Source organism: Pagrus pagrus (genome assembly GCF_965226575.1).
Source record: "Pagrus pagrus genome assembly, chromosome: 12".
Lineage (NCBI taxonomy): Eukaryota > Metazoa > Chordata > Actinopteri > Spariformes > Sparidae > Pagrus > Pagrus pagrus.
In genome coordinates, this window is record NC_140196.1 from 22,995,568 (window position 1) to 23,109,819 (window position 114,252).

General features: G+C 40.3%; 8 protein-coding genes across 15 annotated transcripts; 4 read left to right on the forward strand and 4 right to left on the reverse strand.

Annotated features, from left to right (window-relative positions):
• Positions 1–424: 424 nt before the first annotated feature.
• On the forward strand, positions 425–4,258 carry LOC311266083 (biotinidase-like; the record flags this gene model as incomplete). The annotated part of the gene is made up of 7 exons (XM_084368267.1): positions 425–565; positions 1,398–1,559; positions 2,471–2,620; positions 2,749–2,900; positions 3,008–3,185; positions 3,282–3,881; positions 3,960–4,258. The coding sequence occupies 7 exons, from the start codon at positions 425–427 to the stop codon at positions 4,230–4,232; spliced, it is 1,656 nt and encodes a 551-aa protein (XP_084224393.1). The 3' UTR covers positions 4,233–4,258.
• Positions 4,259–6,211: 1,953 nt separating this feature from the next.
• slc22a13a (solute carrier family 22 member 13a) lies at positions 6,212–19,053 on the reverse strand (the record flags this gene model as incomplete). The annotated part of the gene is made up of 20 exons (XM_084368268.1): positions 6,212–6,281; positions 6,421–6,627; positions 7,034–7,142; positions 7,952–8,166; positions 8,295–8,389; positions 8,806–8,926; positions 9,016–9,184; positions 10,427–10,581; positions 10,684–10,787; positions 10,887–11,271; positions 13,581–13,655; positions 15,224–15,430; positions 15,510–15,618; positions 15,703–15,917; positions 16,003–16,097; positions 17,625–17,745; positions 17,964–18,132; positions 18,255–18,409; positions 18,490–18,593; positions 18,679–19,053. The coding sequence occupies 20 exons, from the start codon at positions 19,051–19,053 to the stop codon at positions 6,212–6,214; spliced, it is 3,255 nt and encodes a 1,084-aa protein (XP_084224394.1).
• A 503-nt stretch (positions 19,054–19,556) lies between these two features.
• On the reverse strand, positions 19,557–35,167 carry oxsr1a (oxidative stress responsive kinase 1a). Of its 2 annotated transcripts, none has more exons than XM_084368461.1 (17): positions 33,725–35,167; positions 32,939–33,051; positions 31,293–31,401; positions 29,610–29,751; positions 28,731–28,786; positions 27,906–28,015; positions 27,680–27,781; positions 27,357–27,490; positions 27,187–27,235; positions 27,034–27,099; positions 26,768–26,890; positions 25,903–25,938; positions 25,586–25,735; positions 24,458–24,563; positions 24,289–24,357; positions 23,480–23,544; positions 19,557–23,376 (listed from the first exon to the last, which is right to left on the reverse strand). In XM_084368461.1, the coding sequence occupies exons 1-17, from the start codon at positions 33,792–33,794 to the stop codon at positions 23,302–23,304; spliced, it is 1,575 nt and encodes a 524-aa protein (XP_084224587.1). In that variant the 5' UTR covers positions 33,795–35,167; the 3' UTR covers positions 19,557–23,301. The 2 variants fall into 2 exon arrangements, with proteins under 2 accessions (XP_084224587.1, XP_084224588.1); XM_084368462.1 differs by lacking the exon at positions 33,725–35,167 and adding an exon at positions 31,970–32,013 and having other exon boundaries at positions 32,939–33,024.
• Positions 35,168–37,361: 2,194 nt separating this feature from the next.
• LOC311266207 (1-phosphatidylinositol 4,5-bisphosphate phosphodiesterase delta-1-like) lies at positions 37,362–49,822 on the forward strand. 5 transcript variants are annotated; one of them, XM_084368456.1, is made up of 15 exons: positions 37,362–37,518; positions 39,010–39,201; positions 39,938–40,166; positions 40,644–40,773; positions 41,069–41,297; positions 42,965–43,166; positions 43,973–44,117; positions 44,213–44,365; positions 44,491–44,649; positions 44,758–44,920; positions 45,963–46,079; positions 46,199–46,377; positions 46,509–46,641; positions 48,763–48,912; positions 49,119–49,822. In XM_084368456.1, the coding sequence occupies exons 1-15, from the start codon at positions 37,488–37,490 to the stop codon at positions 49,208–49,210; spliced, it is 2,304 nt and encodes a 767-aa protein (XP_084224582.1). In that variant the 5' UTR covers positions 37,362–37,487; the 3' UTR covers positions 49,211–49,822. The 5 variants fall into 5 exon arrangements, with proteins under 5 accessions (XP_084224582.1, XP_084224584.1, XP_084224583.1 ...); XM_084368458.1 differs by lacking the exon at positions 37,362–37,518 and adding an exon at positions 37,535–37,887; XM_084368457.1 differs by lacking the exon at positions 37,362–37,518 and adding an exon at positions 37,905–38,612.
• A 1,331-nt stretch (positions 49,823–51,153) lies between these two features.
• On the reverse strand, positions 51,154–68,919 carry LOC311265933 (CTD small phosphatase-like protein). Of its 2 annotated transcripts, XM_084368059.1 has the most exons (8): positions 68,272–68,919; positions 58,699–58,856; positions 58,523–58,555; positions 57,353–57,454; positions 56,538–56,594; positions 56,091–56,183; positions 55,361–55,546; positions 51,154–54,503 (listed from the first exon to the last, which is right to left on the reverse strand). In XM_084368059.1, exons 1-8 carry the CDS (start codon positions 68,345–68,347, stop codon positions 54,378–54,380), a joined length of 831 nt encoding a protein of 276 aa, XP_084224185.1. In that variant the 5' UTR covers positions 68,348–68,919; the 3' UTR covers positions 51,154–54,377. The 2 variants fall into 2 exon arrangements, with proteins under 2 accessions (XP_084224185.1, XP_084224186.1); XM_084368060.1 differs by lacking the exon at positions 58,523–58,555 and having other exon boundaries at positions 68,272–68,914.
• A 426-nt stretch (positions 68,920–69,345) lies between these two features.
• On the forward strand, positions 69,346–80,033 carry hhatla (hedgehog acyltransferase like, a). Of its 2 annotated transcripts, XM_084368056.1 has the most exons (14): positions 69,346–69,471; positions 69,861–70,166; positions 71,261–71,387; positions 73,096–73,163; positions 73,286–73,399; positions 73,928–73,948; positions 74,170–74,364; positions 75,715–75,924; positions 76,297–76,468; positions 76,623–76,767; positions 76,874–76,909; positions 77,015–77,216; positions 78,413–78,554; positions 78,882–80,033. In XM_084368056.1, exons 3-14 carry the CDS (start codon positions 71,282–71,284, stop codon positions 79,022–79,024), a joined length of 1,554 nt encoding a protein of 517 aa, XP_084224182.1. In that variant the 5' UTR covers positions 69,346–69,471; positions 69,861–70,166; positions 71,261–71,281; the 3' UTR covers positions 79,025–80,033. The 2 variants fall into 2 exon arrangements, with proteins under 2 accessions (XP_084224182.1, XP_084224183.1); XM_084368057.1 differs by lacking the exon at positions 73,928–73,948.
• A 2,050-nt stretch (positions 80,034–82,083) lies between these two features.
• klhl40a (kelch-like family member 40a) lies at positions 82,084–87,508 on the forward strand. Its single transcript, XM_084368055.1, has 6 exons — positions 82,084–83,430; positions 84,173–84,333; positions 84,794–84,901; positions 85,408–85,593; positions 85,853–86,002; positions 87,057–87,508. Exons 1-6 carry the CDS (start codon positions 82,306–82,308, stop codon positions 87,166–87,168), a joined length of 1,842 nt encoding a protein of 613 aa, XP_084224181.1. The 5' UTR covers positions 82,084–82,305; the 3' UTR covers positions 87,169–87,508.
• Positions 87,509–88,632: 1,124 nt separating this feature from the next.
• LOC311265932 (vasoactive intestinal polypeptide receptor-like) lies at positions 88,633–108,068 on the reverse strand. The gene is made up of 13 exons (XM_084368058.1): positions 107,897–108,068; positions 106,173–106,266; positions 105,175–105,273; positions 97,958–98,064; positions 97,732–97,829; positions 96,487–96,616; positions 94,239–94,392; positions 93,161–93,221; positions 91,610–91,676; positions 91,440–91,531; positions 91,148–91,277; positions 90,582–90,623; positions 88,633–90,427 (listed from the first exon to the last, which is right to left on the reverse strand). The coding sequence occupies exons 1-13, from the start codon at positions 107,954–107,956 to the stop codon at positions 90,236–90,238; spliced, it is 1,326 nt and encodes a 441-aa protein (XP_084224184.1). The 5' UTR covers positions 107,957–108,068; the 3' UTR covers positions 88,633–90,235.
• Positions 108,069–114,252: the final 6,184 nt, after the last annotated feature.

Sequence of the window (114,252 nt, forward strand, 5' to 3'; positions counted from 1 at the left end):
AAGCCTTTTGGGGGCCCTAGGCAGAATTTGATTTGGGGCCCCCCCTCGTCACCTATGCTTGACAATTATTGACACACTGTCACACTATAATGTTACATTATAAATTGTAGGACCCCCCTACCTTATTGAGGGGCTTCCTGTCAAAATCAGACTCAGAAAAATTAATCCACGCAGTAATCCAGTAATCTAGTAGACTAGATTACTGTAATGGTTTTTCACTGGACTCCCAAAATCAAGTATTCAGAGGTTACAACTAATTCAAAATGCAGCTGCACATATTCTCACTGGTACCAAGAAATATCAACACATCACACCTGTTCTTAAATCTTTGCACTGGTTACCTAATAGTACAAGAATCGATTTCAAAATACTACTCCTGGTTTACAAAGCACTACATGGCCTTACACCTCAGTACATCACAGACATGCTCATCACCTACACCCCAACAAGAACACTTCGATCAACAGGCAGTGGCAACTCACTCATTCCTCGCACCAGATCCAAAGAAGGGGAGGCGGCCTTTAGTGTATATGCCCCACGAAAATGGAACACCTTGCCTGACACAGTTAGACATGCCACATCAGTAGCCATCTTTAAAAACAGATTAAAAACATATCTTTTCTCAACAGCATTCTGTTGAACTGTGTGTGTATGTGTGTGTTTGCATGTGTCCATATGTGATTGTGTGAGTGGGTGCGCATGTGTGAGTCTAAGTGTGTATGTGCTGAAGATGACATATATGATTGTTTACTTGCACTTGAGTCTGCCTTGTGCATGAAATGTGCTTATAAATAAAGCTGAATTGAATTGAATTGAATTATTTGTACTAAAGTGGATGCAAATGGGGGAAGGGGGGTCTGGGGGTCCTCCCCCAGAAAATTCTGAATTTGGTAGATGTGATTTCATGTATTCTGGTGCATTTTTGGGATGGCCAGCTGGAGAAGGGCAATACCTAAATTGGTTAAGATTCATCGCCTTTTTCTTTTTGACTTATTGAGGTAGTGACTTCTACTGTTTAATGTATTTAATATGTAAAATAAAAAAATCAATTTTGTTTTCTCGATTGGAGCAGCCGCTTAGTTCGCTTATGCCTTGGGCCAGCCCTGATCAGTCCAGAGGTCATGCTTTCTCAGGCACATTTAAAATTTGAGACATGGAGCTGTACAAACTATGACCATATTGATCGAAACTATTGCGCACGGGGAGCTTCATATCAAAAAAACAGAAAACCCGCTGAGTCAGCTCTGTTTACTTATGCCCCAAGTTGGACTTCTGACTCTCAGGTACCATTGTGTTACTTGTCCGTCTGGGTCACACTACTCAGGTCTCATATGAACGAAAAAATGTTTCTGTTCATTGCCATTTTAAGTTTTTCGTTAACTTTGGCCAATGTTCAGACAGGGCCCGATAAAGACTCCTCGTACGTTGCTGCTGTGTACGAGCACAACTTAGTCCTGAACCCGGACCCTAGTGTCCCCCTGTCGCGCACCGAGGCTCTCCAACACATGCAGAAAAACTTGGACATCTATGAGGAGCAGGCTGCCCGGGCCGCTCAGCAGGTATGGTCAGAACAGTAAAAGACTTTACAAGTGTTTGATTTTTCTGTCAAAGAAACTGTTGCTTATTGCTCCCTTAATAAATAACAGCTCTGTTTATCTACTGTGGTATCCATTGAGGTGTCTGTGTCAGTACACATACTGAGCTATGACTTAATTGTAACATGGTACTTCTGTTTGTTGGGTTTAAGGAAGGTGTCTGATGTTGAGGAGATCTGTGAGTAGAGCCCATAGTTATTAGTCAGCTCTACGTGTGTGCAAAAGGTCAGCTGGAGGACAAGATACTAGTGTTGTGACGTTCACGAACGAACCGATTCTTTTGAACGGCTCGTTAACATGAACGATGGGAACCGAGTCGTAGCTGGGAACCGTTCTTTTTTTTTTTTTTTTTTTTTACATCACTGTGTGTTTCACGCAGATGCACACAAAAGCTCCTCCTTTGCTCCTCCCCTGAGTGGGACAGAGAACAGGAGGGAGAAAAAAGTTACATGGGGAGGAGCGCAGCCCAGCTGCACGGTGCTTATTAGATATGCAAATGTAGCATGACGCCACCTGAGTTGTGCAGGCTGCCTTTGCGTAAAAAAAAACAAACCCAAAAAACCCAGAAACACGTGACTGCCCCTGCCTCGGAGAGCAGAGCAGCTGCAGCAGTCTTAATTAGGAGGACAGTCAGTCTGTCGTGTGTCGTGATAATCAATCAAGTCTCAATCTCAAATCTTTCAATCAAGTGATCACAAGTGGTTTTATGCTCACACAATTAAGTGTGAGCATAAAACTACTTGTGATCACTTGATTGAGAGCATTGACTCTTTTGTCTTGATACTTTTTTTGTCACAGAGTTCTTGACTACAGTAGAGTAATAAACCTGTCTCCTGTCACATCTTTTTACTCTGCCCTCATCTTCCCTTGGTCAGGGTGCCCAGATCCTGGTGTTTCCAGAAGATGGTATTCATGGTTTCAACTTCACCCGTTCGTCCATCTCCGGCTACCTAGAAACCATTCCTGATCCCCAGCAGGAGAGCTGGAACCCCTGCACAGAGCCAGACAAACACACCAACACTGAGGTGTAAAATCATACTTGTAGATTTAATTTTGGCATTGGTGGGCATCCAGACATGACACCACTAGGCTGTCCAGAGTATTCAGTCAAGCAGCACCAGTCTGAATACAAATCAGATTTTGTGTTTCACAGGTTCTCCAGAGGTTGAGCTGTATGGCCCGCAATAACAACCTCTACCTGGTGGCCAACATGCCTGACCGGCAGCCCTGCCCCCTGAGGCCCGACCCTTCCTCCTCCTGTCCCGCTGATCGACGCTGGCAGTTCAACACCAACGTGGTTTTCAGGTGCAGTGTGGACCTTAGAATTATTTAGCCAAAGTCCTGCAAGTGCACCAATTAAGGCACCATCTCCTAGCATATGTGAACTGTTCATAGTATCTTCTTTCACACAGTTCAGATGGCCTGCTGGTGGCCCGCTACCATAAACAAAACCTCTTCTTTGAGGAGTCCTTTGACACACCACCACAACTTGAGATGATCACATTTGATACACCTTTTGCTGGAAGGTTTGGCCTATTGACCTGCTTTGACATCCTCTTTCATGAGCCCACAATTACCCTGGTGGAGAAGGTAGATTAACAGCCACTCAAAATTTGTACCGAGCTCTACATCCCTTTGTTTGGTCTTATCTTTCCTAACTTCAGCCTCTCTGTCGACCATTTTCAGGGTGTGCGTCAACTCATCTTCCCCACAGCTTGGATGAATCTGCTCCCCCTACTGGACTCAGTGCAGTTCCATCGGGCGTTCAGTTTGGGTGCCAATGTCACCCTGCTAGCAGCCAACCTTCGTCACGACCAAGAGAACATGAGAGGAAGTGGTATCTACACCCCTTTTTCTGCCACCTACCACCACGCCAATAAAGGAGACCCGGAGGAGGGCAGACTGCTGGTGGCCAGGGTGCCAGTCTTAGACCCACTGTGGCTGAATCAGAGTGTGGCCATGGAAGAGGGCGTAGTTAGGGATGACTCCACATCCTCTACAGCTACAGGCTCTGAAGCCTGTCAACAAGAGAGCTGTTTTAATTCTCCTCCTCCTGAAATTGCTTCTTCAGTCCCTCCCTCCTCCGACACCTTCATCTCATCCATGATGTTTGACCAATTTACATTTGTCCTCTTAACCAAGACAGAGGGGGAAGTGAAGGTGTGCAATGGCACATTTTGCTGCTATCTTCAGTACAAGCGTTCACCTCAGAGCGGCAGTAAAGAGCTCTACGCATTGGGAGCCTTTGCAGGAACACACACTGTGGACGGACGCTATGCCCTACAGGTATGAATGAGAAGAAGTTTGAATATTTAAAACTTCCTCATGAAACTCCTGACACATTTATCATTATCTGTGTTGCAGGTGTGCGCACTAATCCGCTGTGCAGGATCGGACGTCACTTCCTGTGGACAGGGAGTGGAAGAGGCTGAGACTAAAATTGACTTCCTGTTGGAGGGGAAGTTTGGGACCAAATATGTGTACCCATCAGTTTTGGCTAGTAAACATGTCCTGGAGCAGCCAGAGCATCTGGAAACAGCTGCAGATGGCAGAGTGAGCATGAAACACTCCAACATGACTGCTGGGCTGGTTACTGCCTCTCTGTATGGACGAATGTATCACCTGGACAGAGAATGAAGTAGTTTGGGAACTACATGTGTGTCAGGAGAAAAGTATGAGAGTACATTTTTAAAAAGTCAGTTACATACTTGACTTCTGTAATGTACACCTTGAAATAAAAAAACATCAACAACAAATGTCTTCATTCATTACTGAATTTATAAAGCTGGTCACACACTGCTGTGGGATGGCATCCCATTCATCAACCAGCATTTGTCGCAAGTCAGCCAATGTGGTTGTGTTGGTCACTCTGGCGCGAACAGCACGCCCTAGCTGATCCCACAAGTGTTCAATGGGGTTGAGGTCAGGACTGCTGGCAGGCCATTCCATCCTCTCCACTCACAAATTCTGGAGGTAGTCTCTGAGAAACCCCACTCTGTGTGTGACCAGGCTGGCGACCAGCATGAGGAGGAGGTGCCAGGCTGTTGTGGGTGTGGATGGTTCTTCCACACGCTACTGAGGCTCCTGTTTGTTAAATTAATAAATTGGAAATTGCTAACATGTCTTGTTTCTTCAGACTTCAATCATCCAAACCACCAAACAACACCAAACAAGAGTCATTAGCAGAATAAGCTGTTTGGTAGAGAAGATTTGGCAAATTTTTTATGGGCGCAAACCAAATACTCAGCTCTGCTGCTCATCCCACAAATGCATGTTCCTTACAAATGTGACACCATTTAAAAGGGAAATAAACAGGCTTTCCAACGGTATAAGATTAATTGCCAAGAAGCATTGTTACAACAAAGAAGTAACCTACCAAGCACAAATGTCCTTACTTTTTGTGCTATTTTAAAATAGTTCTGTTTCCTATCTTGTCTTTAAAACGGACTGAACTTTTACTGCTTGAATCAAGCTGGAACCAGTCTGCTCAGTTCACACCCTGGTCATAATTTCTCTTCACAGAGACACAGTCCTGCATTTCAGTCCTGCATTTTCTTTAAGTTTCACTTAAGAACATTTTGCATATTGGACCAATACAGAATCAATATTAAGTACTCATTTTGAAAAACAATACTCAAATTATAAATTATACTGTAGTATTTCGTCAGTACCTATAGAATACAGAACTGGTTTGTAGAGCCAACAAGTTGACAGCAATTAAATCCTGTGCTACCATAAGTTAATTATGATGTAACATATTTCTTTGTTCTTACTGTATGTAATAGAAATAAAGTCCAGTAAGGACAAAAGCTTTATGTCTTTTCTTATGGCAGCTATAACGATTATTTATTACAGTTGTGAGAGACTTTGGAAGGCAAGTTACACCAACACTCCAGTGATTTATTATGTATAGGCCCATGTCCTCTCCTTCATGATATGATTTGGAAAAAGAACGTATCGACATTTGTTTCTGTCTTTACTGAACATACAGACATTCAGCTGGTGGACATGGAATAGATAATTCATGGTTCCACTGTGAGAAGGCTTGTGTTGTCAATCATAAAATACATTAATACACTAATCTGAGTAAAGACTGTACCTGTCATTCAGAAAAGTCCACACTCACCACTGTTTTTACAGTTTTTATTGGGAATTTTGGCAATCACACTTCCGTGGAAAGCAGACTTACAAAACAGTTAATACGTAATAGTAATAATTTATTCAAAATGATAGTACAAGTTAAAAACCAGCAACGTGTTGCAAAAACTGAAAATATAACGTTTGTAAGGGTAGCACAAGATTTTAAATTAAAAGTGGTTGTCACCTTGTGTATGTGAATGTTGACAGTAACTTCCAGAGACATCAGATCACAACGTTTGGAGATACCTTGTGTGTAAAGCTGACACATGACTGGAGTGAAAAATGGAGTGTCCAACATGGAAAGCATGAAAGTACTAGTACATTTCATGGCAATTTTCCAATGATAATATGATATTTCTTTCTACAAGTAAAAATTTGCTGCTCACCAAAAGATAAAGATTTGTCCTGAAAACAGTGAATATCTACAGCAAATTTCATGCACAACAAAAAGAAAGTAAATCATAGAAGTGCTCAGACTACAGTCTGGTAGTTTTGCCTTCTGCAGGCTTGTTTGCTTGACTTTGCTTCATCAGGATGATCTTCTTTCTGTTGGAGGAAGAGAAAAAGGTTTTAAATTATAGTTCAGATGGATAGTTTCCCACTGTGGGGTGTCGTCTTATGTTACCTTTTCTATATGCAATGCAACGTGTTATCAAGAGACACCCTCGGTTTACACTTTGCTTACCTGTTGCCCTCGGCCTCGTCAGTTGAATCAGGAAGCTCTTTTCTCCTGGTCTCAGGCAGCAGGAAGCTGAGAGCTCCACTGATCATACAAAGGCTGCTGAAAACGATGGTGGGTATGGACTGGTGGTACATGGCCAACATGTTGAGCAACGGAGACAGCAAGCCACCAGCTCTGCTTGCAATGGAGCCCAAACCAGAGGCTGTTTGTCTATAAAAGAAACACACAGAGCTCAGACATGCACGGCTTGCTTAAGTTTTTCTGCAAGGCCCTTTTTTTCATAACTCAATGAAAAAGTGTCTCATTTAAACTTAATTGAATCTAATTAACTTTTTAGTTTAGATAAGTAAGAGTGCAAATAATACACTACATACACATCTGTCCCTCAATTAAAATAAGTAAAGAATAGGAACCAAGCCTCATATTTAGTGCTGGGCTAGACAGTTTATTCTGAAAGATAAGTGCTGTCAGAACCAATAAGAGGCAGGTACTATTTTACTATGTTTACCATGTAATACTTGACCCATTGTTGTACTTAAACCCACAACTAATTTGACTAATATTGTGGCTTTTATAATCTGAACACGATACAGTGAGATGGAGCGACTCAGCTTACCGAAAAGATGTTGGGAAGAGCTCCTGAACGTACACATTGCATACGGACCCTGCCCAGTTTATGAAAAAACGTCCTGAGGTTACTAGCACGGTCACAGCAACAGCGTTACCTTGAACAGAATAACACAGAGTCAGATACACAAAAAACTACAGTATAGTGGGACGTAGTGTCTACAGCCAGGCTGCCAGCTCTATGAGGATGTTCTTAAATGAGGTAAACCATCCGATATTTCTTGTTATATTTCACTGAGGACTTAACTGGTTCAATGACCTGCCAACCACCAGTGCGATCGTCACCGTATTCTTCCTCTTCTTCTGCCACTGCAAGCTTAGGTATTTTTATTCTACCTTAGGTACAGTTTAAGTAAATGCTATCATCAGCTTGGTGGCATGGTCACAATGACTGCTATAAGGGTAACTTCACCAATTGTACACATTAAAGTGTGGTTACAGGTCTTGGGGAGTGATACTGTATATGTGAAAAAAGTAGTATAAAGCCTTTTGTGGCTCCAGAGGAAGCTGCATGTAATCTGATAAATTGCGTCCAGTGATGTCACTTAGTGCCCAGTTGCATTATGGGTAATGTAGGCACCATGTTTTAAAAAGCAGTCCACTGGCCTAGCATTGCAGTCCTATAATACTGCTGAGTCATTATGGACAGTTTAGAAATGAATGATCAAAACTGATGCAGCAGAAGATATCGCCTTGTCAGAACCTGGCGCCTACATTACCCACAATCACTGGCTAATGATGTATCTTGACATCTAAGTACCATGAAAGTCTGTACCAAGCTTATCACAATCCAGAGACATTTCAGTGTGAACAAAAGCACTGCACTGACTAACTAACCAACATATCTTTGCCCAGTCGCCAGGGGAAGAAGAAACCCCATCTGAGCTAGAACATCTGAAGTTTTTACCTTGAGGAACAGCTAGGATTAATATGCACAAGAATCCTCCAATGAGAAGTGTTGCCATCAGTGATATTTTTCTCCCCAGTGCCTCTAACAGCCAGATGCAAAGTATATGAGCTGGCAGCTCAGTCAGACCGAACATGAGCTGCGTCAGGAAGATGTCCAAGCCAAAATTTCCCACATTAAATGAAAGGCAGTAGTAGGCAACATTCAGTGAGAACCTGCAGATTTCAAAAAGAAAACAAGCATTAGTCATTAAATAATACAATTTTAAATGTTTTATCACTTAAGAATCTACACACATTATTCATTGACTCAGTAGTGTTTCGTATTGTAAAATGTAACTTACCATGCCAATAGTATCGTAAAGAAATACTTCCTAAGCACAGACGATTGGATAAGAATTATTATGCCTCCCTTTTTCTCAGTTTCTTTCTTAACAATCTGTAATGCACAGGGAGTTGACACAATATCATGCTAACGTTTGCATGTTGCACGCTAGCAAATCATGTAATCCAACAGCCTTGCAAAAAGTATTCAGTTTTTGTTTACACTGTGTCAGAGAGGTGATGATAGATACACATATAGATACAGATAGTGTTAACTCTTCATGTACAGTAAGCCATTCTGGTAATTTGTCCTAAATAACTTACTGCAATCCATTACTGACTGTTGTGTTTCCAACCATCTCTCTGACACAGTCTACTGTATGTAGCTGAGGTTCTAGCAGGGCTGTTCATTGTATGTCAGACATTTTCTTAATAGTTTTTCACCATATAAATACTGTATGTACACCATGTGTTTGCTATTATTCCATTGAAGCATTGTTAACAATGAAGTGTTATGTGAAAGATAAGTACATTTTTCAGCAGAGACTCTGATATAGGGCGGTTGTTGATGGCTGCCACTTTGGTAATCAGCTGTTTAGCCTCTTCTATCCTTCCTCTGCCCAACAACCACCTGGCTGACTCTGGAATAAACCTGTCAGAGAAATGGACCGTGAAACTTTAGAATAAACAATAAATTACATTTAAAGCATGAGAATGTAATGAAAAAGAGGTAAAGCACACCATATGTAAATAGAGATCACTGCAAATGGAGCAGCTGTGATGAACTGAGCCAGTCTCCAGTCTCGGATGAAGTAGATTACACCAGCGAGGACACACTGTCCAACTGCACCAAATAGCTGAGTCACACATGCTCCCCATGATCGCTTAGACACCCCGATCCACTCAGTGGCTAGAAACAGGAGATCAATGACAGTTAACCTGAGTTCATCACCGTAATAGCCCTACTTCTGCTGAGAATTAAAATGTAGTAAAATGTAATCAGACAAATGAAAAAACTGAAACCATCTATAAATAATAATCCATAATGGTACAATGTGTGAGAACTGGCCACTGAACTGGGACTAGGGCTGTTAACACTGCTAGCACAGGAGCTTTGGACTAGCACAGGCTGGTGCTAGGCAGTTAGCATGCTAACTTCAGTATATACACTGAACAAAAATATAAACGCAACACTTTTGTTTTTGCTCCCATTTTTCATGAGTTGAACTCAAAGATCTAAAACTTTTTTTATATACACAAAAGATCTATTTCTGTCAAATATTGTTCACAAATCTGTCTAAATCTGTGTTAGTGAGCACTTCTCCTTCTCCATCCTACCTCACAGGTGTGGCATATCAAGATGCTGATTAGACAGCATGAATATTGCACAGGTGTGCCTTAGGCTGGCCACAATAAAAGGCCACTCTGAAATGTGCAGTTTTGCTTTATTGGGGGGGTCTCAGCGGGTCAGAAAACCAGTCAGTATCTGGTGTGACCACCATTTGCCTCACATCTCCTTCGCATAGAGTTGATCAGGTTTCAGCAAATCAATACATAGACATCATAACGTCAAAACTGCTATTTTTTTCTCATTCTACATTGTGCAAGTAGGGAACAGAAGTTACTTACTAAGTTATCTTTGACTGTGTTCATATCAGGATAACACTCATTTTGATGCTTTTATTTATTTAATGGTAAAATAATAAGTGATTAGACCTATTTATTGATTATTGATTGCCCATATGTGTATTGATTGGCCACATGTGGATAAGGATAAACAAGTCAAAATGTTATCCACCATCGTTCTTTTTAATGTGTTGTATGATGACCCCAATGAAGGCCACAAGAAGTTGGTCTGGCAGTAAAGTTGTTCTTTAGAACTGTGGCTGGAGTTTTGACCTTTTCAGTTATTTATCTCTGCAGTAGTCTGAGAAAGTACAGGGTGTCTTTCCTTTATGGTTTCCTTTTAAGTCCTCTGCAGACTCAATCATTATCAGACATCAGACATATTATGTAACAGTTTGACCTTGCATAAGAGCACTGGCAGAAAAGTTTTGGTGAGCCAGCATATTGTAAAAGTAAATGAAAATTCAACATTGTTGAAAAAAAAACAAAACCCTGTTCAAATGTAAGATGATTGCGTATACTGTACCTAATATGACGCCATTCAGTCGAAAACCTCCATAGCCAATTCCCACCATGAACTGCGATGCTAGATATAAATAGAAGTTGGGACACAGTCCAGTTGTTACAGAGAATATGAGCATCACAACGACGGGAATCTGAGCTGCTCGTTTACGACCAAACCTGGAACAGATAAAACCCCTCTGGTCAGCTGATGTGATTTTGTGTTGCTCTATTGTGTTTAGATTTGCACTGAATTTATTGAGTAGTTTCAAGTATACTTACGATTCAGCAAAAGGTCCAAATAAGAGACAACCAACAAGAATGCCAGCCATCAACACTGTTTGTGCCACTTCCAACAAATTGGTCTTATCACAAACTAGATCGAACTGTAGGAACATTAAACCAAATTGTTAAAAAAGGATAATTTTATTAAGATAATTTAATATTTGTATCATAAATGGCCATGAGACAGACCTATCACTTACATCAGTGACTATGGTGGCTTCATACAGCATGTTGTAGTACACCCATCCATTCTGGCACCCTGCTGTCTCATTGAGTCCGTTCTCCCTGATGGTACCAATGTCCCAGTCCACAGGAACGAACATCCGACACCTGCTGAAGGTCCCATCCTCCTCCCGGGGAAGAGTCAGGTTCAGCTGCTCATCTGTAGTCAGGTTAGGATCAGCCCTCAGGATCCAGTCTGTGTTACAGTGCCGCTCTGGATCTGACTGGATAAAAAATACACTGGCAAAATGAAAAGGCAGAATAACATTTGGGAAGCAAAGAGCAAAAAGGGTGACCTTCTGAAATAATCCAAACTCTCCGATACTCCGGAGGATCTCTCCAAACTCAGCCATATTTGGGGAGCTGGCTTTCAGTTAAGTGATGCTGCCAGAGGACGACCTTTAAACAATGTCCATTAATGTTTAAACCCTTGAGTGTATCTCTTAGGAGGAGTGACGCAGCATTTAAATGGATACCTCATTTCACAAAAAGAGCTACTTTTGGGATTCTTTAACTAGATATGTACCTTTCTCTGTGTTTCTATGACATCCTCATTACACCTTTGTACTTTGGTCTGAAGGCAAGAGTTAAACTGACTCCAGCATTCATTGATCAACAACTTTTTAAAAAATTTTTTTACAAACCCACCAGTATTCGTGTTTCAACTTCAACTTTAACTGAAAAATCAGTTATCTTTTAACACAGCCACTATAACAGACAGTGTATACAACTTTGCTTACAGGTAATGTTGAATTGTCATTAACTTTTACAATATGCTGACTCATCAAAACTTTTCTGCCAGTGCTCTTATGCAAGGTGAAACTGTTACATAATACGTCTGACATCTGATCATGATTGAGTCTGCAGAGGGCTGAAAAGGAAACCATAAAGTAAAAATTGTACTTGTTTTCTGACATATTTTAGTTTTTTTAAATTAAGTTCTTTCTGTTTCTAACTTGCCCATTAATTCTGACTTGTCTCTGACACCGTGTACTCTCAGACTAGCGCAGAGGTAAATAACTGAAAAGGTCAAAACTCCAGCCAAAGTTGTAAAGAACAACTTTACTGTGAGACCAACGTGCTTCAGCATGTGGGTTTCATTGGGGTCATCATACAACACATTAAAAAGAAGAGTGAAAATATGTACGGAGTATGAAACAAAATGTTTGAATTTTTTTCAACAATATATAAGACAATCATACACATACTGACACATACAATCACATTCAACATACATGTATAAACACACATATATACACTGTATAGTATATGTGTAAGATTAAACTGCAGGTGTTGCAGAAGTTTTAACCTCTTAGGACCTTTTTTCTTTTCCATGCACCTTGAAGTAAGTGAATAAAATTTCATTGATATTTATTTTCCCTTGTTGTATGGAGGTAACCCAAAACTAAAGGAAAGTAATCAAGATACATCACTTCAATATTTTTTTAACAGGTCATTAGTGACTGTATTGGAACACGTCTTTAAAGACACCTCCCCAACCCTGGTCTTGTGTTATGTCAAGCCTACATTAGACCAACCTGAAGTAAAGCCTACTGTAGTTATCAATGAATTATCAAGTCTGCCTGGAGAGGAGAAGTCATGGTGATCAAGAGCAATCTGTGGATAACATTTTGACTTGTTTATCCTTATCCACATGTGGCCAATCAATACAAATATGGGCAATCAATAATCAATAAATAGGTGACATCACTTATTATTTTACCATTGAATAAAGAAAAGCATCAAAATTTGTGTTTAACAATAGAACAGGACAAACAGAAAAAGACAATGGTAGAAACAGAAGTGGCAAGAGTGGATATATATTGACAGATAAGGTTGTGGCAGTGGTGGAGTCGGGGTGTTTGAGGGGCCGGGGCGAAAATAAGCATATGGTGTAAGTATATGATGTGATTCAGATGATGTGGTGATCCTGGTGAAGATTTTTTTTCTCAAAAGTTCTGTCCATTTCTACGGACTTCCCTTTTATTCATGTGAAATACAGATAACATACATCACAAAATTACATCGAGGCCTTTCAAAATATTCAGAGGTAATGCTGTTGAGCTGCTCACAAACATAAACCCTGTGACAAAGGGTCACAAGTAAAAGTAGTTTGGGAGCCGACGTTTCAGATGAGACATTATTTTAAATGTAGCTTTAGACACAGTTCTTCAACTGGAAAAACATGCAGTAGTATACAGATACAAATACAGTGTATTGCATTCTGGTATAGCCGTCTAAATGCCTGCTCAGCATGACACTCAACAGCATGTAAACGCATATACATTTGCGTCACTGCTGCACGGCCCTGGTTTTCAGACCGATAAGAAGTTGTTAAAGGGCAGCTGCAGGTCACAACTCATTCTTCACCCCTGCTGACAAGCCCAACAATACAACTCTGTGCGTAACATTTTTTAATCATTAAGCTGTGACCAGTAAGATATGGAATTTCACTGCACTTCTGCCTGATTTAGTCTTAAAATGTCCGTTGAGATTCTTCAGTCATTATAATGGACAAGGTATATCTTCTGGAAACAGTACGATAGAAACAAATGCATGTTTGGATGTATTTATTGAATTATCTGCTTTAACATTCAAAGTCAAAAAGATGAAAATATTCCACTTGACAATACATACACAACAAAAAGCTGTATAAAATACAGTATTCTGACTAGAGTTTAGTGCATTTGCTGCTGTTGTGTTCAGCCACGTTGGAGTCACTTCCTGCTTTCTTGGTGGTTAAATTCCTATAAAGAAAAGAAACACAACATTTAGATTACTTAATTCTGACCTTGACCTTTTATCTATCTGAGTAAAAAATGTTATCTTATCTCAATGATTGCTAGTGAGTTCATGTATGAGCAGTTTCAAGTTTTGGTACAACCCCAGAAAAGTTAAATAAAAAACAAAATGCTAATTACTACTTAAAGTAAGAATACCACAAGGACAGGTATTGAGTACTGTGACAAGTGTATCAGGAATATACAGTGGTTGAACTTGAATATAAATATTAAACTGGTTATTATGGTTGCTGATTATTTGCCAGACCCAGTGAATAAGTCATATTAATACGTTTTTATGTGGACAAATCTTTTTATTTTATTTTAAATATAATACATTTACAGAGCTTGTAGAAAGGTACAGAACAAAAGTATCTCTTTTCTTTAAAAACATGATTATGATGTGTTTGTCAGGTCCAAAATGATTGGTCTGTTAATGTCCGTGTAAAAATTCTGACAGTTGGTTCCAGCTTCTAACAAGTTTATCAGTCAATAGTATAACGCCGTTGGTATCACGTAGAATCCGCGTTTCACCAGCATCAAAAACAGATCAAGAGTCTTGGTAGTTGTTTGTAAAAAAAAATTTAAATGGCCATGAATAAAGACTAGGTTAATATGGCACGTCAACTACCACTGCCTCCATACTTTCCCTAGTACTGTTAGTATTTAGAGATTATATTCTTGCTGAACTGATCTAAAATTGCACCATTAGTAAATAAGATGTATTGACAATAAGGAGGGAGACTAGCGCTAGATGTCTCCTCACTGTAACACTGTCCACGATACTTATCTCTGCTCATGTATGCTTCTAGATGCTGATAATTACACTCCATCACTTTGATGAGCAGACTGATACTTTTATATCTGTCCATTAAATATGAAGCTTCCACAAACAGCCAATGAGCTAGGCTTAGAATAAAGACTGGAAACAGAGCGTTTAAGATAGCTTGGCTCTTACTGAAGGTTAGAAAATTCACCTACCTTCACCTCTAAAGCACACAAAAAACATGTATAGAATAGAAGAATAGAATAGATGTTTATTGTCATTGTTTCAAAAACAACGAAACATAGATAGCAGCTCTTAGTCTGACAAATAAATATCAAATATAAATAAGTATAAAAATAGATAAAAATAGTCAAATATATACAACAAGATATACAAGTACAAAAACTAAAGTGGACTATTTCTTGGCAGGGTGCAACTAAAATTGGCCCAAAATTGTATTTTTTACATTCCTGTCCTAGACATAACAAGTTAATCAGTGAAGTTTAGAGGAGCAAGTAGGAGGATTTTGTTTCCCGTATTTGCCAAAAGGTTTAACCATTTGACTCTCCTGAAGTTTCCTGCAGTTATTGTTGTGAGTGCTTGAGAGTCGGTAATCATCAGATTCACCATAAACACATTTTATAGGTCTACTGCCCAAACAAACTAATAAAATAAATAGTGCTGATGGCTGCCCTGGTTAGCCTGTATCTGAGCCCTGAGGAGAGCCAATATTGCCCTAATTCCTCAATAAATCAAGCAGCTTGCTTACCTGTTGCCTTCGGCTTCAGCAGTTGAATCTGGAAGCTCTTTTCTGCAGGTCTCAGGAAGGAGGAAGACAAGAGCTCCACTGACCACCACGAGGCTGCTGAAGACTATGATGGGTATGGACCAGTTGTATGTGGCCAACATGTTGAGTAATGGAGACAGCAAACTTGCTACTCTGAAGGCTATGGAGCCCAAGCCAACCGCTGTTTGCCTGAGGGTAGAGCAAATATATGCAGTGTTCATGTAGAATATATATAATTATACATTTTGAATACTTTTATTTTGTGTACCTGACAGAAGTGGGAAACAACTCCTGAATGTAGACGATACATACTGACGCAGACCAGTTCAAAAGGAACTTTCCAGTGGTTACCAGAGCTGTGATAGCAACAGCGCTGTCTGGAATTAAATGTGACAGTAAATTATATTAAAACACTGGAAGTATTCATCATCAGCACTGAACATTAAGGACAGAAATTTCACCTTGAGGGAAAGCCAGGGTTAGGAGGCAAACAAAACCACCCGTCAGGAGGGTTGATATCAGGGATTTTTTTCTCCCGATCAACTCCAGAAGCCAGATACAGAGGAGATGTGCTGGTATCTCTGACATCCCAAACAGGAGCTGAACCAGGAAGATGCTCAGACCAAACTTACCCACATTCAGAGAAAGACAGAAGTAGCCTAGATTTACCGAAAACCTTCAAACCACAAAAAACACAAATGTGATGCAAAGTGTGTATTAAATCATAATAAAAACTACAATCCAAATGGTGTTTAACTTACCAGGCAAAAGATAATATCAAGATATATTTCACCAGGACTTTGGAGGTAAATATTGATTTGATTCCTCCTCTGTGGACTTCTTGTTCCCCAGTTACCTGAAGGGTAAATGTATTATTGTAATACAATAAAATATGGCTGCAGTTGGTAGTTACTATTCTACAAAAAAGGCAGGAGTTACAATTAATCTGAAGGGTTAGGGTTAGAGAAAACTGGTGGTTGTTATTGGCCAGTTGCTCTTTAAATGGTTCCCAACCAGTTTTGTCTTACGCACTCCCCTTCAAGTACCACTTCATGGATACAACCCATCATGTTCCAAATATGTTCATTTGAATAGATTTTAAACTGGATGTTATTTAACACTACCAATTACATAAATCAATAATACTTTGATATATTGAACTATATTAAGGTCAGTTTGATCAAGTATTACTACTACCACAGCAGAAGGTGGACGTTTTAACCCTTTATCCCTGAGTTTTAGTGACATGACTTTTGCCATTTACGTGTCAATAACCATGTATCCCGTTACTTTTAGCCAACTATTTTTTAATTTTCTGCTTGCTCACTATATCATATTTATGGCCCCAAGAGGATAAATTGTAGTAAGTTTGATCCATATACAGTATATAATATATATAGACAGTAATGGTTTGATCCACTGGCCTGTATTTTAGCACCATCTACAGGTCAAAAACTGACAAAATCTAAAATAAATAAAGATATAAATAGATGTTTCAGTAAATAAATAAATAAATATTCTATTAAATGCACCAAAAATAATAGTGAAAATAAATGTAGGTATCAATCAATTAATTAAATGTGACACAACTTGATATTTCTGTTTTAATTTGCTTCTGTATTTATTCAAGTTTCTATTAATTCCCCTATTTATTAACTTTCCTGTTTAATTTTCAGTTATATTTATCAAATTTTTCACTCTTGTTCTGTTAGATACACCTACTATGATGTCAGTTCAACTGATAGGTGAAAGGCCCCATTACACGCTTTGAATGACAGCCCCCTCATTTGCATAATGAAAGAAAATAAATAAATAAATAAATAATGAAAATACTGGGATGCAAAGGGAAAATAACACAGAAATTAAAAACTTAAATTAAAAAGTTAGAAATTAATACAGTAATAAATAAAATGAAAATGAAAAAAACGGGGAAGTAAATTAATAATAGAATCAATACAAATGTAAATACATACAGAAGCAATTAAAACAGGAATATCAATTTATGTCACTTATTAAATTACCTAATTTATTTTTTATTTTTTTACTTTGGCAGATCAGTCCACACCACTTAGGACCAAATTCCTTCAAAACTAATGCAGCCTTACTTGTATTTTGTATTAAGTGTCTGTCAGAAAATGTTAGCATGCTAACTTGCTGAACTAAGATTAAGAACATAGTAAAGATTACGCCTGAGAAAAATCAACACGTTAGCATTTTCATTGTGAGCATGTTAGCATACTGCTGTTAGCACTCAGCCCAAAGCTGTGACTCAGTACGATCTCACAGAACCAATAGCATGGCCATGAACTGTTAAGTGTTGTTTTCCAACAGGATTATTAAAGTCTCATTTGATCTAATGTAATTAAAACCAAATCTGACTAACCTCCTCCAGTAGATTCTCTGGGATTTTCTTTTTATTGATTGCTGCCACTCTGTGTATGAACTTCTTTGCTTCTTCGGTTCTTCCCTGTCCAAGCAACCACCTCGCAGATTCAGGAATAAACCTGAAAAGATTGATAACAATCCAAATGTAACCAGGTAACTAGAAAGGTTATGCATTATCTCATTATGTGAGGTAACACTGGACCTATGAAGCCAAGATACAAGTGGACACAAGTGGATAAAACTGGATTTGGCCAGGTATGACCAGGCAGTGTGTTAATGTACAAATACAGCACTGTGAGGTCAGAAAAAAAAGAGAACCAGTATGAACAACACATACCATATGTACAAGAATACAAACGCCTGCCCTCCTGCCATGACATATTGTGCTATTCTCCAGTCACGAATAGCATAGACCAGACCAGCCATGGCACACTGTCCAACAGCTGCAGACATCTGGGCCAGACAGGAGGCAAAGGACCTTTGAGTGACCCCAATCCATTCGGTAGCTACAAACACAGTTTAAACACCAAAATCACTGCAAAGCTGGAATGAACAGGATAATTACACGCTTGTGCTTTTGACCATTTAAAAATCAAAGAAATATTGGTAATATAAACAGATTTCATACCTAATACAACAGAGTTGATCCTGTATCCTCCAACTCCAACTCCAACTATGAACTGTGACACTATGTAAATATAGAAATTTGGAGCCACACCAGCAACTATGACAAATATTAGTGCAAGGACGACAGGTAACTGGACGGTTCTCCTGCGGCCATACCTAGAGTTTGGAGAGTTGGTGACTGTCAACAAATAGTGTGAAGCACACGACCTAATATATCTTTTTCTGAAGTCACTTACGATTCAGCTATAGGTCCAAAGATGAATGAACCAACAAGAGCACCTAACAGGAAGACAGTCTGCACAACTTCAACCATGGTTGACCTGTCACAGACGAGATCAAACTGGAAAACAACAGTCAAGATCAGTAGAGCTGTCGGCACATGATACCAAGAAGAGAAGACAAATCACACATCATACTTGACTTACATCAGTGACTATGGTGGTTTCATACAGGGTCTTGCTGTACACCCATCCATTGTTACAACCTGTTGTCTCATTGAGTCCATACTCCCTGATGGCACTAATGTCCCAGTCCACAGGGACGAACATCCGACACCTGCTGAAGGTCCCATCCTCCTCCTGGGGCAGAGTCAGGTTCAGCTGCTCATCTGTGGTCAGGTTAGGATCAGCCCTCAGGATCCAGTCTGTGTTACAGTGTTGCCCTGGATCTGACTCTATAAATAGAAAACTACAGAAAAAGATGGGGAATAAGAAATTTGGGAAGGCCAATCCAAAAGTGAGAAGTTTCTGGAAGAGACCAAACTCTCCTATAGCTCTGAGAATCTCTCCGAAATCCACCATTTTCACACAGCAGCTGATGTGTGAAACAGACTCAGGAGGTTGGTCTTGTCATGTCTCAGATGATAGTCAAAATAAATGTTTAACCATCGGACTTAAGTCAGTAACTAAATGTTTGGTGACACACATTTCAGGGCAAAATGTAAACCCTTTTCAGTAATAGATGACCTGTTAAAGCAATAAATAATGAAAACTGGGCTTTAAAGGTAAGATTTATGTGGATCTGTTGCCAAAATCATAGTTATGTCTTCATTTGTTTATAATCATCTGAAAATGATATCTATGTTTTGTTGCCTTATAATGAGCCTTTTATATCTACAGAGGGAACGGACAGACTTCCACAAAGTCCGCCATGTTGCACTCATGTTTTTAGCAGCCAATGCGGGGGTGGGCAAATTGAGGGGTGTTCAGTTGGTTGCGATCTACAGCCACACCGCTAGATGCCACTAAATCCTACACACTGGACATTCAGGACACAACATTCCCATTAAACATAATCTCACTCATTGAATTCCATCATGTGACTTTATTCAGCTACTAAAAATCATCTGCATGTGTCGACATTTTCCAATAATCTATATATGTCAAGGAATCTCTTTTGTATGTTATCACAAATATTACACTTCAAATTATGCATTTGTTGATGTACATATTTCATAATCAATCATATTTTTAAAATATACGTAATGATCTGCAAATAAAAAAGGTTTAAAAAAGGAAATGTGTACTTGCCAATCAAAAGATTAAATCAATACTAATAATTGGGTGAGCCCATAAAGAGGCAGAATGAATGCTTTTCTGATGAGTAAACAATAAAAGGGAAAGAAATTTAGAAAATCTAAGTGACATTTGATGATCAATCATTTTATCACCAAAATCACACACACATACACACACACACAGGAAGAGAGAGGTGTAATCTGTGCCGTCCGTCTTATTAAAATGACATTTCATCCATTACCCTCGGGACAGGTGTGAGAAAAAATGCACGTCATGACATCAAAGCACAGAGTGTGTGATCACAAGCCCCATGTAATTCCCAAAACACACATGTTAACAGATCAATAAGGTGCCAATTGAACAAATAATTTGTGCATGATTAGTGATGCTCTGACAAAAGGCCAACAGTGGGAAAACACTACAAAACAAATTCAACTCTGTCTACTGAACATGATGAGTCTCAATCTGTTTGCCTCAATATTTACAAGTAAAATGTTCCTTTTATCTGACATGTACACTTAAAACAGTCAATGCATCTACATCATTACATACAAACCTCATGATGTTTGTGTGACAGTGCATGGAGTTGCCATCATACGTACATTTACAACATCTTTACATACACCATTTACATCAGTACCTGAACTAGGAGCTCTTTCACAGCCCTTTGCACGTGGTACAAAACAACCATACAGCTACACTTGGAGTGATGACAGTGATTCGTTGGTGAGTGTTTATAAAGCAAACAGACTACAGTACTGTCAAAACAACTTGCCTAGTGACAAAAAAACTAAAGTAATGACTGGCCTCTGGAGACGTTTAAAGGGTTACTTCACCCAACATGTGAAAGATTTACTTCTAGTGGTATCCAGACACATCGATAGTTTTGGTTTTATTCGCCGAGATCAATACAATGGAGCTAAATGGAACTTTGTTTGTGGCGCTAGCTAGCAGCTCTGTGAGGCTTTATTTAGGATCCACAAAGAAATGAGTGAAGCACGCCAATTAGTTCAGAGTGACAATCCAAAATACACAACTTTAACGTATTTATCATAAACTATATAAAACATGGATGAATTGTAGTCTTCATGATGTCACCTATAGTTGCCCACTTAAGAGCTGTAAAGCTCTAAGTGGGTTACTGCGGCTAAGTCCAAACTAATCCAAAAATGGGCAAAGAGGAGGATCATGGGTGGAGCTTAGCTAGCTAGATGACTTTGGGCTGATTGTCATTAGAGCCCTTGAGTAGAGAGAGTAACATCATTTCCGTTTACTCCAATGGAGAATTTTTTGTAAAGAAATAGCAGATCAGGGAGCTGCTTAATAGATCCCAGAAATTAGCTGCAAATACTAGTAGCCCATTACTGTAACTCAATCAATCAATAAATCAGGTATGAACTATGAACTGCCAAAAATCGCACTTCTATATCTCTGTATTCACGCATTTCAATTGCCCGCTTAGAACTTCTTGGAGATCGGCATTTTGAACTTCTGTTGTTGCAACTCTCTCTACTCAAGGGCTCTGGTTGTCATTCAGAGGGCCCTCACCCTTAATTAAGCATAACTTCTCCAGTAAAAAATTCACGCCTCAAGTTGTCATGAATGGAAAAATTTGCTTTAGAGACCAAATCTGGCTTTTGTACCAGGCGGTGAACATACTTATTTTTGCTGTCAAGTTGGACATTTTAAGATGGGGTCTTTTGGGGATTGACTTGTTTTGGGGCCAGCCTCAAGTGGCCGTTCGAGGAACTGCAGTTTCTGATCCTTCCCCGCTAGCTTCATTTTTCAGGCTGCTAGTTGGTGTTAACGTGATAACATTAGCTAGTTAGCAGTCAGCACAAAGTACAGCTAAGGCTGATGGGATCGATAATGGTATTGCAGGTATTTGGTGAAAAACCAAAGTACTAGATACATTTAAATTCTGACCTGTAGGTGGCGCCAGAAATACAGTGGGATTCATTCTTAAGGGACCGTGAATATGTGTAGCACATTTCATGGCAATCTATACAAAAGTTTTTGAGTTATTTCAGACTGGATCAAAGAAGTGGACATTTTTACCTCCATTGTACTGGGCTGGTGGCAAAAATCTTAAGAGACAAGCATCTCAACACCACAGCAAATAAGACCAAAACCATCTGCAGGGCTAAGTATCAGTAAGTTTAAGTATTTTTTTTATTTTTGTAATTTGGATGAACTGCCCCTTTAAACTTTATTTCGCTTAGGTAGAACATTTTCAGCTTTTGAGTGTGCTCTCCTCCACAGAAGTTCATCAACAGTCAGCCTGTAACACGAGCAGCCCGGGCTCACTCTCATTGCCAGCATTCAGGATTCTTCCCAGCTGTAAGATCGATAACAGTAAACAGGCAAAATTACCTCTTATAAGGGTAAATAGAAAACAGCAATTATTAACCCCAGTCTGTCTGTTGGCATGTTAAAATTTTCACTTTGATGACTGCTTGTGAAAATTAAAGTATATTCTCACTGCAGGTTCCTTACGCTGCCTGTTTGGCTGGTTGACTTCATGAACTCATAGTGAGGGACAAGCACAAAAAGTGGTTTTATTCAACCCAAGAGAAATATCAGCAACCAGTGGTCACATACGGTGAAAAGGAAGTATCTATTGCATAGTATAAGAATATACGGCAGGTCTGAATTTGTGAAAATAATCCTGTCTTTGAACACCTCGGGAAAACGCCATCCGACAAAGTTTGGACCTGCAGTCATGGGACTGAGCAGTTACAGTTGATTTGTGTTTATCTGATCGATTTCAGCGGTGCAGTCAGAGCCTAAACTCTTGGTTCTGTTTTGACAAAACCACCACACCACCCACATTGAGTAGCCTTATACAGGAATCTGGTAATTTTTCTTATTTTAAGTAAAAATCCATCTGAATTTATTGGATTACAAAACTAAAACTATGCTACAGAGTGTTTATAAGTTATTTGTTTCAGTGTTCTGGGAGATTTTCTTAAATTTCTTGGATAGGTATACACAAAATACACCTAATAATCACAGATAGACTCAATTTTTCACCAAACGCACTGGTAAAACCCATAGTTTGACTAAGGCTGAATTTACACTTTTCAATTTCAGTGTATCATAAAGTGCCGTATGAAGGTGGCACGACACTCTTGAGTTTTGTGGCACAGTTGATTTTAAAAGGAAAAAAAAAGGCAATCACTTCCAGTACTGGCAGGAGATGGTTTGGATTGTGCTTATGTATGAAGAGGAAGGAAACAAAGAAATAAAAAGAAATTAGGAATTGATATAGTTGATTGCATCTCTTCTCCCATTTACTGTATAAGCGCACTGTAAACATTTCAAGTGTGATTCCTGTGATGAACTGAGCCTCTTCTCAACGTGGTCCTCATGCATCCTGCAGTAGTGTCACACCCTGCCAGCTTCATGTCTCCTCATCATCTTCCTCCTCCTCATCCTCCTCTCTTTGGCAGTAGTGGTTACTTGGAATTGACTACAATGCAGCTGTGCAATACCATCAATTTCTGTCCTTTGTTTCTGGCTCTGCTTGACTTAACTGATGCTGAGCTGCGCGAATCCAATGAGTTTAACATCATCAGGAATTTCAGACTCTTCCACGCCGGATGCCTGGAAGAGAGGGAACAACGTCATATACTGTCATATACTGTGCATATATTATTTTTAAGTCTAGGACAGCAATCACTGATCATTCCATTCTCTGCGTACTTACCAATTTAAAAGTCACATTTTTGTTATTTTGAGGATCATCAACAATCTTTTGCAAATTGGCAGCAACTAAACAGAAGACAAAGGAGGTGAGAAGATCATGTCAGATGATCAGCTAAGCTAATCAAGAACCAGCTGTATTCAGATCATAATGTAACCGCGGGTTTACATAACACATATACTTAACATTATTTTCCAAGAGTTTAGATTTTTTTTTTAGGTAACGCTACACTGCAAAAGAAAAAGAAACCCCGCTGATAGAGGAGGCAAAGTAGGTGAAGAGGGAGAGTGATGGAAACCGAGGTAAAACAAGAGTGAAGAGACGCTAATTCAATCGATGGAGAGCGCCGGTGTTGTGGCAAAGTCTGTTCCCCTGTTGATATGTGTTTCCCCTTACCACCAGGACATGAGACGCTTCAAAACTACAATTCTTTCTGCTAGAGCAATAAGTAACAAATCTGCCTCCTTATTAACACAACTAGGTGTTTTACACTGCCTTTTCATTGAGAGCAGGGTCTTTAGGTCAAAGTGGGATTTTGCTTTGGATAGTAGGCAGAACTTTAGTGATAGCCATGTTGCTAATGCTGTGACAGTAATGTCATATGTAAACACTAGGAGGGAGGGATAGTTGAAAAAGTTGTCTACTACCACTTTAACTTGCAGAGTTGAGTAATGAATCATAACCCTCATTACTTTGCGTTAGATGCCGTTATGTAGAAAAACTAACCCCAGAAATAAAATCAGACTGTGAAAACAAGAATGCAAAGCTTTTTGTTTATTATCCCATCATACAGTGCTATATCTCCTACTTACCAATGACTAAGTCCCTCCCATCAACCAGACCCGCTGAGACCAACTCCTGAGAAACTCCATCAGCAGAATCTGAGCACAGACAGAGAAAGGAAAAAACAAAGAGTTAGCCCTGCGTACAGAGTCTCCTTGAACATGACAAAAGACGAAAAGCTAGTTGACGCGCCCTCACCTCTGCCGGACATGAACTCAAATCGGATGTCATTGAGTTCTTTCTTGGGATTCCTCAGTCTCAGGACGAGGCTGATGGGAACACTGGCGTTGGCCACAGCTGGATCCTGTAACAAAAAAAATCACAGCTTCACATATGAGAGGTTTCAGAAAGGTGAACTTAAGGCTGCACTGTGTTTTGGAGCTGTTTTTGAGCACCCGTCACACTGGAGTGTCTGCACATGAGAAAGGAAATCAAGTTGTTTGTTAGACCTAAAGGGTACACAAAAAGTGTTTGCCTGACTGTAAACACGACTTTAGTTTGTTTAGAAGAAATCTCCATATGGCACCTTTACAAACACACTTAATGAGAACCAAAATAAGTTCACAGTATGAAAAAAAAATGCAACAGAAATCATTAAAAAATGCTCTATAGCGCCATATGTGGTTAAACCCCTGCAGGGGAACAAATCTCAAAAAAGTTAAGAGAATGTAATAATGCATTCACGTGTTGTCGGAATAATCTGAAAAATTCACATGAAAGCCTTCCCAAGTCAACAACCTGGAAACTCTGCAAAGACTTTGGTACACAACTTGCTGACTTTGGCATCATATACTCAGAAACATGGCGGACAAGTAAATGTTTGGTTTACTCACATATTGCATATACATTTTTTCCTCTGGACATATGGTATTGCATCATACCTGGTAGTTGACTTAGACTAGTTAGAATAGTTATTAATTAGCATTAATCCTGAAACAGTCAGGTAAAGCAATATACGGTGGTCACGGACAATTCACAGGTGCAATTGTGTTAAACAACACATCTTTGTAGAGCCCACATTTATTCCATATTAAAACTTAAAAGCTCATGGACACACTGAAGTCGGAAGAACAACTACCGAACTTGGGAAATGGGACCATCTAAGGGGCATATTAATGCACTATAAGAGCATTTAATCAAGGACCTTCCTTTTATAATTTAAACTTTTTCAAAACAAAACCAGTTATTACCAGAGTTATTGTTTGTTATGTTTCTCATAAACCCTGACCTAAACTTTCACTTGCCTGATTCACGTCAATTTAATTCAGAAAGAGCACCAGAGCAGGGATTCCCCTCCCTGTTTTAAAAAGGACCATTTTTTTTTACCTGAGCAGTGGGTGCATGTGAAGGGCTCGCTGTCTGAGCAGGAGCCTGTGGTGGAGCGTCCTCTCCTGTTTGGCCCACATTCGCAGGGCTCTCATGTGCTGCAGCAGGTGGCTGGAGATGTCCTGTGGAGCCATCTGCTGGTGTGAAAAGCTAACAGACACGAACATGCAAATAAATCAGCAGCTGTTTTGAGTTGTACACAAATAGAAAAAAACAAAAGAGGACACACATACAGTAGGACAGTCATGCAGATCATTCTATCAAGGCATTACGATAAATCAAGATGTTCAGGTCATGTCCATTATAAACTGACTCACCTCCAGATTCTGGGACCCGTCCTTCACTCTGGGTGACTGCAGGATGGACATGACAGATTGTCAGGATTAAAGACATGCAATTCTCCTTTTATCCCCCCAATGTATGGACTGATGGAGCATTGTAGGATTACAGGAATTTGACACAAGGTGACTTTAAACAGAGAGCGTAATGAAATCACAGTTAAGACAACAAGCAGTAAAATCCCACACCAAGATGTGAATTGAGTGTGAACACACATCAGAGAGAATAATTACAGCAGGCGATCTGAGCGGGTGACTGGTCTAGTTATCAGTTTTTCATTAGAGGTGTCATCTGAGAGAACTTTACATATTCTACGATTATGTCTTTTGCTCAGAAGAGGTTAAACAGTGTCAAATCCTTTTCAAACAGAGGCCATGCCACATCCTTTAATAGGTAGAGTCATTGTGAATACAAAATCAACTTTCATGCTGAAACACCTATTTTTTGTTATGTTTTCCCAAAAATGTACTCTATTCTTCTATGAAATCTACAGTACTTTTTTCAATATTTCTAATATTTATTTATCTTTAACAGCAACATGGAGCTTATAATACAACAAAGGCAATCGGTTTCTGGGCCATACAAAACAATATTCAAGATCAAGATACGTCTTTGGAATCAGGAGTAGCTTAGTTGATCTAGTTGAGTAACCTAAACTTGAACTACAGTGGCATTGAGGCAGGAGGCCTCTCCAAAAGTGAACTTGGCTAAGAAATGTTCACATTAACAGTCCACCAGCACCATCTGCTGGCGATTACGGCTGCATGTGCTATGAGAAATACAGTGAGGTGGCCTTATAAAGTCAACTTGATTGTTTGAAGACGGCAGCATGCAGAGTCTCACCCGCAGAGCTGCCACAGCAGCTTTGCCCTCCTCACTCTCCTCGTCCAGCTCATCGTCGCTCCACTCCCAACCGCCATCCTCCGTCTTATGGAGACGGCCACTCGAGCCAGGCACACGACGCACCTACACAATCCATTAACAAGATGTAAGACTGCATATTGACTCATTCATCATCTCTCTTTCTGGCAAATCCTTTTCACAGGGTGTATCCTAGCAAACATTAGGTAACACTGTTAGGCAGAGTATATTAGTAATGACTTGCAAACCTTTTTAGATCGATCTGATATTGTTGGCCCTTTATGTAGGAGCCTCTCCTGCAAATACTCATTGTTCTGTAAAAGAAAGACAAGCATTTCTTACAGGATCTTAGATGCAAAAAATACTACGGTTTATTTTTATTATAGGGAGGAAAGGCTCACTTTGGCTTTTGTGAAGAATTTATGCTTCAGCAACTCGGCTGCAGTTGGCCTAAAAAGGAAAGAAGACACAGGGCTCTTCATTATACTCATTACACAACAGGAGAATCTAATGGAAAGAAAAACAAACTAATCTGGCGTCAGGAAAAAAAAGGGTTTGGGGATTAACTGACCTTTTTTCTGGATCTTTCTGTAAACACAGGGAGAGCATCTTCCTGAAGGACTTGCCATACTTCTTCACCATTTCCTTGTCTGTGATACCAGTCTCCAGACAGGGAGGATCGTTCTGCAAAGTCAGCATCAGCACCTACAGACACGCAAACATCCGGTTGTATTTTACAAAACCATTAAAGCTTCACTTTGCATAACTGAATGATATATGTAATAATACACGTCTTATAGTTTGTTAACTACAAATGACAAATTAGGTGACACACATGCTGGTATTAGTTCAAGATTTACAAAACAAATCTTGTATGAGTGCACACGCAGTTACCTTCATCGGTGGGTATTTGTGATATGGTGCAGCCCCAGTGGCCAGTTCAATGGCTGTTATCCCAAAACTCCAGATGTCTGCTTTGAAGTCATAGCCGCGGACCTGCCGATTAAAAACAGAACCAAGTGAACAAAGTGCTCAAGTTTTCCTTTCATCACTGAGTTTTGAGGCATTATGGGGAGAAAACAGGGATGGAAAGCAATCAACTACAAAACAAGCCCCGCACCTGCTCCATGACCTCAGGGGCCATCCAGCACGGCGTCCCCACGAATGTCTTCCGAACCTTGTTCCTTGTCATGTCTCCTCCTGCTGCTAGAAAGGCACTCACACCAAAGTCTGGTGAGTGTGTGAGATTTGGAAAGTGTGACAGAGGGGGTAAAAATAGAGAAAAGGTATTTTAATTACTTTATATTTATTATATATTTTTCCACAAACTAGTCTCCAGCGGAAAGGCCTGTACTTTCAACAAAGTACTGGGGCATGTTTGTTGAACTAAACAATAGCCATATTTCTATGGGATTGTCACATTAAAGCGCATTTGAAGCAAAAAATCCAATTTAGTTGCATTTCTTTTAACTGTGTTTGAACAAAAACACTAGGCTACAAAAAGCAGTTTCGTCAGAAAGTGGCGGTATCGTTTACGTCACATGGCTATAATAACCAATGTAAAAAAAGTAGAGGTTGTGAACCATAAATAAAACCAGTTGTTTGACAACCACCGGAGGCCTTCAAAGAAGAAGGAAAAAAAGAAGCAAAACCAGTCGCCTTGACCATCTATATGAATTTATGTAGTGAGACGCTGAAACAGCTTCTTCTTCTTCTCCACATCCTATTGGAGTGTATATAGCTGATCAGTCATCCAAGTTAAATGTTTGTTACATCAGAACTTATTCAGAAAAGAGGTTTCAATCACCCATCATGAGCATTAACTTGCACAACCTATGTGCAACCACAAGTTGAACGTAACACTGCTATTGTCTACTGTCTACAGAAGGACGTAAAACTATAACTATAAAGAAAAATCAGTGAAAACACTGATAAAACACTGTACCAGCAATTTGCACTGAGCCATCTTCACCAAGAAGAATATTTCCAGCTTTTAGGTCCCTGTAAGTGAAGAGAAGGACAATTTAAACAAGTCAAACAATTAACAGAGGAATGGTTAGGCTGTGTGTACTGGCTCTGCAAATGAACAAACACTCTTTATGCTCGTGCTCAAACAGGTTAAAGCTGCGTGTTTGATCTGCCTCTTTTTAATCCTCCTGATTTCTGTTTGCAAACTATGCTCAAAGAACAGGAGTGGATTAAGTCGGCCTCAACCGCCGCTCTCCCCCTCCCTTTCCTTGTTAGGTGTTAGTGAGTTCGCCACGGCATCTGAGCTCAATCAGCAGCTGCTCTCTGTCGACTTAATGTATTGTCCACTCATGCTCTGACTGTAACATGAGATACATTTTAAATATTAGAAAATCAAATCACAATTCTATTGGATTATTTTATTTATTAAATTATTATTTTTGTAGAGAGCATCACAAAACTAAACCACCTTTCAAAGTAAATGTAATCTCTTAAAAATCATAATAATGTGACTAAAGAAAACCTGTTTTTTTAGGAACATGACGCTTCTCTGAAAAATTGCACTTGTCACAAAACAAGGCCCAAAAGATGTAGAGAGAACTTCCTGTTCAGTCGTGGTTCACAGTGTTCCTGCGAGCAACTTTTATGTAAAACAAACCTCCTCAATTATGCATTTTCACTGTATTAAATATTGAAGGAGCGAGGTCCAATTCAAACCACACGCTCATATGCAGACATGGAAGGCTCAGTGCCAGAGTGAGCTGAGACAGGAGTGTATTGTGGGACTGCACTAATGCAATGTACAGACATAACAAGGCGTTTCCCTGCAGCCTGGAGACACTTCATCAGAACTCACCTGTGAATCTGCCCGTTTTTATGAAGGTACTCAAGCCCCTCTAGGACTTCCTTCAGGATGGAAGCGATGCTGGGCTCATCCAACACTCCGCACTTGTGCTCGCCACGAGAGATGATATGTTTGATGATGTCCAACACTGAGCCTGTGAGACAGGTAGAGGCTTGTCACAACACATGCTGACAGGACATGGAAGAAGTTCCAGTTTGGCACACTGAATGGCTTTTATCTGGTGGTGGTTTGAACCGTAAACAAAACCAGCAGGTGTGTCCTTCCCAGCTCAACAACACACAACCTGCCACAACTCGGCAGACTGCACCAACAAGAATAGGGCTTTTCCATACACATGTGCTGGATCGGTTGACTCAGTTTGACTCAGTTTGATTGCATTTCCATTAGAACAGGGCAAGTTTGAAGGCACACCTTCAAACAACAGCTTGAAGGTGTGTCTTAAATTGATGACAAAGCTGTTAACAAAAGTTCTGCTAATTCGGTGATACACCCATATCATTTCCTATAAATTCTCCACAATAAAAGACCCTATTATTTAGTTTTTTGAAAGCTTTTGTAATGAATAGCTGAATCAGGAAATGTTGGATTTCAATCAGCAGTATTTTAACACGACTCCTAAAACAGCTGAAAGTGATCGTGATGAAACAGTAAAATACAGCAGAAGAACTACAGAGGTTCAGTTAGAAGCTACAACATTACTGAGAGAGACTTTTAAAAACATCTTTCTCTCAGGTGTCCTGCATAGGTATGAGTCGAGAATTGCATCACAGATTTGCCTGAGGGGGAGAAGGAGGGTCGTCATGAGTGAGTTGCGGTCAAAAAAAAACCCCAGCCCGCTCAGAGGCACACTAATGGAAAAGCAAATTAGCACGACACGTTTTTATTCAGTATGGCCAAAAATGCTAGTGAAAAAGCCCCAGAAGAGTGCACCTGAACTTACCTATTATATGCCTAAGTATTGCTTTTGTGTTAATGTCTGTTGTTCGTCTATGAATAGATTGCTAGCTGTTAGTAAATTGTCATAGTGAAAGATGCTACTTCCAAAAGGACCTTGCCTTCACAATTAGCAGGAAAGCAGCACAAAAATATTCTGTATTTTTTCTTCCAATGTATTTACATTCTGTAACAGCCTCTTTATTCAATAGTCTTTATTGTTTTTGGCAGAGACTGCCATTGTCATGCTGGTTACAAATTGCCTACCTGTGCTCAAGGGATACACAACAAAATGATGCATCCATGTAGCATTACTATTAATGATTTCATCCCACTGATATCAGCGTCTCTGTTCACTCTTTGTTTGGCTAGGTTGTAAACAGATACACCAGTTGCTACTTGTTTTGTATTTCTGCCAGTAGCTGCTCAAGGAGCGTTTGCTGCGTAGAATTAAACTCAAAATCTGAAAATATCTGAGAGTTAAATCAAGATATCTACATGCCCTGTTATTTCTGGGAGTAAGAAACACACACTGAGCCTGGTGGGCCAGAATATGGCAACTTGCTCCCTGGCTACTCAATCCAAACATTCAGTCAAAGTTCAAACCCAGGCTTATCTTAGATTAAAAAATAAATACATAAAAAAAGTAAGGACATCTGACAAAGAAAGTCGAGTCAAAGTCGAGTTGAAGATAAGAATTAGCAGAAGTCAGAAGCAAAGTTTCTTTTTCACAGTACTTACCACCACTGAGCAGCTTCATCACCAGCCACAGTTCATCCTTCACCACAAAGGAAGTGTAATAAGACACAATGTTTGGGTGGTGGCACTGGCTCATAGCCTGGATCTCTTTCTGCATTGAGAAGAAAATGTGGGGAACACGGTCACACTTGGTGTAGGACAAGGCAAAGCACTAAATACTTATATTGCACTTTCAGTGACAAACTGAAGCTCAGCCATACTGAACTTAATCTAATAAACCCAGTCGCTGCTATAGCTCTGTCCTCACAATCAACCTGTCCTGTTAAAATGGACCAATCCTAAATCAGGATTACACAGTGCCTTTGACTCCAGTGGAGTAACCTGGGTTACATCACCACTGAACCAAGCCAAGACATTTTTAACCTCGACGGCGGACATTGGCGAATTCAGACCATAATATTATATAAAATTGTACCTAGCTGGCAATCTGTTTACTAATTGTTGTTATAATAGAGCTGTGTGGGAAACAATGATCAGGACTGATTCATGACAGAATTAGGTTTACAGGATTGTTGCATCAATTTGGTCCATCATCTTGATTTGTCATGTATGTAGTTAAATGGAAAACATGTACTTCAACTTCAACTCAATGCAGATTGTATTGAGTAAGTTGTGTCCTATGGGTGATTAAAGGAGCTCACTTCAGCCTAGTTTCTGACCTGCAGTTGGTGTTTTTTCTTCACACTATTGAACCTGACTGTGACTGAAGGGAAGAAAGTACAGATAAAGAGACCTGTCATTTTTCAAAATGTTGCAACAGACTCTTCAGCTTAACAGCAAAGCAAACATACAAGGTTATCTACTAATAAATAACTTAATGAAGTAAATCAGTAAATTTGCAATCTCTGCTTAATAAGCCTAATATTATATTTCATAAACATGTCAGCATTTCTCCTGATGTCAGTGAAGGAGCAGCAGGAAAACCTGAAATACTGTATCACACATATACACTGCCACTACAATATAAATTTGCATACATCTTGCTTTGATTTTTTCACTTGCACCTACACCTACAGTCTTCCAAATTTGATTTGTCCACTGATCACTTCTCTGGATAATCACAAAATAATAAAACATTTAAGATTGTTTTTTATATGTAGTTTCATGGTTTAACTTTCTGTCGCACATGCAGCTATATCCCATTCACAGGCTTTCTCAAACTGACTAAATAACTTTATGTGAATACAAACAACAAATTAAATATTTTATAAGTTGTATTATAGTTGAGCGACTGTTTAGAGGTGATCTATTGTTCACTGTTCCTGTGAAAGGAGATTCCAGCTGATAACTAGGTCATAGTGACCTATGTAGCAAACTGACTTTACTCTCATCTCATCTGAGTGTTTGCAGTTGTACCACATTTAAACATCAACATCCAAAAGTAAAATAAAGTGGTGAAATTATTCATTATTTCAGTGCATATTTCATTATTCATTCACATTTAATTTGTCTTTATGACTGGTCTTATTGATTTCACCCAGCTCTAGCACTCAGTGGTTGTTGTGGTATCAAGCTCTTGATCTGTCCTTGACTGATCTGACCCCAAAAACCCACGCCAGTCCTAACACACACACATAACGAACATATGGACTGCAGATCCTGGTCCACACATTGCTGGAGTGTCTTACCAGGAGTTCATCCATGCTAGTTTGACACTTTTCCAGGTTGATGCGTTTGATGGCCACCTTCTCCTTTCTTGGCTTGCAGTATGCTGCCTGGACAACTGCAGTGGCTCCACTCCCTGTGGAGGACAACATTAAGAGAGAAACTATTACTCTGAAAGGGGCAAAAGAGCTTCTGACTTTTGAAGACAGCAGTCAGATTATGACAGTTGAACTACATTGGTGATGTGCATTTTAAGATGCTCAATTTGAACAGGAACTATTTTTTAAAATTGGGGACTAAAGGTCATTTACAGTGTTGCAAAATACGTTAATACGCTACATTCATCCAAATTTGATTGAATTATAGAAAAAAAAACAGCAGTTAAGATACCAATTCATAACATTTCTTTTGTTCAAAGTCATCAGTCACGTTACCTAGACTAAACTGTATCTCACTGTAATCCGTGTCATACCTTCAGCAAAAGAGCACCACCCTCTCCAACTGACGAATCTTCACGCACTATAGGCTAACTTGCCGTAGCTAGCCGTTTAGCTTCAAGCTAAGTAGCCCTTTCACTTTAGCTCGTCAACTAACAGAGACATTACTAAGACAAATCAACTTGGCCTTGCCGGAGGGAAACTCTGCAGAGCTGGTAACCTTCCTGCACCATGTAGCTACGGGTTGCAACCGGCCTTCTCTTAGCTAGCTACAGACATGCTATGCTAGTTGGCTAGTGGCGGTTGGCAGCCGACACCGCTGCAGAGACAGGGGAGGCTAGAATGCTAACATTAGCAAGCTAAGCTACTCACCTATCACCTCATTGAGTTCGTAGTCATCCCTGTCGATTGACCAGGATTGAGAGGACTGGTCTTCGGCCATGGTGTCGTTGTTTGAACGGTGTAAACAATGCTTCTATATGATAACAGAGACGCTGTCTGGAATAATAATAATCTTTGTGGTTACTCCATTCGGCTCCGATGATGCTGGCTGCTGCTGTTCCGCTGACAACTCCTACCGCTCCTGTCAACACAACTTTACGCACGACTGACGCATCGTATTACGTACGAGCTCAGTAGACGGCACGAAGATGATGCCATCTTTAGTGTGGCAAAGTCTGCCAAATGTGAGTTCAATCCGGAAAACTCCCAAGACAGAAAATGTTAAAAGTAATCTATAGTTATTGGGCACCGGAATGCCAGAATTCGAAATAGTTTAGTCTTGGACAAACACAGAGATACACTTTGGTGTTTGCAGCAGGGAGGCTGCACTTTCAGGACCAGTTTTAGGACCCTGGTTCTTCGCCACAGCGCCCCCTACCGTAGAGGAGGCTGCACTTTCCGGACCCCAGTTTAGTACTTTTTGTTATAGTTTTTGAAGGTTTATTCCACCCAAATAATACTTTATGACTCATTATTTATCATTTTAATGGTTGACTCCACATAAATAAAACTTTGACTCATTTGTTATAGTTTAAAGGTTGATTCCACCCAAATACTACTTTGCCTTGCAAATCACCTTGGTGCCCAGACTTGCAATTTGTTTAATTAGCAGAATAAGCTAATTATACAAAATAATGTACAGTCGAGACCTTTACGTTAAAAGTGCCCTGAGAGACAAATAAAGACTTCTGTTATGATTTGGTGTGATATAAATAAAACGGACTTGAGGAGATCTCAACCAGATGTTTTAAAGTTTAGAAAAAGGCAAGATGCAAGGATGACTCTGGGGGCAGATTAAACATATAATTTGTACACACATATCCAAAAAACAATAAGCAAAAATAAACAATCATAAACAATTAAAAATACCATGGAACAATACAAAAGAAAACAATGTGAACAGAAGGGGTCCTAAAAGTGCAGCCTCCCTAATGCAGCTATGTCTCCCATGTCTAAAACTGTGCACAGCAAACCCAATAGAGGGCGCTAAAGGCACTGAAAGTGTGAGCCTTTAGTACTTTATCTCACTAGTCTTTTGCTCATGTACAGCATAGATCTGATGAGGGGAATCGATGTACAGTGATATTTGAATTTCCTATAAACAATAGGAAATACCAAATGAAAAAAAAAACGGGGATAAATTTAGTCCTGCCTTCAAAATGTTACCAAAATAAGAAATGTCAAAATATAATTCATTATGCAGAATGGCCCCTGTCAGTGTTGTTGACCTATTATATCTTTGTAGGCTAGCATGATAATCAGTGCATTCAAATATAACCTAAGCAGTGTCTCGATGTTGTGGATGAATATACATCTGGGTAACTAACTAAAGTTGCATTAAATGGACAATGGACATGTTTAAGAGAAGCACAAATATTTTAAATACAGTATTTTGAGTGAATGGAGGCTACTTTGATTGAATCAACTGTAGTGCGGACAGACTACAGCATGTTAAGGTTTGTTTGTATGCTACTTTAATCTTTCAGTCTTTGGAACTTGCCCATTAGTTTCATGAAAAGCAGACAGACCGTGTGTGCTGTGCAAAAAAATCAACAGACTGCAGTATTTATAACTCGGTGTTGGTTGTTTGGGTTGTGTCCTTTGGTAAACCAGGAACTGTGTAATCTTTGTCGGTGAAACAATGCCCTGAGACGTGGGGATGTTTTGGGGGAAAGCAAAACTATGGAAGGTATGCGATATGATGGTATGTGATGAAACAGCAGGGCCTGTTCTTGCTTGTTCAACTGGCAAAGACACAGACTTGTCAGCAAGAGAAGACAAATTAACTTTCTATTCTGTTCTCAGTGTTTTAAATTGAAGAAAGTGCTGTAATGTAGGCAACTGGACTTGTTTCAAAGACGTTTCACCTCTCATCCAAGAGGCTTCTTCAGTTCTAACTAACTGGAGTTGAAGGCTTTTAACCTCTGTGTGGGAGTGTCCTTCTGAGTTTCAGAGTCGTTAGGGCTGAGGGTTTGCAACATACAAATCTTTACTGCAAAGGGATTTTTCCTGGACTGAAAACACATGAAAAAATACAACAAAAGAAGTTTGCCTATGCAACTTTCCTGGGGATGGCTAATTAATCATGTTTTTTTCCACTCAGGAGTTCTGTTAATAGAAATCTGGGTTAATTTAATAGAACTGTAATTTAATGTAAAAATCATGACCACATTTCTCTATGATTTTGTACAACCACCCACACCAGCTCTGGATGTACAGTAACTACACTTGTTACTTCAGTATCACTGAAAAAAAATTTGCTTTTATCATTAACATTTTTCTATTTTTGTACAATGAGCAGATGCTTTGCATTGCTAAAAGAAAGCGATATAAATGGTGGAAAACATCCGATCAGAGAAAGGGAATTTGTAAGACTCTCCCTTGTAATCAGGTTCTACAAGATTCTCTTGAGCAAAGCACTTTTACTGCCAAAATGATGCTTGTGAAGACGAAGCTGTGTAAGTCTATAAATATATGCATGCAACCATGATAAAATGGTTGTCTTCTTGCATGGTTTTGTTTCTATACCTAATTAAAACCACATGTGAACAGTTAATTACTGGTGCATTGAAGAAAAAACCCTACTTCCTATGTTCTCAAACATGCATCCAGAGCCACTACACAAATCTAAAAACAACTCTGCACTCTGGTTCCCTGCGTGTTTCCCTGAACCTCGTGGATAGGTGGTCGGCCCTTGCCCGGAAGCTCTCCACCCCCCTGATGCTGCATTAAAGCTCACTCATCCTGATGCTGACAGTGCGCCGAGGGTAAGCCAGGCCTGAAAGGGAAGTGCTGAGAGCCACAAGAGCCCCAACGCACCAGTGATTGCAGTGCTATTATCCTGCCAAGGCTAAGCTGGACATGAAAAGGAAAGCAAAAAAACTTCCATCTGTCCCATTCAGTGTAACCAATATGCTCAAGCTCACTGTCAACTATGTGGACGGGCAGCGAGCCAACACTGCTATTCAGCCTTCTTGATCATGTTTACCTTGTGTTCAAATGAGGAACAGGTGCACACATGAAAAAACACTGACAAAAGCTTTAGAAGAAGTCAACAATAGACATGAATATTACTTACAGAACTCGATGACAGTGTTTTGAATCTTATGGGTGTTTTCTCAGGTGACAACCCCTCCCTGTTTGTTCACATCTAGAGTTTCCTCAAGGTGAGGGATTGGCCCTGAAGTGTTTGAGAAAACAGGATTATGAAAGGCATGGATTAAAGAAGCATATTTCATTTTGCCCAACTCAAACTGTGGCATGCTTTAGATGCTGGCTGTTGAGCCAAAAAGTATGTTAACCAGTCCCATGCCTGGTGGCATGAGCCTGCGTTAAGGTGTAACCTACCCTGTTGTGACATCAGCAGTGCTGCTTGCATGGCAGGCTTGTCAAACCGGTGTTGGAGCCTGCAGGAGAGCTGACACAAGTCAGACAGCCAGGGGAGACCCACCTGTGTCGCCGCCTTCTTTAGTAGTGTTTGCTTCACACTCGCCTCAACAGTCCCCGATCTGACGCTTTCTTAGCTGATTGCTCACATGGACACAGATAGCAGCTTTAGGTGAAACGGTGCATTAAGTGAAACGAGGAAAGACGAGACCTGACTGCGTAGAGAAGAAACACACCTCCCGCAACGATGGAGACGAATGGGATCGAAAAGAAAGACGGTGAGACGCATTTTGGATTTGTTAAAACTTGAACACATTAAAGTCCGTTTTGCATTCGTTGGGAGTAATGTAGCTCCAACATTAAATAATCCTCAGGCCAAGGTGGCATGTGAGCCAGCTGGAGTGGCTTTTACTCATTTGCCTTACATTTGAATTGTTGCTTTTCGTCACCAACTCTGGATATTTACTTTATTGAACAAAATGTGCTCTGATAAGATCACCTGTAGACATTCTAAGACCCGTCTTTCAAAAGGTGTGGCTGCTTTCATTCAGCCGAGTATCACCTTGGCGCAAGTGTTGACATAACCTGAAGAGCCAGCACAGCCTGAGGTCAACATGAGCAGACACACGAACCCCTCTGCCAGCACCGTGAGGCCCACATTTATCTCCTCGCAGCAACAGTGATGGTGTTTGTTGACCTGTTTGCCAACAACGACACGTTTATTAAAACTGACTTTATGACGTTTATTTAAATCACAGCGCTTGACAGTATCGTAAAGTCGCCGCTAGATGGAGCCAAAGAGTCAAGACTACATCTGGCACCAAATGAAGCCTGTAACGTTTTATGTAATTAGCTTAATGTGTTGTTAGACTATATTCACTTTGTTTTTAATACCTTTATATTAGCTAAACATTCTCCCCTAAATGTTTGTGGTATTACCATCTGGTTATACGCCAACTTTAGTCATGTAAGATTAATGATTTAATGAACTTAAATTGTGACATCTGTTGCTAACTAATTACTGCATTGCTATATTTAATAATGCTAGCAGCTAAATTAGCTACGTTAAGCTAACTAACCGTCACAAACTGTTAGTTCGCTTCATTGTCTGGTGAACACGGAGTCTCTGAAATGGTCCAACTGTTTAAAACTGGTCAACTCGTTTCCCTGAAACAAACTACGACACGACTTCAGTATGCCAACAAAACGTAACGAGGTTTTGAACCGCCGCCTCTTGCCGAGCTGTGTACACATTTGCTAGTCGTAGTATCTGGAGTACGTGCCTGGCTGTCACCTGACAGCCTGAGAAACTCCTGGCAGAGATGAAGGGTGAACTTTGAGTTGGGCTGGTAAACGCCCTCCCGACACACTGGTAGGTCCCGACTCCTTGAAGTGAACACAGTCTGGTAGTTTTCAGCTCCTCAGGGCACCATGTCGTGTCTGCGAAGACAACCACAACTCAGCAAATCTCAGGAATTACTCCGCTATGCGAGAAGCCAGAAAGAAATACAAACGAACGCAAAGATCCTCGGTAGGCTGGACGACACTTATCTGAACGACGTGTTGTAGCAGATGAGTGACCACAGGATCATCCGTGGTCAGACATTTGAACTGCTGTGTAAAAAGGGGCTTGTCTTGGTTTGTCTGCGTGGCGTGTGTGTCTTTTAAATGAATGCAGGTTAAGGATGAGGCAAGAGAGCAGGGTTAATGTTTCAAGCTCAGTGGGTTAATCTGTCGGATCTGTCCTCTCTGCTCTTCTGTTTTCACAGGGATGGAGGGCGATATGGACCTCCAGTTCCTCCTGCAGGGGGGAGACCTCCTCAAGGTCCGCTCCTCGTCCTGGAAGAAGACCCGCTACTTCAGACTCCAGGAGGACTGCAAGACCATGTGGCACGAATCCAAGAAATTCATCAAGCCCAACCAGACCTGTGAGTGCTGTCTTCCGAGCAGTCAAGGAGCATGTGTGTGAGACTCACCTGTAAAGCTCACATCTGTCTGGTGTTGTGCTGGACACTTAAGACACACAATTATTACCTAACATCATCCAACACATTAGTGTTTCCAGCTGTGACACAACTCAAATCATCTTTAATATCTTGTCTCAGGTCCAGACGTTATTTGATGGATTATATAAACATGAAGTGATCGTAGCCATAAAAAAAAATCTCTCTGCATGAAAGACCTTTGTATTATCACACAAACAGGGTTGCTCCTGATAGCACTGATACGTTTTGTGGGTGTGTTTATCAAGATAGTGATTTTTTATTGTATGTGGAGGAGTGGTTTGAAATGCCTCCAGTTATACTTTCAGCTTGGATTACATCCATAAACTGTTCCCATGGAGTCACATCCCGATGACTGTCGTAGGGTGATGTGATGTGTTTATGCTTATGGACATGTATGATAATGTCCAACCCCTAATGGTGCATCCAACAACTGTGTATGTGGTGAGGAAACTTCTGTAAAAGGCAGCTGTTCAAACACGCTGAAGTTCATTTAGCAGAAACTTGTCAATTGATGTCAGTAAACTGCAAACAGCAGCTTTATGTTTACCAAGCAGGCTGGTCTGTGATGCCTCAAGATACCAACAGTTATGTAGTTATAACAGCCCTTTTTAGGCAAAACATCACATATTTTATTCCTTTGTTAAATGATAAGTTGAAAGTGTAACATTTCACCTGCATCTCCTGTCTTAAGTTTCACTCGATGACATCTCGGCCGTGCGAATCGGCCGTCAGTCGGAGGGCCTGAGGAAGAACACAGAGGAGCAGGTGGAGGGCCGCTGCTTCTCCATCATGTTCAAGGGCCGCCGCAAGAACCTGGACCTCATGGCCAGCTCAGAGGAGGAGGCCAAGCAGTGGATCAAAAGCCTGGAGAAAATGATGTACAACAGAAACAACCTCAGCCTCCAGCAGAAGACAGAACAGTATCCTCATCATGATAATGGAGGTTAAACTGTGAAGACTGTTAGCAAACGGGTTTCTCAGGTTTAGGAACCCCCTGCCCCTGATGCACACCTTGATTTGTTAGATATAGCTACCTCAAGGGCCCATATAATATATGAAAGCGTGTTTAAACATGCACATATCTGCACATTAGAGCTGCAACGATTAGTCGATAAAAGAAAATTAATTTCCAAGTATTTTGATATTCAATTAAACGTTTCAGTAATTTTTCAGGCAAAAAATTGAAACATTTGCTGTTTCTAGCTTATTGAATGTGAGGATTTGCTGCTTTTCTTCGTCATGAAAGATGGTAACTGAAGAGTCTTTGGGTTTGAACTGTTGGTTGAACAAAAGAGGCAATTTGAAGTCACTTTGAGCCCTGGGAAATTACTGCACAATGAAAATAATCGTTGCAGCCCCACTGCACATGTCCATTCCTTACATTGAAAACTTTTCAGTTGGATCTACACCTGCCTGGCTAAGGCAGACAAGAACAAGGATGACAAGATGAGTCAGTCTGAGGTGAAGAACTTCCTGCGTCTGATCAACATTGAAGTGGATGACATCTACACAGAGATGCTCTTTGAGGTGAGGTCCTTAGAGCTTTGTCATAGGTCCTAATGATGGAAGTCAATGGTAGATTTCCCACAGAGCTGTAAAACAGATGAATCATTGTTGCAGGGTCTGTAATTTGATGTGATCAATTTAGTAATTTAAATGCAAATTATGTTTTAAGCCCTCTCACCTAAACTGAAGTAGTGTTTTGACAAATGTTGCCAAAATAAAGGTTGTATTTGTATTTAATGTCTCATTACGTGGCTCTAGGAAAATTTAGGACAAAAAATTAAGATTAAGACTTTCATATTACATCTCCATCATGCAGAAATGTGACACATCCAAGTCTGGATACCTGTCTGGAGCGGAGATTGAACACTTCTATGACCTGCTGACACATCGGGAGGAAATCGACGTGATCTACAGAGAGTACGCCAAAACTACGGGCTTTATGAGTCCTGAAAACCTGGTGGACTTCCTGATGAAAGAAGAGAGAGAGAAAGCCACACTGGCTGACGCGCACAAGATTATCGAGCAGTACGAGCTGGATGAAAACGGTCAGTACATCATCTGAAATAACAGGTGTTTGTTTCAGTGTGATGCAGCCGTGGTTTTCAATCCTGGTATTTGAGCTGTTCTGGCTAATTTATGTACCACTTTACTATCACTCGAAGGCAAGTTCATTGTTTTTCCGAACACTTATGATTGATGACCCATCAGAATCAGTTTTACAAATGACATTATTTTAAACACATTGAGTCGGTTCTGGGAGATTTGATATGTAAGGCATGGTGCCATGACAGGAGCTCTGTCAGTCTTTTGTCTGTTGTCACCCTCCCCTGTCTTCCTCTATGCATCCATAGCATGACCATCTTATGAGCTGTGAGGCATCAATCTCTCGCCCAAACCCTAAAAATGTGCAGGAATCTTATGTTAAGTAAAAGGGAAATAGTTGGCCCATGAGATTGTGTATTCAAGGGAAAACAGATGGAAAAAAAGCATTTGAGCATTTGGCTTACTCTGGTGTATTTGCTGCAGTGTTTATTAATGTGCACAGTCCCTGTTAAATAAACCATTCAATAAATACACACTGCTCTGTGGGTTGGATCTAGATTAAAGGGATGTTGGATCTGGATTAAAGGGATAGCTGGACATGTAGAGAAAGTTGTTTTCTTGCCAAGAGTTGGACAAGAAGATTAATACCACTCTCATGCAGGAGGCGGTTAGCTTTGTTTAGCTTAGCATGAAGACTGTAGAAGGGAAACCAGCCTGAAAGGCTGAAGTCTTCTTTAATATTTTGTTTTCCACTCTGTTGGAGAATTTCACATGAAACGAAGGCAAATTTTAAAAGTGTGAATGAAATCAAAGCGGATAACGTGACATTCACTGTCTGGTACTATTATGCCTAGTCCTGTTGACAGATCTACAACATTATGTTATTATGCAGTGATAAGTCTATTTAGCATTGTTGGTGCTCCTGAGGGTAAGTTATGTATTACATGAATGTTTTACATACATGCACCTCAGCTGAGGCCAATAATATTTAATGCTTAGTCAGCTCAGCTAAATCTCTCGTCGTCTTTTCAGCAAAGGATCTTTTCAACATGAAAATATAGGCGCAAGCTGCAAGTCTAGGTTCAAGCCTTTTATGCTCAACAGAGGCAGGTAGTTGCTTTATTCAATCACCAATTCATCTTTGCTAGACTTAATACGAAAGTTTGTCTTTAGAGAAGTTGGTGCCACACTTAGCCAGAATGCTCTAGGACTCATATTTCAAAAAAATTAGGACATGTATAGAGTTATGATGATTAGACAACTGGTCAATGCTATGCCCCAAAAGTTTTTTTAATGATGGCAGCCATGTTTTTGGACCCGTCTTGCCCTATTGTAGTGCGTTGGTACTTATATCTGTATCCTGCAAGGTGGTTTACCATATTTGGTGTTGCTACAGCTGACTTTTATGATCCAAAAGGCTTTTTATCTGTGTCAAATCTCAAGTTAGTCAGACTCAGTGTGGGTGTGAAGCATCTGCACATCATTTCCAGTTATGGAGCAGATAACTCAATAGGGAGCTAACCTTTCAGCGTTTGAACTCTAATTAGCACAGGGGAAATCAGATCCTCTTATGAGAGATGGTACATGTATCAAACTCACACACTTTGTCCTGGTTAAATGCCTGGCTCCCTGGTCACTGTTGTTCTATTCTGTCTTTGTGTTCCTTCAGCCAAGGGGAAGAAGCTACTGTCCAAAGATGGCTTCCTCATGTACCTGCACCAACCGGAGGCCTTGGTCTACAATTCAGATCACAGAGAGGTGTACCAGGACATGAGCCATCCCCTCAGCCACTACTTCATCTCCTCCTCACACAACACCTATCTCATGGAGGATCAGCTCAAAGGGCCCAGCAGCACGGAGGCTTATGTCAGGTAAACAACTGTCTGTGAAGTCCTAAATTCAGCCTCTGTACCTGTAATGTACTGATAAAATCACTACAGTCTGCAGATATTTATCCAACTTTTGTTCTCTGGTTCTTGCTCTATCCCAATCTAATGGGAGGCTGAGGGCTGCAGGATGAAAGTGAAAATAGGTCAGTGACAGTGTCCTGCATGGAGTGCTCTGTTCGAACATTGCCTGCCTATTGAGTAGTTATATTTTAATGTCCGCAGGTCCTTAAAAAGCATTTATAAATAAAGCATGATATTTTATAAATATATTTATACATTTACAAAAAAGCCTCAAAGGTCATTAAATAATCTTAAGTATTGAGGTCTTCATTTCCACAAATATTTGATCTAATTTCATTCATCCATCGTTTGATTTTGTTTTTTTCAAAATGAGCCAAGCTTTTCTGTGCAAAAGTCCAATACTTTTCTAATTTTCTTTTAACCCAATTAGCCGAGGACCATCCTTTTACTTTATACTTACACATACCTGTCAGCAAAATGTAGTTTAACCTAAGCCACCCTGAAAACCACATTTCTCCATAAAACCTACAACTGCACAGGACCCCATACGTATATGTATACTACATATCTTTATACTTGCCAGCAAAGCTTGAATAAAAAAAAAAATGTGTCCAGGAATCGGTCTCAGATTTGGTTAAATCATTTTGAAAAGGTCCTAACTCTGCTGCCACAAACTGGAAACTGGAAACTGTAAACAAGTTATTAGTTATTTTAACTATCTTAGGGTTATTAACAACATTCCCTTATGCTGGTTGTGACTGTCTCAGGGCTCTGCTGAAGGGCTGCCGCTGTGTGGAGCTGGACTGCTGGAATGGATCAGACGATGAGCCAGTGATCTACCATGGCTACACACTGACCTCTAAGATCCTCTTCAAAGACGCGATCCAAGCCATCAAGGACTATGCCTTTAAGGTGTGTTATATATCCAGTAATACAAGTATCATAACACATACATAAGAACTCGGTGTAAGCTTTCTTCTCTGTGTTTTCTGTGTCGTTGTCGACAGACGTCTGATTACCCAGTCATCCTCTCCTTGGAGAACCACTGCAGTGTGGAGCAGCAGGAAGTCATGGCCCGCCACATGAGCTCCATCCTGGGAAGCGCACTCGTCACTACCCCCCTGTGCGACGGCATGCCCTCAAACTTCCCATCCCCGGAGGTTTGTATCCACTATAATCTCTCAGTAGATAGATAATGCAAAGATTCCAGTCACTAACAGGGCTATACTGTGTGTGTGTGTGTGTGTGTGTGTGTGTGTGTGTGTGTGGGTCCACGTACCTCCAGGATCTAAAGGGGAAGTTCCTGATCAAAGGGAAGAGGTTAAACAAACTGGAGGCCACCTATGCTCCTGAGGCGGCAGCTGCTGACGACACGGACGTGACGGAGGAGGGAGAGTCAAATAGTGAAGATGAGGATGAACAAAAAATGGAAGAACAAAGCAAGGTGGGGGGGGGGTCAGATTAAGGAAGAGTCAATAAATCCTCTCAGCTGACACATTTTTAGCTGATTTTTTTTTTTTACACTGACGTCTTATTTCCATTTTATGTGCAGAAGAAGAAGAAGAAGTTGAAACTGGCCAAAGAGCTGTCCGACATGGTGATCTACTGCAAGAGTGTCCACTTCAACGGCTTCGAGGACGCAAGAGAAAACTTGAGCTTCTACGAGATGTCGTCCTTCAAGGAGGGAAAGGCCATGACACTGGCAGAGGAGTCGGGTGAGGAAGATGTCATACTGGATCACACAAGTGTTTTAGGGTCAGGATTGATCTTAGTCACCAGTTAAGATATTGTTTACAAATCACTCATTGGTGCTTCTTAAAATTCCTGTACATTTGTTTCACTGCTCAGAAGGACAGGTACATCTACTCATGGACTAGAGGCTCAGGCTTGTGACAGCATAGGATGTCAACATTAATGGCGTCCTCCTCAACTGAATTGTACATTAACTAGCTTAGTTAGTTAGCCTCTTGTCCGTGAGTGATACGGTTGGCAGGTGTAGTTCTGTAGAATGAAAATAGTTCCTATATGAAGGAAGATCTGTGGATTATCTTGAGTAACTGGGTCTTGATTTCTGTAAAGAGACGTTGCGTTTATCAAATGTATTTTTTTTTGCACTTTGAACACCACAAGCCGAGTGCCATCTAGTTCCATTATAATGGAGAGAAGGCGGCTGAAATCTCCAAAACTCAACAACTTATAACAAAACAATCTAGATGGATGAAAAGCACTACAGGTAATAGGAAAAAGCAAAATCAGATCAAATCAATTTTATTTATATAGCCCACAATTACAATCACGTTGCCTCAGAGGGCTTTAACATATGTACAGTCAACGACATCCTCTGTCCTAAGACCCTCAATTTGAGTGAGGAAAAACTTGCCATATTGAAGAAAAAACTTTTTTAACAAGGGTAAAAGAAAAGATGGAAGAAACCTCAGGAAGAGCCACAGAGGAGGGATCCCTCTCTCAGGACGGACAGACATGCAATAGAGGTCACATGTACAGAAAAGAACAACAAAATCACAGTTTACAAAATGTATTGACAGAATATCTGATATCAATATTTATAAAATGTATGTGAAGTGTGTGGATCCAGGTGGACGACTGAGCAGGGCGAGGCATCGCCAAGCGGTGCCCGAGCCACACGACCTCCACCATGGTGACCTGGAAGAGGGCATGAGGGGATTAAAGTGCACACAATGTACAGAAACTTTCAGTTGATAACTCTGTTCCTCGGTCTTGATTTGTCCTCTGCAGCCAATGCCTATGTCCGTCATAATGTGGAGAAGCTGAGTCGCATCTACCCAGCAGGCTCCCGGACCGACTCCTCCAACTACAACCCGATGCCTCTGTGGAATGCTGGCTGTCAAATTGGTACAATACTGACCCAAGGAGGGAATTACCAAACTCTCACCTTAAAATGTGTCTAGTCTAATAATATAGATAAATGGATTCTTCATTGTTCCTGCATTATCTTATTTCTTCTTTTTTAGTGGCCTTAAACTTCCAGACAGCCTGCCCAGACATGGATCTAAACCAGGGCAGATTCCTGGTTAATGGAAAAAGCGGCTACGTCCTGAAACCGGCCTTCCTGAGGGAGGAGAGCACAGAGTTCGACCCCATCACCCTGACCCGAGGAGACTGGCTGAAGCACAGGACGCTCCATGTCATGGTTCAGTGATTCACTCTTCTGGCGCACTTTCTGTGGTTTCCTGTTTTACAATCCTTCCTGTTTTACAATTGTGCTCTCCAGATGAAGGATCTTGTGGTATCTTACATGACGTGTCCCCCTCCTGTCATCAGGTCATATCGGCGCATCAGCTCCCCAAAGTGAACAAGAAGAAATCCTCCATCGTGGACCCGCTGGTTAAAGTGCAGGTGTTCGGAGTGCCAGCTGATGTTGCTGAGAAAGAGACGCCTCCTGTTGAAAACAATGGTACCTTTCCTTTCAAACACTACATGCGTTTGGTTTGTACATTACTTGTATTTTTTAAGGGAGTTTACAGAAAGCAGATATTGGCTATACATGTGTTTTATATTTTTGGAGGTATATTTTCCAAATTTTAGAAGATCATTAGCCAAACACAGCCATTGCAACATTTTCCTCACATGAGGCTGACTCAGAAGTGCCAGAATCTGCAAATGGCCACTGGAGGCTGGCTTCAAAAGTGAGTCAATCCCCATAGTCCCCCATGCTTAATTTGTCCAGCTTTACAGCAGAAATAAACATGTTTACAGCCTTTACAGGGGTGAATTTAATGAAGCTCACCTGTTTAAATTATATTAAAGCTTAACATTATGCATAATTAAGGGAAATTAGCTTGACAGCTGTAGTCTGACTCACCAGATGTAGACTGTCAGTATAAGCCTGCAATTGGATGATTGGGAAAGGTTTAAAGAAACAAAAACAGGCCAGAGAGTTCATACCAGAATGAGAACTGCTGCAGTCCAACCTTTCTTCAGTGCTGTGGAGGTAGTAGGCAGGAGAGACACTTGCTTTTAACAATGCATTTGCATACACGTGATGGCTGCCTCGTATGTAATAGTCACATGAACGGTAGGAGAAGAGTAGAGGAGTAGAACATGTCTCTGATAGTAGTAGCCTCAGTGAACCAGAATGCATTGCAACCACAACACATGAAGCATTTTGAGTGAGTTGTGAGCTTCTGGTTTACAGGGGGAAAAAGTCCGGCTCTGCCTACCCTGTCCTGTCTTTAAAATGCCAAACTCACAGCTGCATACGACTAATATATTCATGCCCTCTGGGGATTGTTGAAACGCAGACAGGTTAAACCATTGTTTCTCAATGGGGTCAGAACTGGTTACTGGAGGCAATACGTTTGAAAGGGGGGCATTTGCAAGTTTACACCAGAAAACTACAAGACGAGTTGAAACTTGCATCTGTTTTCAACTTAGATTTCGAAAGATTTATTAGTGTTTTTATTGGGTGCTGTAGTATTTGTTGTTTTTTCGCTACCCACACCAGACGACATCTCTCTTCCCCATCAGTGTGTTGTGCAAGGAGCGGGGGAGCTCTCCTCAGCCTGCACAGACACACAGAGAGCTGCTCTGTGCAATGCCTGGTTAAACTTTACTAAAGCCGATGTGGACAATGCTCCTTGTCATAAGTGCAACAAGTCTACTGCTGTGCAGGTGGAAACAAAAGAAATCTTTCCCAAGCGAGGGTGCTTCACTTTGCGTACAGGCAGAGAAATGCCCACACTGCTAGTTCATTTAATTCAACTAGATCATCTCTCGTTTCCTCATCCACTTCCAGTGTTACGTTATTAACTATACAAACATGAGTTAATGTTAGGAGTTACTATTAATCCACTGATTGTTAAGGTATAAAATGCAGTGTGATTGTACATTCTGTCAGAAAAGGTTGTTCAGAAACTCACTGTTCAGTTTCAGAGCACTCAGAGCATCCGCTGTACGGAAGATATTCTTGGCCATTATTAAAATTAAATGTCCAAACAGAAAACTAAAGTAAAAGAAATACAAGTTCTAAAGATTGTTACTATATAATTATAAATAATCAGGTCATAAATAAACTTAAATAAAAAAACAAAAAAGTAAATTAAACAAACAAATTTAAAATGGAAAATGCTAATCTGAAAATGTAGGCTAAGGTGAGTAAATGAAAAAAGTAAAATTTTAAATGGAACAGCTGAAATGGAAATGCTCAAACTGAAAGCATGTGTAAAAAGTAAAGTGAAAATGGCAATGGAAATAATGAGTCTTTTTAATGATATGACACAAAATAATAACAATATGATAAGAATGTAAACAAATAAATAAATAATATAATAGTAATAGTAATCATAATTAATCATCAATATTTGGGAATGACAATTAGCCTACGTTTTATTTTATGGGAGGTGGAGAGGGACCTGGATAATGGGCAGGGGTGCGCTGGCCAAAACAAGTTTGGGAACCACTTAGTTAAACAATCACCAGATAACAAATTGAATGTGCTGAACATCAGAAATCAATGATACATAACATTTGCAAAACCTCCAGTTACTAACGGCATCTTTCCTCTTTCCTGTTTAAGGCTTTAACCCATCATGGAATGAAAACTTCCAGTTTGATGTGTACGTGCCAGAGCTGGCACTGGTGCGCTTTGCCGTTGAAGACTATGACTCCACATCTAATAATGAGTTTGTTGGACAGTACACACTTCCATTCAACAGCTTAAAAATGGGTAAGTTCAGCAACTGGTGGTGGATATTTACATTATTTACCAGGTCCTTTATTCCCTCACTGTAACCCAGTGATAGTTCTTTGTTTTGACACTTCATAAATGAACAGAGACAGGAACTATCTCTTCTCTGGTGGAACACAGAAAACTCAATTCACACTCTGCACACAGCTCTTCATATTCTCTTCTCTTTGTGTGCCCCCACACAGGATACAGACATGTGCCTCTGCTCAATAAGAACGGAGACATCCTCCCCTCAGCTGGACTCTTTGTACACATCATGGTCATTGATGCTGAGTAAGACGTCACCGTCTGGCTTGTTCCTCTGCAGGACACCAGGACCTCCACTACACAGCCATGTTTTAGCTGGTTTTAATTGGATTTTTATATTCTTTTTGTTTGGCTCTATAGGAGTTTTAGTTGATGATTAACTTATTGGCTTGACTTCACCACTTAAAGCAGCTGGTGTAAAACATTCTTCTCAAGGGACAAGAGTGTGTTAAAGATCTCCATCTGCAACTGGGAATGAGTTGTACTGGGATGTGGCAAATACTGTGCATACACACTGGGTTTGCTAGACTTTATAATACTCCATGACTCACATTACAGGGACTATTATACAAACTGTTTTAATTGGTTTGTATGAGTTGCACTAGTGTTTTACCATGTTCAGTTTGCGATGGCATTTTAAGCTTGTGTCCCTGATTTCTGGTCAGTTAATGTATTGTCTATTTAAATCTTTTTATTCAAAAAGACCATTTTATGAATTCTGGAGAAACGCAAGCCAACAAAAAAACAATGTGCTTTGTCTTCATCAGTAATTTTAGTCATCAAGTATGATTATTTTTCATGTGACATCGTCACGTTCTTCTTTTTTGTAAATCAAGATGAAGATAAACTTTTTAAACATGAACACCTGTCTCAATGTTTTTTTTTAAAAAAATGGATACATTTTACATCTGCAGTCACACGACTGTACAAAACACGATAATAAAACCTATCTAGTATCCAGTAATATGATAATAGTACTAAAGTACATATGGTGGGAAAGCCAGGTACCTTTCTGAACCACTTTATGGTATGCAAACAGGAAGAGAAGTTAACCTGTCTGGGGCTGAGTCACTTGAGCCTTTCCACAGAATAGAATCATTACCTAGTGAACTTTGGATGGACACTCCCTTAGTGCACAGAGTAGCAGTCCAACAAATAAAAGGAGGTCAGGAATGATGATGCACATAAATGGACAGCTTACTGTTGAATGACACAAAATCCATTTGACTAATGTACAGTTATTTAATGTCTAGTGTACCTAAAGCAGCTATTATTGACATTTTATATACAAGTTAAGTGACTATCCCACAGGGAATTATCGCCAACTCTGCAGTCTCCTTGGCTCTACAGGACATTTAAGCCTCTTTCGACTCATTGCGCTGCAACTTGACACTTAATTCACTCACCATATCATTTTTGCCTGCAGTAGGCAGCTGTTTTCAGAGATATAGCAAAAAGAAAAAGGCGTTTGTGATAAGTTGTTGAATATAGTGGAGCAGATAGCAGCTAGTGTTTCTCAGGAATAAGTGAAGACAAAAAAGAGCTGGTGGGGTGAATATATTGAACTTACATTCCCCAAGCTCAATTTCAATGTAAAAAGCACACTTTTGTGTTTACAGCTGGGTCCTGCTGCCTTCAAGTGGCTAAAAACTGTGTTGGGAGACTTAAGTTAATGTGCCGTCTCTACAGAGTAGAATAGAGCCTTTTGTGTATCCAGATGAAGCTGCATGTAATCTCATTATGGACAGTTTAAAAACAAATGATCAAAATCAGAGAGATATAAACTTCGTTCTTCCTTTTCCAAACCTGGTGCCTACATTACCCACAATACAACTCCCAACCATTAGCCGAGTGACACCAATGAAAGCAATTTATTAGATTACATGCAGCTTCCTCTGGAGCCACAAAAGGCTTCGTACTACTTTGTCACATTTGCAGTCGTACTCCCAAAGACCTGTAAACGTGCTTAAATATGTAAAATTGGTGGGGTTACCCTTTAAGTTCTAAGCTAGCATGACCTCCCTACTGCCAGCTCATTTAGGCTAAATAAAAAGAGTTGGCTGCCATTAAACTGCTGACAGAAGACAAGCAACAGTCCTCCATAAAAATGTGCTTTATTGTGACGTCTGGAAGGAAACTAATGACAAAATAAATGAAGTTGACTGTAAAATATGTCAACAGAAGACAGTAACATGCTCTCTCATGACTTTTGGAGTTAAATGACCAGGTACAGAGAGACGGAGGAAACGTCAATCACACCAAGTTTAAGTGATGATCTTTGGCCTTAATTCATGTACCATGTTAGACAGTTGAATAAAAAATAGACATGACAAATTATTTTAATGAAGCCTTTTATTATGGAAAGAAAGAAAAAAAAACTGATGCTCAGGATGACAACACGCTGCTGACACTCAAAGTAAGCCAACAAGAACCAACAAGTGTTTAAAAAAAAAAAAAGTGAATAACTTGTGACTTGAACTCAAGTGTTGTAGAACTTTGGTGTTAAATCAATACAAAATGATGAATGTGTGATTATGAGTGAGGTGATAACAAAAGGAACACTGTAAGGAAGCACAAACGAGATGCCTGTGCACGCACACACACACACATACGAACACCCACGCACATACACACACGTCTCCCGAGAGGAAAGACGAGACCTGACTGAGAACTCTTACCAAAAGGCAAGAGAGAGGGACATTACAGATCTGAAAAGAAGAGGCGAAAAAAAAGCTGAATACAATGGGTAATATGCAACTTTTCAAACCAAATACTGACAAAAGGTAGGTAGAAAAATATCACAATGATACAAACAACATTTTCAGAGAAAAGGTCATCATTGAGAGGTTGAGAAGAGTCGACCAAACGCTTCTTATAAAAAGGACATTGCACTGAAACCACCAACACAAACGCTTATGCAAAAGAAAGAAAAGATTTTCAATACGCCTGAAGGAGCAGCAGCCTTTCAACTTGGATAAAAAAAAAAAATGTTGGAAATTATGAAGAAGTGTAGGTCTTTTTAATGTAACATCATGAGCCATAAACCAAGCAATAAAGCAAATGAGGTTTGTTGGAGCATACTGCCCCTTGATGGGACCACGAAGCGTCTTCTCGCTTCATTGCTTCATTTTATTGTTTCACAATGTTAAGTCACCTGACCATATATGGTCTACATATGTGGCAGAGCCGCTTTCACACTCCATAAGTCAATACTAATGAGACGACGCTGAAAACGTGAAGATGGAATAAATGAAGAAACATTGCTTTGTGCCTCCACAGGCAGTAAGGCATCAATGCCAGGATGAGGTTCTTCACAGTCCTTTTGCAGTGCCCCAGTAGTGTTCCACTTAGAGCTGGCCCCCAACATCTGGAGGCTGTCTGGATGGGCCAGAACAAACCCCCCCCCCCATCTGTAGGATTGGAAGGCGTCTTTTTTTTCTTTTTTAACTTTCCCGCACAACAAAAGCTGAATACTATGGCAATGTAGCTCACTATACATGGTTGTTTGGCTGCTGTTGCTGAGATAGACCAAGCAACATTCAAGTTGCTTCAGTATTTTAATCCTGGATAAAAATATAATTTGGACATTCTAATAATTAAATTTTTATTCTAAAATGACAAAATCATGTGTTTGACCAGTTTTCGGATCAAATGATGTGAAAAATTAATGTTAACCATGAACACTAAAAGTCATTGTGATAATCAGACCAGCCGTTACTGTCAACCAAACCTCGCCTGGCTAGCCGCGTCAAGTGCTCTAGACACCCAAACCAAACACTTGGGATGGAAACTCCCCCAGAAAAGGTTATTGCCATGGTAGCTAATGTTGCAGCATTCGGTTTGTGTGGCTCCTCTCAAAACGTAGGCACTGAGGTGAAGAGCAGTTCAAAAGAGTCTGGGAAGGTAAACACCACGCTTCGTCTCCGCTGGTTTTACACCAGGGCCGGACGAGAGCGGGCCGTCATCGTATGTAAATCAGGAGAGAATGGTGGGATTTTAACGCTGTCCAGACTCGACCCGACACATATCTATATCCCCTAAAGACACTAACCTCATGAAAAAAATAAAAAACATGGCACTCGACCCATTTACTGTAAGATCCCAGACCATTTCAAACAACAAGAGGGATACCTTTGCAACTGTGTACAATTCTGGAGAAAGATCATCTCTGAAGGGTGAAGCTGCACCACGTATGTGTGCCAACAAAACAAAAACAAAACAGAAACAAGGGAAGAAATGCGGGCTAAAAGCTAGCCATATGATAAGCAAGGCTTGACAAACAAGGACCTCATAACATTAAAAACATACAAAAAGGTATTTGACAACTATTTGTCAAAAGAATAAAACCTATAATGCTATACTTACTACTTATGATTTAACAATTATAGCTGACCCCCTGTTAAAGATATGAAGCCTGTTAAAAAATAATTTCCTTATTTGGCAAATAATAAAATGAGATAAAGGGGGACACTGTGAGATTGTGAGAGAGAAAATAAATGGCACAACTGTATCTGAGATTTCAGATCAAACTATCAAATGCAAAGAACTACTGGAGTTGCAGGTAGGGTGTAGGGTTCACAATTGCAAACGTACTCCTTTGCCTAAAACAAATGAACTATTTCTACATATAATGAAAGCAGAAAGAAAACAAAGTCACATCTAAATAATGGCACAAGCATACTGGGAAAATATATAGAATACTATGGAGACATTTACCCAGCGTTTGATGATCAAAAAAACTAAAGTAAAGTTTTATATCAAGATACTTGTGTGTTCACTTTAAAGCATATCGTGTGTGAAAAGATTGAAGTACTCTGGAAATATGCCATGTACAAAATATCTCCCCATATAAACAACATTCACACAAGGCACTTCATTCAGTAAGAAAAGAGAATCACAGTCCTTTCTACTACCAGAAACTGCCTGCATAGCAACAATACGAGGACTAAATCTTTTCAGACTTTTGTGTGGTACCACAAAAGAAGTTTCAGAAAAAAAAACTTGTTGGGTTTTCTTTTTGGTTTTAAAACAAGCACTTCACCGAATAGTAAAACTTTGTTGCTTTGAAAATAAAGACCAGAGTTCATTCCTCTTAGTATTTTGTCCCCAATATTATCAACCTAGGACCCTCTGTACACTTTCTGGTGTGGTTTTTGTCAAACACAGTGCTCCTGGGATATTTAGTGTATGTGTTTTTTATGATGGCACTCAGAAGGCAGCCAGTCACCAGGAGATGAGAGAAGAGACGGGGTGTCATGAAGGTTTCCACAGTGAGACTCCAAGGCGTCCCCTTGGGGCAGAGACAAGAGGGCCGCATGTGGAAGGATCTGCCTGAGTCTGAGAGATGTGGTTGTAGAAAAGGGCAGAGATGGACAGAGAGGATGGCGGAGAGCGCAGGCAGCGCTGTGGTTGTCCTGCTACCTGCCTCTCAGATTCTGCAGGACTCCATAAACCTCCTCTTCTTTGCTGAGTCCCTCAAAGAAAGGCAGCAGGTCCAGGAGCTCTGTGTCATTCATATCGTCAAACCAGGATTGGACTGGAACCTTTGGAGACAGGAGAACCACCTGCAGTTAGCTTTTATTTCATAGTAAGACTATCATCACTGGAATCTAACATGGGGACAGAACGCCGAAAAAAAGAGAGACTTGGAGCCTGTTCCATTAAGTGAGTTTACCAAATTAGCCAGGATTATTTTGGTTAGTCTGACACCATTATTCAGTTGATTCGGCTCCATAAAGCAAATTCAAGATCGTTCAAGCTGAGTTACTATGGCAGTTGTTGCTTAACCAGAGTTCCTGTAACAATCTTTTTACCATTGACTCTGCAGCATGCAGACATATTATTGGCTTATTAACCACCATCAGTCAAAAAATGTAAGTTTTTAGAAAATCAATTTAAAAATTAGTCGATTGTATAAATTATTTAATGATAAATGATAAGATATAGACCTACATACTACAATAGAATGATAATCGCTACCTAAAAGACCTAATAGACTGCTTATGAATAGTGCAAACATGCAATTATCTTGGCTACTTGAACCTATGTTAAATTAGTCTGACCTTTATGGAACCACTTGAGCCTGCACTGATTTGATGAAGGTTCATTCAAGTCTGGTGTTAGACTTCAAGCCGCAATTTTCTGGCACACGTTAAGAAACATGCCCCACATCTCAAAGTAATTCTCAAAGTGTAATCCCAGCATTATTTTTCCTTGACATTAGAACTATTTTGATTGCATATGTGGGTAGATTTCATACAGACTCATGAGATAATGAACTATATTAGAAGGTAGTAATCAAGGTGAGCCTCAATTTCAAAGTCTTGTTTGTGGCAATGCAAATTTTAAAACAAAAGTAGCTTCTGACTGTGACAATTGGATTCGTGGTTTATGAACTTACAGCATTCTCTGGGTGGAAAATGTAAGAGGCGGGTGAATTGTCAACAATGATGACATTGCTGAGCTCTCGTCCCAGCCGGCTGAGGTCTTTGACGTAGTTTCCTCTGTGAAAAACGCAGGATTCTCGAAAAAGTCGTGCTCGGAACACACCCCACTGGTCCAGCAGGTCTGCCACAGGGTCTGCATACTGTCCAAGCCAAACAAACACACAAACATGTTACAATGAGATGAAAACAAATATCACACTTCCTGAATTTCACTGCTGTACAACTACAAATCAGACTGCATGTTGAAGACACATTGTGATGCAAATTTTTGTGGTCATATGTCTCAACTAGAGCGCTAACAAAACATCTCATAAATGTTACACTATTATTCTAAAAGGAAGCGTGTGTTTACCTGACAGGGAGGAAGCGTCAGGAAATACTACTCTATGACACAACACGCACCACTGACACCTAGCTTTTAACTCAGCACAAGAAACATCTGATACTACAGTTATTTCGGGCCCTTAGCACAGTTGTTTCTCTCTCTCATTCATTAAACTTACCCATGCATTATTGGCTAAGATGCAAAAAGACACAGATGGAGAGTGATGCAGAGGAAGTGTGAAAACTGAGACATAATTTTCAGATCAGAACAAGGAAATGGAAAATGTTGTTTCATAGTGGTCACTGGCTTGTAACCAAAGCACATGTCAGGACAGAAAACAGGGCCGGGCCTGAACACACCTTGGCAAGACTGGCTGTAAAGAGCACACATTCAAATAGCTCTCCCATCTTTTGAAGAAACTCATCCACATGGGGTCGTTTCAGCACATACACCTGCAAGACACAGCACAGAGTTCAGGCACAGGATGCACAGCATGATGTTACATACAAGAATACATCTGGATATTGCTACAGAAAAATTCATGCTTCTGATTTCCTGCATTATGAAAAATCTTCAGCTTTTATGAGCACCTTCTCTGAAATACTCGCTCTCGGTTTCGATGCCCCAGCGGCTGCCACCCAGTGCAAGTAATCATGAATAGGCCAACCATCATACACACAGCCTATCCTGGATTACTTGAACTGGATCACAGCCATTCTCTTCAGGTTCTTCACATAAATGGAACTCTTGCCCCTATTAAAACAGGTACACTCAACTAAAATGTCCATTTATTGTGTGTACAATACCTGATGAACGGTACCATCGATCTCCACTGGAACAATAAAATCAGCATTGCTGATGGGCTGTGAGAAGAAACAACAGCATATCAATGTCATTCAGACTGTTGGTGTAGTACCACAACTGCTCAGCAGAGGTCCTGCTAGGAACACCAAAGATTAAATTAACAGATTATCAAATCTCTGGCAGGGAGAGGGAATAATTACGCCCTTTTTTTTGCCAAAACAAATCCCTCCTCATTGTCCTCTGTCCTTCTGTAACCTCTTTAGTGATCTAACAAGGTGGTCAACCTCCAGCTTTCTATATGTGACAATATTGGTTCAAATTTAATAAGAAATTGTATTAACTGCAGCTGGTTACCAACATCAACCTCCCTTCACACTTTCCTATTACAATCCTGCTTTTATTTTAAGTGCACACTCAGGACTGTAATATTGCCCTTGTTCTTACTACAGCACATCCTCCACCACCTGCTCCTCTCCTGGCTTTGTTTGCACAGTGATCCAATGGATTTGACACACAGTTGACTTACTGCAGGTTATTTGCGTTTTTAGTTTTGGATATAAAAAAAGGATAATGTATATAGTATGGTTTACAATGATGTAGGTAAATGCTGAAGAAAAAAATCACGTTTTCATTGTAGTGTAAATCCAGATGTTTATCCTATTGCATTTTTAAAACAAAGACTGGGCAAGCCAACAGGAGACTGTATCTTTCTAACATATAGCCCTTCGCTAGCTTACACAGTGACAGCTAAAAACTGCAGACCGGCACACATCATTAATAGTAAACCTGTGTTTTTTTAACTTTAGCCTCCTCTTACCTTGAAAGAGCTGTGGACGAGTGTTTCATCCAAGTCAATCACCACACACTTTTTGCCATAGTCAGATATTATCATCTCTGGGAGGAGGTATTTGGCTGGTGGCTATGGGTAGAAGACAAGGCAGAAAATATTAGATATATTAAGAGAAAGTGTGAGTGATAGTAACATATGCTTTGCATTAATTACTGCTTAAGGCTGAGCAGAAAAGCCAACACCATGTTAGGAAGAGCATCTCCATGGGTGACAATGCAGCTGAGAGAAAGCCATGTCTGAAATGATGCATTTAATGGACCCATTGCTTCAAAATAACACCCAACAGGATTCTTCACAACTGGAAATTCCCCTGCAGCAGCCACCTATTCAGACAACTTAGCGCTATCTTAAATCCCCTTCTGTTGAGATTAAATAAAACTTTTCACACATTCCCGGAGACAAAGGCCATGCAAAAAGGGTAGCTGCTACTGCTGCTTGAGAACAGTGTTAGTTTCCCTGAAATCACTCAAACTTAAACCTCATGAAAATACCAATAATACTTCAAATTCAAGTGTGAACATGATGGGATGAGGTCATGTGGGAAATATGCCTCAGTGCAGGAATAGTGCTGTGGTAAAAATCCGTTCACTTTCGATAGATCTTAAGAAATTCCTTTCATGTAATAGCTGATGAGTGATTTGACCGGTGTGTGATTTTTGACTGGTGTGTTGGTCAGACCACCAGATAACCACATCACACATAATTTCTTCCTTGAAAGACGGGCTGGATTAGTTTTTACCACTTAGTTGGAGCAACTGTGGAGCTAAACTCTCACTGATATTTAATTGCATGGACAAGTAGCGAATAAATTGATTTTACTCCTTGCAAGGAAGCACCTGAAGTGATTAATAAACACCTTTTTGCGTTTAACTTGTTAGTTATTGTCACAGTATTTATAAAAGGCATACAAACCACCCAGTGTCACTCATGCAGGTCAGGCACTGATGCACCATTTAAACCCATAGGTGCATATACACCTTCCTCACAGCCAGCGCTACGATCGGCTGAAAATGAACCGCAGTACGGTAGCAGAGCAAAAGCTCTCTGAGGAGCACTGGAGCCCACACAGACAGGATGTGCCAGCACCAGCCCACTCAGCCTGCATGCAAAGGAAAAGAAAAAAAAGGCGATACATACACTAGGGACAGGGATGACCTCGACCTGGTCACACTACAATACAAGAGAGATAGACACAGACATACAAAAACAGGGTGAGGGGTAGGAAGGAGAACATAAAAAAGAGACTAAAAGGGTCCATGAAGATAAAGAAAATAACAATCACACAGGATGTGATTAGTGGAGGAGCAGCCCACCTTGGGAGGCGATCCGTTCTCCTCGACAGGTGGAGGCAGGGAGCTGGTGTTGGTGTTGGGGGTTGGAGGTTCCACATTGTAGTTGCGGAAACAGCAGAAGAATGTGCTGAAGATGCTCCGGCTCCTCTGCTTCTTTAGGCTGCTGTTAGACTGGGACGCTGTCAAAACAAAAGGAAGGGGTGGGAGAGCGGCGGGTGAACAAGTGGATATGCAAATCGATGTTCTGACATAAAAGTGGAGCAGGCTGAAGATGGGAAGCATTTACGTTTGCTTATTTGCATGTTGAGCTGTGAACGCCGCTGTTATAAGTGGGATCAAACAGTTTTGTGTTTATTACAGTTCTCCTAAGTGGCCACAGTGGTGTGAGCTACACTCAATCATAACAATAGGTGAGACCTTGACAGTGTGATTAAATGGTATTAGGGTTGGTTTTGTTGTCCCGGCCTGGCCGAAGCACTGATCAGAAAATAACTTGGCTGGCTGGGTGACTTCATCAGTCACACATAGCGACAGTTCAGAGCACGCTCTCATTCCAGGAGTACGGAGCAGCGCCTAAATCAGACACTGAGCTTTTATTAATAGTGACAAGTTGGGAGCTGCACCCTCCTCCCTTACTTTTTGCCCTGTCGTGGATCCTGTCACCTGATTGGCCTAGGAGTCTCCATTTTGAAAGCTTGCTTACGTATCCCCGCCCATGTTTCAGCTGGCAGGTGAGTGACTGAAGCAGCCTGGACATGCACAAGAGACGAGGGGAGGAGGAGGTAGGAGGCCCTCAGACCCCGCAGAGCCTATACAAGGCTGCATTCCTCTCCACCCCATTAGTCCCCCCTCGGCTCACACAACCAGAATGCTTTTGCAACTGAAGACCAGCGAAGAGCAAATAGCATTATGTCATGTCTTTTGGCATCTTGATATTGTGCCACTCTGTGCTCCTGACCTTAAACAAATCCCCACCAGACATTTGTCATAGGAAACGCTGTGCAGGAAGAATATCATAAAACCAAGCTAGTGCACAACAAATTCAGACAACATTACAAATACCAGAACTATTTTTACATCAATCCAGCTTTGTTGAGTGTTTTTCCGATAAAACAGTCCTACGCACGAACATCCACGGTATATTAAGACCACAAAAGCAGCCAAAGCCTCGTATCCTCATATCATGTCATGAAAAAAGGCATCGTGTGGGGTTACCACACTATTGTTTAAAGAAGAGTATATTTCATTTCTGTACTCCACAGCTAAAAACACACATGAATGCAGGAAAGCTATCAGACACTGACACAGTAACAACATGTCATCATGGCAACATAAAACACTTGTGCCTTCCTCGATCCCTCCATCATTTACCTCTATCACTGGCTTCCAGTCACATTTACTACTGCCTTTCACGCTAGGGCGCTTTGTGCCGGCTATTTAGACTATATCTTGACAATAGCCCTTTTCACACAGAGACTCAGCATTATCGGTGCAGCAAAGGCTCACCATTTCTCCGCCTTTGTTTGTTCACACTGAACTAAGCAGCTCCGGCATGAAGCCGCACCAGTGTGTCAATTCATACAGCACTCTGGCGTGACGGTACACATCATGAAGTTGACATCCATGTGTCTTTTTAACATGTTTCCCTGGTGTCCACCTGTTAATCTAAACATGTACTCGCTGACTGTTTATAATCATATGGATGCAGTTATAATGTGTTGTGAATGAGATCCTGACCCACCATACATCGCGGAAAGTGACAAAGTTACATTTTTCGCTCTAAATGACATAATTACATTATCACCATCGGTAAACAGCGGACCCTGTCTGACTCTCTCACTCATGGGGAGGCATGCTGTTTTCTGGGGGAAAGTACATGAAGTCTCGGTCGGGAGGGCTGACCGTTGCAGTGATTCTTTTTCCAATACACGTTTCCAGAGACAGTAACTACACTATACGAAGAGTCGATAGGACAGACAGGACAACAGAGGCTTTTCCACATATAACTGCAGTATTTTTTTCCTCATAAGTTGCCAAAGACACTTCCAGTTACTACGTTACCGTTGTTTGGTCCTGTAACGTTGCTTTGTGGGTTGAAGTGCGGGACATTTATATTCAATATTTAACCATCAACAAGGAAACAACATTGTAACACTCCATTTTAAGGTAACTTAAAACCAAAACACACGGAACTGCTCTGACAAGCAGAGTGTGTAGTATGACTGAAACTGTATCTGGTTATTACAGATAATGTTATTGTTTTTTTGTTATGTACTAGTTCATTTTATTGCAATATTTAACAAAATTATCATGCAGTAAGCATATGTGGAGAAAATGGATTACTTAAGATTTTCAGAACTTTTAACTGTTGACAATTCTTTTGTAAATTCATACTAGGGCTGGGCAACACATCGATATTAGGGGTTGACTGATGTGGCTTTTTCAAGGCCAATACCGAAACCGATATTCATTTGCAGTAAAAAGTTTACTTTGTGTCAAAATTTCTATCTACTAGCAATGGAATAAACCCATGTAGAACTTATTCAAGTACTGTTCTCAAGAATACATTTTTAGGTACCCGAGTATTTCCATGTTCTGCTACTTAATACATTCTCGCCTCTACATTTATTTGATACCTTTAGTTACCTCTTTACTTTGCAGATTCAAATTATTCAGCCTTGATAGGCTGTTAATTGTGAAATGTCACAAGTGGGCGAGACATTGTGTAAAAGGATGCTGCATCAGAGCCAAAGTAGCACATTTTCAAAATAGTTTATTTTAATCAGCAATCTGAGAAAAATCACCAATACTGGTAATCAGAAAAATATGCTGAATATCGGCCCAGATAATCAGCCAGGGCCAATAATCGTTCTACACTTCATCAATACATAGTTATAATGATTTGAGAATATATATCATTATATCCTGATATGGCAGGTATTGCCTTTTCCTGGTTTTAAAGGATATTTGAGTGTAATGTGTTTACTTGTTTATCTAGGGTATTGAGTTCTGCTATATTAGTGTTATTAAAAACGGATGTAATTGTGGATGTGATAAGTTTTATGTCGGACATAATATATTTTGTAATAATATTAAAGTGTTTGTTATACCAAAAAAAAAACCCCAAAAACTCTGTTTTCATTCCTTTGAGGGCCCTTTCATTGGGGAAAAAATATAATAAAATAAAATAAAATAAAATGAACAAATAAACTTACATAATGCAATGTGTAACAGTAATATTCAGGCACCAAAAGGTTTAATGTTTAATAAATGACACAATAAGTCAAACTAGCGGCTTTTGTTTTGCTGAACATCTGCTGAAGAGACAGGCCATGTCCATCAGTTTTGTAAATGTGGTCATCTGAGCAAAATAAATCAGGTAAAAACTATTCCATCTTACGGTCCAAAACAGAGTGACAGTATAACAGCCACCATCTGACACAATCCACTGGAAAATAGCAAACTGTCACACAACACTGCAACAACCATCAAATACCAAACTAAACTGATTTAGAGATTTGGATGTTTGGGGATAACACCAGGGCACATAATTACAGAGTGCTTTATTTAGGAATTCTGAGATAACCCAAAAGGAAATTAAGCAAATTGTTTCTACATGATCCCCGAGCTTTAGTGAGACAGCAACCCTGATGATGACCCTGAGGATGTCATATCTACCATAGTACACTTGGTTTAAATTTAAAAATAACCTAATCATGACCACACGACTTCCTTTATTAAACTGGACTTCGTCTTGTCGTTTCTGCTCTGTATTACTGTAAAACTGGGACAGTGAGGCAGTCATCAGCTTCCTGTGACTCATCACTACAACTGGCCGATTTACTGCACAAAGACCCTCAGAAAACAGCCTGGGCTACTGAGTCATGCACAGAGAAGATCTGGGCTTCAAACAAGTCTCTCACCTGGGCTGGATGCAGGGTAGTAATTCACTAAAGAGGGTTAACTGTATTTAATTCATAAAGTTAATGGTCAGTGTCCAGTTAATTTATTCACAACCTCCCACAACACATTCCAAGGTTTCATTACAGAAAAACATTAACCATTGATTGGACACAGCAAGTAGCTTGGTCTTAAGACCTTTTGGTATAGTAGGGCTGTACAATTTATCAAAACGGATACATGCAATATACAGATTTCATGAAACTGCAATTTTTTGCTAACGGTAAAATGTTTGACAAAACAGCATTATAATTATGTGCTATAGTGCTGCAAAGACGACCTGCCTTACAAATCATGTAAGAAAACATGTTTGTTTGATACCTCAGAAAAATCATCATCATCAGTAGTTTTAAGTGAAATTCACCCGGGATCAAAATCAGAACAAGGGAAGTGGACACCTTCACAGAACATATAAATGCTGTGGACAACAACATCAAGTTCACGCTGGAAGATGTCAGAAGAGACAGTCTGCCGTTCTTGGACTGTGCAGTACACATTGAAGAAGACAGAAGCCTCAACATTGAGGTACAGAAAACCTACACACAGATCAGTACTTGCTGTTCGACTCTCATCACCCACTGGAGCATAAGCTGTGGGTCATCAGAACCCTAAACCATTGGGCTGAGAACGTGCCCACTAAGAAAGAGGGGAAGGAGAAGGAACAGAAGAACATCAGGGGAGGATTTAAAACCTGTGACTACCCAAACTGGACCTTTGTCAAAACCTCTAAAAAGATCCAAAGCAGAGTAATGTAGTTGATGCTGTTCAATGCAGCCAGGACTGCACAGATTTGTACATTGGGGAGACAAAACAACCTCTCCATAAACGCATGGCACAACACAGGAGGGCCAACTCCTCAGGTCAAGACTCTGCTGTCCACTGACATCTGAAGGAGAAAAATCATTCCTTTGAGGACAACAATGTAAACATCTTGGCCAGAGAAGACAGATGGTTTGAAAGAGGAGTAAAAGAATCCATCTATGTCAGACTGGAACAGCCGTCTTTGAACAGAGGAGGTGGCCTAAGACATTACTTATCACCCACCTACAATGCTGTACTGAGTTCCCTCCCCAGGCAGACGGTTTAACAACCATTCACTCCTGGGCTCACCTAGCCCTAACAACCCACATGAAGGCTGGTTGGATCAACAACCCACAAGTGGCCCTATCAACTCTGAATCTCAGAGCTCACGTGTCCTTTACGACAGAGTTTAAAAGCCTGCAATTCCCATCCAGTTAGAAGTGAAGAAGCCTCTTGGATGAGAGGTCTTCAAGAAACTGAAACACGTCCAGTTGCCTACGACACAGCACTTAGAATTTAGAGAATATTGTGCAGCCCTGAGGTAGAGTATCCAGCACTAGGCTGTCCACATATAAACACAACACACTATGAATCATTCATCAGTGGGTGTGACAATAACTTCAAGTCAGGGTCTGACCAAGAAAAGCCACCTCTCTATAGCCAAGAATTGCATGTTGTCTCCTGGATCATTTTTTAAAAACTGTTCTGACTCCAGCAGTGTTATAGGAGTGCAATGCTAGACCAGTGGACTGCTTTTCAAAACCTGCCACCTTCATTATCCACAATGCAACGTAACTACTAAGTGACATCACAGGAGCATGTTGATGAAGGTTCTCATTCATCCAGGTCATGGTCAGAACTGAAGATGCCTCTTGGATGAGAGGTGAAATGTCTTCAAGAAACTGAAACAAGTCCAGTTGCCTACAATATAGCACATAGGACAACACTGGAAGCAATTTATAAGATTACATGCAGCTTCCTCTGGAGACACAAAATATTACTTTTTTCAGATATGCAGTAGTACTCCCCAAGACCTGTAAACACACTTTAATGTGTAAACTTGGTGGACTTGACCTTTAATCTACAGTAAAAAATGCAAATGCAAATGATGGAGCGGAGCCTCCAACCAAAGCTGAATGCACATATCTGCATTCTAAGATATAGTGTGTGAAGAAGTGGAGACAAAAGCAAACCAATGATGAAGACACAGGGGTTTTATCAATAGCCTGATTTAGAGAAGTGATACCTAATACAGAATACAATCATTTACAGACTACAGTATGCAGGGCACAGTCATTGACAGACGCAGTGTTACAAGCAACAGGTTTAATCACCTTAAAACAACCTGTTCACAAATGTTTGTGCACACGCTGGCTACAACACAATCAGCTCTCAGAGTCAGACTCAGCTCTACAGTGTGACCTCTGGATCTCTGCCTCAACAAACAATGTAATGTTATAATAACTCTATAAGGCAAGAAAAATTAAAGGAAAATACTTTTCCAATCACCAAAAAGGTTGGGAATCTGCCATTGTTCCCAATTTGATTGACAGATCTTCACTAAACTTGCAACAGAAATGAAAGTTATTCATTCCAAATAAAAATAAAGTCGGCTATAGATTGAAAGTGACTGATCTATTTATGCGTCATTTGCTTATCCTGTGCAGGGCTGGGAAACTATGCCAGAACACTCTGTGCAGGAGGCGAGCTGTCACACAGGTCTGACACAGACAGACAACCATTTACACACGTTCACATGTATGGGCCCTTTAAAAGTCACCAATTTACTTAAACTGCATGTATTTGGATTGTGGGAGGAAACTCACACATGTACAAGGTGAACATGCAAACTCTGAGCTGACATTCCACCCTAATCGGAAACCGCAGGAAATAGATAAACAGGTTAATAATATGGCAAAACTTTTCTGGTTACAGTGACGGTCAGTGAACAACTGCAGTGCTCAATGCATACCACCACACATAAATCAATCTTCAGAGCCGTCTTGGATTCCAGGACTATACAGGAGGGTGAAGGGACCATGTAAGAGCAGCCGAATCAACTCACTAATGCATTCAGGTCCCAGTGGAGTATCAACTTTAAATATTTGAAACCCCCCCTCATCAACACAAAATCGCAACGAGAAAAAAGACCAACTAACACCACAGTCAATATCTTCTTTTGAAAATCAAGTTGCTGTTTTTATCCAAACTAAAGCCTAGTGTGACTGACGAATGTGAAAAAAAGGGATCATTGTCATCTTTCCACGTAGTTATACTTGGCCTCGAGGTCAGTGGTGCTCTGGCCAACAGGGCAGCGATTCTATATTTAGGCTGCAGCTTGGCAGCCAAACCAGTGTGAAAGGCAGACGCATGTCGTAAGACAGCCAGCAGTGCAACGCTGAGAGCAAAGGTGGTCAACTTTTGTCCAGACAGTTTGGAGCCTGTTCAAGCAATGTAAGAGTACCTGTCAAATTCCTCGAGGACAGCTGCTGGGATGGGCTACATGTAATGCAATTTGCAGTGATAAGGACAGTGATATGATTGGATGACTGTATAATAACTCAGGATTTATATGCAAGAATCCGGCTGTAAAACAGAAAAAAGTTCTTCCCGTTACTTCACAAATCAAATTCCAATACATAACACAGCTAATGACTATGCCCCTCATACTAAAACCTTGTAGTTTCAAGAAAATATCCAGAACTAATGGAAGAAAAGACATGGCCATACTATTCCTATAATGATGGTAATATTTGACTTAGCCCCAAGGGAATAACTGTGTGACTCATTCTTTAAAATAGAAAGAAAAGGTAGGAAACAAAGAGCAACATCAATGCTCTACTTCATCCTCTAACTCAACTGTGTCCTGCACAAAACACAACTCTGCTCAGAGCAACATTAGGTGTGATTTTAAAAAAAAACCTTGTTACATAATGAAACGGCATAAAAATCAGTTATTGATACTTTCAGACCTACAGCGTGTCGTTAACTGGTGCTACACAGCAAAAACCTGAGCTCAAGAGAGTACAAATAATTCTCTATACACTTGTTAAATAATACAATCAATTAAACAGTCAATCTTTCAATTAACTACGTAATCTTAAAATGAGGACAAATCCGCATCACAAGCCAGAAATGATGCCTTACATTTACATCTGACAAACAGCCAAAAGACCAGAGGAAGAAAAAAAAAAAATGAATGTATGAAGAAACAAAAGGAAACAGACAAAAATCTGCTTTCATGAAACCACAGTCTGGCATTGTTACTGGAACAGTTACTTAAACCATTCATTCAATTTCATTTTAACCATTAGCAGATGAAATTTCCTATCAACTAACCACTTAATTGACTAACATCATTTCAGCAAAAGTCATACCCAGTGACCTTAAATGACTTCCCCATCACATTATCCCTGCTCAATAGCACAACCTCAAACAATCCCTTAGAAAGCAAACGACCCCTGAAAATACCTTCTGATATCTTTCAAGCAAAACAACTGTATCTTCGTATGTTTTTACTGAGAGATAACATCAAGCTGTTTCATAAGTGTACATCACTGCAGTGGAATTTGCATATTTTTACAGCCATATATATTGTGTGGATCAAATCCCAACCTGCAAAAATATTCTCTCCTAACTCCCACATAACTGCAATGATAATCGCACATGACGCACAGGTATGTTCAACTCGCATTGAATCCATAGTAGTTACTGAGAGATACTTTTGTACCCTCAGAGGAGAATCCATTGTTGTGTTTGAAAGACTTAAGTTCTCATATTACTAAATGGTCTGTCAAGTGAGGTTTGAGATGTGATACTGATACACACCCCATGGGCCTGTGTGACCCGGACAGTGTCTGAGTAGCTCCAGGAATGGGAATGAATGGATATTAGCGGCTATGGTCTTGAAGGAGAGATTTGACCTCCACTGCAGATGAGGCTAAAGAGTGAGCGAAGAAATAAAAAGAGCAAATGACAGATAGAGTGTTAATGTGAAAACTAAGGCACAAGGGGCCCTGGGATCCCCATAAACATGGGTGATTATCAACTGAGAATCAAAATAATGGACGACCTTAGCTCTAATTAATGATACTGTATTGTACACACCACATCACAGAAGGCAGCTAAACTGATTTGTAAGTGAATCTGTGCATCCTATGAGGTGACCACAGTGGGGATGGCTTTGTCACATCAGTTTCATGAGTCAAGGGAAATGCTGCACTGATCCACTGGACATTATATATTCAACATTACCGACAGCTTTCCTAACTGCCCGCATGCTTGCTCATCAGAAAAAAACTTTTCCTATCCCTCAAACCACTGTGAACTTCTTAACTTAATGTGGTCGTGATACATTTAGCTAGGTTGAGTCACTTATCAGATCAATTATTCCAGTTGTGTAGCCATCACAGAAAAAGTGTGTAAAATGCCGAATTTAAGAAACGCACACTTTGCACGGGGATGCTTAACTAAGTGTGGGCATCCCCTGGTTCACAAAAAGGTTTAAGTTAATTCGGCCACCGTTAATGGGATAAGACAACAAGTCTTGACACGGGAGCGCTCTTCACACTGAACGCGCAGCAAACACGTTTAGCTACTACGATAACTTATTCGGGACAAGACCCTTCTGATAAACTTGTTGCTTCCTCGGAGTTTGTTAACCAACGCTAGTTACATGGCCATGTTTAAACAGGACTATCGCTAACAGGCAACCAGTGTCTTCAACTACTAGAGCAGCTAGCAGGCGTGAGCTACAAGCTAACGTCAATCGAGAAAGTAGTTAGCCACCTAGCACTAGTTCACTAACGTTAGCCTTATTTGACTTTTCCTTACCTTTCTCCTGGTTAAAGGATATTATTTCCTCCTCCTTCGGGTTGGAGACCTGGGTTATTATGGACGTGTGGTCCATTTAGGCGGGTGGTGTAGTCCTGTTTTGTTTCCCACAATGTTATTCGTTGTAGCGCGCTTGCTTCGTTTGCTAGCTACTGCTAGCTAGCTGTTTAAGATGAGGATGACCAGCCAGCCCACAAAGCCAGGCAACCGTCCGAGGCGAAGTGTTGTGGCAGCGGTGGTAGCCAGCCAGCTAGCACTGTGGTGAATGGAGGCCAGTGAATGGCTGTCATTTATGGCTCTCCGCAAAATATCATCGCTGCAGACAAATATTTTTGTGAACAACACCGACGGCGTTTGTGGCATATAAAACCAAACCCAGCCGAGGTTCGATTGCTAACTAGCTGAAGTTAGCAAGTAGCTTGGGTTAGCGAGTTAGCTCTTGAAGCTCCGATTATCCGAAATGTGAGGCCGTGCCTGGAACAACGTTGAAAACACTAGGAAGCCCGTCGGAGGATTGTTCTTGCCCAAAAATATGTATCAAACGCAAGTTATTCAACGCCAAAGTTAGCTAACACATTTAGGCAAACAGTTCATGTCTGCTGGCCCTACATTCCCTGTGCAACATGGAGGCTTTATGTATTTTGAGTTGCATCTGAAGCGGGGGCACTCGGTGGGAGGGGGCGGTTTGTTTCTGTGATGGATTCTCTCAGGCAGGCAGCGCAAACTCAGCCGCACCACATTGCTCAACCCATGCAGCTGGCTGGACACGGCTCTCTCAAAGCTCCCTTTCCTCTGTAATTACTGTTGCTCTCACGCAACAAATCATAGCTCTTTATTATTAGCTTACAAAGAATACATTTAAACATAATACGCTTCGTGGTGCTGTATGTGGCGAGTCCTGGCTGTGGCTTTAACGCGCTCCCGAGCAAACAACTGCCCGTTTAACAATCCAAAAGCCTTGGTTCTCAGCTTTCTGTCGCCGTGTGCGGATGATTGTTTTTTTTTACAGGCCGATAGCGCCACCTAGTGCTTGAGTTAGAGACATGCCTCGGGGATACCCTGCGTTCATGAGGATCAAATGCATTTGTGTTCGATCACATCAGCCGCAGTATCGGGTCTGGAGGAGCCCAGATGATGTCTTTTTTATTTTGTGTCTGGAGACAGAGAGCGGGAGCACCTGGTGTGTAACCTGACAGGCTGGTAAGATGCTGTTTGCCCACAGAACTACTTTTAATTTAAGAGTTCAAAACATGACACTTCATGATGGGAAACATGACTGAAAACTATGAAAAATAAACACATGTCATGACCTTATGATTCTGAGACCACAGAGTGGAACAAACAAACTCAAACATCATCCAAAAAAACCTAAGTTTATTTTTTTAGCTGCCAATTTGAAAATATGTGCTGCATCGTTTGTATAATTATTAAGGACATTCTGTGATATTTGCCTTTTTCTTAAGTCTAGTCCATTATAATTGTTTTGACTTGAGAATCACAATATGCTGGGTGTTGTGTCCCTCCAGTGATGTCTGGCAGGCTGCAGTTGCTCTTATTGATTGATCTAACTGAGTGTTTTCGGGCTCCAGTAAGGTCTGATGGGCTCGGTGTGGACCACCCCTCACTGCGGTGCAGTGGTGAAAGATAAATATATCCCCCTCCTCCTCCACCTCCTCCTCCTCCTGCTACTGTCGTTGAGTCCGCAACATCCTGACTGGCCGAGGCTGGTGATCGCAGGCAGCGGCAAGCCCCCCACAAGACGGATGAATTAGAAAACCTGCCGTAAACCACCGCCACCCCCCTGTTTTATCCTCCTCCCTGTTATTTATTTCACATAGAGAAGAGTCGGACTGTAAACACTGCCGCCCTCATCTTGAGTGTGAAGCGGAAACAAGGTTAGTGAAAACAAATCTTTTATTTACATAGGGTTAAATATAAGAAACAATTCAATGCACAAGTCGTGTGTGTGTGTGTGTGTGTGTGTGTGTGTGTGTGTGTGTGTGTTATTGGCTCTGTAAGCCTGGAGCAGTGAAACAGAAAACCTCAATTTGTATGCAGGACGCCTTGCTGGGGTCCTGCTTAGCCATGGTTACACTTCGGTATGAACTTGTCAGTGCAACTCCTTTAACTTCAACTCAGAGTGCACGACATGACACACGCACACACACACACACACACACACACACACAGCCAGGTACAAGTGTGTTATTCTCCACTGGAAAGCAACTGTTTGATTTCAACCTCCCGATGCACCATTCTTGGTCATTCCAGCCGGTGCTAAATATTCTGTGAAGTGAGTCCCCAGCGCCTCTCAGATCACATAGCACTGCAGCTGCCCTGCTGTACAGCAGACCAACTGCAAGAGCTATAATAGGAAGAAGAGGTAGGGTTGCGCAGCTGACGAGGCTGATTCCGAGGAGCCAGCGCTCTGCAGTACTATTTAAGTCACTGCCCTGTCGATCTTAAAGGCTTATTAGTGAAATGCCACCTCTTTAAAACACCTTGTTCTTTATCTGGCATGAAGAACATGTGCTGATTGGTGTTGGCACAGGGTATATGACTTTAATAACCATCATAATGTTTTTCTATATGTATGCATATAGGTTTTTTTTTAATTTAGTAGAGGCATTAAGTTGTTATTGCACTTTGCTGTGATGTGAAAGGGTTTCATTCTAGATTCATAAATTGAAGCTCCAAAGCTTTAATGTGTTTTTTCTTCTCATTGGTAGTCTGCTAGAAATCTGTCCTATTAGTCATGTTTCAGCCCACGCAGTATTTCCAAGACAAAGCTGTCAAAGAATATTGTCACACTATGAAACAAAAAAAAAAGCATTTTCTTCACAATAATCATCTGAACATCACCCACAAAACACTGGTTCACTAAACCTTGGTACATCCTTGAATCATCTGGCTGTTAATCACTGGTTTCAGATGTGTCTGTTTTTCTTTGTCCTCAAGTCGTGTGTCTGATTGTTTTTCAACCTGTTAGGCTTCCAGTGCGAGATTCACCATGGGGATCAAGGCTGCCCTCCCCAGATATGAGCTGTATCTCTACACAGCTGTACTCGGCGTGGCCTTGATATGGGCAGGCAGTTGGATATTTGATGCATCGAGCGGTGAGTGCACGACATGACAAGGGATGTCCAAAGCACATACTGTACACACTGTGAATGTAACTCAGAGATAGGTAATAAATGAATGAACACCTTACACAAGTTTATTAAAGTTCACTGAAATCCATTCATAATTATTGAAGCCAGAGCTTCTCAAGCAGCTGCTGTAAGGCTTTACTACCCTAATGAGTAAAAAACACTCATGTCACCACTAATCATCGACTTGTAGTCCAAGTGAATCCCACTAAAATCACTTGCAATGCAACAACCGCAATTTATTATTAAAATCCACTTCAAAAAAACAACACCCCTACCTTTAAAACTGCAGGTACACTATGTTGTTTTGGACAAGAAATTCACAACTCCGAATTTTAATATTTACAATATTAATGAGGTAAAAAATACAACAGTATTTAATTTTACCATAACTAAATAAACAAGCTGTTCTCAGAGGAAAATACGGTCCCAAGAACACTGTTTGAAGCTAGAAAGGTGGCAGGGTCCACCACATATAGACAATTATGAACAAAGTATGAAATTGATTTGTTTATTCAGTTTATTCAGTTGTGAAAAAGAAGAGAGTTTGTCTATTTAACACTTTTTATGTTTAGGCATAAACAAAATAAATCAGTCAATGAAGATCTTTCTCTTCTGATTAAAATGTCTTCCCCAAAACTACATCGTGCACCTTTAAACTAAAACTGCCTTGAACAAAATTCATTTAGCAGATTGAAAGAGAGCCCCGTCCCATAAGGAATTCCTGCATGTTTCTATTAATACGAAGACAATTTAAAGATGCTCTAATTACTCTCCTGATGGAGATAGTTCAGACTGAGAGTCAGTAACAAAGAGCCAGCCAATGCCAAACCTTTCATCCTGAAATACTGCGAAGTGTTTACATGTGTCCGGACAGTAAATGCTGAAACTCTCCTCCTCACACACTGTTGTGAATGGATTGAGTGTAATCTGGTGAATGGTACTGTCTGTTACAGTCTGTGCTCTCAGGGCAGGGTCATGTTGTCAGTCATCATCTTTTCCTGATTCTCATTCTTCAGCACTCACTCTCTGACTCTTGAAATGGTCATTTTCAGCCGCTCCATTTGTGGGCACTCACACAGCTCAGGTCTGCCTGCTGCAGAAGCACTGTATACTTGTAATAGAAGCCTGGCTGTGTTCCCAGAAGTAAGAGGCTTTCCCTGCCTGACCCTCACATTTTGATATCCTTTTTCATGCCCATTAGTGTAATCAGGCGATGCTACAAGAGTTACTGAGGGGGGTGTCCAGCAATCACATTTGTTGCTGTGTGCTGAATTCTTTTAACATCTCTGCCGTGATTCTATTATCACAATGATCTTTATTGTTATTTCCATCATGCCAGTGGTGTGTTAGCGTTTTGTTCAGGTTATGCAGTAATCTCCTCCAGCCAGATTATGACCGTGTGAGTGAGCCTCAAAAATAGAAAGGCTTCAAAATGAGTACATTATGTAATATTTGATGTTATCAAATGTACTGAATGTGCTCCCACACCTTAATTCACTGTGAATTACGCAAATAAAACGCTGCACAAATTCTCACTCCTACTGCACCTTTTTTACAGAATGATTATACTAGTTCAAACAGACCCCAAAAATAAAGCTGCTATAGGACTCCTTAACCTAGAAGCATTATCGTGTACTTGGTGAACATCCTGTATGTTTTCTGCTTTATTCAGAGAATGTAAACCGAAAGGCCTTCAAGGAAAGTGTGAAACCGGGATGGCATTACTTTGGCAGGAAGATGGTAAGTTGCTCGTATATAATCCCTTAATGTATCCCATTGTGTTCTGTAATTTGATTCACTGATGCAACATGTCAAGCGAGAGTGGTTGTCAGGCGTTAATAATGCAGCTTCCTTTGCCACAGGACGTCGCGGACTTCGAATGGATGATGTGGTTCTCTACATTCAGGAATCATATCCTTTTTGCTCTCGCCGGTCACGTTATCTTTGCCAAGATATTCAGCCTGCTTGCTCCGAAGGTGCGTGCATGTGTGTGCACGTCTATGAGGTAGCACTATAATCTAATTGCATACAGGTATAACGGCATGTCACTTAATATGTGTATTTATATATGTATTGTATATGTATACTTACAGTATGTGTGTGTCTGTATGTGCCGGTTAGCACTTGTGAATTAACAAAAGCTTTACTCCAGTCAAAGCTGTACATGATTTTGTGTTATATATGCAGTATAAACACATCAAATGCAGAGCTACAACGTGCTGATGTGAACAGTAAGGCCTTGCGCAGTACAAGTAAATCCATTCAGTTCAATTCAGTTTAGCTCTATCCTATCCTACTGAAAATAATTTGCCAATTGTATATTTGTACCTCAAAGGTCTGACACATTATTGACTTGATGCATGAGCATGAATTGTATTCCATTAGACTGTAACGCTGTCTGTTTAGTGTACCAATGATTACTTCCTGTTGATATACTGACATATTTAAAACAGTTCAAAATGTTTTAAACATGTTTTCTGTCTTGTTTCATGCTTGCAATGAAGATTGGTATAGATGGATGTAAGGTAACATTAATAAACTTGTGAATTGTTTAACGTGTTTGTCATGTTTCATTTAAACCATCAATCCATGAACAGTAGATTTGTTGTTTCCCCACAATTTATTCTTTTCATCTTAACGTTTATCCATTGTTTCTATTTCACTAACACCACTCTTGTGTGTTGCATTGAATTATAAAGAGTATGAATATCCTGTCACACTGACGCTGGCCCCTCTGTCCCCACAGCACAGATCCTTGATATTTGGTATGTACGGTGGTTTGGCAGTCCTGGTCACGATGGGCTGGACCTTCATGTCTCTGGTTCTGTCCCACTGCATCATACTCTACAGCATCGCTATGGTCAAGAGCAAGTGGATGTGCTTTGCGGCCGGTCTGGCCACGTTGGCCTCCATCAAGCTGGAGCCCTATAACTCCTGGCAGGTGAGTGGATGGTGAAAGCTCTGTTGCCTGATGTAGGATGATGAGCTATGGGAAGCTGAAGGAGATCTCTGTCTTATAGTCTATTTAGTTTTAAAGACCAGGAGAAGGTCAATTCTGTAATGAACACGTAGCCAGTGGAAATAATTGAGAACTGATGTCATATAATTACATTTTCTTTATTTGGATGAGTTGAATGTGTTGCATGGCTCAGAAAGACCAGTGAAAAGGAAAATGCAGTAAGATGGAAGGGGCTTTGCGGTATACAGTACAGCCACCATAGCATTCAATGAAAATCCCAAATGTAGAAATCTAGAGATCCTTAAATTATGAAATGATATTGATAAATTAAAGCATCAAAGGAGTCTAAAGGTTGCAATTGGCCAAAGGTGATACTGGTTGAGGGAAAAATTCTATGTTACAGCAGCACAAGTGACAGATGAAGAGGTAAGACAACATAAAGAACTATTTGAGTGAAATAAATGAAGATAAAGTAAGAAATGAAAGAAAACAGAGACATGACATCAACAGAGTTACATTCATTACATACATAGCAGTATCTTAAGACTATTAAATGACTATACATATAAATATATAGATTACGAATAGATAATTATAAATTAGGAGAAAATGAAAGTACTCAAGTAAAATACCAGTACCTCAAAATTGTACTCAAGTACAAAATTTAATTTAGTTTAGAAAAATTACACTTTGTAAATAATCACTTGTTATTCTAAATTAAACTAAGATTTTAATTGTTATTATTTTGTATATCAGTTTAAATATCAGTTATCAGTCTCCTTTAATACTAATTATATGTGTCAGCGCTGGAAAACCCATATCTGTCAATCCCTAAGAACCACAATAATATGCTTTATATATGCTGTATACACACAGACACACACAGATAAGATATGTTAAATATACAGTATGTTATACATATGTGAAGTATATATAATATACATACACTGCACAATAATAATACAATACCAATACGATTAAATATATTTAAAAGAAATATGTACCATGATATACTGTAGTATGTCACATAAAATTACAATAATGATAATCGTAGTAAAATAGTCTTGCATGTAGTGATTAAGTTGTACAATTGAATGTAATGTAGTGTTAAGTATAACATGAAATATAAAACAATGTAATGTTTTAGTAACAACATATATATATATATATATATATATATATATATATATATGTTCATATTATATATGATACATATTATATTCATATCAAAACAACAGTAGTAAATGGAGATGTGTTGTTGTAAAGTGGCAAATAATGGCTTATCCACATGTGAAGTGATGGTGTGTGTGGCTCATAATATTCCTTCTTTAGGAGTCCTTGGTGACCGGTTCTTTTGACCTGCAAGACGTCCTGTTCTACGGAGGCTGCGGCTTCAGCATCATGCGCTGTATGAGCTTTGCTTTGGAGAACTGTGAAAAGAAAGACGGCAACTTCACATTCTCCGACCTGCTGAAATACAACTTCTACCTCCCCTTCTTCTTCTTTGGACCCATCATGACTTTCGACAGGTTTCATGCCCAGGTGAGCATTTAAGTTTCAACTGAAAGTGGTGACTGACTGGAGGAGAAAGTGAGCAGCATTATGAAATTTGACAGCAGTTATTAAGCCATCACTCATGAGTTTTTATTGTACGAGAAGACTTTTAAAGGCTCATTTAATACCCACGCATTATGCCATGTGTCTATATAAGTCAGTTTAAAGACATGGGTAGAGAGGAACATTTTAATTAAAAGTACTGTTCCAACATAGCTGTATTTGAGGTTTATTCTCTAAATGCTCTCTTTTATGGCCCAGCCTGTTTAAAAATCTGTAAAGCATATAAACTGCTGGGATATTCTTGTGATGTCACAATACATTGATAGCTTATTAACAGAACTGTTCTGAATTCCACAGGTGAACAACACCCAGCTGGTCCGCAAGGACAGAGAGTTGTGGAACATCACCACCAAGGCCTTGTTGCATTTGGGAGTTATTCTGGTGGTGGACGTCTTCTTCCACTACCTCTACATCCTGACAATCCCCAGTGACATGAAACTGGTCACCAAGCTCTCTGACTGGTGCCTTGGTGAGTTAGAAATATGTTTCCACAGTGTTTTCATGTGGCTGAGGTCATAATAGTTCATTTCCACTCAGGGTCTCTCATCGGCTCTGTGCGTCACTTAGAAGTTGATTCATTAATGTTTATCAAAATTGCCTTTTTCTCATGTGTTCCTTTGCAGCTGGCCTGGCTTATTCCAACCTGGTGTATGACTGGGTGAAAGCAGCCGTGATGTTTGGTGTCATCAACACCGTGTCTACACTGGACCACCTGGACCCTCCTCAGCCTCCCAAGTGTATCACCATGCTCTACGTCTTCGCTGAGACGTACGTGTGACTCCCAACAGTTGTGTGCAATCTTAAGAAATTGTTCTGTCTTTGTTGACCTTGAAAATGTGTAAAAATGATTACATGGATTATTCCTCTTTTTTAGGCACTTTGACAGGGGCATCAATGACTGGCTGTGCAAGTGAGTGTTTGACTTTAAATTCATGGGTCTAAATTAATGAACCTACAGAATATAGAGGACAATTTTCCTTCATCATCACGTTTTAAATTACATGTAATTTTGCAGGTATGTTTATGACTATATTGGTGGCGATCATGACAAAATCTTCAAGGAGCTCCTGGCGACTTTCTGCACCTTCGCTATCACCACCTTGTGGTTGGGCCCGTGTGAGCTGGTTTATATCTGGTCCTTCTTCAACTGTTTCGGCCTCAACTTTGAGCTGTGGGTGGCCAAGCTCTTCTCCCTTCCACCATTTTCTACCATTGAGGTGAGAAACACTGATGCAAAAATCACTCTCTTTTTGCTTTTCGTGTAGATCTGTGCAATATGACCAACGTTTCATACCACAGTCATTTCATATCCAAAAACATATCACAATATATGAATAATTAAATGAAGAAATAGTTTATAGTATATGAAATAACCACACGAAAAGAGCTATTCCTATTATATTTTGAATTATATACTTGATAAATTAAAGATACTTACTCATGTTTGATTATTTCTCACCTTTTATTTAGAAAGTTTGTGCAAGTTTTCAATTATCCTTGGCTGGTCAGAGTCCTTCCCCTGTTCAGTATTAGCTCACTCTGTGTCACATTCAATGTCCTCCATGTTTGTTTCACGCAGCTCTCCTGCCTGCATCCGTGCTATGTGGGAGAACTCAAATCTGTCTTCCAAATAACCAAAATATTGCCTTAAAGAGTGTGATTTGTGTCACAATGAAAAGATGAAATAATTAATATTTTTCCATCACACTGCCATCATTAATAAATGTTACATATATAGATAGTTGAACTGTAGTTAATTATTATTTGACTGTAAACAAACCATATAAACCATTTATAAAGCAACTGTTTATTGTAAAGGTGCAACATCATGGTTGATCAATACTTGATTTCATCTATAAACATTATTAGTATGGTCATTATAATGTTTAAAAACCTTTACAATTGCTTAATAAATGGTTTATGAAGCACTTCATTGTTTGGTAAAGGTGCACTGTGTAGTTTTGGAAAATACAAATTAATCTTCATTACAGATCTTCATTGACTGAATTTTTTTCTGCCCAAGCAAACCTAATAAACAAACTCTCTGAATAAACTGAATAAACAAACTGATCTTGAAGGACAACACAATTTTATACTGTTTTAGTTTGTTGACATTTGCATAACCTGCCACCTTCACAGTGTTCTGGGGGCCCTATTTTCCTCTGAGAACAGTTTGTTTATTCAGTTATGGAATAGCTACTCTAGTATTACCTCATTAATATTGTAAATATTAAAATTCTGAGTTTTAATTTATTTTCCAAAACTACATAGTGCTCCTTTAACAGTCAAACAATTGTTAACTAATGTTTAGGTAACTTATAAATGAAACATTTATTAATGATGGTTTTTACATATCACATCACACACATCACACAGCCCTAATACTACTTGTTATTGTGTGTACTGTATCCAGGGTGCAATGGGTGAAGCGATGTCACGCAGGATCCGTGGTGTGTTCAATGCTGCCAACTTCTGGACCATCATCCTCTACAACGTTCTCTCCCTAAACAGTTTGGAGTTTGCCAAACTGGTGGGAAGACGACTGATTTTCAAAGGTGGGGAACGACAAGGGTATATTACATAAAATTAAACTTGAAGGCATTTCTGTCAGCTCTTGTTATAGGGAGAACAGCACAGAGAGACATCAAAGGCAACAGAATCTCAAGGGGCGCCGTCCTCCAGATATCACATTACTTAACATCCTCTTTGTAGCTTTCTTTCACATAATAGAATAGAAGAATCTTAACAACAGTTCACTGAGGTTGTTCACAGGATTATCTCCAGTCAAACATCCACGCAGAGCACAGCACAATGACATCTGAATTCCTTTTAATTCATTCTTTTCTTCTTTCTTTCTTTCCCTCTTTGTGTATCCCCTTCAGGTTTCCCTCTGTCCTCCCTCTCAGTGTTGCTTGTGACCTACTGTGGCGTGCAGCTGGTGAAGGAAAGGGAGAGACAACAAGCCCTGCTGGACGATCCGGAGCCGGTGAAGCCGGTGGATGCTGGCAAAGAAAAGGCCGAATAAAAAAATTACATTCACAGACTTCAAGGTCAACAGCCCCCTCACATTGTTCCATCCTCGGCCTTGCGAACCAGACTGTAACAGCCAGTCAGCACCTACAGTACATTGTTCACAAGCCTGTGTTTTTGCTTGTGTTTGTCCGATGCGAGGCAATGTTTTGAACTGTGAAATATCCTCAAGTGCACTTGCTGTAGATAATCGCCATGTCCTCTGGCACAAACCCACCGATGGTGCATTTTGTATTTGTATTTTATCTGAACAAAAGATTGTTAAGCAAATGATAGACCTGACAAACATTTTATTATGCTATATCTAATAATATATAAAGACATACAGTATTGTAAAGGGGCAACCACTTTGCTCTGTGTGGTTGTCTCCTGGGTTCATTTTTTTTTTTTTTTTTTTTCAGATTTGGACACTTACTCCTTTTTTAAAACAATAATTAATATCATTGTTTTTGATTAGATGGAGTTTTAATGTTGTCTTAAAGGCCTTATCATCACCATGTTTACTATACTGAAAGGGTTAAAGACTTGAAAATCAGGGTGCAACTATGAAGTGCAATGAAGAAGATAAACAAAGGGTGCTGTGGGGAGTCCTCCACATAGTTTGCAGTTGATTGTAATGTATATCTACTAATGTCACTAAGCAAAAATACAAGTCACGACGTATAGGATAGTGTATGTTACAGTTGATTAAGAATGTAATCAGAGACTGACTGTAGTGTAACCGTCCAGAGAGTGACAGCTTTACTCCACCACCACTGTATCATCTACAGGAGATTACTGTAGGTGTGACATTTCCACATATCTTCCCTCCACCCTCAGTTCACTATGAAAGGCAATAGGCCCCACAGGGAATATAGGTCAGTCTTATCCCGCCTGTCACCAAAACCTGCTGCGTGTCTTCGGTCACAGAGAGTCTATGCAGATTGTAATGCCGTTTCACGGCTTTTAATCAAAGGTTCAATTCAAATGTTTGACTTGAAATAAAGTTGTGTTTCATTAAAATGTGTTATGAGTTTGTTTTATTGCAGTATGGTGAGGGGATTAAAATGGACGCATCAATTGCTTGAAAAGAACAGTCTGGATTAAAGCATTTTAAGAATTCATATTTTTTTAATTGATGGGAATGCTTTTTTTTTTTAGTTAATCACTGCGTTGGGTTTTATTTGTATGACAGTGAGACATTTTCATCATATACCACAAGGTGGCCCACTTTGACTTGATAAAAACATTGAATGCCGACAAACCCACACAGGTGTTTTCATTTAGTGTCCCTGATTATGTCTTTTCTCAGGACTGTGTGTGTTTGTGTGTGTGTGTGTGCGGTGTCTGCTTCACTCTCCAGAGGGGTGGGAGATCTGCCTTTTCCTAAAAAGACATGTTGTCATGTCTCAGTAGGAAAATTAGGTGTAAAAGATATTATATTGATGGTTAATGACAATTTTTTTTGTGAAAAAGCCTTTTCTTATTAGTGAACATTGTTCGGTGACATTGTGTAATTTCAATACAAGATTCATTTCAATTTCAACCTGATTAGAGAACTAATCTGCCAGAATAATCAAAACTACCTATGCAGTGCCTTTATAGGCTACACTATATTTACCTTACTTGACTCACAGTTGAGAAAGTTCAGAAAATGTTTTTTCCATCACTGTTAAAGAACATACCCAGCATGAACACCATTTAAAAGTATTGTTTGTTTGTTTGGTGATTGATTCAGAGTTAGAAATGTTATTGCAGGAAATGCACAGGTGTAATTGATAACCTTAATTATGGTCTGCACTCTGGCTTACTGATCTGCTGCTGCTGCCACAGCATTCATTAGTGTTATTAATCTCACCTGAGCTTTTCCTGCTAGGACAAGTCCAAATTTGTCTTGTGAAAGGTCTGAGCTCTCGTCTACGCTCATAAGTAATTACACCCTTATTGTTCCTTCAGCTGTTCACCACAGATGTTCTCTTACATTTACAAAAATCAAAAATTAATCAAGAAAAACTTCACAGGTAGAAGATTTCAGTAAAAAATGTTAACTCATAAAACTTAAACTAATTCAAATAGTATGATTCAAGGTATTTCATCTGTAAACATATGAAGACAAAAAGGGAGAAAGACATTTAATATGTACCAATTTTCAGTCACATCCCCTCAGTCACTTCATCAGTTACCATAAACCTCAACATTGTGACCATTTTGAGTTTGGCCACAGGTGACATCTCCTCACCTCATTCCACTCAGGCATTCTTGGCCCTGTCTTGTCATTCAAGTAAACCTTTAAATAAACCAAAGAGCAAACATTTGATCACATACATGAACAGAATTAGAATTTATAAAAATTTATGTGTGAAAGAGGTGGACCTGATCTTCCACAAATTCTGTTTCCCGATTAGAATTGATTTCTGTTTCAATTACAGATGGGAAAAAACCTGTTGTTTTCAGCCAATAGGTGCCAGTGTTGTTTAACAATCTGGATGTAACTCTGGATCAAATGATTCAAAATGGTATAAAATATGCATATATAAACATGTATCATAAGCTTCATTAATTCCATATAATAAATGATTAATGAATGAACAATTTGATTTTGCTGTCTGATAATGAACCATTTGTATAGGCCTGGTGTTTTAATTTTTTTTTTTAAACAATTATACATTTATTTTTATATTTTTTAAAAGTTTGTTCATTCTTTCTTTCTTTCTTTCTTTCTTTCTTTCTTTCTTTCTCAGCTTATTATGCAACATGCTAATCTTCTATCAACTACTGTTACCTATACATTGTATATATCGCCCTGTACCTCCACTGATGTACATGAAATATTGTAAAAGCTTTCAAAATAAAGAGTGTCAGTGTGTCAGTGTATCTGCTGTCACCATTTAAGAGATATCGGATTAAAGGCGAAAAGGACTTGTGAAAACTGTGTGAAAATATCAAAGTAAAAGAGACATTCAGGCTGCCTGATGAGTTGTTCTGCTGGATTTAACATGCTGTCACCCACGAGCTTGGTCATTCAGCTGTTTGTGGGGGTCTGAGTGGTGCAGGGGTGGATAAGTCCCCTTCCCAGTCCACCAAAATGGATTCCACAGCTTTGTGAGGGTCCTGTCTATAAATACCTCTGACTTACAGAGTGACAGACGGCCACGGACAGCTGCAGCTACCAGCCAACCTACCCGTGGAGACTATCCACAGCAATCTGAGCAGCCGCAAACTCTGACAGTCCTGCTCTGGTGTGGGGAGTAAGAAGCGTGCCCAGGAAACCCAACCAGGACAAGGAGACCGAACAAAATGGCTGCCATGACTATAGACCCGGTGGAGCAGCCTCGGATGTACCAACAGACTCTGCTTCAGGACGGACTGTGTGACCTCTTGGAGAATGACAAGTTTGTGGACTGCGTGCTCAAAATTCAGGACAAGGAGTTCCCCTGCCACCGCTTGGTTCTGGCAGCCAGCAGCCCCTTCTTCAAGGCCATGTTCCTGTCTGACCTGGAGGAGAGCAAGAAGCGAGAGATTGTCCTCAAAGATGTGGAGCCAAGTGTTATGGGAATGATCCTGCGCTACTTATACACCTCTGACATAAATTTGACAGAACAGAATGTCCAGGATATCTTCATGGTCGCTAACATGTACCAGATCCCCTCCATCTTCTCTGTGTGTGTGTCCTACCTTCAAGAGAAGCTTGTGCTGGGAAACTGCTTGGCTATCTTCAGGCTAGGACTGCTGCTGGATTGTCCCAGGCTTGCTCTCACTGCTAGAGACTTCATCTGTGAACGCTACCAGGTTGTTGTCAGAGACCAGGACTTCCTTCAGCTGGGCCCAAGCGAGCTAGGGATTCTCATCACCTCAGACGCTCTCAACGTTGAGCAGGAGGAGGTGGTGTTTGAATCCCTGATGGACTGGGTGAGACATGATGAGACAACCCGCCTTAAGGACCTGCCAGAGCTGTTGCAATGCGTCCGTTTCAGGCTCATACCCGTGGATTACTTTAAAGAGAAAGTAGAGCGTCACCAGTACCTCCGGTTCAGCCAGGAGATCAAGAAGGACCTGGAGCTTGTCAAGGATGCTCACAAAGGGCGTCTCCCAAAGCCCAGGAAGCCCAGCAGTGATGGGGCTATGGGGGGAGAAGAAGATGAGGAGGACGAGGACGATGAGGAGGAAGGGTACCTGCCGGGCATACTCAACAACAACCCTCGCTTTGGGATGTTTGAGACGGACCTGATACTTATGATCAGTGACACAGGGACTGTGGCCTATGAACCGATAGGAAATGAATGCTTTGTGGTCTCAGAGTCTACAGACATTCCCAAGAACCACTGCAGCCTGGTGACGGATCAGAACCAGGTGTTTGTTGTTGGAGGAATGATCTTCAATGAGGAGGATAAAGATGAACCATTCAGCTCTTACTTCCTACAGGTAGTGTATGAGTCATGAATACCATGAAAACATATAGCTTTTCTCTTAATTTCTCTTCCTGAACATGGATGGATTACTGAACGGGGCACTGGATACAGGTCCAGGGGCCCAATCTGTCAAGGGGCCCTGGCGTAGTTAATCTATTTAAAGTGACTGTTAACGTTTATTTGCAAAACTCAATCATATGACTACAAAGAGACATAAAATGATCATAAAGTGAAACAAAATTACCACAAAAAGGCACAAAACTGCAAAGGGACACAAAACTATCACAAAGATACATAAAACAACTTCAAACAGACACAAACCAATCACAGAGACACAAAACTATCACAAAGATACATAAAACAACTTCAAATGGACTATCATAACAAGACAAAAAGATCACAAAGGGACCCAAAACTATCACAGAGACACAAACAACTACAAAGGAACACGATATCATCACAAAAAACACAAAACAACTTCAAAGGGACACAAAATCATCACACAAAACTATCACATAGACACAAACAACACAGGGACACAAAATTGTTACAAAAACCATCTCTTTCAATCTAGGTGTGCTTCTATAAAGAGGGGCGGGGGCGGGGGGGCCTTCTACATGTCTATGCCAAGACGCCTGTTGTCTCATAATTCACTCGTGTTCCTGTAAAATACTATGAATGATTTAAACCTGCATCTGCTGTTTGCTTAATTCTTGTGCCTCTCATTCCTCACATTTGATTGTTCTCATCCCCAGTTTGACCCAGTGAGTTCAGAATGGTTAGGGATGCCCTCACAGCCCAACCCTCGCTGTCTGTTCGGCCTGACCGAAGCTGAAAACTCCATCTTTGTCATCGGCGGAAAGGAACTGAAGGAAGGCGAGCACGTGCTGGACTCAGTCATGATCTATGACAGACAGTAAGTGTGAATAGTATGCGAAATATGCAATTTCACTAGCGATGGTTTATTTTGTGTCAGTTATCTAAATGGAAACAATCAGCTATTGCAGGTCAGGTCCCGTCTGAAAATATACTTTGTTGTACACTAATAAAGCTTCCTGTCAGTACATTCAAATAGTCAGTAATTCCCATTCAGTGCAATTAATTGAAACCACCCTTCACATAGTCACATGACATATATTTCCATAGATAAAGTATTTAATGTCAAAAACCAATTTAAAAGGGGAATTTCATCACTATATTGTGAAAAACATGTATCGTCATTAAAAACAGCCTTTTTTTCATCTTTGTGACCATATTGTTTTTCAACTGATCTAGTCCAGTTTTAATTGGTGTACGTAGTGTAAAAGTTTTTATCGTAATTGTATCTATATCATGAATTTGGGCCATTTCATGATGATATATCTTCTGTTTTTCAGGTCATTCAAATGGGGAGAATCTGACCCTCTGCCTTATGAGGTGTACGGCCATGGAACCATATCACACAAAGGTCTCGTGTATGTCATCGGAGGAAAGTCTGGAAGCAAGTACGTGGCAATGCAAATACTCTATAACCTGTATTATATTTCACACCTCGTGATTATATTTTCACACTGTGGGTACATTTTTTCATTCATCAGTCAATAGCTGTAGAGTATGAAAAATACTGTGACAGTGCCATCATACCTTACTTAAATCCTACCAATTTTGTAACAGCAGGTATCACTAACCGTTAACAGTTTTTAAAGAGGCACTCCAGCAGTTTAGGGTTAGTCTTCTTTAAAGTTGGGGGGCTCACAAGAGATAGATTTGAAAAACAACGGAAAAAAGTTGAGCATTAGAGGCCGAGATATCCAGACTTTTACTGTCTAGTATGAGTCTAGCTCCAAAAACACTGGATCCTCCTACACTTCCCATAATGCAACTCAACAGCATCTTTCATTAGACCATCCCTCCTCTCAAATGTTCCCTTCTTCCAAACTCCAAACTTCCCACTTGTAAAGGATTTAAAGTCTCAATTCCAACGAGTAAACTGAACTCGTGTTTTTTGCAGGAAGTGCATGAGAAGAGTCTGCGTCTACAACCCCACTAAGTTTGAGTGGAAGGACCTGGCTCCTCTGAAGACGGCACGTTCCCTGTTTGGTATCACCGTCCACAAAGACCAGATCGTCTTGGTGACCGGGGTCACAGACGCAGGCCTCACCAGCTCTGCCGAGGTCTATGACATCGCCACCAACAAGTGAGACAACTGTTTTTTTTTTATATGACCCACTTTATCTCATCGTTATGAGGTGAAGCATCTGTCCATAGTAGTGAAATGACTCATCGAGCGTGAACAGTAGATCATCAGGTCATAAAATAGCTCTGCTGTGGGGATCATACAGTAATATAGCAGCTTGTTTAACATCGGCGTCACTTCCCTGTGTGTGTGTGTGTGTGTGTGTGTGTGCTTGTGTGCGTGTGCTTGTGTGTGTGTGTATTGTTCTCTTGTGCTCCAGGTGGTCTGAATTCACAGAGTTCCCTCAGGCACGCAGCTCTCTCAGTCTGCTCTCGATGGGAGGTTTCCTGTACGCTTTGGGGGGCTTTACCATGATGCCCAGTGAAACCAGTGAGGAGCCCGTCCCAACAGAGATGACTGACGTCTGGAGGTGAGAGTCCCCTTCAATCAATCAATATGCGGAGTCATCATAATGTTTTCCCAATGACCAAAATATAAAAGAAGACAACCAACAATTTCCACCATTAATTTGATATTAAACTGCTTATTATCGTTAGTATGTGATGAATAATTAGTGTTTTGGTGGTTTTGGATTTTTCTTGAACGATCCTACAATTAAAATTACACAGTACCTCCCTGATTTGGTCAGTTGTAATATCTGAAATGTAGAATTTTTAACACTTAAAGCACGCTCAGATTAAGATCAAATGGCAAAAATCTTACCAACTTTGCCCAGACAAACTGCCCTTCTTTTCTTCATATCGAGAAAAGTACAGGTTTAATTAATAACTATCGAGGACGTGTCTGGTGATGTTCTCTTTTGTGTCCCATTAAAGACCAAAACTAACAATTGATTGATACCAACAGAAATCAACTGTTGGCCAAAGGCTTTTATAGCTTGTCCCTCTGCCATAGAGCTCCACAGAGTTAGCTCCATTCATACGCACTCATGCAGCAGACGTGTATCATTCCGCAGCTGAAAATAGACCCTTCAAGATGCACCATTATCTACTGTTGTTTAAGTAATGTCCTCTTAAAACTACAGTGCCAATATGTACAAGTATTAATAGATGAAATAAATACATTGATACTTTGTCTTTTCATGATGGTTGCTGACAATAACAAAACATTATTATAACATTTATATCACAATAATGGCTCCATTCTGGTCGTTTTAGAGTCCAGATATTGTGAATTTGGCTCACTATCACATCAAACCTTCATATCTAAATAGAAAGAAACTCTGATAATTAATCATTGGGGTCAATGATGGAGGCAAAAAATCACTGACTCCAAATATTAACTTCCTATACTTTTTTATTCTATACAGCGACACCATAAAGTACCTTTTGTGTCAAACCATTCACTGTAAATAAAAGGCACTGAGATTGATTTGGTTATTATTATGGATTCTATCTATGATGCTCTGGGGCCTAACACTAATGTAAACACTCCAAACACTAATGTATTTCTGTTTCCTACAGATATGATGACTCAGAGAAGAGCTGGACTGGGATTTTGCGAGAGATTAGTTACGCGGAGGGAGCCACCATTCTTCCAGTGCGTCTCAACACTCTGCGTCTCACCAAGTTATAACTGAACCATGAGGTTAACGATGACGATGATGAGTGTACTCATAATGGACATTGGCCCAAAAATAGCTTAGGGTACAGAAATTCGAATTTGGTTTCTGAAGATGAGAAAGTGTTGTGAAAGAATCAATTGTTTTATCTTTTGTTTGGCAGCAGGGGGAGACAGATACATGCTGAGTCTGAGTGAGTGTAAAGGTCAGAAAAATCAAATGTGAGTCAAATGTGTTTTTTAAAAAGCTAAAATGTTAAATTGTACATCTGTTTTTTTGTTATTTATTTCATAAATTTTCTTTATAAGCTGTTTGTTTTATTAAAGCAGAAAATAAAGATAAGGGTTGATTGGATCGCTTTGAGTGAAGAGTCTCACTCAGTTGGAACGACACAGAAGTCCTGTCCACAGTGCAAATGGTTTTATTCATCTTCATCTCGTCACATTTTGTTCAATAACATCTTTACAGCTGATTCCACATACTGTACAGTACACCATATTTACACAAACTTTACACGGCAACAAATAAGACACTTTATCGACATTATGCAAGTAGCATGAGTGAGGAACGTACAGCTTTAATGTAAACACTGATTTCCAGTACACCTGAGCACAATCTGTCATCACCACATCATGAACCAATTCTTCAGCTGTATCTACAGTCTCACATTATATACAACAGCTGTGTGTGACAATTAGTCTGAGGTACTTTCAGTAAGTTCAGTTCAGTTTCAAGTTTACACACACTGCTACAACAAGAAGTAGAACTAAAGTAAACATCAAACTCCAACATGAAATGTGACACTGTCACTGCCTGTACATATTAACGTCTGGAAAAGTCTTTTTTGAGCAGGAGGTGGCTTAAAATAAACATTTGAAAGCATTATTAGACAAAGAGTAACAATCATCACGCATGGTGGCATTTAGTTTGATGAATCTACAGCCAAGCTAGCATCTATGTGAGAGAATCACAACGACAGTGCTGATGATGTTACGAAGGTGTTCACCATCTTATCTTAGCCTGCTAGCATGCTAGCATTTGCTAATTAGTGTGAAACATAAGGTACAGCTGAGGCTCATGGGAATGTCATAAGTTTTTTGCAATTATTTAGTCATTTAGTTATTATCTGAGCTTGGAACATTAATGTCTGAACTAAATTTCGCAGCAATGTATCCAGTAGTTGTTGAGACATTTTCCTAAAAAACACAAATGTCAACCTCATGGTGGTGCTAGAGGAAAAGTCAGGGGATCAGCAAAATCATTAAAGGAACATTTCACCCAAAAAACTAAAATGATCTACTCCCATGACGATGGAAAGTCGGATGAAGTCTTGTAGTCCACAAAACATTTCTGGAGCGTCACAGCTAAACATGGTTGCAGCATTCTCCTGAACAACTGAAGTAGATGGGGACTTCTTTTAAAATAATAATAATAATAATAATAATAAAAGATAAATTAAAACAGAAAATGGCTCCATATAGCTTGTCTGGTGTAATCCAAATCTCCAGAAGCCCTGAGAAGTTATTTTCATCCTTTGTTAGGACTGAATCTTCATTATTCTTTAGCATGCACCCCGTCCGAAGTGGGTGCACAAGCTCAACTGTGCATCAAGGGTGTAAATAATGTCTTTTTATATCAATGTGGGATCTTGGGTCTTTCTGAGTCTTGGATTACGCCAGACGAGCTGTATGGAGCCAGTTTATGGTTTAGCTTATTTTTTCAGTCCCCAGCTACTTTAGTTGTTCAGGAGAATGCTGCAAGGCTGTTTTGCTCTAAAGCTCCGGAAATGTTTGGTGGACTACAAAACGTAATCCATCTTTTCTATCCACGTTTGGGTGAGTCGATATTGACTGAATTTTCATTTTTGGGTGAACAATCCATCCAATAGTTGTTGAGACATTTCAGTTTGGACCAAAGTGGTGGGCCAACAGGTTGACATGTGCCATGAGACTATCAACATATTTATGAAATCTCTAAATATAGAATAGAATAGAATAGAATAGAATAGAAATCTAACAATCAATGCAATGAAATCAACCATCCATGCAATCCAGTTAATGGAAGTTAATCACTGTTGCCACATATTTATTCACATGCTGTGTACTGTGGACTAATAATGGAATACATCTGGTCTATTAGTTGCAGAAATAGTAAAAATGAAAGTCCTCAGAGCGACTGTGCACTCAGACCAACTAAAAGCCTCTGTAATCTTAGATAAATTTCACAAGCGGGAGCTTTAGTGTCTCCTCTGGAATGTTCTCCGGCAGTAAATCCTCAGAGTGTATGCCCCGTATAAAACTGTCATAGAGAGGATAGGAAGGTCCAGTACGTTGGTTATGCTATAGATTCCTCCTCTGTGACTACTGTACATGACAGCCTGACAATGTCATTAATGTTCTTACCACTGGTCCCCTGAGCAACACGGGCCATTAGGTTAAGTGCTCGGAGTCCTCTTGTGTAACACACCCTTTTAATAAACATCTCGCTCCTTATAGGACACAGCTCGTCTCTGGCTCTATCCATCTATGGCTTAACATCTGATGGAAAATGCTCCAATTCCCTTTTATTCATATAGTGGTCATGAAGATCTTTCTCCTCCCTGCAGTTTTCTGTAGTGTAATGTTGTCAGTAGCCAGTTCAGGTAGACTCATGTTACCTCAACAAAGTGTTAAACTGCTGTGAGAACTAATATGTTTGCTTATTTCAGTGCTGATGTTTATTTAAATATCAGTCAGTGTGGAAGTTGCCCGCTGATCAAAGCTACATTGTGTGAAAATAGCAACTTCTTTGTTGTGTTTTGTGTACATACATTTTTCATGTTAAGTTAATGATTGAACCCATTTACTAAACAGGAGCTGTGTTTACAAAGTGGTTTCATTTGCCTATCTGCCCTGGCAAGAAAAACACTGATCACTTGTCACTTTTGACAGGCAGTGGATAAAGTTACAATGAATATTAGCTCCAGTACTAAAATGTCATGTTGACTCAGTAACTAATATCATCTGCATTGCAATAGCATGTGAGCCACGCATTCATCATCTAATGATTAAAACAAATAAGGGAGTTCACTTTAGATGGGTTTCAGATGGCGGAGAGGTGCTCCTGACACTCAGATGCTCGCGGTGATGATGGACTGCATTTGGTCAACATGGTGATCTGGGTGCTGAAGTTGTTGCCGTTGCTGCCTATGGAGGGCTGCTGGTACTTAGTGTCAGCACCCAGGAACCTCTGCAGCATCCATCTGCGCCACTTACGCTTAATCTCCGCCTGTACCTGAAAGGGAGGAGAGGAGGTCCGCATCCAAACAGGATGAAGAGGGGGCGGTAAGAGGGCATGACACACAAGAGCGGGGAGAGAAAATAAGATTTAGTGACATAAAAAGGAGAGTAAACATCCTGAAGAGCTGATTTTGCTTGCATTTACTTACCTCTCCATTTAGGAAGCAGTACAGAACTGCAACAACAAAACCCTGAGGAAGAGAGGGAAGCAGATGAATAAGAGCTGTTGTTGAAAAAGAATATCAGTGCGATGGTTCAGCTGGGGAAACACTCAAAATGTTTGTGTATGAATAATGACGGTATGATTACGACCAATTTCAGGCCCAGACAGGAGGTTCATCATGTATATCTCTGGGAAATTTTCCCAGGAGATATCATTCTGAGCTAAAACGGTTATAAATTAGGAATACTTTCCATCGCTAGGCCTCCATCATTGCACTTGGCTCTCAGCATTCAAATTCACTTTAATACTCAGTAAATCAGCAACCTCATTATTCAAGCATACAAGATTAAACATGTAAGCTAAACAAAGCATTTGTTTGCTTAATCAGACAAAGTGTCTTCATGTTACCAAGTGGTGTTCATGTAACTTTGCTCATTCAGGGGGCTTTTACTTGTGTTTTCTATCTGGCGACACAAGTTTTGCTAAAAATGTGAGATTGAAAGCCTTCTGTCTGACACTTGGAAAGTTGCTTAACACCTTGTGGGAAGTTACCTGAAATGACCCCAGAATAAGATCGAACACCATCCTCACTTGCGGGTGGATGTGGTCAGGGATGAAGGCAAAAAGGATGTAATTTATGCCAAAGAGAGGTATCAACAGCAGAGTAGATTTAGCCAGTCTCCTGAAAAAGGAAAAATTAAAAAGTGGTGCAAAATTAAAAAGTGATGCAGCTCGAGTCAAGGCTATAACGGCAGAAAAATAATTAAGTCAATGTCAACCGATAAGAAATGACTTATGTCCACACTACGATAGACATGTGTGACTTTCTGCACTGAACACCTACGAGTACTGATTGGATTCCTTTCTTCCGATGTCGGGGCAATTCATCTTCTGTCGCAAAATGCGGATTATACAGATGAAGAGGAAAAAGTTCACCTGCGGCAGAGTAAAAGACTGGTTAATGTGATTGCATTAGACAGAGCTGTTAAAGATATGAAGAGCAATGTGACTCACAAGTATGGTGACTAAAATAGGTGTTTTGATGATCCACCAGGGTTTGTCATCGATTATGTCCCAGCATCTGTCAGAAGAGATATGAGGAACAGATTCTCTTAAAATAAAACACTTACTTTGGATAAAAGCTTTGAACTGAGCTACAAAGGCAGAGATCAGTACAGAACAGTAAAGATGTTAGCCTAACTGTCACATTTAAGTTGTAACAGAGAGCTGCAGGGATGATGTATTTTTGAAGACTATCCCTGAGATTAGCATCACCTTGGTTCCACCTGCGAAAAGCCTATGGGATTTTTTACATGGGTTTTGGATTAATGCATAAAATAAACTATGTGGCAAAGAGTTTATGACACACACAAAGTTTATGACACTTTTTGTTCAGCCAGATAATCTTCACTGATGAACACCACTTTTATGATTTTTGAAGCGTAAAAGCAATCGACAGAAGTAAAAAGCTAATGTTTGGCTAAAACTGATCTACACCACGGCCTCACAGCTTCAGCATCAACACTAAGTGTATTTCTACACTACACACTATAAAATGATCAATGTACAAGTTGTTATGTTAGAGTAAGAACTACTACTACTTGTAAAGGCGGACTAGCAAGTAGATAAGTCTCCGTGTTCGGCGTGATGTCTCCAAGTTCCGTAGTCTCAGTTAGCCACTTGTTAGCAACACATAAACACATAACATGTAAACTGTTTAAAATTAAAAATGTAATGTTGTTTAACCGAAAAACCATTAAAATATTCAAACCTTAAATAATTTCCTTAAATTCTGGTAGCCCACTGAAATTCACCCCTAAAGGGTGCCAATAAAATATCTACAAACAAAACATGTTCTTTCAGCTTTTATTCAAAACAGTACAATAAATACTTTAAATACTTTAATATATTTAAATGTGTGACTTCAAAATAGCTTGACCATACTGAAACACATTAATTCAGAGTCAGAGGCTGTGGCACAGTTGTGCTAACTCACTCCGCTAAGCTAAGCTAAGCTAGTTAACTTTTAGCAGAGCTGGTAGCTTGTTTTCACCATCATGATGTTTTTTAGCAACTGCTTTGTTTATATGGGATGCTAAAATACTAGCAGAGCATCAACATTATAATTTAAATCATAGGAAGGTTGGAAGAAGTAGGCAAATTTTAGCTAAGGCTAGCTGTGTGAAACTCATTAGCTAGCTTAAAGTTATTACATTTAGCTTAAGCTGCCTATTTGGTTGTAGAACCAAGAGACCCTCAGGTCAGAGTGAATTTTCTTTCCTTTTTAGGAAATAACATACTTTTATAAGATAACACATTTTTAAAAGTCTGGTCTTAACATATTTTGAACAAATATGTCAATGCGTTTTGGCTTGGCGGGGGAGTTAAGCCACAGTCAAACGGCCAACTATTTATTTGCGTGTTACTTCCTAAAATGAGATAATAACATCACACTAATCTAGATGTTATTCTTGAGTGCGTAATTTGCATCTGCAAATTATTAATCAGTTGAGCTGAAGTTGCTTTAATCAACCAGATTTGAGCAAAGACAAATGGTTGGCTCACCCAGGATCATTTAAATAAGCCTTTGTAGCCACCCACACTGAGATAAAGATGGTTGGAGCCCCTGCAAACAAGAAACACAGTTTGTTGTAAGTGATTTCAACATTAAAATAATTTCTATATCAGAGAGAAACTATTAATTATGTCCACCGCTCGAACAAACACCACACTTACACAACTCCACCAAATATGACAGTGAGCCTTGAGCATGTGTACACATTAATCTTTTGGATGGCTTTATTGCTAAAGTAATATTACGTTTTGGGTATGCTTATCATTTTTGACTGGACACATATGTGCTCTGTGCCAATATTGGCTCATCCTGGGTATCTGCAGGGAAGTCACAGGCTTGTTTCCGTTTTCCAGCTTCCAGACGCAACATCTCAGGCCTATTTATAGAGTTCTTTACTGGTGGGATGGAAAAAAGAACATCAGATATTTGGGGAATGGTTGTTGAGTATACATTCTTGAAAAGTAGGGCCAAAATATGTTAAGATGAGAGCTCTCAAGGACTCAGCCAATCCCTCTGGATGAATACACAGTATATTTATTTTGATAAGAGCTGCCAACAGAGAATCCTTATGCGAAATGTTTCTATCTATTAAAAATATCAAAAGTTCAAGTCCAAATTGTCCAGTCTCCTAATTTGGGTAGGAATTAATTTCATTCACATATTCCGACTTCCTGGCCATTTTTTCTATAAAGAAATCATAACTATTAAAAGCAGGGCTCTTCGACTCCATTGTAATGACAAAAGCAGAGTTGCAGCTGCCTGCTGCTGCACCTAATCGCAAACTGCCAGCAGGACTCATTCATATGCAGAGGGAGAAAAAAAGGCACAGCAATTTCCTGTGCATGTATAAAACCTCACTAATAACTTCATTTACATATGATCATGTATGTTGTGGCTGTTGAAGTAAAGACAAAACAGACATTCAGGTTGCCTGGCGATTGCGACTTGATGGGCATTCGATGGTTTCTGGCTGCCACTTCAGACAAATTGACGGATCAGATGTCCTTGTAATGTCCTTGCGTGAGCTCTCCGTATTCAACAACATATGGTGAAGAGGCTGGCACGTACCCCAACCAATCAGGATGTACCACCAGAAGTACTTCCTCTCAGAGAAGAAGGACACGGCTAACAGAGTGTGGAGGTAGAGGCCCTCCACCAGCAGCCAGAAGAAACTCGCCATGATGCCGTACTGGAAGAAGACCACCACCGCCTTGCAGCCCACCTGCAGGAGAAGCACGACGTTAGAGGCTTATTGAATCACCAGTAGATAAATGCAGCTCCATTACTATTCAAATGATGAAGGTGAATTTTGTTGCCGGTGAATGAGGCTATAGGGAGAAGGTTTTCTGTAAGTAATTAGTATTGATGACTGACTTGTAAGAAAACAATCTCAAACTTTGCAAGTTACTTATGAAAAGCAGCAGCGAGAAGACAGTTAGTATCACATTAACATGAGCGTGATATAATTAGAGAAAATTCTACAGGGGTAGACTGGCTGTGCTGATTATTCTAATTATGACTGCTAGACTAATTAAGCCTCCAATCAAAATGTAAGCTATTTGAGATTCATGATAATTTAATATCTACAGCTCCTCACAGCATCATGGGAGGAAACCATTTCTGAGTTAAATGGTGAATAGCAAGCTAATCAGCCACGTTGTCTGCTCTGCCAAAGTAGTTTTCAAGCTATCTTTTACGCGAGGCCATAAGTGACACGGGATAAGGGTAAACTATACAATGTATTGTACCGGTAACACAAAAGAGAAGAGTCAGAAGTCAGATAATTCACTCATAAGGCAATTTTCTAGCTAAATTAAAGAGGCTGTTTGCTCATGAACGGGCAGAGAGCAGGATCCTCCTGTTTTTACCAACAATGGCTGAACAGGAAAAGCTACCTATTCCTGCACTCCCGTCTCCAGGTGACGGATGATGCAACCAAACAGGCCAAGCGAAGACAAACACTTGAAGAAAAGAAACCCAAAATCCCCCCAAAAAAGAAAGGAATTGTGCAAGTGTGGTGATGAAGAGAGGAGGGAGGGGATTGTTATCTGCACAATGGACAGAAAGTTTAGCTAAAACGATGACCACACTTACACGGCTTTAAACATCTTTTCAAGGTTTACATTTCATATTTTAAGAAAAGTATACAACTATACAAGCATTGTTGCATCTAATACCTCTCTGCCCCTTTTCCTTTATACCTCTACTGTCTAATACAAGTGACAAAAATGGCAAAAAAAAATCTTAAAAAATGAATACCACAATCCCCGTGGAAAAGTTACTAAAAACTGAAAAATCTAATAAATAATAATAAAAAAAATCACGTCCTTGTTGACACAAACTAATGGGACTACATAACAAAAGGTTTTGATGAAGGGCTATATGAATTTGCGTTCTTACAAATGTCAATGGGGTTTTGAACGAAGTTTTCTCCAGTTTGACTCGTCTCTTTATAAAAGTATGTTCACAGGCTGAGTTGTGGTCTTCATGCCAAGTAAACTGAACTTGAAAGTGGAGTTCCCCTATAATATGTCGCTGTCTACAAAAGTTTTTTAATGCTTGGTTTAAAAACAGTTGAGAGCAGCTGTGTTTTGGAAGTGGACAACAGTTCTGTGAACTCTGAGGAGGAAATATCTAAAGTCAGCCATTAAAAATCAGCACTTAACGATAGTAAAGCAGGTGATTTAAAGCCCCCTGATCCAATCCTCTCTGGTAATAAACCACTGGATTCAGCTGGAGCACGATCTGAGACACTGACGTTGGTAACTTAATCAATCAAATACGAATAAATGAGCTTTAGTATATAAAACTGCACCCAGTCCAGCTGCTTATCGAACTCTTTATCTTAACCTAGCACTTATGGCATTTTCATATTGTTGCTATGATCATGTTGTTGAGTGATTAAAACCAGATATGAAGACTGTTGAATGTGATTTATTGACAAAGCTCTGTGTAGTTCTGTAGGCTTAATGTTCAGCAAACAGGACCTCTCACAACATCCTGTTGGTCAGATGAATGAGGAAACGCCGTCTCAGGAGTGGAAGGGACTTTGGCAAACACTGCTACACCCAGAGGTGCTTGAGCACTCGTACGTTAAGTAAACTCAGAGACAAAGCATCACAGTCAGTAAAGTCTGAGTGAGGAATGAAATAGTTGCATTTTGTCTCAGCCAAGGACAGAAACCAACAGCTCGTACATCGTGCAGGAGTTAACTTGATCTGTGACGTGGGACTTTTGATTCACAGCGAAGAAAATCAATAAAACGCACGGCTCCTCTAATAAAATGGACATGTTGGCAAGCGTGCAGCGTACTCACAGATGACTGGCAATTGTCTGTCTCGCCTACGTCATACAGAACCACATCCTTGATGAAAACAGCCACGGCTTTCAGTATGAAAGACACAAACAGATGCATGTGGATGTAGTTTCTCGTACAGTGAAGCTTCCTGTAAAAGCAGAAAGATAAACTGTTAGATGATCTGAAACAAGAAGGATGAGCAAGAGCTCTGATGAAGCCCGTCTGATTAAACATCGCACAGGATATGTTTACTTGACATATCGTTAAAATCATCAGATAAAGTGCGTGTTTACTGCACCAAAGCATGCAATCAGAATAAATATCAAGAAAACATTCACCAGAAACATTCCCAGAAAGGTCAATTACCTAAATGTCAATCTAAACCCTGCCATTTAAAAAAAAGCTATGTGTATGTTTCATACTTTATATGGGTGTAATTTTCCAGTGAAACATGTATTTATCAGGCAGATACAAATGTAAAAAACCCAGACTTGACATCCAGCACAAAGGTAAACAAGAACAAATCAGGGGTTTTGCAGAGAAAATGTCACTGTTGTAAATTCGGTCTTCTGGGTGTTCCTCGAACAAATGCCTTCCCAGTGAGCTTATGATCGGGGGGTTGAGCTGTGTAAACCCATCAGGGTGCGATGACACACAGCATCAGCCAGCTGCCTGAACACGGCGTCTGCAGCCGAACATAAACAGTAAATGCTTCTCACATCCTGTGTCTCTGCTCGAGAGTCCAAACCAATGGCATTTCATGAGCAGGAGGAGTAAACACATATCTTGTTGTTTGGCCCGTTACACACAAATACTCCAAATGCAAACACCGAGCTAAGACTGCGTCGTTTGTGAGAACCCATACACACTCCGGCTACTTATACTTATTCTGATGATCGGTGCTGTGCCATGCCAACATGCACACACACTTTTTCTTTGCAACCCCAGGACTAAAGGTCAAAAGGGAACATGCTGTGAACAGAAGCCTGTAAGTGGTTTCGCTTTATGGCTGCTTGCAGCTTTGACTGCTTTGTTTGAGAAGTGTCGCAACAGCTGATAAAGTCAAAACTGGACATCTTATCCCACAAGAACTGGCAGAGTCACATTACTGTGTGAAAAACACTGTAAAACCTCTATAAAATGCAGGAAATGTGGTGCGAAATGAGAGCTCGACAGGGTTTTATCGCTCTAAATGATGGAAAAAAAGGTGTGTGATTGTCTTTACGAAGGCACATTAGGTAGCATTTTGATCGATCTCCTTACCGAAAGAGACACAGTATGATGATGGCGCCGGTCAGAGAAATGAGCGACACGCTGTGACCGATGGTGTAACCAACTTTGATGGCGCCGAAGAATTCCCCCTGCAAAAAAAACAAAACAGTTACACTGACTGAAAACAGCTCATCTGGCATCAAACTGCCAGATGAGCCCCAGCAGACGTAGCAACATGGGAGTGGAGGATTTTCTTAACCCTGGTTGCCATACCGACCGTATTTTCATCATTGGTGTTGTTGGGATTGTATCCACAGTCCGTTATGTAGGAGTCTATGCTGATCGAGGTCCAGCCATCCTCAGTGCAGGTCTTTGACAGGTTACCTAATGAGCAGAGGGACAGAGGGAGTATGAAAGAGCGCGACTGTTTGCTGTGACTGATTTAATGTGTTTCAATAAGAAGTCATTACTATAATATTGTGTGTACGTGTGTTGGCAGGAGAGGGGCAGTGTACTGTACTGTACTCAGCCACAAGGCAAAACGTCTCCTGCATTACTCACACTTAATTCATCACACCGAGATGTATACGTCTCTCTGGAATACTCCCAAATACTAAAAGGAAATGGAAGGAATGACTGAAGGGGATCAGTCGTCCCACCGGCTCAGAGATGCTGGGACAGTTCCCATGTGTATTTGCCTCCATCTGTTTCTTAATCACTCTCAGGCTGAACACACACACACACACACACACACACCAGGAGGCCAACAGTCGAGCAGAGGGATATTTTTACTCGGGCCTGCCCATGGGGGCAGAAGTGAAAGGTCCAAGTGCATTAGACTGGCCATAAAGGGAGCAGAGGTCACTTTCATCTGAGAGGAGATTGAGGGGGCAGAGTAGAGCTCATTAAAGAACAGGACAGTGCAGTACTTTGGACTTGAGCTCAGTGGAAAAGAGAAGGGTAGACTAGAGCTCAGTGGAGTGTAAAAGCCAGAATAAAATGTTGGCAGTTAATGTTTCTGCTTACCACTGACAAATCCACATTTGTACATGTCACAGGCCTACGTTCTGACATTTTTACAAACTTCACGTCACATCACGTTCACATTACAAGTTCATGACCTGACTTCTGCGTCAGGAGGCAAAGGGGACGCAGGTGGAATTAAGCGAGACAAATGCCAAGCCAGTGACCACAGTTAAAGACTGTGTTTCAACTTTTGTTAGTCTGTAACCGCTGGATATTTTTAAGGAGACCTCAGGACAATTTCCAGACGTATTAGTGGCAACAAAATACATCATTTTTGATGGGAAGTTTTGCCCTCACCTTACCTTAAGTAGTTTTTGTATCTAAACCTTACCTGATCATAAGCACTGCCTTGTCAACATTGAAAATTGAACATAAAGAAATGTAAAGTTTCAATATGTAGAGTAGAGCTCTGATGCCTCAGCTCAGTATAGCAGAGCTTTAAAGCATTTAATAGATGAGAGATCCGTAGTTTAGAGTAGAATAGAGTAGAGCTCTGAGGCCAGAGGTCACTAGACTTCTGTAGAGTATACAGTATATTATAGAGTCGACTCAGTAGACAAGAGCTCAGTATACAGTGGAGTGGACTAGCTCATTAGAGTACTAGAGCTCAGTAGATTAGACTGGAGTAGAGCCCTGGTGAGTACAGCACGATACGGCACTGTAGCTTGAGCTCAGTAGAATAGAAAAGAATAAACAGTACAGATTGAATGAGTGGATAAAGAGACAAATAAATAAGTGAACTGGTTTTGCACATCCATTACTCTCCCTTGCATCATATATACAGCTCGCCAGAGTAATCGTTCAAAGAGCTATTCGAGTAAGTGTGCATCACTTCACCAGTTGAAATAGGTGGTTAAGATCCACCTCCTCTCGCTCTTCCCAATAACTCCCGTGTGTCTCATTCCTTTCGATAAAGGCTAAGATGCCAAATAATGTGGCAATAAAAAATGCAAACATAGACGGATGAAGTTATGAAATGGACTAGAGTACATACAAGTAATTCACAATAATACTCACTGTGTATCAGAATCCTTTAAAGATACATGTCACCATCAGATAATATAACTTGTTGTAGACTTTTAACTAAACAACAGGAAGAAAATGCATCAATGTTCAGATTGGACAGGAATCATTAATAAGATCAAAGACCCCTCTTACAACATTCATGAGGTGTATCTCGTTGTGTAACCAGCAGTGAGAAGCACAGGCTGACATCGCTGCAGTTGTGCTCTTATTGTGTAATATTTTTTTGGAGCGTTTCCTCATCTCCTTCCCTGTCATTAAAGAAAGAAAGCTGCGTGTGCTGGCCACAAATTAATCCTCGCACTGAATGCCGCTATAGAAATCTAAATGTAGGACATTCCTCACATTTCCCAACCGTATCGCTCCACAGCCGCTATCAAATCAAGACCGAGTTGGGAAATGACCAACAATCCAGAGTCTTAGAATGTATTTGGCATTAAAATATGGTCAGCTCACAAATACCTGAGTGGCGTATTGCAGAGAAGATGGAGGCTTTGCGTCCTCAAACAACATGACAAGACACAAAGGGGGTGATAAGCCCCTGCTGTTTCAGCCCATGCCACCACTGGATCTGGCTTGTTTGAGGGATTGCCAGAAGAATGCTTTCATCATCCCCCAAAACATGACTGCAAGGATTTTCAGTGTCGTGCACAACAACGAGGAGAGCTCAAACGAGTTAATCACCCTGTCATTGTTTTAACTTCCAGGCCTTTTTTTTTTTTAAATCTTGGGTTTTCTGTCAGTTTGTGCAGTTAAAAGCTTTATTCTTCCTAATTATATGCAGATTCATATTAGAATGAAATTATAAGCTGCAACTGAGCATTATGACTTGCAGGTGAAAGCACTGACAGCCAGGCACTCTGTCAGTCTGAGCTTGCAGATAGGGTGTTATTGAAAGAGATGAATGACTGTGTGTTTGTGTTAGAGCTACTAGGTAAAGAGTTCATGAGAATGCCAACTCTATCTCAACTAAATTTATGACTTGGCCCTGGATCTCTGTGGCGCCATGTTTCGTAATGCTTGTTTTTTTGTGCGTGAGGCTTATAAAATGAATGGCTCGGGATGTGTCAATAACTTCTTTCACAACCCACTGACAGTGAATACCTTTGAAAAGAAGCTAAGGTTAACTTTTTTTGGCATCACAGAAAGGAGAATTGAAAAATGACATGACCTCTGAACCCTTTCAAAATAAAATGAATAAACTGGTAAATGTACAGCGATCAGGCTACACGAGCAGAGCTGTTTTTTCTTAGTTCCTGTAATGCTCACATTTGGGGATAAAAGGTTCTCACCCGACAGCAACAGTAATTTACAATGCACATAATCCCAGACCGTTCATCATCCTTTAATTAAGTCCTCCTTACATGGCCTGAGAGCAGAGATGGTTTAACCCACAGAGACCTGTGCGGATTTGTTGATTTACAGCATAACTGATATCAGTGCAGCACAGGTCACTTACAATCCCTGCTCTTTTTTTTTTTTGTTAAGGCCCCTTAGTTTCATCGTGGTCCCCCTCACAGTGGAGGCCTGTTGATCCTTTGACATGTCAGTGAAATTTACCTCTTGCCTTCAACCCCACAAATCTGGTGATTCCTCATCTCTTTTCCCAGGAGTGCTCTTCTCTCTCAGGTCACTATCTCCCATCTGGGTCACATCACAGCTTCCCAGAAAACCCTTCTCCTGTGCACCGTGCCTTCACATGCTAAGTATAACTAACTGGTTAGAGTTTCCTGAATATAATGAAGAAAATACTGGTGAGATTACAGGGGCAGGAACCTCATCAGAGGCACCCTGGTTTGTAATGTTTGCAAAGATATGTAACTTTATACTTGTTAAAATGAAGGCACTGGTAATTGAACACATATGGATTGAGTTTGTTAAATTGTTTAAGTGCACTGAAAATGTCCCCAACCTATCAGGTGTCATACACACAACCAAAAACAGGTGGTTATGCAGCTTTATACACTAGAGATCAGCCCAGGGGACATTTTTCTTTCCAACTCGCCAGAGTCCAAGAGAGTAGTAACCGAGCTTGACCCAAAAGCGACAAGCATTCTGTTTTCTATTCGTCCAAGTAGTACTGAGTTTCTGTTGCCCCTTCATGTAATTGTTACCGTGGTTACAGCTTGCCTGTTCGTGCCAATTTCAGACATGTACAGTGCCGACAACTGTAAAACTGCATGTTCTACGCACATAATTAAAGTATAAATATATTCATATATTACATCACTTATTTTTGTACACTATATTTATTGATTTTCTACACTATATTTACACTAAAAGACCTTTAAAAGCATCATGTCAATTGATGTCACAGAGCCCATCCTAAATCCTGACATCATTCCTAAGTTTTTGTCCAAACCCTGCCCGTCGGGTACCAACGAATCCCAGTGTATCCGAACAGTTTCAGGTCAGGAATCCATGTTTATATATGAATTTATTAATATCAAAATATAAATAGATATTCTAAAATATATAACTAAATTAATGAGCATAATAATTGTGTGGCAGCTAAGTCTACCAAATTTCGGAATGTGTGAAATAGTTATAAGCGTGTGTAAAACCAAAACAGTACACAAAGAGGCGAAAAATCTAAAACTCTATAAAGCTCTGCGGGGATGATTAACTTCCACGTTTGCATCATTCTCTGTGGGTTTGTCACTACAGTTGACACATAGAACACTAATCCATCTGATCCAACGTAAATATCAAAAATATTGATCATAATTATAGTTTATCAAAGAACTACAGCAGTGGCTTCTAAAAGTTAATTACAAGCTGCTTCGACACAAATGAAGGCACATTTCTCAAGGCTCTTCAGTTGAAATTGAGGCCTCTCTGCCAGCCGAATGCAAACAAACAACTTAATCAGCTCTGTGTGGTAATTAATGACGGGTGGAGATATATGGGAAACTCACAGGGGAACTACTGTACAAACATACAATCCACCCAATAAATTCTCTCGAGAGTGGTTTCCTTCCCCTGCCATAATTAGTATCACTTCCCTGTGAGGCTTCTCATGCATCAAAGGAGGAAGAACACACAGAATGTGTCCTTGATGGCTGAATGGTGCCGGGATGAGAATTTGTTTATCTTTTTGTGACTCAGCTGTGCCATGTGTTCTGAGTTTCACTATATTCGTTGTGATATATGACACGGGGTGCCAGGAAAGATTGAAACAGCAGGTGATCGTAGGCCAGAATGACATCATGAGTATGAACGGCTAGGATGCTCAGGGTACTTCATAATTCCTATTTCTGGTCTCAAATATGGAGCGTGATGATACTGACAAAGACACAACAGCAGGGGATGATTGGAAATGGAGCAACAAAGGGGAGAAGAAGGAGAAGAATCATTTTTTTTTTGAAAAAAAATATCTCAGCTTTGATTAAGACAGAAATAGGTTTATTAAAAGATATGCTAAGTACTGCAGTAATTGATTTTCTGGTTCCTCTTAGCGGCACAACAGGCTTTAAGCACAAAGCTGACATATTCGCAGACTTTCTAGCAAACCATCCAAAATCCAACAGACAAGGAGAAACATCCTATTTACATCATTCACTTAGGGAAATATCTGTTTCGTTAGCAGCTAAATGCTCCGCTGTGTTCACCAGCTACAGTGGTTATTAACTCTGTCTCTCATCTAAGCGATTTTTAGAGATTTTTCACAAAAACTGGATGAGAAAAAAAATATAAAAGGGCACCAGATGTGGTGGAGCACCAATGTGCAGAAAGGCGCACTACATTTATACTGAATCAGTTCAAAACCCTGGTTCAGATTTATATGCGGGGGCTGACCAGAAGCTCAGCTGGGAGAGTGTGTGCCCCATATACAGAGTCTGTGTCCTTGCCACAGTGGCACTGGGTTTGATTTCCACCTGTGGCCCTTTGCTGCATGCCACCCCCGCTCAATCTCAACCCGTTTCCTGTCACTCTTCATCTGTCCTATCAAATAAAGCCATAAAGCCATAAGGCCATATATATATATATATATATATATATATATATATATATATATACAGTAAATATACAAAATATGTTTCTCAGATTAGTATAGTATAACCACTGTACCTGTGTTATAAATACACCCAAGGAAGTATTTTCTATTGATTGTTTTTGTAAGGCAGCGACCTCTAGTGGTCATGGCAATTATCACAGCAGCAAAGGAGGAAGTCAGGTGAAGTAATATAAAGAGTGAAAGTCAGCAAAGGGAGGAGGACGGCGTGAACAATAGGTTCTGTGTGAAACCAAATGTCAACAGTGAGTCATTTCAACCAACTAACATTATTAATGTTGTGTCACGTACAAAACGTAACTAAAGTTAAGTAACATAAGTTCCATCAGAAATGTATTTATTGAACCACAATGTTTTCCTAAACATAAACAAGTTGTTTTAGTGCCTAAACTCAACGAAAGTGCAGCCTTAAGACAAAGCTCTGGTACGCCTGTCGCTGCTACCCTGCGTCAGTCATGTTGTTTTGGGAACAGTGACATATGTCATTTTGAGAGTCACTTGTAATCAACATAGTCAGTTGTTTATGTTGAAGATGTGTTGATTTAACCAGTTAGAGGCACGTAGAGGCCAACTAATGTTCTAGCATATAGGGCAGCCTATATGGCACCGCGATGGCCCCCTCCCAATTCCAGAAAGATTCAGATTTAGATTTTTCTTTTCTCTAGACCACACATGGAATATGAACATAAAACAAAACCATAGTACAATGGTAAACAACAGATCCCCAGCACAAGCCAAGTTATTTAAAGAGAGACAGAACATTATTCAGAAATGCACCTAGTTTACATACTATGTTCGGGTTATCAGTCTGTAATAACTGTATAAATGTAAGCGTAGATGGATGATTGGCAAAGTACTCTGGCAGGTACTTCCTTCAGTTATCAACAATGCTTGTGTTTTTACACTCACACAGAACATGTTTTTCATCCCCCAGCCAACTCTCATTCCATTAAGTACAACATCTTTTATCCCTTTCCAGACATTTATATCTTCCTGTTAGTTTAGAAATTCTGTTACAAGAGACTGGGAGATTACAAATAGCCAGGGCTACCTCTTATTTTTGCAAAGCTATTATTGTACAAACTTAGGGTCTCTCTAAATTCACCAAATATATATCACATGATGATATACTCTAGTTCATAATGCCACTTCTGCAAACCACGCCACTTGCCCAATATTAACTTGGATCTGCACCAGCCACTCGCGATCCTGCAAAGGATGAGTGGGTGCAGATAATGGACAATCAACTATCTTTCTGCAGAAAGTTACATAGTGTTGCTTTGACCTCTGCTCGATTGCGGGTTTCAGCCATTCGATATTATATCTCTGACGAAAAAAACACATTACTCTAATATTTGCTGAACAGCTCACACAGGAACACACGCAAAACCTATTTTACAGACTTGATTCTTACGAGTAAGAAACGTCACCTGAGAAGTAGAAGAGATATTTGGGGCAGGGGATGGTGACCACCTCTCCAATGTCGGCACTGGGCCAGCAGGTGAGCTTGTCCCACGTCCCATTGCAACCTGAGCAGAGCGGAGCAGCAGAGACAGAGAGAGAAACACCACAAGCTGACAACACAGAACAACTTTTCTTTTTTTTATTTTCAGTACATGTCTGACTCAAACTGCGGCGAGGTGACAAAGAGCAAGCTGCTCCGAGCACTGGAGTTCCCATGGCAGCCAATGTGACAGTACAAGTCAGCTGGGTCAATAACAGCGGATGACCTGAGTTAACACGCTGCCACCATGACTAATAAAACAGCCTCCTGTCTGTCATTTGAATTCAAAATACCACTGTGCCTTGTTTGGTCTCTGGACGCAGAATCAGGTTAAATCCACAGCTGCTCACCTTTAGTGGGTGATATCTGCAGCATCACTCTGAGGATGTGGCAGCAGTTACATTTGATGGAATCTATAGTAAGCATCTAAATCAAAAAGATAATGAGTGTTTAATGACTTTTTCATTGTGCGGAAGCAAATAGAGTCTCGTGATACCTGCAGTTAGGATCAACAAGGTGTCAATTACACACAGAGGTAATAGAGACTCACTGAAGCCAAATGATCTCACAGTCAAACATAATTATGAGCTGCGTGCTGTGAGTATGCACAACCCACTTAGCTCAATCAGCAATAAATCGAAACAACAAATCAATTAAGTGGGTTTCATTACTGCCCGCTCACTGTGGCAATTTTTTAAATAGCGTTTAATGAAACTTTAAAGGGACATTAGAAAGTTTACTTTGAAATTGAACCGAGGCGCATGTGACAGGGAGGCTGGCAAAACAGTGCTCAACCATGCAGGCTGTAATGTAAAGCCAGAGGCGAGGTTTGGACAGCTTCTGTTGTCTTAAGAGCGTAGGTGTGTCACTTCGATCAGAACCTGCGTGCGAATTAAACATATAACAAATAACTGCTGCACGTACCTGCTGTCTTGTTCTCAATCTGAGCCTCACACATGTCCCTCTCCTTTTCGATTTCCTTCATCATGTCACACATCTGGTTCTGCACTGAAAACACCTGTGAAGACATTTCACACATGTTTTCCATTTCTCTCTTCAGGCCAGGGTGACAAACACACATCACACATCATCTGTCTATTAGTGAAGCGCAGATGGCTGCGTGAGTTATACAGTGTGCGCTCTCTCGACGGTGCCACGCATCTCAAGGCGAGCCCATCTACTGAGATGAGCTGACCCGGGCTCCCATTAATCTTTCCACCCGACACACGTGGCAGACACAAAATCAATCTTTTGATCGTCATATTGCTCAGATTTGCATGCGCTTGTTTGAACCTTCTGCCGTGAATTGGTTCAGCGTGAAGATGAACCCATGAGTGTTTACCACCAGAGAATATAGGACTGGAAGATTTATAGCTGTTACTTAGGGGGATGAGTCTCCTTTCTGTGGGCATTAATCAGACTAGTAGTATGTGGCTATTGTTAGCCACGAAATGAGCCCATATGAGTCCAGCCTCTCCCCTCACACAAGGTGACTCCCCCATTTAGGTTATGATTTATGTCACTCCTCAGGCTACGCAGGACGTCCTGTGTTACTTCACTGGACTAGGACTGGAGGAGATGCTGTCAGTGATGGATCGGCGCTGTCTGAAGCGATATAAGTTGGAATATCAGGGGAAAACTTCCCATACTCCATCATCACAATCATGATTATGATCATGAGCATCGTTTTGACCCTCTCCGCCATCCATTTTCCTTTGCTTCTTTTCCACCACAGAGGCTCTGAAACAGTCTGTGAGTGTGTGTACAAATGCAGATGTAAAAGCCAGTATGCTATTCTAAGGGCTGTGACCTCCAGCTCAATTCCAGCATGAATCATACATGCTTCTCTACAGGAGACAGCTGAGGATAAGGACGCTGGAGACCAGAGACAGACAAAGGAGGTGATTGCCACGGTGTCCTGAACAGAGACCCACACTGCTGCTGCTAATTCACTTTAAAGTGCACTGTGTAGTTTTGGGAAGACATTTTAATCAGAAGATTTGGGGTTTTTTTCATGCCTGAACACCTTAAAGGACAACATTTCTAGCTTCAAACAGTGTTCTGGGGACCTTATTTCTCTTGATTATTATGCAAAAGATAAATATGTCCGAGTTTGAATTTGTTCTCCTAAAGTACACAGTGCACCTTTAACCATAGTCGTGAAAAGAGATCAGCCAGGACATTAAGACACAATGCGCTCAAAGACGATCACAGTCTGGCTGAGTGTTTTGTTTTGGTGCCAAATGTCATTTAAAGGCAGCAGGTTTTGCCTGAGGCGTCTGGGGAATTGAGGATATTGACTATTGACACACAAAGCACAGACTGGTGTGGTGATGGTGTGAGAGGGACGAATGCTTGATGTTAAAAACAAAACAAAAAAACACACTCAACTTTAAACAAAAACATGATTATAAAAGAAATCTCATCAACCAAATCAAATACATCCTTCCATCGCACCACACATGTTGACAGGAGAACGCACAGAGCTTCACACTGGTGCGCCCTGCAGCCAAAACTGGCTCTTGCGCCTCAACTTATACGCGCAGGCGACGCTCTGCCTGCATCCTCACACCGCCAATTCAGGCGAGCAAGTGACGCACACCTGAAAACAAGTTCAAGTCGTGAGAAAAGTGTTGAAATATACTCACGGGCTGCAGCAACATGCAGCAGAGAAGCATGCAAATGCTCTTTGAAACTTCCACCAACATGTCCTTTAGAGAAGCTGACCCGGTCCAAAAATGAAAACAGATTTTAAGGAAGTGAAAGACTTGGAAAATGTGGTGATAATCCTCCGCAGGTTAGTTTGGATCCACTTGCTGACTCTGTGCCTTCTTGCGCTCTGACTGAAGTGAATTTCTCCGCTCCTGAAATCTTCCTCCTCCTCCTCCTCCTCCTCCTCCCACTCGGGCTTTACCTTGAACAATCAACAAGTAACCAATGGAGGATCATCTGTGGACGTCAGTGGATGAGGGCGTCGACACGAAGCCACAAAGAGAGAAGGAAACCGTGTCCGCAAAGTGAAATAAAGACACGACTGAGCCTTTGTTTCATTTTCTATAGCATGTTTCCGTCATGCAAAAAATTTTTATCATGTCAGAAAGCCCTACTGAGATACCATGTCACATACACATATATATTTAGGCTATTATGCCATCTTTACACAATATGGAGGAATTTCTGTGGAAGAAAAGAAAGAGGAACCACTCTCTCATGTGACACAGAGCTCCTTTGCCACAGAAACTACTGAAAAGACCGAATCTACCTGGAGAAGAGACTCAGAAATTGGTTTGAATGAAGATGATTAATTCCTTCTTTATTACCAATCAGCTACATGAAACAAATTTTTTATTTTTTCATAGGCTACACTTTACAGCTGCAGTAATTAAAGGTGCAATATGTAAGAACTGGCCACCTGTCAAATTCCCGCTTAAAACAGGGGTTAGCATGTCGCCAAAGTAAGCGCTAATTGTAGCTGCCATTTGCTAGTTAGCTCAGTTAGCCGGGCAGCTAATGGTCCAGATGGTGAGAAAAAGTAGTATAAAGTCTTTTGAGGCTTCAGAGGAAGCTCCATGCCTCCAGTGATGTCACTCAGTGGCTCAGTTGCATTGTGGGTAATGTAGGCAGCAGGTTGAAAAGCAGTCTCTGGTTCAACATTGCGCTCCCATAACGGCGGTGGTGGTGCTCATTATGGACAGTTTAAAAAACAAATGACAGAAAATCGATACAGCAGAACCGGAGATATCACCTATTTTATTTCACACAATCTTCTTCCTTTTCAAAACATCTCGCCAACATTACCTATAATGCATAATGCTACTTTTTCCACAAATGCAGTGTTACTAAAACAAAAATCTGTGTTTAGTTGCTGCCTCGTTATGTTTGAGATGGTTTCATAAAACATGTAAAATGATCCAACACTTCACAGAGGAAGCAAAAATTAAAGTTTAAAAAATTAATTTTCCGAGCATGGGTTTACCCTCTTTCCTTCCCCATTACTCATCTACTATGATGCCCCAGATTCACAGTGTGTGTAGGTGCCCAATCTGGTTGGGAATCACTGGACTGAACTGGGTACCTGTATACTAAAAAGACGCACCTTGATCAGCTGGAACAATAAAAATGCTACTTAGAGAGGCACTGAGAAGAGGCGCTGGAGAGTGTGCATAAAGTCACATCCTTTGAGATGAAAGATCTGAGTACTTCCTCCCCAACAGCCATAAACGAAATGACATAATATGATTGAGTACCGTAGCAGTACGAGTCATTTGAGGACTTAAGTCACAAATTAAAGCAGATACCCACATGAGGAACACAAGAATTGATGAAAACGATGTGAATCAACACCTTCCTGAGACGACTGATGTTATTTTCATTTGTCATCTGTATAGTGCATACAGCAGATATATTAGGTATACCTTACAGTATAATACAATTCAATAAAACATTACAAGAAACCAAATTTTATTCTCATGAAAAATCTCATAAAATATCCATAAAGCTGAGGCTCTGTGACAACCTGAACAAGAACCAACCACCGTCAAAGACAAGGTAATATTGATGTTGAATTTAAACCTGTTCAACCACTTCCTTCCTCCTGTCTGTGGTCTAATCTGATGATTCCCCAGAAATTCTAGCTACTAAAGTGACAGAAGGAAATGCAAGGTAGCTACTGCGCTAATACAGAAATTCATGGGGATCTTAACAAAACAAACAACCAAAGAAACAAACGTTACCTTGTGTAAAATTGAAGATTTCTCTGGGCTTGAACAATGCTTGAAATATTTGGGATAATGTAAGTACAAAACTAAACAAAATATATAACAACGGTCTTTTTTAGAATTTTTTATGCAGAAATGTTACATATTACATCTTTAACATTCAAAAACAAACAACCTACACATTAGATAATTAAGACACCTTTTTTCTTCTTGGGTCCGACCATAAAGACGACCGTACACAGTAGACATTCAGATGTATGTGACATTACATGCAAAAAACAGTCTCTCTCAGTTGGTTCCCCGATACAGAACCAGTCACAGCTCTCAGATAAGATAATGCTAGTGTATATGCTCAGAGAATAATACATGGGGATACATATCATATGTATAGAAAAGAGAAGAAGAACAGAGAGTTATACGACTCATAATTCATCAAAAGCCATGTGGGAAAACTGATAAATATTTCTGATCCCTGTGTGTGTGTGTGTGTGTGTGTGTGTGTGTGTGTGTGTGTGTGTGTGCGCGTGTGTGTGTGTGTGTGTGTTTGTCTCTGGTCAGATGGCTGCTCTGTCATCATGCACTCATGCATCAGTGCGCATAGTGTGAAGAGATGAGGATTATGTTATTTACTTCCAGCCATGAAGAAGATAACAATACACAGAGGCCGTTCTTGTTCCCCGTGCACCGACTCCTCCTGTGGCAACATGTGCTTCACCTTATGTGCTGCTGGTCTGGTTGTACTATCAGCGGGCGACTCAGCGAGGCTTGTGAAAGCTTTTGATGGACGTCAGAACAACCTTCCTCTGGGAGGAAAGTCAAATATTTGGGCTTTTGAGTTCTGCTGGATGAAGTTTGGAGAACTTAAGGACACAATCGCCCTTTTTCTGACCCAGTTTCTTGTTTTATGAGGTATTTTTAACATGTCTGGTCTGTGATAGTGTAAACTCGCATAAAATTCCAGGATTAGCTAATTTGGTAGCAATTTGAGAAATGAGTAGAGTCTAAGTCAAAATGATTGTGCTGCATGGGTGTCATTACAGCAAACATTTGACACCACCAATGTTTATCTCTCTCCCGGCAGGTGTTTTATTGCCTGTGTCTCAAAACTATAAACACACTTCTCATAAACCCTCTGTCATAAAGATGAGTTTACATTTTTTTTCTGTTTGTCATTTTCTCTGCTTGAAACTGTTTAAGCGTTTAGCTCAGTTCAGCTCATGTGACCAACATTTGTAATTCTGTTTTATGCCTCAAATCAATTGTACAACATCTTCTATGACAAACGATGTAAGTGGTCTCATTAACTTTTACTAAAGCTTTAATAGTCCGGGGGACATAATTAATAGTAATTGTAGGTAATTATTACTTTAATTCTTGCCTTTAACAAGCAAGCTGAAACATAGCTGTGTGACCTCCCACACAACCCGTGGGGTTCACTGAGATGCTGATGTAAGAGTCTGAACCGATCACCGAGCCGTCAGTCAACGCTCCAGATATTTTAATGGAGGCCATCATGGTAATTACAAAGGTACATCAACCTCATCAAATTAAAAAGAAGATCAGAGTGGGAAATTATCTTCCCAGCAGGGAACCAAAGCAATGTAAATCTCTTTGTCAGAGCACAGTGTGTGTTTGATTGTGTGCCTGTTGAGGATAGCTATAAATCATCTGATGAAACACTGGATGAGGAATGCTGTTTCATTTTGTCAAGTTTGCAATCACAAAAATCTCATCTTGTAAGAAAGGTGTTTTTTGTTGTTGAAAATGATCCATAAACCATTTAAATCTGAGATTTTCTTGAACCGTTTCATCCATAGTTGAAAATTGAAACCTGAAACTCACCAAAACTGCAGGTAAGCACATCTGTTTTAGCAGCATTTCCCATCATGGACACATGAAATGGATTCACCACCTGCACTCAGATGACTTATGAGTGGTTTTGTGGTCCGAGTCATTTTTAGCCATGCTAGCTGTGCGTCTCTTGGGATGGCTGTACTCACTGTCTGTCTGCTGATCAGTCCATCACTTTGGTCTGGCATGAAATATCTCCATAATTACTGGATGAACTGTTGTAATGACTGGTTCCACCATGATATAGTTGATATAATAAAATGTCTCAAACACCACTGACATTTGGTACAGATATTCATATATATCTCAGGATGAATTGTAATAACTTTTGTGGTTTTGTTGAGATGTCCGATCACAACGAAAACTGTCTAATCAAAGGGTCACTATTAGCTCATGCCAGCAATCAACTAATCTTCCTGGGGTCCACATTTGACATTGCATTAAAGCTGCTTACCTGCATGTCGGGCAAAACCGCTGTGGAGCCAATCAGGCAATCACATCTAATAATGAAATAGCAGTGTAATCTGGAGAAAAGTTGAGAATATTTCAATTTTAGAAGTCTCCATCTACTTCAGTTGTTCAGGAGAATGCTGCAACAATGTTTAGCTCCAGAAATGTTTTGTGCACTTAATACAGAATAATAGAGAAGAGCCTGAAAAAACAAATATGGATGCCGGGGTAAATCCTTCGATGTTATTAAATCAAAATTTCATGGATATGGTGTTATATTGTCAATGCACTGTATTTTAATACCCATACAACCAACTCTGTAACTAACAATCGTTGTTAGCATCTTTCCCATCTCTACCATTCATCAGATATGACATGGATGCTGCACAAATGCCTGTGAAACAAATAACATTCCCAAGCTCAGCTGTGGTTTGTTTTCAGTGCTAATTAGCAAATGTTAGCATGCCAACAGGCTGAACTAAGATAGTGAACATGGTCAGCATTGTACCTGCTAAACATCAGTATGTTAGAATTGTCATGACAAGCACGTTGGCTTGCTGGTGCCTTAAGTGCAGCCTCCCACAGGCTATCACACTATCACGATTGTATTCTGTTAATCTTATTGCTTTAACTCAACCAAACATCCCACTGAGCTCACACGTAGAGATCTCTACATGTTTTACAAGAAAATGATCGTCCTCTCTGACAGACTGAGCACCGCCTTACTGTATATTTTCAAGGTCAGAGTATCGAGGGCTCCTCGTGTGCAAAACATAAATGCAGACGTTTGTGTTAACCATCCATTATCACTGGATCTATAGCTTCTGTGCCACCCATTCTCCACTGTCTCAAATTAACTTTAGGGAGATGGTGCAGCTCTGAAGCAGTGTGTCTAATGTCTAATCGCACTCATCAAGCGAGAGGATGGGCGGAGGGGTGTGTGCGTCTTTAGAAGAAAGAAATATGAGAGAACTGAGAGCACTGTGAGAGTCAGAGAGGAGGATTCAGGGACATTTTTTGCTATTGAATGCTACAACAATAACTATTCATTAGCCAAGGACGAGACTGAGACAAAATTGTCAGGTGTTAGCTCAGAGCGTGGTAAGATTTAGGTTAGTTTGTTATATGCAACCAGATGGTGAGCTTTTCTCTCTCTTCATACTTTGGCTTGGTCCTACCCCTCTGGTCGAGGTCGCTTCTTTCAGCGAGCATCTTGCATGCCTTTCTCAAGATAAAGAAGTCAAGAGCTGGCGGTCAAGACCTCCTGATGAAATTCCAATCGTAATGTGCCTCACAGAGTCTTTTCATTTTGTCCTGATTTTCTGCAACAGTCACGAAGCCAGCGTATATCTGGACAGACATAAAAGCCTGTATGTGCTGTCAGTGTCATCAGAGGTTTGTTCCATGCAGGTCTGGAGATGCAACACCAAGGTTGCAGATGATTGAGTGAGAGGTGTTTCCACAATAAGGTAACTGACGTCATGATTTTGAGCTAAAGGCCCTTTTTGCTGTCAGTAAGCAGTCAAGGACAGACATACTGAAGAAGAATGAAACAACACCTCAATCAGGATGAGCATGAACCGCCGGAAAGAGACAAAAGCAGTTCACGGTATTGTGTAGTGGTGTGTCTCCTCTTTTCATTTGGCATCAGGTGTTAAAAAAACATTAATGTCGTGGTGTCAGAGATGCCCCCGAAGATTCACTGCTATTTGAAAACCTATAGTAAATGACTATATGAGTATATTTCCAGTAATTCCAGCAGTGCAGATACATGTTCAATTTCAGCAACTCCTCTCATCAGCTTAAAGGGGGAAAAAAAGGGTTTGGAAACAATGAGCGCAGATAGCATCTAATGACAGGTGAAAATATGACCACATATTTAAAACAGGTGTGTGTTCCCAGTCCAAAACTGTTTGCCAAGAGAAACAGTTAGCTATTTAGTACCCAGACAGAGAGGCAGACAAAAAAAAGGAAGCTGGAAAAGT

Excerpts from the sequence above, each read along its gene's own strand:
- oxsr1a (XM_084368461.1), bottom strand. The coding sequence starts at position 33,794 with ATGGCCGAAGACCAGTCCTCTCAATCCTGGTCAATCGACAGGGATGAC. Across the intron at positions 27,491-27,679 it reads ACAAATACCCACCGATGAAG|GTGCTGATGCTGACTTTGCA; the intron begins GTAACTGCGTGT and ends GCGTGTCTGTAG. Across the intron at positions 23,377-23,479 it reads AAAATGTGACTTTTAAATTG|GCATCCGGCGTGGAAGAGTC; the intron begins GTAAGTACGCAG and ends CCTCTCTTCCAG.
- LOC311266207 (XM_084368454.1), top strand. The coding sequence starts at position 38,672 with ATGTCGTGTCTGCGAAGACAACCACAACTCAGCAAATCTCAGGAATTA. Across the intron at positions 44,366-44,490 it reads CAAACTTCCCATCCCCGGAG|GATCTAAAGGGGAAGTTCCT; the intron begins GTTTGTATCCAC and ends ACGTACCTCCAG. Across the intron at positions 44,650-44,757 it reads AAATGGAAGAACAAAGCAAG|AAGAAGAAGAAGAAGTTGAA; the intron begins GTGGGGGGGGGG and ends TTTTATGTGCAG.
- LOC311265933 (XM_084368059.1), bottom strand. The coding sequence starts at position 68,347 with ATGGACCACACGTCCATAATAACCCAGGTCTCCAACCCGAAGGAGGAG. Across the intron at positions 58,556-58,698 it reads AGAACGGATCGCCTCCCAAG|TGTGACCAGGTCGAGGTCAT; the intron begins GTGGGCTGCTCC and ends CTTGTATTGTAG. Across the intron at positions 56,184-56,537 it reads TCGATGGTACCGTTCATCAG|GTGTATGTGCTGAAACGACC; the intron begins GTATTGTACACA and ends TGTGTCTTGCAG.
- hhatla (XM_084368056.1), top strand. The coding sequence starts at position 71,282 with ATGGGGATCAAGGCTGCCCTCCCCAGATATGAGCTGTATCTCTACACA. Across the intron at positions 73,949-74,169 it reads TTGGTATAGATGGATGTAAG|CACAGATCCTTGATATTTGG; the intron begins GTAACATTAATA and ends CTGTCCCCACAG. Across the intron at positions 74,365-75,714 it reads AGCCCTATAACTCCTGGCAG|GAGTCCTTGGTGACCGGTTC; the intron begins GTGAGTGGATGG and ends TTCCTTCTTTAG.
- klhl40a (XM_084368055.1), top strand. The coding sequence starts at position 82,306 with ATGGCTGCCATGACTATAGACCCGGTGGAGCAGCCTCGGATGTACCAA. Across the intron at positions 84,334-84,793 it reads GTCATGATCTATGACAGACA|GTCATTCAAATGGGGAGAAT; the intron begins GTAAGTGTGAAT and ends TCTGTTTTTCAG. Across the intron at positions 86,003-87,056 it reads GAGATGACTGACGTCTGGAG|ATATGATGACTCAGAGAAGA; the intron begins GTGAGAGTCCCC and ends TGTTTCCTACAG.
- LOC311265932 (XM_084368058.1), bottom strand. The coding sequence starts at position 107,956 with ATGTTGGTGGAAGTTTCAAAGAGCATTTGCATGCTTCTCTGCTGCATG. Across the intron at positions 94,393-96,486 it reads CAGACAATTGCCAGTCATCT|GTGGGCTGCAAGGCGGTGGT; the intron begins GTGAGTACGCTG and ends CTTCTCCTGCAG. Across the intron at positions 90,624-91,147 it reads TTATTCTGGGGTCATTTCAG|GGTTTTGTTGTTGCAGTTCT; the intron begins GTAACTTCCCAC and ends TCTCTTCCTCAG.